The sequence below is a fragment of the Protomyctophum bolini genome (assembly GCF_963924005.1).
Source record: "Protomyctophum bolini genome assembly, chromosome: 18".
NCBI classification, from domain to species: Eukaryota; Metazoa; Chordata; class Actinopteri; order Myctophiformes; family Myctophidae; genus Protomyctophum; species Protomyctophum bolini.
Window position 1 is genome coordinate 20795810 of NC_137879.1, and position 141206 is coordinate 20937015.

Below are 141206 nucleotides of genomic sequence, written 5' to 3' on the forward strand. Positions count from 1 at the left end.
GTCAGAGTAGCTTGCATTGAAAGCAGAGACCTGCACACAACAATAGAGAAGAAATGAGAAAACCATAGGGTTACCTTAAGACAGGGGTGGGCAATTACTGTCTTAGTATATGATACGGTTGATGATGATGCGCGTTTGGTCGTGTAAACTAATTTAATTTGATTTATTTTTATTTGTTTATCTCGTCTATCCTTGTTTTATATTATGTTTTTTGTGCTCAATTGCTCATACATAATGTCCATGCATACGTATTCTATCCGATCTACAAGCTCAAAGCGTGCCATACTGCGACGTGTTTTGAGCTTATTTTTGATAATTTGAAATGGAATCCTGAATTATTCTTTTGCTAATTTTGAATTGCAATCCTGAAAAGTAGCCTTTTTATTTAATTTCAAATGTATCTAGTTATAGTTATGTTTAACTTTATGAACTAAATACAAATACATTGGACATAAAAAATACATTTTAATACTACTCATTAAGCTACTAATTTAGACTGTAAATTAGTAGCTAAAGCGGGTCATGTTTGCATGTTTGGAATAGTTTTAGGCTTTTCTGCCTTTATTGATAGTATCAAGTGAAGAATGACAGGAAAGAGGGAGAAACATGCAGCAAAGGTCGTCATGAACAGGACTCGAACACGCGACGCGCTGTCAGGCCAAGGCCTATATGTGGCATGCGCCTGAACCACCAGCCAATACAGTATTCCGATAATAACCTGCGGGCCACATTAAGTGAAGGTGGGGGCCCAGGGCCACCAGGTGCCCATGAATGCCTTAAGATAACATGTCAGAATGTCTAAACTTAAATTCAACCACATAGGTATCCACTACCAAAGTTAATATAGATTCTCATCCATCTCAGCTGGGTGAAGCTGAAAACTGAATTTCCCCTGCAGAACTAATACGGTTATCAAAAATGTATGCCCTAGTAGTAAGTAAATAAAATAAGTCAACAAGTCTTTGTGAAAATAGACTCAACTCCATTTTCCCTCCAAGTCCAACCCATGGCTGTGACATTTAGTTATGTGTCAAATTCAACGGAGGGTAACGTATGAAAATCCCCAACTGCAGGCCACTCACGTCAAACGGGTCACTGGTTGCCTTGGAGACGCCCTGGGTGAGTTTGCTAGTGGTGTTGGAGCCCCTCTTGATGTGTGGGCCTGCCCCCAAGATGTGCTGCAGCACGCTGAAGGCCAGGGCCTCCGGGGACCCTATTATCGCCGACTGGCTCACCAGTGCACAGTGGACCAGACTGTTGGAGTTCTGCTGACGCAACTCACCTACAGAGACACGAGGGAGGAAATAGTTGAGACAGAGTAAGTAAGTAAACACACACAAGCGCCACTGGCACTGACGTCATCATATAGTGCAAGAATTTATTTAGTCCATTTCCCACCATTTTAATGCATGTTTGTATCTTGGTTTGTGTCTTACATTGTTGTTGCTGGTCTGTTAGCAAGCAACTAGCGCCTACTGTACATTATAACCAAAGCAGGTAGGCTGCGCAATGTGGCTCTGAAGTCCGAACACACAGATCCTATCTGATTACTTCCAAATAACAGTCAAGCCTAAAGATCAGATTTGAGAAAGGAATGGAATTTGCCTCTAGTCTAAACAGGGCGACCCTAGAGTGAGACTCCATAACAACCCTCACCTACAGAGAAACTCTACAGAGATGCCCCTAGGCCAGACAAACACAAGCAGAGTGACCAGACAGAAATCCAACTGGACTAAACCAAATTATAACAAAACAAAAAGAAAGATAACATATTGTAGTATTAACCCAAAACCAGAGCAATCTGGAATGCTATTTGGCCATAAAAACAGTGGCAGAATACCCTAGTACTAACTGATCCGAAACTAAGGAAAGCCTTGACCATGCCTACACTACAGACTCAGTCTGTCAAAGAAAGGCTGCAATCGGTAAACCAAAGGAAGACAGACTTTGCATCCACGGAACACAAATCATGGTGGAAACTGTCTGATTTACACTTTAACCACCTGCCAACTATACCATGACATGAGAAAAATACTTCCCATAGTAGATAAGATGACAAAAAAACTCATATCCGCTGGGTGAAGTACAACAATGTGGAAACACAGCAGAAAGATTTGTGAGAACATTTGCACAATCTTGAATTGCAAATTTCTTTGTGGTTTCGTAAACTAGTTTTGGTAATTTTGACTGACTCTGTTTACAGTATTCCTTTATTCTTTATTAATTGTACATACATAGCTTCGATTGTCTTCTTTCACACTTGCTTTGGCGATATGATGATGCGATGCACGAATGCAGACTAGCAAATAGAAACTTGGATAGCTGCTCTCCATCCCTCCTGTCCGTATAGCAGCAGGGTCTTGAGCTCTGCAGTCTGCAGTGTCACTAGCTCCGCTGTCACAATGTGTCTATGTAGGTGGTGCACCTCTTTCACATCATAGCAGTGCCTTGGGTGGCCTCCCTGTTAGTTTGCTCCCCAGCCATTCCTTTTGCCTGACAGTACCTTGCCAGCTTCATTCTTCTCTCCCTGATCCTGACCCACAGGAGGCTTCTATAGAGGTTCACGTTTCCGACGTGGTCTGCCGGGCTCTGCCCAATCCCATGTGATATCAAGTGCCATTAGTAGCATTATTGGAACCTTGAATATAGTCCGACTAGCTTGTCACTATCATCTGCACTGCAGGACCACATAGGTGCCTTTGCTTTGGTATAATAAAGGCCCTTTTAATTGAGAGAGAGTGAGAGAGATGGAGAGACAGAGGAAAAGAAAGTGACAGTGACAGTGACACTCTAGCTAGCCAGTGTATGTATGTAATATACAAATCTGACACAATATGACACTAACATGTTTGTATGTTGGCGGTGTTAAATTCCAACCGGAATATATTTTACATCTGTTTTTTCACCTCTCAGGGGACAATCACACAGACACACGTTGCTAGAAATGCATCAACTGTGTTTCTATGGTACATGCCTAACATGTGCTCCTCCTTTGCGTCGCCTTTACCTAGCATTTTTTAGATGTGATTAAAAGCTAACATATTCGCAACTTTTCACCACTCCTTCTGGTTTGATGCTGGTAATCTAAAACATGTGGTCTGTGTGTGGCATCACTGTTCTCACCTCCACGGTACTGGGACATAGCTCCTGTGGTTCCAAGCCCACTGCGGATGTTGAGGAACTGCTCCCCCACCTGCCTCAGCACAGCATGGTCCACACCTGGATGGAAAAACAAAACATTTATTAATTTATTACCACCGTTAACATGTTCCGTCCATCCGACGTGTCCACACGTCCTACGGAAACCAACCGACAGGTTGCAATGACGTGCGTACACGTCCTGACCTAGTGCATCTTCAATGATATCAGGCGAGAGAATAATATTTTTTTTTATTTTTGAGTGGGACTCTAACCATACACTTCACTCTTCTTCATTCATGTTCAGAGTAAAAGCGGCCATGTCTTCACCGGGCACCCCAGAGCTCCTATTTTGAAGGAATCCCGGGAACTTTCAATGTATAATTAACTACATACCGATTTCATATAACAGTAACGAGCTACCTTAGTTTCATATATATTTTTTTTTCTTTGTTCGTCCGTTTGACTCTGTTGCATTGTTGTACACTTCAACAATCAGCGTCATACCACTGTAACAGTTGTCATAACGTGATCATCCACATATCTTTGTGTAACTGTCAGAGAGACAAATTCCAGCAGCGCTACTTCACTTGGTAAGTAAGATGATTCTGTCATCAACCATCCACCACAGGTTTAGGAGGTCATTGTTTGGCTTATTTCAGAAGTCATTGCTATTCAAGCTAAGTATTACTTCCAACAGTGTCAGATACTGGTAGTAACAACCCCTTACCAAGTCCAACGAGAGCCATTCTCGCACTTGTGAAATTGTCCTGGACATATTGGTGCATCTGGGGAAGAATGCAGACATTACAATGTAGGCATCACAATGATAGAAAAACATAATGAAGTACTATTGACAATGTAGATATTTATGCAGAGGTGAAGATCTACAGTGAGGTGTCTTACCTGCTCAGAATGGATGTTGCCGACCATGTGGTCTGGACAATACAGGGAGTTAGAGAGTGCGTTCTTGTAGGCAGCTGCATGCAGACTTTCGATCACAGCTGGAGGAGAAACATAAGAATATGAAGTATAGTGTTTTGATTTTACAAGCATGTACTAAAGCTGCTATAAGCAATAACCTTAGCAAAATGTTAATGACCTTTTTCTTTTTGGTATTCAGACAGCCAGCAATGGGTAGAACTCCTCCAAAAATGCAGTCTCTGTGGCACATCTAGGGGTCACAATCTGCATTCAAAGAAGCTTGAAGCTTTGACATTGGTCAATTTGTCGGTCTACTTCCTGATTGGTTAGTCATTGCGACCAGGTTTTTTTCCACCAATGACAAAGCTTCTAGGAACATCTTTGAATGCACATTGCGGCCCCTAGATGCGTCACAGAGACTCAAATAATTTTGGGAGCGTTCTGCCCATTGCTAGCTGTCTGAATACAATTTTTTGACATATTATTGCTTATAGCAGCTTTAAAATAAAGAATAAATCATAAATGAACCAATAATGACTTAAGCCTTTTACAGAATTTGACTTTTAAAATAATTGTCAGGAAAATGAATGCTGGAGAATTAATTAGCACAGACCATTCTGTGGGCTCTGAGCAGCCAGGGCCTTGTCCATCTTCACCCTGGGGGTGAGATCTGACACTTCCCATGACCTGAACTCTGGTGCTGTGGTCACATTGATGAGGTACTCCATCACTGTATCACTGTAAGGAAGGAAGAGTTTACTTTGCAACATACTAACTTACAGGAAAAATAGAAATAACTAAGAAAACTAAAGATACATTAATAAATGGGAAGGTGAGCAGAGGAGAAAATGTTGTCCACTATGAGACTGGCTTGTCTCCTATGGAGCTTTTGAAAAGAGAAAATGCCTGGTTATCGTTTTCGAATCAAAAGTAACAAACAAGTTGTATGTGTAATACTAGTCAGAAAGAAAAGTAATTATCCCTGGACTCACATGTCATCCCTCAAACAGTCTACAGAGTAGACCATGTTCTCTCTGGTTGCTGTCACACTGCAGGGTGAAAACACATGTTAAGCTTAAGCATTATATTTGTGTTGTATACGCACACATGAACTACACGAACAGGTTTGTGCTTAAACAGACAGACGACAGTCACCATTTTATATTCTTCAGAACTAATTTACTTGCATTTATTCTACACCGTGAACCAGTGAGTTTGTTTTGTTGTACACGTGTTCAAGGTGACAACTAGACTAAGACCATATAGGTTGAGCTGAATAGAAATACTAACCTCATGCTGCCTCCCACTGCCTCCACGCCACGACAGATTCTTAAGGCTGAAGCCCCTTTGGTTGTCTTTGGGGTGGGGTAAAGTGCCAACATTGGTCATTGGTCATAGGCAACTCGGATACAACTTGCATTCAACTTTCAAACAGAAAACTTTCAGTTCAGACTACGAAAAGAAAGATTGCTGAAGACCCGTTTGTTAATTAATAAGATATTTGATTTTAGAGGTGTATATTTTATTTTATAGAATCGTACCAGGCTGGCAGCCAATCGCAGGAGGTGAGCAACGCCCACATTTTCAGGGGTCTCATATCGACAGCCGGCCCTGACAAACACCCCAATCTTGGAGGCAGGGGAATAGTTCTCCAAAGAAGCGATCACCAGCCCACTTGGCAGTTTGGTCACCTAGAGAGAAAGCATGTCAATTTAATGAACAACTTTTCCTACAACTTCTCTACTACATTGCATGATCACTGCGACAGTCACGGCACTTTATCTCTCAACCAGTTAATAGTAGCATCATAGGGATCTAGGAATGTAACTTCACTCTACAGATACAACCTGCTGTATATGAAAATTGTTAAATGAATGGCCAAAACATCAAGACTAAAAACATCCCAGTCCAACACACATACCGGTAGTCATGTTTTTGAATAAGGCTGCAAAAACAGCATCCTTATTCTCAGGCCAGACACAACCACACAACCAAACCCAACATCCCTTCTCCCGGCCCAGCCCTTCTCCACTATTCCCCACACATACATGGACATCCTGGCAGGAGTTGGCAGCTCCTTGGGAGAGTTTGAGGCCAGCTAGGGGCTGGACAAGGGACTGGCCTTTTCTGGTAGCCGCATAGCAGCGTCTCTGTGGAGAAGAGAGAGAAGTCAACACCCACTGACCTGCGCTTCCTGCAGCTCAAACTTTACATGGTCGGCGGCCCCCGTGAACTCAACCTTACGGGCAGCCTGTGCCGCGTAAAGCCTCGTCTGAAAGAAAACATAAGATAGATAGGTGGTAGTGCTGCACAATTCTTGCTCAAATGTGAATCTCGATTTTCCTCCACAGGAATTGAGATCACGATTCACACACGGTTCTCATATTTCATATTTCTCATAAATATTAATTGTCTTTAACCTGTAGTTGCTGAACATTACAACATTCAAAATGTGGCATCTGGACTCTGGAGCAAACTACTGTGGCTTTAAACAGACAAAATCAAAGTGCTTGACCTCTCTAAAAGTCTCTCTCTTGTAACAAAAAGATAAATGTAACTAAAATGAATACAGCCAACTAGTGCTGCACGATTGTTGCTCAAATTTTGAATGAGATCGCATAGGTGTCTGAATCTAGGTCGCAATCTTTATTTTCCGATTTATCTTGCAGCACTAATAGGTGGAACATCATAGTAGTAACTGAATTAACTGAAAGATTTTTTTTTAATGTCGAGCCAAGATGGAGGGGGGGGGGTCTGATTAAACACTTAATACTTTACTTCACATGTAACCTGTAATCTTTACAATGCTGAACTTGACACTGACGTGACTGTGTGACGATCGACGAGGAGCTTTGACAGTCAACAAGCCTTCTGGTAAAATATGACATCACGGAACTTGGGTTGTGTACTGTTGGGGCCGGTTTAAGAATGATCAAATCAATGTACCACCAAGCTGGAGAAATATTCCTTATTTTTCTACCTTGCGTTAAGTTAATATTAGATTTGACTGAGTGAACCCTTGAGGACAAGGTGTGTGACGTCTAGAATTATACTAGGATTCGTATGACATTAGAGCATGTTGGGGAAACGTTCAAATCAACCGTTTAAAAAATGACGAAAATGGAGTTTCGAACAACAGGCGTTGGTTAGACTGAACTGTTCCTTTGTGTTAATATAATGTTTATTCCTTACCGATAGTTGACTTATTCCCCGAATCCCCTTCATATCCCCTCTCTCCTTCAGACAGGACGATAAAACAATATGGCTGACCTGAACGTCCTACCCAGCATTCCAAGCACGTTGAGGTCTTCCTCGTTGGCTTTAGTGGCGGGTTTGACGAACGTGCGCGCCCCTTTGCGACGAGAAGAAAAATGGTCGTGGACGTGTACTGTAGTTCCAGTGGTCGTCAAACTTTTTTGGAACCACCTAAACTTTAGAACTAGGTCCTAAGCATGGTCTTCAACAGGGGGTCCGGGGTGTAGTGGGGGTGGGGGGAGCGGCATCCTCCCACTTCTAAAAGGAACACACCGGGACCCATATAGGATTGATCATTGATTGATTGATTGATTGATTGATTGATTGATTGATTGATTGATTGATTGATTGACTGACAGTTTGCAGAATTACAGAGTATGCCCACATTTCAAGCACAACTCAAGGAGATGATCTGAGTGTAGCCCCCAAATATTTGTCAAAGGAGTAAGGACCCCCCAATACACATGAACATGAATACAACATATTATTAGCAAAGATAATTAAGTTGCATGGGGGGGAAAGAAAATGTATACATACAATGGGTTATATGTAGTGGTCCCTTCCGTCCCTACTTGCTTGTCTCTCAGCTAAAGAGTTGAAGACCCACTATACGACGTATAGCATGACATTTTAACAACACACACACGTGTGTATATGCAATAATAATAACAATATATAATAATAATAATAATAATTATATATATATATATATATATATATATATATATATATATATATATATATATATGATACACACGCACACACACACACATAAATTCCGGTACAGCAGGGAGCGGTAGAGAGCTTCACACAGAGCCTGGGGAGCAAACCGAATAAGAACTTAGAAGCCTGTAAGCGCAGTGAGTGCGCATGTGTTCTCAGAACGTTTCACACACGCGACTCCACAGTTGACTTGCATCTTACCTACGTGCTGCTCTAGTTTAGAACTCGTAAAAAAAAGATCTACAACAGTTTATTACATTCATTTGTTGGCGTTTCTCTCAACATTCCTACAATTCCAGCTTGTGGTAGTTTCTCTCTCTCCAGTGATCTCAATTAGTCCTCCGTGAAGCATTTCGCCGAGAGGACAGAACATCTTGAACACCGAAGCCACCATGGTGAGTTCACGTAGGAGCTAACAAAGCTAACCCATGGAACCGGCTAATGGTAGCAAAGCACCTAGGCATATTTAAAGTACTTTTATCACTTTCAATTTCAGGGAGGGGGTGTTCTAACGTGTGTGTTGTAGTAGACACAGCCAGATGACTCCATTTGTAAAAGTAAGATGACTTTTGTGTAAACTTTCAGACTGACGCTGACGTGAATCCCAAGGCCTACCCGCTGGCCGACGCTACACTGTCGAAGACCATCCTGGACCTCGTGCAGCAGGCGTCCAACTATAAACAGTTGAGGAAGGGAGCCAATGAAGGTGAGCAACTTTTTAATCTCTTAAAAAACGAAGTGGCAGTGCATTCTTTCTATTTACATAGCGTGGCTAGATTAAAACATTTAAACAAACGAAATGGCTGGTGTTAAAATTGCCATGTGGTGCTAGCCTATCTGAAATAGGCCTACATTTAATTTTTGCTATTATTTCAAGCCATTTATGACATGACAGTGTTTGTAGGGGCTGGGGGCAGTAGTTTATCTGGTGTTGTGAGCTTGTAAAAATATTTTCACTTGATGTGGTTGTGACAAAGTGGTTAATCAATTTGTGGATTTATATATTTAAAAAAATCACACCCGTGTGAAATGAGGGGCGCTCTTATTATACATGCATCATCTCATTAACAATTACATTTATGTGATTGGTTCGCAGATTTGCTCGTCTACATATGACAAATGATCCCTTCATTGTCAATGGCATTTAATGTTTTGTGTTGTCATATTTGAGGTTTTCTCCCTGGAAATAAAAACGCCTGGGTTTGCAAGGCTATATAACACCCAAAGAGTACTCAAAAGTTATGGATTAATAGAATACTGGTTAAGAAAATAATGGATGGTTGCAGACCTAGTGTACAGTATTACACTTCACACGATATCCTAACCATGCTGTTGTCCTGTGTTCCACAGCCACTAAAACCCTGAACAGAGGCATCTCTGAGTTCATTGTGATGGCTGCTGATGCAGAACCCCTGGAGATCATTCTCCACTTGCCACTGCTCTGCGAGGACAAGAACGTCCCCTATGTGTTTGTCCGCTCCAAGCAAGCCCTGGGTCGTGCTTGTGGGGTGTCGCGGCCTGTGATCGCTACTTCAGTCACCATTAAGGAGGGCTCACAGCTCAAGCCTCAGATTCAGGCTGTGCAAATGTCCATTGAAAGACTGCTTGTGTAATTGCCTTGCACACTGAAATTGTCTCTTTGAAAGGGACAATTAAAACGGAATATATTCCTTTGTTTTTTACTTCAAGACATAGACAGTGGTCACTTTATCTGTTTTCAAATTATGTACTGCTGTTCTGTGAATAAACATTTTGTTTTTGTTACATTTGTCTTGTCACTTAAAATGTGGCGCTTTTGTTTTCTTAACTCTTGAATTTTAAAGTGAGAAGTAAAAACACTCCAGTGATAAAAGGGTAATGGTGGTTTTATTTAACACAAATGGCAAAATCTGGTAAAACACTAAGATGTACACTGCACTGTGAGCAGCTGTCTCCGTGCGCGCACACATTTTCTATATAATGTATAATTTTACAAATATAAGGTAGGGCTTTGGGGGGTGTGCCACACTGCCAGCTAGGTCAGGAGATAAGGGTTGCATGGCCATAAAAAGTTTAGAAAAGCTGGTATAGAGGGTATGCGTCATACCCAGAAGTTGTGGGAAAGTGAGTGCCGGGGACTTTTCTGGTGTTGACAGCCAATACAAAGTCCTATCTGATTGCCACTCACTTTATGCATGGGATGTCGCAAGAGAGAAGAAAACCGCTATATTAACACTTAACCTGATTTGTTTTTACGTCCGGATACGCCGTCCAGGACAGGCTTCAGACACGCTGTTAAATCTGTGTCAAATACATGGACAATGAGAATTGGCAGCTATACTGTAGAAACAATTATACAAATGGCAGACCAGAAAAAAAATCCACATCAATGTAAATAACATTTATAAACCAATGGGCATATTAATTTGGTGAAAATTGGTCTACTCTACACAATTTCATGAATAAGTGCAATGAAAGCCTTCCAGTTGTCACCACAAGGGGGAATACTTGTTCTACTGTAATTTTGGCCCCAATGAAGAATCTCAGCTTTGATCTAAATAACTTTAAATACATAATGAAGTACTTCTCAATCACATTCTTTACTTAGGTGTACAATAACTAAACCTGGCCAGGAGGAATGTAACCCTAGACAAGTTTATAATGAACTGCTGACAGCAGTGAAACAACACTTGAAGGCTGGTAGCCTGGTACAAAATATGATTAAAATATTTGATGGATAGCATCAACAGACTCTATATTTTTCAACATTAATGAACTCTCAAAGGCGAGAGAAACAAAGGAACCATTTCAATCTAATTTATATTCCGTAATACAACTACCTGCAAATACTCAAAGTCACTCAATGATGATGGCTGACTCAAAGTTTGGGTTTGTTCTCCCATTGGTCCAACACCAGCTTTGCTGACACTGCATCCTCCACTGCCATCCCTTTTGTACAAGAAAATAAGAAAGAAGAGACAATCTGATTTAGACTGCATGTTCAAGCAGTAGTCAGACCGTTGTTCCCGCATGTCGGACTAATGCTCTGTCTGAATTACGTGCAGATCCCAAACCCTATACTTCCTTACCCAGGGGTCTGTACTTGGACCCCTCCTTTTTCCCTCTACGCAAAATCACTGCTGAAAATCGATAATACATAAACTCACAATGCGCATTGCGCGGATCTGCTATTTTCACTGAATCTTTGCCTAGACTCTAGGCAAAGATTCAGTGAAAATAGCAGATCTCTAGGCCCTAGAGTCTTGGCAAAGACTTGGGACGCTAGAGTCCATATGGTTAAGCAAACAAAAACCTGAGGTGTATGTTTTAAGTCTAGAATACTATGAAAGTAATTACACTTATACATGTGAATTAACTGTACATGGGAAGGTGTAATTGGAAGGACAAGCCACAGGGGTGGAGTACAATAATTGTCTCACCAAGGGATTTGAATACAGTTGTCTTCTCTCTGTGGGCAGGTCTGGCTCCATTAAGAACCTCTCCAAGCTCTGCAAACACCTCAGCCTATAAAACGTGTGTGCGCGCACACACACACACACACACACACACACACACACACACACACACACACACACACTCTTAACAAAATCTTATCTCTTAAAGGGATAGTTCCGATTTTTTTAACTTAAACTGTATGAAATACTTGGACTAATGCTCCGTCAGAATTACATGCGGTCCCCATATTAAATAGTTCCGGTCATTTTGTGGGGGCACTGGGCCCTTTGGGCGTAGTGATATGGACACAAAAAAGATAGTTCCGTGTGATAGAGGGGTAAAAAATGAACGAAAGTTGCACTAATATTTTACAAATAGGTCAACAATACAAATTACGTTAGTTTTGTGGATTAATTTACTGTCAATGCATATCCCCCTGTGCCCCCCACAAAATGACCGGAACTACTTAATATTTCACCAAAACCAGAGCAGAACACCCACCACGGTAGCAACCAGTGCAGTTGCAACCACTATATTAATGGCAAGTATTTCATACAGCTTAAGTTTTAAAAATCTGAACTATCCCTTTAATGCACGTCACACTTTTAATTTAATTTGTTTTAGTCTGACATAAAAAATAATATAACTAATAACACTGACTGACACAGCTTTTTTAGATGGTGATTCTCTGAATTCGTTTTCAGTTTTCATTCATTACATTTGAATAACAAAACATAAAAACCAGAGCAGAACACCCACCACGGTACTCGGACAATCAATGAATACAGTTGCAACCACTATATTAATGGCAAGTATTTCATACAGCTTAAGTTTTTAAAATCTGAACTATCCCTTTAATGCACGTCACACTTTTAATTTAATTAAAAAAATTGTACACTTTCTTCTCTTTCATTAAAATCGTCATAAAAACAACCACATACACACACATATAAGTTATATTTTGTTATATTATCATTTTTAGTTTGACATAAAAAATAATATAACACTGACTGACACAGCTTTTTTAGATGGTGATTCTCTGAATTCGTTTTCATTCATTACATTTGAATAACAAAACATAAAAACAATACTCACCCCAGATAGGATGACATCTCCAGACTCAGCTACCGCACCCTCCTTACTGTCCACGTACACCACCGCTCCCATCATCAACTCATCGTCCAGTTCCCGCCAGCCTGGACTGCAGGCTCCCACAGCTGTCCAGTCACATGGGGGGGAGGGGGGTGAAGGGAATAGGATGATTCAGCCATGGAACCCAGCAATGGTGTGCATTTCTGTGCAAGGTACCTGAAGACCGGAAGTCAAACATCTCCCTTTTCCAAGGGAGATTCCCCTTTGGATGAGCGGTAGATGTTTGATTTCCTGCACAGAAGACCCAGGCTCGAATCCAGTTGGTTACACAAGCAAGCGCACATGCATGCCGTACGTGTATCTTTGTGAATGCATGACATATGCATATTGAGTCTCACCTGCCACATGGGCTCCTGGTTTGACCCACCGACCAAAAAGGACTGGGTCAGTGGCGCGGGTTACAGTTACTATGACATCTGCTCCCCCAACTGCCTCCTCCACTGTGTCACACACAGTCACAGGTCCACCGACAGATCTCGTAAACCTCTCTGCACTCTCCCTTCTTATGTTCCAGATGCGCACCTATGGAGTTGTCAAATAGTCACTGTAGTACAGTATATCCACCCAATATTTGTGCCTCAGCTGTGCTTTCTGTAACCATATACCTCTTTGAAAGTAAAGAGCTCTGTGAAGACTTTGTAGTGGCTGATGGCCTGATAGCCTGCCCCTAGGATGGTGAGCACCGAAGCTCCAGCTGGCATCAGTAACTGCAAAAAATTGGTACATTTCCAAATTTTACTCATGTGCAGAGGTAAAGTCGGTACGGCTGTTATCATCACATATACTGGGAGGGTATGTTTAATAAACAGTAGTTTATTAGTATAGTTTACTTTGGCAGAGATGGCCGAAACTGCTGCTGTCCTCATGGCAGTGATAACTTCTCCATTGATAACCTGCAGGAGGATAGATAGATACTGTAAGATTTCATGAGTGTGCTATTTATGCATTGGTGAGAGTTGGCGTCGAAGTGTCCTTGAGCAAGAACCTTGCTCCTGATGTGCAGATAGGCTGTCTTGCATGGTTTACTCCGCCATCGGTGTGTGAATGTGTGTGTGAATGGGTGAATGTAATGCACAATATATGTAAAGCGCTTTAGATAAAAGCGCTATATATAAATGCACCATTTTGGGGCATGGTGGTAGTGCTGTCGCCTCACAGCTAGAAGGTCCTGGGTTCGATTCCCGCTGGGGACGCTGTGGGTGCTGGCGGTGTGTCTCCTCCTCAGCGTCATCAGTGCCCATACCAGAGGCGGGGTTGGCTCTGTGTGGAGTTTGCATGTTCTCCCCGTGTCCCCTAGGGTAGGTACCCTCACAAAAAACATGCAGTAATCCTGGTCTCTAAACTGCATCCCCCTGGCCAGCCGGGGTGCCAGATGGAGGGGAAAGGAACTGGTTGGAATAACGTGTTCCTTCCACGCGCTACGTCCAACCAGGAAAACTCCCCCGTCAGGTGTAAAGGAGCAACTTGGCATGAAGGAAGCATGAGTTCAAGTCCGTTGCTCTCCCCCCGTCCCCCATATATGGGGACTAGGTTGGCGGAGGGTGTGCCGAGCCCAGGATCACATTAGATCAGTGGTTCCCAAACTGTGGTGCACCGTGCATGCACCCCTTGCGGTGTGCGAGCGCCTTCTAGGGGGTGCGCAACATGAAAAGTGGTGCTATGGTTTTATTTTAAATATATTATGCCAATATATGGCAAGCAATGCAGAATATAGGCTATGGCTATGCATCAGCTAGGTCGGGAGGTAACAGCTAGGGGGTGCATGGCCAAAAAGACATTAGATAATTGACACAGGGGTGAAAAATGCAAAAAATAAATAAATGCACCATTTTATGCAAATACCTATTAACGACCAAATAATATGCACATATAGTACGTATCAGTATGCATTAACTAATAAACCAACAAAGTGGAAAAAGCAGCACTCCAAAATAAAAGATGAAATTTCTCCTTTTATTGACAATGCAGACGCGTTTTGGTAGCCTTCTTCAGAGCAGATTAAAAAAGTGAGTGCTGCTTTTTCCACTTTGTTGGTGAAACATGAATTCTACATTACTGTAACATTGTTATAGACAGAAATATAGATAATATGCTATGCATGCATTCTTTGGTGCATCAGAATCAGAATTCATCATTCATGCAAGCAGCAAGCACCATAAAAAAATATTTCATCCATCATACTCACAGCTTTTACATCCCCATGTTCTGCATCAAACACGAGTACAGTTGACTGTGTGGATGGCAAAGTTGACCCGACTTGCCGATTGTAAAAGCACACCATCTTTGTGCACAAGATTCCTTCCTGCTCCATGTATGCAGGCATCAGCCCCAAAAATCTGTCAAACATTCAATCGAATGCATTTAAATCAATACTCTAACAATGTTGCGTGCGTCTGTCTCTTAAGAATTTCGAGTTTAAACTGGAATAACTTACCCATTGTATTTCTGTAAAGGAACAGTGCTGCGTACAGGCTGGATCACTAATGCACTGTCTCTTTTGGAAAATGTCCCCAAAGCTACCTCCAGACGAGGAACGAGATCTTTGTAGTGCAACAGCCTTTCAACTTCAGCTTGCCCGATAAAAACAGGACAGTTAGCCATGGCTGGCTGGCTGCCTCGCAGCACACTGTCACAGAGTGTCGTTCTGAAGTTCTGAACCGTCACTGTGAGATTCTTTCAGAGCTGTTTACAGCGCTGTGCTAGTAAGTTGTTAGTGTGTCGACTCCAAAGGTCGGCTGATTCCTGCGAAATATTAGCCCAACCCAGCCTCGAGTAGCGTTCGAGAGTTGGAGACTTTACTTTAGTCTGACACATTAAGTGGCACCTTAAAGGGACACTTCACCCCTTTTGCAACCAGATCTTATTTTCAGCATTGTTTTGGAGACAAGAAACACTTTCCTGGGGTTTTTATGTGGGTAATGTATTTTTAGATATTTTAGTATTTCAAGTGTCCATGATGACATGGACACTGGGCTCACTTCCTGGACTACGTGTTGTCTCAGTAAGACCAAAGGACTAATAAATGACAGGAAGCGAATACCATATAGTGGAAATGAAAATAAAACATTACTTCCTTGAATGTACATTTTGAGACCATAATACTCAAACAATAAGTAATTTTAAATGAATTTATTTGCTTTAAAAAAACATCAGCAGATTACTACTATATTATGTCAAAGTAAAACCACATTTAGCGCGAAGATAAATCAAGTGTGTACTTTTCATTGTGTCAAAAAACACTGCTAAAATATAGTAGTTACAATGGTTCTTCAGACCATCTATGCACTTTGATCACTGCTCTTTTCAAAACTATTAAAAAAAAACATGGACTTGGGAATATTACTGCTTCAAAGTACAGTATGCTGGAACAGACAAAGACATTGTTGTCAGTTACAACCTCTGAATGATAATACATTTGCTCATAGATTTAGTGAAATACAGTCATATAGATGTGGTCACAAATGGCATGGTTACATTTACATACTGTCATGATCGCAATAAGAGACTTGGTATATTGGGTCAAAAAGCCTAAATGCCCAGGTAGCAAACACCAGAATTCTTCAAACTGGAGTTTTGTATGAAACTTAAAACATGGCCACAGCTACCAACCAAGCCTGCCGTGGAATGTTAGTGGTTACCAGTGGTTACAAGGGACGTGCCACCATGACTGTACACTCTTCTGTTCCAATGACAGACGGTGACATTTCAACCTCTCCATGTGTCATACTTTCTCCAACATGATTGTGACTTGTGAGTCCCTCATATTCACTGGTAACCGCTGTCCAAACACATGGCATGCCTGTTGATAAAATCTTTACAGGAATGGAAAATGCGGGATCAAGCAACATTTAACATTACAACATAACAATGGAGTGTAAAGATTTCTGGCTGACGATGCAGCATCCATTCATCTCTGGTAATTAAACATATGTACAGAAACAGAAACCAGGAAGTTGATAAGTCTTTGACTTTGCTCCGAATAGGAATTTCACAATTAGACTTCCGCGCACCTATACAACACCTGACATTCAATGTAAAATACTGTGTTTCACCTTAACATAATGAGACAGGATGGGCACAGAGATAGTCAAGTTTGTTTACAAAGCTTTTCACTGATTAACAGATAAAATTATAGGCATTGCACATTTAATATCTAGTGTACTACTGTATAGCTATTGCTCTGACTGTACTGGATGATGACAAAAATGCACTTCAACAAGCATGAGTTGTGCTCTAGATTTTTTCTTCCGCTGGAATAATCATTACAGGACATAGCAGCTACTACTACAACACTTGTTTAGAGCCATATTAGAGTTTGTTAAAAAAAATCTTCAGATTAAAACCATTCTTTCAAGATCACAAAATGATGGTCATATCTGAACAAAACAAAAAACCCTCAAAGGAACAATATCATTTATACATTTAGTGTACATAGTGACCACAAACCGAAGGCTGTTAACCGCAATTTTGGCAACGCCTCAACTCTACAGTTTGTAAACAAAAGCAAAATGGGCTCTCAAGAAAAATGGGGGGAAATGAATTGAAAGCAGAGCGTTTAGTTTAATCTACCCTCTCAAAAAGTATTGAAACTAAACAAAAAGTAACATTTTTACGAAGGCAGCAGGAATTTCTTAGTGTGTTGGCAAAGGTGACCTCTTTCTCTTAGAGTAGGAGAGTTAATTCTAGGGTCATTTTATGATAAAAAAAATAATAAAGTAGTACTATTAAAATACCAGAGAGAAACAAAATGGCATATGGATGCATATGCTTTTGCTAAATCTTCCCTCTTTCTCTTAAGACACTAGCCCTCCCCAAGGCCCTACTTAATTCACTTTGTTGATCTGAAAGAAATTGTATAGATGTTAAGCAAAACTTTTATAATTCCACTTGAATTATTAGAAGTGGTAGATCCATTATAGTGTTGCTTAAACCTAAACAATGTTTACAAGAGCGTGACAATCAGGAGCATTTAGGGAAGTAAGGATTAGAGACTAGAGGCTTGACTAGAGACCCAAAGTAACCGCACTGTCAACCTTCCTCCTCTGAATAGATGAGCTCAGACTGAAGCCATGGACTTTCTCCTCTCCGTTAAATTTGCCTACCACTTTACAGCAGCAAGCACTTCCTCTTCTTTCTCTTTACGGGTGGCGGGCATAGGACCGCCCTGATGGCTTCATCGAAAACTGTCTTAAGGCCGCGCTGTGTCAAGGCTGAGCACTCCAGGTACTTCACTGCTCCTATTGGGTTGAACAAATGGTAATAAGTTTACTTTGATTTGAAAAATATAGGTAAAGCGATAGCAGTCCAATAAAAGGGTGACAAACTGGATGGAAATTATCAATTTGCAATATATAGAAATAAATAAATCAAGATGACATAAATTACAAACAAATACATGACAGATTAAGAAGTAAAATATGATTTTCCAAAAAGTAAAGAATATCGAAATATTGCAGTTGGTCATAGAACGAACCGATCTCTTTGGCCATGGCCAGGCCCTGGGGGTAAGTGATAGGGGAGAGCTTCTTCTCCCTGAGCTTTTCAATTGTGTCCTTATCGTCCCTCAGGTCCAGCTTGGTGCCCACCAGGATAATTGGCGTGTTGGGGCAGTGGTGTCTCACCTCAGGATACCACTGGGGACAGACAAGAAAGAGGATAGAGTTAGAGCCTATGGATAGTATAGAGTCAGAGGAAACTGCTGAATATTTTCTCTGAAATGTTATTATGAACTAAAAAGTGATAAAAAAAACAGTGATTACAACAAAAATAAACCCATGAAAATGGTGTCATGGTACACATTAGGAAACAAAACAAATAAAATCTGCACACACACACAATACAGTACTCCCATTTGCAGAATTTAATATGCAACATTTAAAGTCTCAAGGCTCTACCTCAGAACTGAAACAAAACAAAAAGACGTGGAAAGCCAAGTGAATTTTAACCCAGAACACAAGAACTAAGCATGCCTTTTCAAAATGCACAGAATATGAACATGAGATGAAAAGCAAAGCTATTCTCACCTTGGCACGGACGTTTTCAAAGGAGGCAGGACTCACTAGAGAGAAACAGATCAGGAACACATCCTGCGGGAGGCAGAACCACAAATTGGTCTCAGTTATTTTAAGGTGTAACGGCAGAAGAAGACTGTGAATCTTTGTTAAAAGACATGAGCACATCATTCAATGTTTTGGATAAACTCTAGGGGTGCAACCATTAATCAAACTAATAGATTTTATTGATACGTTTTGAGCATGTCATAGGCAAAAAGACTCAAATGTAAAAAAAATAAATAAATAAATAAATAGACAATGACAGCACACATGTCGCAATGCTTTGTGAGCTTGTAGATTCAAATTTTCAGTTGTTGTGAAATAAGTGAATAGCTAGCAAATTTGCATTGAGGTTAGATTATTATCAAGACCCACTATTTTTGCATGACACCGCTGTGAGACAGTATAAAGTATAAAATAACTGAATTAATTTGTTGGAAAAACAGCACAAGATTATCAATAGTTGCATCCCCCATATATACTCATGACATTTTTCAAGTCATAGCATTGAAGAAGCTCATCACCAAATAGCATTTAGTCTTTGTTTGCACACACACAAGTGCAAATGACAGCTAAAATCATTCCCAACAATTTGGTGGAAACGAATCAAGCCTAGTCGCTAAATGGGGACTGATTCCTTTCACTTCCCTGTATGCCACTGGCTGATGGTTAAGAGCACAGAGCTCAGTGTGTTGTGAAGACAAAGAAAGCGAACAGAGTCCCCATTCACTTCCTCTAGACATTGTATAGGTGCTGTGGACACAAGGCTCCACTCTCCACTGAGTGCACCATAGACTCTGTCCCTTAGCCATCATATACTGTGGCTCATGAATTACTCCAGTTCAATGCAGAGTGCAAATCGAAAAGTGACATTCCAAAGAGGGAGTCTCAAGAAAATGGTGTTCATGCATTGTCTGGCTGGCTTGGTTCAATGTTAAAACAGTGGTCTGGTGGTAGAAGCCATTATTAAAGTGGGTGTTTGTTTGTGTCTATGAGAGATAATGGATGCTATAGATTCTATCTAGGCATTTGTCTGACACCATTATTTGTGTTTTGTGTATGCATGTAGATCTTTTGTTGTGTATGTGTGTTAATACCGTCTGTGGGTAAGACAGTGGTCTGAGCCTGTCATAGTCTTCCTGTCCAGCTGTATCCCATAAGCCCAGGTTCACTGGTTTTCCATCCACCATCACATTGGCAGAGTAGTTGTCGAAGCTACAGGGAAGGAAAACGGAACGTTTAAAAATCCTATCGATCTCTTATTCTAGCTGATGAATAACAGAAGTTCAACACAGATGATTTGCAAACTGACAAGTAGGGCTTAGTGAGTCCAGGCCTAAAAGCTGACTAATTCCTTACATCAGTCATTCAGAGAACTGTGGACAACTTGCGTTCAAACGCACTTGAGCACAAGAAGAGGGCTCTCAGTCAGCAAGGGTCTGTGTGTGTGTTACTTACACTGTGGGGATGTACTCCCCAGGGAACGCATTGGTAGTGTAGCTGATGAGCAGGCATGTTTTACCAACAGCTCTGGGGGGAGAGAGGAAATACATGTTATTTGTAATACACAAATGATAAAGCACAGAAGCTTGCTGATAACTGTAACCTCATTATTTTCAGCATCTGGCATTTTGTTTTAAAATACTAAATGACTATAGTATCCTTTTTCATCAGGGCTGGTATAGCTGACTTTAAAGGGATTTGGCATTGAGGAGGAGTGATGGGAAGGACGGGCCTCAACCTATGCAAAGGCTCAATTTATACTATTTAGACAGCATTTTACGTAGACATAGCACTCTATAGTGTAATTTAAACAATAGACATAGCACTGGTATACATAGTTTCATTATAGATATTCCACTGTTAGACGGATGTTAGGTTCTAAGCTTACATTATTGATGACTATTTTTTATGTGCTTGATGTATTACCATGTGTTGTTCTTGTTATTGTAAATCGCTCTGGATTAAGAGTCTGCTAAATGCCTAAATTGTAAATTAGAATAGTAAGGAGAAGTCAACATGTTAGTGAAGAATTTGCTAGGTCCAGTTTTGAGTCTCTAAACTGAAAATGAAAGTGACATTTGAGTCAGTATTGTTGGTGATATTTGTCAACTTAAAACAATTGCGACTAAAGGAATTTCGTGGTAGAATGTCTAAAAACTTAGCAGCATACTGAATTAACGAGTTACACTGATGCAAACATGTGAGATAACATCTGTCTTTAGTTAAGTATGAGAGTCTGTAAAATGCTAGTCAAATGACACTTATGTGACCCTTCCCAACGCAAGGAATGCGGAAAGCTAGCTTGCTAAGTATCTAGCAGTATGCTGTGACCATATAACTCTACGGCTGTGACTGACCAGCTGGAGTCACAACAGTTGTCAATAGTTAACGTTAGCATGTTAACTAGCTTGCCGCAACACAACTATTGTTGTTAACTAGATTTGAGAAAATCAATGACCCAATGTCGCGTACTCAATTAAATTGAATGTAAAATGTTCCAGTGCAGTAGTTAGCAGTACCATTTCACACACAAACAGTTGAACTTACCCGTCCCCCACCACCACACACTTGATGGCCTGCATTGGACGCGCCTCTCGCTAGCAAGCCAGCTACAACAAGCCCTTCTCGGTTAGCCTAGCTGAACTAAAACCACTATTTTATTGGCGTGAATCAAATTTTCACAAACAGGGGACAGCAAGCGTCAAGGCCTCGGATTAGGGATGCAAAAAGTGTTTAAAACGCGCTGTTGTGAAATATTCCTGTCGCCCCTCTCCGTCAGCGACACCTTGGTAGAACTGGAATTCCAAACTTGTAAAACAGGCAGCCACCACCCAAAAAAAAAACCTCTGGAGCAGATTGAAAGAGTACGCCCTCCTTCCCATGGCCCGAGAGGATGGTCGCGTTATGATTGGGTACTTCGTTGTCAGGCAACTGAGCAATTAAAATGACAATGTGATGATGATAATAACATAAAATACGAAGAATGTACGGGACACCAAGAGGAGGCAATATTTTCAAGATTATAATAAAATATACTAATATATGGATTATGGATCAGCAACTTTGCACACTCTCTAGGCTTGTTGTGTGTGTGTGTGTGTGTGTGTGTGTGTGTGTGTGTGTGTGTGTGTGTGTGTGTGTGTGCATGCGTGCGCGCGCGCGCGCGTACGTGTGTGTGTGCGTGCAGCCAATCCCAGCCTACGCCCCCCCTGGCAATGGGATTTTTGATTGAAACGCCCTCGCACGACGGAAACTGCAGCTCCGAAGCGTGCAAGTCATTTCCGCCGTGGAATTTTCAGAATTGTCCAAAATCGCCACCTAGTGGACACGACAATACCGTATTCTAGATCCCCATATATATAGGGGGATTTTTTAAATCTAGAATACGGTATTGTCGATATATCTTTTATATTTGAGCATTTGCAAAAGAAAGAAGAAGCTTTCAAAACGGTGTGCAGACTTGGGATGTGCAGCACCTCCTGACCACTTTATATTTGAGCATTTCACTGACCACCAGAGAGCAGCACGTCCTTGCCATTATTACATTACCCGACATTACCCCATTCTCTCTCTCTGTCTGTCTGTGTGTCTCTCTCTCTCTCTCTCTCTCTCTCTCTCTCTCTCTCTCTCTCTCTCTTCAATTCAAATGAGCTTCATATAAATAGGAATAATATATAATAATATAAATAGGAATTAAATAAAGGCGTAGACAGAGCTGTGTTTCATTAACACTTTGAGTAATACTATCTTGTGAAACAAAATTATTGTGCATTTTCTGTCAGAGATAGTTAGCTTTATACTGCCTAATGGCTTTGCTTCTCTGTTAATTAATTCTGGGTTTTTTCAGAGCAAACATTTTTTGCGATATCACCTTTAAGGTGCACATTAAACTTGGCTCAGGATGATGTTATTCATTCTTAATTCATAATGATGTTAACTCAATACTCATTCATAGGATATAACTCAAAGCAGAAGAAGAGATTAATGAAGAAGGAAAAGGCTGTGCCAGATTGAGTGAGGCAAGAGATGTATGGGGGACCGCAGACAGAGGACCATTTTATGACAAAAATAAGATTTTTATGACCAAATCTGACCAAAGGATGCCATTAATGAGGCAGCCATTGCTGCCTGAATGGGTAGCCTCTCTACCTGAGAAATAGAAAGTCCCAGGTTCGATTCCCGGCAATAATGTGACGAGGTTTCCCTGAGCAAGACACCCAACCCCGATGTAAACGGAAATAAAAACCTGTGGGTACCGAGGCAGCAATAAGCTGGGTGAAGCTGAAAATGTCCCCTGCAGGATCAAATAGGTCTAATTATTATTATTATTATTAGGTTACATTTGTATAGGGCCTACATGCACACACAAATTGAATAGGTAACTCAAAAGATTAAAAAAAAATAACACAAATACATAACATAACATTTAACACAAATTATGAAAGTAGTACTAAAAAAAATTGCAAAACAAATAAATATTGGAAATTAACATTCAAAATCAAAATTCACGTTACACTTACAAGCTACAACATCCATCTAGTTGTCTACAGATCTATAGATATGTCATTAATGTTGTTTCTTAACTCAAGTGGACATTTTACACTTAGTCATGGGCTGGATTATTTTAACCTGCCATGACTCACTGGAGAGTATTTTTCACTTAAAACCTTTTAATACATATTTGAAGGACCATGATAAAGACTTTTAATGTTTTGTAAAACCAGCATGTCATGAAACCTTTAATGCACTTACCGCTAACCGCTTACTTAATTGTGTTCAATGAATAGATGACCATAATGTAATATGATACAGCACATTTCTGTGTCATGCCTGCCATTAGCCCTTTGGGACACTTGATGGATATAAGGCATCTCTGGGTATTGTATGGTATATTTTGACCATAAATGTGGATTTTATAACTGTGAGTTTTGATTTCACAGCTGCAGCAAATAACTAAAATATTTGGCTCCACAGTGCACAAAGAGGCCTTTCCTTTCCATAAAAATCCACCCACTAAGCTGGATGTTGCACATAAGCTAACACAGGTCACAAGTCACATGCACAATCATACCGTATATACATACGTACGCACGCGCACGTACACGTACACACACACTCTCTGTGAGAAAGGAAGCATAAACTGCATTACATTCACATATACTGCAGTCTTCCTGTCACACACACACACACACACACACACACACACACACACACACACACACTTTCTATTTCAGTGGTGAAGTTTTACACAGCTGTGTCAACACAGCATTACAACGCAATAAAGAATAAACCATCCCAGGAAATGCTGTCTCAACATTAGAGATTAATTAATTGTTTTGCCTGTTCATTTTCTTCCCAAACAATGAATTGTTTCCACTCACTTTCTCAAAAACACCATTAGTTTAATAATATGAAGGTTTTGTGCTTTGACAGTTTTTTGTATTTTTCAGGTTGCTTTGCACAACCTCTTTGTTACCTGTTAGCTGCGGACTATGCACTCAGGATGTTGTTACAGTATGATTGTGACTGGGCTACATGCAAAAATACCCTTGATGATGTTGTCACTGTTCATGTACAGTATACCCCGTACGTGTCCAACAGTAATGCGCACAGTCCAGTATACAGTGCATCATGTGCATTATACAGTATGTTGGCTGTCATTACATGAAAGGGTCTTATTAGTGTGATGTGGATCAAGTGTCCAGCCACATCTATTCATAAGACATAGATATGCTCTGATGAGGGCATCAGTATAAGAATCAACAATGAGTCATGTGCAAAAAAGACAGAATAGAATCGGTAGATCCACGTTGAGTCACATCAGACTACAAAATACATGACTGATGATGAGTGAAGGATAAGTGAAGTGACCCAGGCCAGAAGAATGTGTCAACCCCCCACACCCACCCACCACTCTCTCTACTGTATGTCCCTCTTCTCTCACAATAAAGCCTGCTTCAATCTCCAACCCTCTGTGAGAAAGGAAGCATAATACTGTAGTCTTACATTCACATATACTGTAGTCTTCCTTTCACACACACACTCGTGATGAAGAAGAACTTCTTAGAAACGTGGTATGTAATATCCATGTACATACTGTATAAAGAAACCGTAATTGTTATGCCATAAATTTTGGTATGACTTTACACTGGCTTCCGAATGTACCAAAGATCCCCCCCCCCCCCCCCCCCCCCCCCCCACACACACACACACACACACACACACACACACACACGCACATGGAAATATAAATTTCATAAGCTATATAGAGACATACATTTACTATTTATTTATCCACATATATTAACCTGAATATGGCAGGCCTATACAGTATATGCAGCATAGGCTATATTCTGCATATACTTGCCACCTATTTATATTATTTTCATATATTTAAAATAAAACCATAGCACCACCATTAGCCTTTTCATGTCGCGCACCCCCTAGAAGGTGCTCACGCACCACAGTTTGGGAACCACTGTAATTAGCTCACTGGATCAATGGACATATCTGGAAGAAGCCAGCTACATCGCTCTTCTCATATAGATGACTCATGCTCAGGCTCTCGTCTTAACATATAGCCCATTATAACATCATGGTCATGGGTTATTCTATCACTTGTGTATAACATGGCCTCAGTTTCCGCCAAAGATATGCCAGATAAAACGGGCCTCATTCATGATAATTTGCTGGAGGAGTATAAAGAAACGTCATTGCATTAAATATAATTGGAGAGATACAGTAGGGATATGAGGAACACAGGCATGTGTGTCACAGAGGCTGGGCTTCAGTAGAGCTTACTACAGCTATAGTAGGGAGGGTGGAGAAGGGTCCTATATACTTACCATGTTACTGGAATTGCCTATGGCATACTATTGTGCTTGCATGTGTGCATAATATTATGTGTGTCTCTCTGTACATGTGTGCAGGTTTATATAAATGAGACATATGATGAGACACATATACCGTATCTGTATACAGTATGTGCATTTGGCAGTACATCTGCATGGATCTACTGTACTTTATGGGCATCATGTGCACAAGAATGAATGTCCATGCTTGCATGTGTTGCTCAAGAACTATACAGAGCCACCCCGGGCTCCCATCGGGACAGAGGCAGATGAACAGGATCATCTGTGATGGCTCAAAGGGGAGGTTAACTCGGTGCACTCACCACCACCACTCCCTGGCGCCGCAGTGCGATGCCTTAATCTGGCTGACATATGCTGCACTGAGGGAAGCCGCTGTCAGTGGAGGATGGAGAAGATCCATGCAACATTTCTTCTCCTGGTCTGTAATTGTAAAAAGAAAGGAAAAGCGAGAAATAATGCTGGATGCTATTACGGTCCACTTTATTTTAGGAGCATGGGTTCAAGAGGGAAGGTGTCATAGGATGAGAGAGCGAGGCTCTTATAAATTCACAGTAAAAGTAAGGAAAGTCAAAAGTCTGTGTTAAAAAAAATACTCTTTTAGGGTAATTATCGATTTGTGTAACTTTTTACACTTAGGGGTAAAATGAATTATATACTGGGAATATATGTTTCTTCTGAATGCATTTATCAAAAACAAACGATGTGTCTCGCTCTCTCACTGCATTGTAGATTCCATACTGTATGGTGATTTTGATTACATGTAGAAATAGAAATCCAAAGTAAAGTCCTGCATGGCTTCCCTTCCCACAGGATTGAGGTAGGTCTAAGGTCTAAATATTCCTCATTCAAATTTCCCCCGGAAACTATGTGAACAGCAAATGAGCCAACTCGCCATCTCTGGTGTTTCATTGATTTGAGGAAAAAGAACACATTTTGTCTGATTGTGCCAGACTTGCCTGCATGTACTCCACCCTGTTGGCTTATTTAAACTGAAACAGTGGAAATGGAGCCTCTTCCTGGACTGGGCCGGACATGCTCTCAGCACAGGAAATCATTCCCCAGACTGAAGGCCCCAACTTCCCTGACGCACAAATGCTCTCTGTTTCTGTGTGACTGAGAGAAAGTGTGAGTGTGTATCACTGTGTGTGTGTGTGTGTGTGTGTGTGTGTGTGTGTGTGTGTGTGTGTGTGTGTGTGTGTGTTAGGTAGGCCGCTCATTATTCTGATCCCAAACCCTTACTATAACCGCAGGCGTCGTGGACTTCACGGTTGAGTCTTAACTGGCCAAGTGCTACAGTGTTACTCAACCCCCGGCCCGTGGGCCGTATGCGGCCCTGTTTAATGTACGGTACGAGTATTAACCACTTACTTATTTATTCACCTGTGATAATTTGTTCTATACTCAACTCCAGATGGCTCAGGGGCCCCTCAGTAAAATTCCAAAAGTCCACGGACACAAGCTAAAAATGTCAGTATTATTTTTGAAACGTTTACAAATTTATTTTGTAACAGAGACTACACGACTAGTAGTAGACTACTAAATTAAGGAAACACACAATAAAAAGCCACATTTCCAGCATCTATAAGGCCAAACCTCAATGAACAAAAACATTGTGATTAATGAGGCTTGACATTTTAGCTTGTGTCCGTGGACTTTTGGAATTTTACAGAGTGGTCCCTGAGCCATCTGGAGTTGAGTATAGCCCTGTCTTAGTCGGAACTAACAGGATATCGGACTAATGCGCAGTCCCCAATTGCAATTGCTCCGCCAATTAGTGTTGCTGGAGGAGAAACATAACATAATTCTCTCTTGACTGGCCCTAAGTCTTAGGGCCAGTCAAGAGAGAATATCTAGATGCTTAGGGCCTAAGAGCATTGTGAGAAACTATCAGTGTGTGTATTTTTCTGTGCTGTGGGGAAATGAAGATGAAAACATGTGGGTAGATAGGATAGAGACAGAGGATATGGAAGAGAGAGAGAGTGTGTGTGTGTGTGTGTGTGTGTGTGTGTGTGTGTGTGTGTGCACAAGTGAAGTAGATTTTTTTTAAATAGACTATGGGAGGACAATTTTCCTGGTCTTCACAAGAGAGATCAACATATTACATCTATCCAGTCACGTTTTCAGCAAAGACTTGTACAACTGTTCTGTTGTACTGTTCTGCATGTTTTTACAACATACTACCCATGCCTAACAGAAACAAACTTTTCAGTATTACCCGTATTGCTTCCAAGATTATCGGACCTCCCACACCAACACTTTCTGATATGAATAATAATGCCATCACACGGCTAGCACTCTCAATATCACGTGACACTGATCATCCCCTGTATCGCTTCTTCAACCTCATGCCATCAGGACAAAGATACAGAACCTTACCCTGGAAAATGGTTCGTTTCAGTAGGAGTTTTGTCCCCTCAGCCATCGCGGCATTAAACAAACTGCCCCACCGATAGGATGGTTCTGTACACAGTGGGGAACTCATGTCTTTTTTTGTATTGTCTTGGTGTTATGTTTTTACTGTACTATGTGCTGTTTTTGTTGTTGGTGTTGAACAGACCTGTGAAGATGAATATCCTTCGGGACAATAAAGATTATTATTATTAATGGTTGTTCCATGGTTTTAAAAATGCAGGAAACAGAAACGCACATTGTTTGTGCTTCTAGCTATAGCTATGTAGGTCTATCAAGAAATATCAAGAAGACTTTATGAGAATGTAATAATGGAAATTATCTGTGACTACCAATGTTATTTATTTGTTTACGCCTGCAGGCTGCAGCCTTCGAAGGGGGGGGAATATAAGGCCATTCATTTTCTATTCTAGGACAAAGATGGTACAAGATAGCACAGTTGCAAGTATTTGATCTTTTAAAACAACAGGGGCGATCTGACTTATTTCAATACTGTAAACCTCCATCCATCTAGATGATATATTTCTCTTCACTTGTTTTAATAAAAGCAACTATGAATTTCAAACTAAAAACAGATGCACACCCAGTCACAACATGTGCTGCAATCTGGGTACCCATTCAGTAAAAAATAAAGTAAAAAAGTTTCCCCCCTAGAGCTTTGTTTTTACCTCTTGGGGCACCACCTCCTTTTTTGTGTAGAAACAGTCAACTTCTGTTTGGCCCCTCCCGTTTCTTAGTTCACTTCCATCCGGGTGCTTCTGTTTATTCCTACTAACAACAACAACACCACATGTTTAGGGCATAAGAGTATTAAGAGATGACATGTGCTGTGACTCTGTGAGACAATATCTTCATAATCACATGGTCATCTGTAAATTTGATGACGTCTTTAAATTCACTTCAATGGTCTTTAACATTGGGCATACAACGGGATGGGTGGGGGGGGGGGGGGGGGCATTCCAACTGTGTATAGAACAACAGTTTACGTAGACTAACTTCCCTAATGCAATTATGTCATATTATGTTATGAACAGCAGAACACGTCATTTACACTATGGTGATGCAAAGGGTGGGGCAGGGAAGTCAGTTTCCCGTTGTTGAGCAAAGGCTTTCCATGACCATAGTGAGATAGGCTATTCCGGCCCCTCATCATGAACAATTGTGTCCCTCTCCAGTGAACTTGAAACAGAATCTATAGTGACCATTTCTCAGTAGGCTATGTGCTATTTGCCCACAATCATGTTCATGCACAGACATGTTCTGTCCATCACAGCAAATGCTTGGAGCCTGTGTACGAAGCTCACCCAAAGGGGAGTAAACGAGGAAGGGCAAGGAAAAGACTGAAATAATTTGTGCGGATGTGTTTCTACCATTCACACTAGCTGCATCCTAACGTTTTAAACAATATTTCGACTTGAATGAAGACTGGCAGGGTAGAAAGAGGCAATGATATCATGACATAGAGTACATCATGAACTACATTTGAACCTATAGAGACAATGAGACATCCAAATCACTGTACCAATCTTTGCACCTCAAAGGGCTGAAATGCTGTGTTCCAAGCATTACATTTTATTGGACACTGTCATGTATATTACAGAGTGGGTGGTCTGAGGGACACTTCCTTTACTGTAACTTTCGTCTATCCTCCCCTGTAGTGCCATACAATGGCTCTCCCACAGAACTCCCATCCTGCTGTGCAGTCTCCTCCCTACAGTCGGATACCGTTGCTGGTTTGAACTGGTCCATACCTGGGAAAACCTCTGTGAGTCACTACTTAGTTGCGGGAGATGGTGAAAACTTCTGGGAACCAGATACTTACTTCATTGCTGTGAGATCACAGGTGTGGCTGTGCTGGAATAATCAGGAAGGAACTTCCATCTCTCTCCTCTATGCTCTCCTCCTGTCCATCTGACGCATTCATGTCCCATCAATGCATGTCAACCTTCCGTGGATCATTCGCGCCAGTCTGTACGCCTACAGCCAGGGGGTCACTGGCTGACTGTGAAGTGAGGGTTTCCATGGACCATACACTATGGCTGTGAACTGTTATTTTAGTTGCTATTCAATAGCAGCTATTGTTGTTATTATTGTTGTCGCTGTGCATCTCTGTATCTCGGATGTGTCACATGATCATCACATTGATATTGAGAGGTGGAATGAAGCAGGCCCTACTGTATGGAAGTGATTCTAAAAGTGGGATCCACATGGACCCCCAGAGGTCCTTGAGATGGTTCCACAAACCCTATAGGCCTACCTACGAAATCGGTTCAGAACAGCATTGCATCAGGATCCATAAATCGAGTAATTTGAAAAATGTTGAAGATTTTGAGAAATTTGTAATAATTTTAAATATTTTAACAACAAAACATCTTCCTCTTATTGGGGGGTAGGAGGTCCCTCACAAAATCTTTTCAAATGGGGCCCAAACATAGGCCCTATCAATTTGGAGGTCCGGAGACCGGAGTGGACCTTGGCGATGCTTGAGAAGCACTTGCCTTCAGTGCCTTGGCTTGCAGTCACGGTGTTTGAGGAGGGGGAGTACAGGGCGGAGCGTCGTGACGTCCCTCCGGTTGCAGTGTAGAATTATGTGTAAACGCTGCTGACCACTGAAGATCCGACTTGGTGGGAGAGTGGTCGCTTCAATCACTGTTACTGGACACTGTCACCTATGCTATCGATAGGAAATGCGTTCACATTTAGGTTTTGCAATCATTTAGGACTAGACGGCTTCTGTGTTATTTTCCATTGACATCTGCTCGTTGTTCCAGTTCGACTCTGCGCAGCAACACCTATAGGCTATCCGTGCAGTGCAACCACTGACTTAGCCAGGTTGTCATTTTTATTTTTCATTTGTACGCACTTAACATACATTTTTCGTGTAGTTTCAAACGAACGTGGCATCTGTTGGACCGCATTATCGGCATTGTCAATATGGATGAAGACAATCAAGGTAAGGCATTTTCTCACCAGTCAGTCAGTCAGTCAGTGTGGAGATGGAATGCATGAACTGATGCGTCTTGAACGGCTATGTGACAAGGAGGATGTTGGCGTGATTGGTTATTTTAGTGCTGTTGTGTTATCATTAATGCGAAGCTACTAAAAAGTATGTTTTCCAAATCCCCATTCGGTTGCCACTATTTTGTTAATTCATTAATTAATTGAGTAATAAGACCAGTTTAATCTCGAAAAGCATTGGCTGTCCTGTCTTGCTGATCATCAATCTCACGGAGTGGTTAGCCCATAAACGGTAAAAGAAAAATCACCACATCACGAAAATCCCCTGCAACCCACTGCAGTCTGTCGTGTGAGTGCATGGCTTTCAATCTCCATCTGTTTGATGTCATGCTGGAAAGCTTTGAAGTTTGTTTGCGCTGTTCTCCTCACTATCTTGTCGTAGCTCTTTGAAGGGACGATCGTGTCCCCAAATGGGTGAAAAGCTGATAAGATAACGTCCCAGACAGTCCCACTTTTCAATAGAAAAGCCGTTTCGGTTGAAGGATTTTCCATTGATGTAGGCTAGATGGGTGATATCTGCAACCTTTTCAGTTGTGTCCCATAAAGAAGAGCCATCTAAACCTGTTCTAGCTCATGTGGTGCGGTGGTGGTAGATTGGTCTACCAATTTTAACCTACCATTGGTAGACCGCAATTTGTGCTACGCGCACACGCATGCATGCGATGCGCGCGTGCGTGCGTACGTAGGCTACTTTATTGTAGGATACTGTCTGCAAGAAACTCACGTGTGTACTGAATTGTGTAGTCTACTGTACTCACAGTCACATGTAGCCTACTACTACTGCCACTTAAGTTACTTTATGAAGACTTTCGTCTGATTTCCATTAACTACATTAATTAATTCTAACCCATATTACCCTAGCCGAATCATTACAACTGTGATGTCTAATCATATTCCGCACCCACAAAGGGTTGTCAAAGTCCCTTGAAATACAGAATCCTGACTAAAAGATGTCATTGAACTCTAAGGGACACATTTTGTTCCATATTTTGGGGAATCAATCAATGACACACTTTACTGCACTTAAAACAGCATTATGCTATAATACAGGTTGTAAATACAAGGTTATATATATTCTTTTTTACATAGAACATAATAATAAATAAGGGACACCCTGCCAGTTGTCCCTTATTTGAATTTCAGAACTTTGGCAAATTTAGCAACCTATGAAACAACCTGTTGAAAAGTGGAGAATATATAGGAGAATATATCCTCACTTTCCATCACTCTCCACATGAGGACAGTGGTTCTTTAACTTCTTTTCACAATCTATACACACACACACACACACACACACACACACACACACACACACACACACACACACACACACACACACACACACACACACACACACACACACACACACACAGGGGGAGACACGGTTGCTGAAGATATGAAGATAATCCAAACTGTTTTGAGGGGTGAAGTCCGTGTCAATGTCAATGTAGTGTAAACAAAATGTCTTAAGCTGGACCAGGATAAGACTTTGTCCGTTAAACTGTGAGGCCTGCAGATGCTGGCTGTGGGTTTAAGCTTTTGCCTACCAAATCACACATCCCCCTGGTCCTTCCTGTGGTCTGTCAAAGAGCCTTTCACCCTCCACAAATTGTGACCTCAGCTGTATTTGCTGATGAACACTGAAAACAAAGTTAAAGTAAGGAGTTTCCTATAGTATACAAATTTACAGTAAGCTATGTATTTGTCATCTTATACATTGGTTATTCATTGAAAACGTTATACAATCATACTGTATGTATTGTTCGAAAGTTAGGTTGATTTCCTTTCTCCCTTTAAAAGTTTGTCATGGTGTTTAAATACAGATCTTCATAATTATATCAATACATTGGGCCCTGTAGAGACATAAAAGCCACGTCCCAGCAAGTCATTTATCTCAGTGTTTACCACAGTTGTAGATGTCAAACTGCTCCTTCACATACAGCAACCGTCCGTTATTGATCTAGTGTATTTAAGCCACTGTGGCTTGAGGGTGAACCTACATACAGACACAACCGTCTATAGCTGTGTTGTTGACTAGGTTATAATTACAAACACCTCTAAGATTATTAGACCAGAGTGTATGAGAGCACTATCTTACGTGTGAATAATGAATGCAAGCACACAGGCATCTATTGCACAATTGTTCAACATGTACTAGTGTACAACATAACTATAAGCTATCAAATAACAAGGCAAGCGTTTTACATACAGTTCTTTCTGATTCGTTATTAAATGTGTACTCTTTCTTATACGAGCACAGAGCTGAGGCCCAGATATCTAAATGGATAGACACTGGTTAGTGTCTCACATGACAGGATGCCAGGGCTCACAGATGCATGTGCTCCTGTCTGTGATCAAACCAGGAAGGGAATCTGTGATAAGAGCTGGGAAAGGATAAGGATTACGTATCCCAGTGTGTGCTATGCATTATTAAAATAACTTACTGTAAATGGTAAATGCACGTCATGAGACCTACTGTGCTCTCTACCTTTCTCACGCAAACACACACACACACACACACACACACACACACACACACACACACACACACACACACACACACACACACCCCCCACACACACACACACAGTTGCATGCATAGTGCATACCCTATGCATTTATATCCACACAATCATACTGACTATTATGCAAAATGAGCCGCTTCTTGTCTATAGATAGTGTGTGCTCTCACATGCAAATGTGCACTTAAATATCGTCGAGATGATACAATGTCTCCACGATATGCCAGTGAATGTACATTCTATGATTTGCAGTTCTATACCTTAATTTATACTTCTGTAGAACGACGGTGTTGTTCGCCAAAAAGAATACGTATTTTGGTCTAAACTCAAAATTATCTGTTACTCCTTTTAATTTGAGTTTTTGTTGCCTTGTAGGTGGTTGTACTGTTAAGTAACTTGAAAAATAACCATAAAAAAGGCCATGAAAAAGAATCGTGATAATATCGTGGATTGTGATACTGCTTGAAAAAGAATCATGATATTATATTTCTCATCCTCATCATGTGAGACAGTGAGACTATGCGTGCAACTGTCCAACATATGGTTGAAGTTGGGCCGTAATTTGTTTTGCATGGGTGGACCTGTGTTCACTCATTAAACGGCATTAGGGCGAAACGCCAGAACGTGGCATGATTCTCTATACAGGATTAGATGAGTGGCTACTTTCACTAGCTGCCTCTCATGAACACAGAAAAATACAGTGTGCAATGAATGAACTACACTACTGTTAAACAAAAGCAAACAGTTGTAACTGGTCTTTAAAGGTTACAGGTCATTGTCAAGATTTCATCTTGCCTAAACAATATACCTGAATGCTATGACAATACAACAATGCTTAAAGATGCTTTTTCATAGTTTCTTCACTTATGCATTTACTGCAGTGTAACAGTATGGGATTCATTACTGCACATTTACTGCATTCCCTAAATCAGACTTGGCGCGTCCATGCTCCGTTAATATGCCACGGAGCAGACACAGTCTCCCCTCAGAGCGCATGTAAATCATTTAAATCCTAAGTGTTGTGTTATTGCTCCTGGGTTCTATTTTTAGAATCAACGTATTGCTGGACAGAGAAGTGGAAAACAAGCAGAAATTGGCTGACAGCAGTATGCGTGACGTCAGGTTAATGCTGGATGTTTGTCTTGGGTTATTGGAAGACTCAGCATTCTAACCTTTTCATCATGAGATGATAAGATAAGATAACCATAATGTGTCTCTGCTTTCTCTGCTATACCTGTACTGCATTATGTTTGGGTAGAGGAGAAGGGACGTGCCATAAGTGGTGTGGTTTTTGTGCATGATGCAGGTCTTAACTTGACAATTTTCCTGTGTGGAAGTTGTGATGCCCTGACTGACCCTTGCTGTCATTGTCAATCAACACTCTCCGGAAACCACAAAATGGGAAAGACCTTTCCTCAAAAATTCTACTCTGTTTAAAGTAAAAATAAATAAAAAATAAAGTACTTACTTACTGCAATGTATTTGCTCATTGTATTAAAATGGTGTATCGTATGTGTATGAGTATACAGTAGCACAATAATGTAATTGCATGCTATGTTGCTATACTTGCTGAAGACCTATATTGTGCATGTGAGAGTAAAACACTTTGACCCGGGCCTTAAGTTGTGTGTCACAGTGTGTGTGCATGCGTATGCATGTGACTGTTAATAGACATTCCGACACGAACATGAACCTTGCTTTTTGCAACCGTTCCTCCTCTGCAAATGAATATTCCTCCAAGAATTATCACTGCGTTCATCCTCACATTTTTCACAGTCATCCTCTCAAGTCTCAACCCTAATGAATACCTCACAGGCACACAAATGATGCCGTATCAAATTCACCCCTGTAGGCATGGAGCTGAACCCTCCATGCTTTTTCGGAGAACATGAATCAACACATTAGCGGTTGCCTTGAGTCTAATGGTTCCATGGGGGTATTGCGCAGGAGGAAGTTGGCTTGAGCTGGGCAACATCTTTGTTGTGGCTGGAGGGTGAGTGTTGTGTGGGAGGATATCACACACTTACTGGAGCCATATTGTGCTCGACAGCTGTTGGCGCCGTATCGCAGGTACAACAAACTCTACTACACTATATAGACTATGCATAACTACAGTTATGCTGTACCAACGCTGTTGGTAAGAACGAATGATCATTGAATGAATTAATTAATCCTACTATAAAATGAATACTGTGTCAGTGCATCTGTCCATGGGTTGACCAATCGATCTGAACTTGCATTGAACTTGCATTGACCATTGCCATATTTAACTCTTTCTAGTGATGTTGAACCAACTGTTTTGCCTCTTTCCTCCTATATATACTGTCTCCCACAGCTTTCTGTTATTTCAGTAAAGATACTAAGTACAGTGGACTATTCCTTCTGCTTTTTAAAAACAATCAACTACAGAAACATGTGTTATACACGCATAGCCTCATTTGTCTTCAGTGGTGGTCTTCCTTAGATGCTAAAACAAACCATAATCTTGTGGATGTTAGTACAGATGCTAAAAATGGTGCCCAAAATTAGATTTGTTATACAAGGATTTAAATGGATAGAATACACTTGGATTTGAACTAGCAAGATTATGAGTTTTGTGGAACAACATTGGCAGATTCAAGAGACACGTTGCACCACATGCAAACAGGCAAGTGAAATACCCAGACCCACAGACGCACAAACACACACAGCCACTGTCTGGCGACAGGGTTTTGCATCACTGACAGCCTTGGCGCAGCATTGAGGGGGAACTTGTAAAACACTGCAATATATGTAGCTGTTTAGAGAGAGAGAGAGAGACAGACAGAAAGACTACATGTGGAGTTGATTAGGAGAGAGACTAGGGAGGCTTAGCGACATGTTCCCATCACCGTGGGAGTGTGTGGGTGGGTGGGTTGGGGGGGCTGTTTGTGTGGCTGCCTGGCAAGGGGCAGACCATCACATACACGTTGTCATTGACGGGTGGATTCTGATTGTGAAGGGTGAGACAGTGCTAAAGAAGGACAAAGAGGACAGGGACACTATAGACAGTAAATAGCAGGATAGAGCGGGCAGAAAAGTGCTACACTACTTGAGTAATCTACACCTAATTTCAATGGAAAGGAAACTAAGTGTAGGCAGAGCTTGGCAAACCACACAGGCATTAAGAGGGGAATTCAGTAAAGCTGGAGGCTAAAGGACTTGTGTTTTGTGCATTTCTTGGCCTGATGTAGCTGGCGGTTAGCGCTCGCCTCTAGAGGTGAGAGGCACACTAACACTAACACCCACCTTATTCTCACCTTAATAAAAGGCCCTTGTGTTCTTTTTCGCATTTTTCTTCTCCCCCCACCACCAACCCCCACCAAGTTTTTTTCTTGCACATTTTCTGTTCTGGAAAGGAATATGGACTTTTTTTTTGTACGGTCAAACAAGATGCGTGTTAGCCATGTGATGTGACAGGCTGGCATTTAACAGGAGGTGTGCCTTCAGTTACTGTAGTTGTCATCACTACCACCACCATCATCGCATAATTACATCAAACACACATCTTTGGTGGCCTTGGATCAAATCCAACCAAAGCCTTTCTCCTGTGCTTCCCGCTCAGTTTCCCTGCCGTCTTCCTCGCTAAAGAAAAAATACAAAGGGTGAAGGAACAACGTACTCCATTTAAAAGTAAAAACAGAACTCTGGCCAGAGACATCAGTCAGTACAGCCAGGCTTGGAGAGACTCCACAGTCTGTTGTTCACTCAAGTCTCAGCTTTAAAGGAATCTGCAGCATGGTCATCCAAGGACAATGTTATTGCAACTTGCAAGGCAAATAGACAGGCCTGGACCTTCAGGCTGGAGTAGGTGTGGTGGATCTGGACTGCACCTTCCTTCTCCATCACCAGAACTACATCTGGTGAAACCTAGCTGTACTCTGTGTGGTGAATCTCACATGCCCCTGATTACAACCATGGAGTTAACGTGACACTTCCTCCCATACAAAGGGAGAACAACATGTTTCGGGGCCATCAGAAACTGAAACCCAAGCTGATCATATGAGATCAGTGACCTTCAGTGGACAAGGACACAGTGAAGGGGACTGTTTGGAATGGAATCTGTTTAAAACCTTGATCCTTGAGCCTGGCAGCCAGAAGAAACACCATTCATCCATCCACCTCCGGCCTCCAAAATCATCGGATTATAGTGTACTTTGGCTGCAGGCGTACAGATCAAATCAAATGTTGACACAGTGATGATGCTGAGCAGATGCTCAGCATGGTCCAGACCACCACACGCATGTTCATGTGTTGTTGCCCCCACCCCGTACTGGATTGATTCTCCTTTGACATAAGAGTGTTTGGTGTTTGCCAGGGTCAAGTCCAGCTGGCATGGGATGTCAGTGGCCTGCTTTTGATTGAGCAACACACAGGATATTGAACCCTGATCAACCCTGGCTGTGTTTGATATCTAAGGGTGGCCATAGCTGAATGGGTGGCGAGGCTGCTGGGGAAACAGCTTTGGTTCCTGCAGGCCCCGGTCATAGCAAGACACATTACATTACCCTAACTCAGGGGTGTCCAAACCTTTTTCAAAGGTGGTCATATTAAAAAATATTAAAACACCCAAGGGCCAACTACATAATGTACCTTCGGATTTAAGCGATTCTATGTAACTATCATCATCAATATTTAATAGCAATCGTCTTTTGTCAGGTGTGTGCTGTGAACAAAAAGTGTATCTCAGCTTTTTTCAGCATTATGTCCGAATATAACCAAGCAAGGTAAAAAGAAAAAAAATACAAGGAACACTGACAAATTATACTCTGGGAAATGCCCAGGTTAAAAAACTTGAATGTAAAAATGTCCCATACCGTTCATAATACGATTCAGATATGAAGCTGCTGGCCATATAAAATTCGCCCCAGGGCCGCACTTTGGACACAGCTGTTTTTACCCCCGAGCGCTCATCAGAACCATCTCAGCTAGGTGACATTAACCAGCCCCCCCCCCCCCCTTTTCTTCCCTGATACATCATGAGTACATTGCCCATCACCACTGCCTATGAGTACACTGTTGCATGCTGTTCAAATCATTTCTCAACGTCACCTTCATTTACACAATCCTTCACCCTCTGCCCACCACTGTTATATTAACCTCTGGCCCTTGGCTTGGCCCCATGTGCTAATTACCAGCATTCTGGCATCTTGACTCTGTGCCAAGATCTCTGTTCAGATATCCAAACAAGACTTACTACATCTGCTACTACCATTACTTTGGCCAACTATACAGCCAAATCCTGTGTTCAGTTTCAAATTTACAGAGTAAATTTGTTTTCAGTGTCTAAACACAATGAAACACTCAAAACAGGTAACACTTGGCCCAGGTTAGCTCAACCATCTGGGCACCTAGGCTGCTGAGCCAATCTCGACGGCCTTTGCCGTGTGTCCTCTCCCCATTTCCTGTCAGATTACTTTTTCAACCTATCAATAAAGGCAGAAAAAACCACCAAAACAGGTAACACTCAGAAACAGGTTACAGACAAGATCACAACACAGACAATTACAACACAAATTTGTTGTGACAGTCTCCAGGTTCTTTAAAAAGCTATATTGATTATGTTAAAGCACAATTATTTACATTTTGGTAGAGGTTTAAATGATATATTGTCAATATTAGGAGTAACATCACAAACCTCTTTTAAAGTGTAATTGTACTGAGCATTCAGTGATTTGGGTGATTTGGAACCCCCCCCCCCCCGGTCCGCCCTGGTAACAAGATGTGCACATGCACGCACTACAGTGCAAAACAAAAAAATAAGTGATATTTGAATTAAGTGAAATCACTGAATATACCTTTAACTCTGAGAGTGTAAAAGGATTTGGCTGTGTAGAACCACTATCATATTGTCATTTAGCACTCAGCCAAAGTAGGGTAAAGATGCAAAGGTTAGATGTGTGCATGTGCTCACTGTGCTGTACTGTATCACACCTCTACTCTTACAAACCCATAGTCGGTTGGCTTAAAGAGCTGTTGGAGAGGGGAAGTGCGAGGGATTAAGGCCAGCTGGTCTTGCTCTGTGTGCGTGCGTGTGCGTGCGTGCGCAGTCTGCGTACACGTGTATGCGTGTCTATATGTTTGTCTTGTACAATAATGGAGAACATGTGTCTACTTTTAAAGGGATTTTGGGCTATACGTGGGCTGAATCCAGGGAAAGCTCTCTGCCTTCCTTCCTGCCTCACTAAATGACTGTGTATCTCACAGTAGTTACTCTGTCTTGCATGTCACTGACTGACCAATCTGAGAACCCATCGTCAAAAAATAAAGGAAAAACAGCGCGCCCTCTTTTCCTTTGAATTTGATTGGAGTCAACAGTCTACTGACTACTGACTGACTGACCTACTAACAAAGATGTCTGTCTGTCTGTCTGTCTGTCTGTCTGTCTGACAGAATGTTTGACTGTTTGAGTACTGTACAGTCCAAGAGGCTAAGGTTAAGGTTATCCCCTCTCATGTTTCTCAACTTTAAAAGACATTACTCGAGTGTCACTGGTATTAGGCCAAAGATCTGTCCAAATCCCTCTCTCTCAAGCAAATCAGTGAAAACCGGGAACATGGCCCGTGGTAAGTGAGCATAGGATTTGTTCTCACTGAGCTCCACTGCTCTAAGTACATCGCTACTGGTTCCACCCAGCTGGGATGAGCTGCAGTTTCTGTGTAAAAGTCACTTTTACACACAAACTTCATGGGTTATACAACTTACACGACCAGACCGACACCCTAGTCCGTTCGGCGCTGTAGAGCCTACAATGTGACGTCATTTGAGGTTCGGGGGGGGGGCGGGTACCGTCCTAAAGTCGGTTCTTCGGTGCTACTGAAGATTTCTGACGAGCCGAAATCATTTCGGCACTACAGCGCCGAAACAGCGGTAAAATAGGAGTATGAATCGGCCCCTAGCCTACTACAAATGGAACCAAAGGACCCTTTTATAACAATAAACTTTGAGACTGTAGAAATGGACTGTTATGGGTCCATTTGGTTGTATTTGTACACTCTCAGAGTCACCTGGACAGATCCTGTTGTTGTTTCCACACACATAAAGATATTTACATTTCATAGCACAATTCTGGAGATATAAGGCAGCAGCTGGTAATTAATTGACAATTGATCAATTCTTGTTTTTTAATTGACGTCAACAAGTGGCTGGAATGTATGGGACAGTGAGAGAGAAAATGTCATGAACACCACTTTATTTTTCCATTTTGCACTTCATTTTCTCCATAGTCATTACATTACCAAACTGAGTCTACCAAACAACAGAGTCTATATACAGTGTATAATGTGTATATACTGTATGTGTGTATTTGTATGTAGGGGTGCAAAAGTTGATCGAACTAATCAGTTGAATCAATTATAGAAAAAGGATAATTTAACAAAACAATCAATTTATAATCAATCCTTATTTCATTATAATAAAATAATCTCTAGTTGCAGCCCTCCAGTTGTGCTTTCGTTTGAGATGTACCCATTATGCATACTGTGAAATAAAACTTCAGGGATTTAGTCCTACATGTTGTAGATTTTGATGGATTTTTAAAGGGTGGGGTGTGGTTTAGGATTATTGGAGCCGCTTGTTTGGTGTTACACGTGTTGGCATCATCTGGGTTGAGAGGGTGCAAAGCGTGTGCTGGAAGGTTTCCAGCACACGCTTTGCACCCTCTCAACCCAGATGACCTCATAAAACAACAGAAATACAGAGCTCTCAATCTCAGACAGTGGCACTCGATTAGGTTAGGCTCCAAATTAGATTTTGTGTATAGACACCTTACTTGTGAGGTCAGTCACCCTGAGTGTTTTATCTTTCATCTTTAGTAGCCTATTTGGAAAGATGCAGAAATCGTTAGCTCCAGTAGTAAAATGAATCTGCTTTCTGGCAGTAAATTACATACAGTATTATGAAGACTTCACATGGAGCCAGTAGTGCACAAGTTGAGGTCGGTGCCTTAAAAACCACACAACCCAGTGTTGGCAGATCTGACACCAGTAGCACTCCAGCCGTCTACACCACAGCTCCTGTGTACATTGAAAAAATGAGTCAAAGACATTGATTTGAGAGATTACCGGGTGTCTTTTTTGGCTTGGTACAACATGACGGCTTTAGCTGGGTGGGTAGGTACTATCCATCCATGACTCCTTGACTGAAGACACCTTACTCATTTCCTGGATGAGTCACAGAGTGGTTGGGGTGGGGGTGTTAACAATGTGATTTGTGGACCACCCTGGTTGAGATGCCCAGTACCATTAAACCAAATTGTCATTGGACTAAAAGCTACAATTACAAATTACGAGTTCTTTGTAGCATCACGTGACTTTTGTCCAGGCCATATATTAGATTCAGCAGTGGAGGTCTGTTCTGTGGATGATCATGTTAAGACTGCTATGCTTTTAAAGGGAGCATCAACCATTTCTCATTCAATTAGTTAAGAATTGGATTCTAATCGTGCACATTATTATTATACAGCCAAGGGGTCTGTTGATATGAAATTTCAGGCGCCGGGTAAAAAATGATTTACGGTATATATGACCATATGACAGACGATTAAAAAATCTGACCCAGTGTTGACATGCTTAAGTTGTAGTCAGATATCTTAAAAACTAATTTAAGGTGATAATTGACTTCATACCTAACAGCAGTCACGGTTCTGTTGCATAAGTGCACCAAGGGTATTCCGAGGTCAACCTCGTTAATGTCCTTATTTTTGCACTGGATTCCGATCGGGCCTCATTGTGTGTCCACATCCGCTCCCATTGTCTCTTTTGAGCCCTATTCACAAAGAGGAAATCCCTGCCGCTGTCTACCTGACCGTAGCCATGGTGCTGTTGTACAGCAGGGAATAGTCTTTATGTCTCTTGTTAGTGTGAATACGACTAAATATCAATACTTGGGTCTCTGAACTCATCCCTCTTATAAACTGAATCACTGTTCATTTTAAAAGTGCACTCAATACACTCACTGGATCTTGGCAACCGTATTTCATTTTAATGGACACGTGCCTTTCTGCCTAGGAATAGCAAGTGCTTTTAGTTTTTGTTTATTTATTTTGTAATAATTTCCTTTGGCAACTTGGAGCTGGTATAGAGCTGCTGCGATATTAGAGACATCTGATATCTGCAGTATTAGATGTGTCCTTTTTCCCGTTGAGAGATATGGAGAGCATTTCTGCCTCTTAGTTGACATAATGTAACAAGGTCATGCAGCCAGACACCGGTGGGATCAGATTCAGAGCATTGGTCAAATTAAAATGGGACAAATTTGATTAAAATACAGTAGAGACCAAAAAACACAGAAGCACTCATAGGCTAAGGTAGAGAGAGAGAGAAGGAGGAGGAGGGAGGGAGAGTGGGAGCTCTAAGAAATGAAGCCATTGAAATATAAATTAAATTGCGCTAAACCAGATTGACAGTTAATATTTTTGTATAGTTAAAAAGGAAGCTGTTGAAAAAGAAAGGGATCATCCACTCTTGATCCTTTCACCCTGCAAAGCCAAAGACCCAGAGGGCTGAGGGTTTCAGGGTTGAAGACAGTGCTCATTTGCTAAATTCACTTTTAATGAAAGGAAACTTAATCTGGATTGGTTTTATTAATAGAATATTCCCTTGAGCTGAGTGGGATGAACGAGAGAGGGGGGGGTGTGGTTGTGGGGGGGGGGGGGGGGGGGGGGGCTTGTACACTTTCAAGTAGAATAATTAAGACTCTTTCCCTTTCTATCTTTCTCTGGCTAATTAAGAGGAACATGTTGGGCCTTTGATGTCTGTTGCTCCAGTCCAACTGGGTGGAACAGACCCAGTAGTGAAACAGCCTCAGTAGCAGCAGCAATTTGTGCATGAGGAGGATGAATCTTTTAGAGATGTTTCTCCCTCTCTTGTGTGGATGGTTCACGTGCGTGTAGTCACGAAGCAAGCTTCAGGCCATCTCTTCTCTTCTATTGGCCTGTTCTAGTTATTGTACTTTTGCGGCAGAAACGCTACAGCTGGAGAAATCCCTTCTTTGCCTGTGTGATCTGAACTTCTGTCATACTACGTAGTAGATGATGAGAGTGAGAGCTGCTTGCTCAAGGTAGTTGACTGTAAATGATTCAATCCATTTCTCTGTGATCTTCTCTAGTTCCTGAGGACCTGTCTCTGGAGGAGAGGGATGAGCTGTCAAACATTCGACGCAGGAAGAGAGAGCTGCTAGATGACATTGAGGTTTGTGTGTGTGTGTGTGTGTGTGTGTGTGTGTGTGTGTGTGTGGGTGGGTGTGTAAATTGTCAATCAAACACGGCATCAAAATAGGGTGGATTTAAGATTGAAGATTAACCAAACGATTGTTTAATCTGTGTGTATTCTATTCCCTGCAACTGTTTAATCTGTGTGTATTAAATTCCCTGCAACTGTGTGCATGTGTGCACCCTGCAACTGTGTGCATGTGTGCACCCTGCAACTGTGTGCATGTGTCCACCCTGCAACTGTGTGCATGTGTGCATCTTGCAACTGTGTGCATGTGTGCATCTTGCAACTGTGTGCATGTGTGCATCTTGCAACTGTGTGCATGTGTGCACCTTGCAACTGTGTGCATGTGTGCACCCTACAACCAGCTGTGTGCATGCTTGTGTGCAGTTGTGCACTGTCCATGTATAGGAATTCCTACAATGATTATTATAGCTCTGTTGATTATTATAGGCCTTATTTTTGAGGGGCAATATCCCCTCCTATGTTCAGCTTTTAGTGAGTGTGAAAACACAAACGTGGTCCTAACACAAACATGTAATCCCATTGACAATGAATGGACATTGAGGGTTTGTGTAAACACAAACATTGAAGACGAATTGTGATTGGACGCAAATTCTGATTGGCCAGAATGAGATGATGTATGATGATGTACGATGATAAGAGCGCCCCTCACTTCACACTGGTGTGATGTTTGTCTTTATAATCTCAATCTGTGTAATTTGTAGGACTCTTGTTTAGACCCACTCGCATGCTGCAGGTGATTCATGTTTCCCTCATCACGTTCAGCACTGCAGCTGACAACCACCTGACCTAACCCACTGTGTTACTTTACATTTGTGTGCTCATTTAATGAATTTTCCACCACTCACTGTGCACTCTCATATTGGGCTGTGAATATCTTCCATGCCTGATCTCAAATTCCATTTCCCTCAGCGAGAGAACACCAATATGAATCTCTCTCTCTCTCTCTCTCTCTCTCTCTCTCTCTCTCTCTCTCTCTCTCTCTCTCTCTCTCTCTCTCTCTCAGCGGTTGAAGTTCGAGATAGCTGAGGTCATGACGGAGATTGAGCAGCTAACAAGTGTTGGAGAGAGGTAAAGTCAACTATACTCTAGCTACTATCATGGTCAGTATCATGTCAGTATCATGTATGTATGTACGGTATGTATGTATGTATGTATGTATGTATGTATGTATTGTGTTGGAGATTTGAGGAAAAACTTTTGTAATTGTATTTATGATGTTGCAGCAAAACATCACAGAGAAATAAACAGATTGCCATGGGCAGGAAGAAATTCAACATGGATCCCAAAAAGGTACGTTCTTTTTTCATAGTCTACTCTAAACTATGGTCCACTGCTGATTTTGGATACTTGAAATGTGTGAATCAAATTAATTCCCACAAATTAGCTGGTTATCAAACTAATTAATGGTGGTGGTGAAGACCCAAATGCAGGACAGCCAGGCAGAACAGTGTAAAACGCATGATTACAATCTACGTCTGTCTCTAGACATGGTATCGCCCCCCTGCCTCTGATTGGCCTACCGACACTGCCCATCTTATCAGACTATCCTCCGAGGTGGATTGCTATGGTGGATAGTCCTATGCGAGGTTACTCCATGGTGGGAAATAATACGGTATAATACAAGAGAATGACAGCTTGGCACACGCGACAGATGACGCTCCAGAATGCAGACTTGTAACTTGTTTGTAGAAGAGCCAAACTAATTATTGTTTATGCCGTTTGCTTTGATGCCCAGGCACCATATGGAGCTGGCCTCTTCTGACATCACAACACTCCATATTTGGACATGCCTGACACAGAACTCCATATATGGGCATACAAGGGACACAGACAGATGGGTGGAACGGGTACTCTGACGCGGGTACAACGGGTATTGCATAGCCAGGTGGGGCATGGATCTCTAACTTCCATCGTTACCGACTCTGTGCTTTACAGCCGGGCACCAGTCTAGTCCTTACTATAAATGCACCACGTACGTGTGTACGTCTGTAATCCACGTAACTGGAGAACCGTTCGCCCCACCGACTTCAATGAAAATGCACAATCCATTATATGCACTGAAATAGGCCTAGGTCAGTCGGGAACTGCCCATAGATCCGAAGTCCCGTTAGTCGAAACATGCACTGCTCCCGTGCTTGCGGTTAGGTTTAGGTTTGCTCCCGTGCTTGCGGTTAGGTTTAGGTTAGGGTTAGAGATAGGGATAGTAATTTCGGAACAATGAACCTTCTGACTAATGACATCAGGTCAGTCAGGTAGAAGTCTAATATGCAAAACCAGCATAGAAAAATAAACAGTGTCTTACCTTATAGTCTCTTTCTCGCCTTCCTCCTTGCAAAGTTATCCACTACTTTTTGACGAGGTCTGATGACGAGCCAGAAGTGAAAGCGAGTTACAAAAAGTCAAATCCAGTTTTTGGGACATCCTCATCGTCGTGGTTAATCCGAGTTCGTTCTTATGTCTGCAGATTTTGGAGAATGAGCGTTCCCCCTCACAAGTTTGTAACTGGTAGTGTAAGGAAAAGCTTTAGCACAATGTAAACATTCGGGGAGGGTAATTGTAAATCCAGTTCCACCATTCTTTGAAGTATTTTAGTTGGACAGTTTTCTTATTCTTCTAACATAAATGATCTGTTTTGAATAAGTTAAAAGTCAAATCCAGTGGATATACCTCTAACAGTCACTTAGCTTTTGATATAATTGTTATGTCTCACTGACAGCTGTTTGATGGTGCTGCGCTCATTGCATGTTCCTGTGTTGCCTTGTGATGATTGGGGGGATTATCTGGGATCTAGTACTTCAGTCTGATATACAAGATGAGTGTGTGATGTTGCTGCTTCTCCCGTTGTTCTTATTATTACTCTGAGTTTGAAAGTAAAGAAGAGTTGTGTTAACATGTGTCATGGTCCACTGATTCACAAACACAATAATAATACCACTGGGTTCATGCACATTGCACAGACAGAATACCAAATACGCAAATAGCTCAGTCAAATGTGTGTAAGACTCCAAACAATGGTTTGGACAGGACACTAGTCAATTTGTTTGTATCCGAAACTCCCCCCTTCCATCAAGGCTGGTGCTGGCTGGCATGGCATGGCAAGGCCTGGCTCTGTGCTTTCGTCTGCCATAGTTTTGGGGTTCTTTGTGCACTGGAGGTCATGATTTTAGGACTGCGAGACACTAGTGACATTCAAGGCTTCCTTTTCAAATGTGTCAAATTGGTCTTGGTCTAGTCGTGCAACGACGAAAGGAGTCACACAGCTGTTGTAAATGTCATGCCTCTGTAACTCTCCAGTATTTTATCCCCAAAATTGCCATCTCCAAAGTGTCCAGTGTGCAAAGGCCTCGCTTCCAGTTTTTTGTCTTTGGCCTTTAGCCTATCTTGGTCAGGTGTGCCTGGTTAGCCTGGCACCAAACTCCACCCACCAATTAGTGAAGATAGGAGACCTAAACCATAGACATAGAAAGTTAGACGCCTCATTCACTGCTGCAATTCAGGCGGAAGTGCAGTGTTATATGGCGCATGGGCACCAAATATGCACGCCCCAGAGCCCCAGAGCCCAGATGTCAATGACCTAAACTACCTGTACACTTGATTTTGCACTGCAGGGGTTCATCGTAATTTCCATGTGGAGAGGTTGAGACCAGAGTACTATTAAAGATTAGTATTTACATTTTATTTAATGACATTAACCATGGCATGTCATTATAGGTAATTGATTAAATGTCTTTAATTCGTTTTTGTATTTGTATCTTTTATTTTCGGAAATAGAGAGAATAGCAGATCTATCAAGTATGTCAACTGACGTATTGTTCTTGCTCTCTGCTTTACAGGGGATTCTGTTCCTCCTGGAGAATGACCTCCTTCAGCACACCCCCGAAGATATCTCCCAGTTCCTCTACAAGGGAGAGGGCCTCAACAAGACCGCCATTGGAGACTACCTGGGGGAGCGGTAAGTCACACCGTCCTTTATCTGGCAATCTATCAGGATAGCCAAAAAAGATGTTTCCCCTTCTGTTCCCATTCACCCATGCCCTTCACGGAAGATTTACAAACTAGCCCCACCCTCCCCCCCACCGCCCCCCATCTGATTAGAACGCTCCTGTCGCCAAGGGGAAATTATGGCTGGGATTTATTGATCCAAAAGGGCAGATGTGACATGTTCCCGCTCCTGCCTCCAGAATACAAATCTCCATTGGAGACGTGGGTGTCTTGTCGTAGATAGTCTGCCCGTGTGGGCAGCTGACTGGTCATAAACCAGACTAGTCCCCATGGTCTGCACACAACTCAGGCCAGAGTGTCAGAGAGCAGGAGAAGATAATTGGATGAGTTGGATAAAGTCACACACAAGGATTTTTTCTCCAGGTGCTTTAAAAGCGTCTGGACTACATGTTCACCTACCTCTACTAGCGACCATAGTAGACACTTTTTCATGATTGGCTGCCTCTAGGCTGCCTCTAAGCCAATGGGAGACTTATCCATAAAACCTGTGGTCTGGATGCCGCAACGTGAAGCTGTAAGCTGAGGCAAAGGCTGCGGCACACAAACTGACTATAGATGTTCATAAACGAGAGCTTGCTGAACCTGGCAATTATGACGGAGTCGTTTGTTTCCATTGTCTTACGGGTCAATTCCTACACTTTAAAGGTTAAATTCACGCTCTGGATTTTACTGTGTATACTTGCAGCCTCAGGTATGAGTCCGGCTTATGATCTCATATCATGCCCTTCTCCCTACCCCGTCTTTCCTGTCTTCTTTTTGTACTATAGCTAACGTTACAATAAGACGCTATAATAAGAAGTCTGTATAAAAATAGTCTTAAAAATTCCTCATTGTCTTTCCTGACTCCAATCCCTTTCACCATTCAGGAAAAAACAAGAATGAATGGACTGTATTGTGCGACTGTATTGTCTTACCTGAGGGGGGGAAAACATGTAGATTGGGCATCGGTAGAGCTATGAAACAATGAAACGGCCTCAGTATTGGGCCAGCTGGATGAGTATGAAGGTTGTTTGCGGGGGGGGGGGGGCTCTGGGGGACTCCATCAATAGGGGCTCCTTTCACGCAGGCTTTACATGGCCTCATTGTGGGGGAACCATCAAAGAGTCACCATGTGCTCAGTAGGAATCACAGTAAACATACCGTAGGTTGACGGGTTACACTCGGTAATTATCGCTAATTGAGTTGATGCCGGGAGCCGGTAACTATAATTACACGCTGTGTATAATTACAGATACAGCTTTAATGTAGAGAGAGAAAGAAGTGGAGAGAGGAAGTGGAACACAGGGAGGACACATGCAATGGGAGAGGGATAGTGGCAGGGGAAAAAAAGAGGAGTATTCCGGTGGTATTGAGAGAAAGGAAGTACGGCAATTGAGGGGGAAGCTAGAGCAGAATCATTTGTTTTGGGGGGCGGGGGGGGGGGGGGGGGGGGTCTACAAGCTCGTAGATCTGCTATTTTCACAAATCTATGGAACCAAGTCAAACAATTTATTTTACTACATTCCAAGTGCTTGTCAGGGTGGGGGGAGGTCCCCGGTTCAAATATGATTATTTTGGGTAGTCACGGCCTGAAAAGGTTGAGAACCACTGCTATAGAGTGGGCGATAAATGATCAGACAGAGGAGGTTGCTCCAGGCATGTTTTCATTGTTCCTGCACTTACTGTCATAGTGTCACATACAGTGCTGCCACAGGCATCACAAGAACTCACTGAGGTGCATTTCTTTACTGTGTGTACTACTGTATACATGTTATGAGTTTCCTCTTGTGCTACATGCTGTATTAGTCTACAGCAGGCTACATCCAAGGACATCTGTAATACATTTAACTGTAGCAACCAAACCTCTCCCTCTCCTTCTATCACCCCAACCTGTACAAACACTTTAGGATTGGAGTGGTTTATATTTAATTGGAGAGGAGACTACAATACACAATGCAGTCAGTGGATCTTGCACATATAGAATAAGTAAGCAAGCAAGCCCAAAAGAAATATCAAACAATGTTATTGTGATGCAAGCTGAAGCACTTTGGTGCTTTGTAAACTTCTCAGTGGCGTCTTCCCAGGCACAAACACACACAAAAACGTCTACTCGGAAAATTCTACCAATCGACCATTTCCTGGCTATACTGCAGCCATCTGAAAAGTGTCAACGATACGCAATACAAAGGGCGTTGAGGCTAAGGAACATGGATCAGGATGTAAAAACAAGCTAGATCAGAGAGGTTGCGGTGACCGCAGCCTGAGAGCTGCTGTTGACTTTTACCCTAAAAAACCCTTTGCTGGTCAAACAAATCTCTGACAAAAGACCCTGTGTGGATTTGGTCGGGCTGGTTCTCATCAGCCAGACGCCACACACCATGACAAGGTTCGGGGGAGTCGAACAGCCCCAAGGTACACGCCGGCTAACGCTCGCTTTGGCCAGCTGTTGAAATTGCTTCCAGACTTCCTCCGTATGAGCAAGAGCAGAAATATGACAGGAATGTCAGGAAGGAGAAGAGAAGGCAGGCTGAGAATTTTATTTTTGGAGAAAATATTATTTCCCCCCACGCTTCTCCTGGGCTCATGGCTATCATCTTCTCTCGGTCATTTTGATATCCCCTGAATAACATTGGCATTAATTTAAATAAATAGCATAAAATGGCATGAAATAAAAACATTGGCTTGAAGGGACGAAATAACACGATTCTCTTTTCTCTAGACTAATTGAATTACCGTTCCATAGTTTACTCTGACACTTTCTTTCTTCCCCCAGGGATGACTTCAACATTAAGGTGCTCCAAGCGTTTGTGGAGTTGCACGAGTTTGCAGACCTCAACCTTGTCCAAGCACTAAGGTCAGTTGGATAGGCAGTAGTGGTGCATTCAATTAATCAATATGGCAATATATCAATCGACAATACGGATGATATGTGAATCGATCGAGAGGCTGCTGTATAGACAGCAATAAACGGCAATAATTATCTGGGTGACGAAGTGTTGCCAGACTTACCTCTTTTTAACGTTATCAAAGCCCCCCTTGTAAGTTGCAATGCACTCACTTCCCAGACCCCTTGTTAAGATGTTTAATTTAAAGATCTCTGTGGGCCTGAAAGTGCTTTATTGTATTTATGCAACATGGTCATTATTTTGAATAAACGTCGATATACATCGTATTGTGGCCTCTGTATCGTGATACATATCTACAGTATCTAGAGATTGCAAGCAATATCCACCACTATAGTCAGGTACTCTGTAAAACAAACGTACTCTATGTATGTACTGCATACAATCACTTTGTATATTGTGTCATAATGGAAATATCTTCTCTCCTCTCCTCTCCTCTCCTCACTCCACCCTCTCTGGTGTAGACAGTTCCTGTGGAGTTTCCGTCTTCCAGGTGAGGCCCAGAAAATTGACCGTATGATGGAGGCCTTTGCTGCACGTTACTGCCAGTGTAACCCAGGAGTCTTCCAGTCAACAGGTCAGTCCCTCAGCTAAGATGGGTGAACCAATAGGATCCACTGGCTGTTTTCACCAGCACTCGCCCCTCTAGACCAGGAACCACACAGGCTGGGGCAGGCTATCATATGAGCACACTAGCTCATAGTAGTACCACATTAAACCTTAACCACCAGACAAGTCATTCAGGGGTTGTATAGTAGAGCCTTTAAAGGGTTAGTTCAGATTTTTTTATTTAAAGCTGCAGGAAATATTTTCCATTAATATAGTGGTTGCAAAGGTGTTAATTGATAGCCTCTGAGAGGGGTCGTAGGTCAACGATACAAATTAGGGTTAATTTCTTTTTATGTGTGGCCCCAGTGCCCCCCACCAAATGACAAGATTTACATAATATTCAGGCTATCAATTAATATCTTTGCACGAGTATAGAACATGTCACAGGAGCTATAAGATTCCAATAGTGTGTGTGTGGGGGGGGGGGGGGGGGTACTAAGTCTCTCTCCGATCTACAAGCTCACAATGCATTGCAGTGATATGCACCGTACGCAATTAAGTATAAATCAGGCATAAAAGGTTCATGGAGTGAAACATCAACATCAAACATGGGTAATATTACATTATTCAAGAAGCAGTAAATACTGTACGTCTCAGCACAGGCCTGGGGCTATACACGTTCCCACGGTAAAAGAAACCCTACAACAACAATAACAAGTCAATAAATGATTAATGGCTTGTAGAGGAATCAATGACTTGCTCCTAGCAAGACATCAGGGCTGCTGTGGGCGGTCACGCATGGTTGCATGTTGTCCTTTGCAGGTCAATCGAATGGGTCGACAATGTGAGAGTATAGAGGTTGACTTGCACACAAAACGTCTATGCTGAAATAGGCTCTATGCACAGCAGCAAACCTCCATAGATGTTACCAATGATACTAATGAAGGCTCTGCTCCATTTAGGTCAGTTGTGCATGTTGGTTCACTGAGAGTGTACAACAGTTTGAGAAGCACTGTGTTACACTAAATGCCCTAGATGTTGTAGAATGAGTGTTCCCCCTCACAGTTTGTAACTGGCAGTCTCAGGAAAAGCTGGAGTGCAATGTAAACATTCGGGAAGGGTAATTGTAAAGGTTGTAGCGGACCCAGCTGGCAATAAGGAGTTGGAGATCGACTGATGAATTTTACCATTTTATTTGTAAACTGTCACCGTGAAAACTGAAAGAAAAACATATGATACATACATCAAAGATCAATAAACATCACATCAATAGCGTCACATATCAGTACATCATATATATATAAAAGCAGTTTCATAATATAAAAGTAAATCATATTTATGCATTGGCATAACATTTCTGATAAGTATTACAAAATATGCATCCTGAACCATAAACCATCATAATCCACATTAGACAGATCAGGAAACAATGAAACTCCAAACATTCAGTGAACAATAACAAGAAAACATCAAAAACAATAATACCTTTTTCCCCTTCCAGCTAGGCGCTAAATCATAGAGTTCTAAACAGCATGTCTCTCTCAAGGTCCATTCTTGTGTTCTCAAAGTTACATGGGGATCGCACCAAACATGTCTTGTTTGTCATGCGATTCCCCATGCCGTCCGTCCATGCCAAACAATTCCTCTCCCTGCACATGCAAAGCTGGGTTTAAATAGCCCTCTGATGACAGCCGGAAGGAGCTGGCTGGCGCTTCCGGCCATACCCTTCAAAATAAAAGTTTGACCATCCCGGGGTCCGTTACAAAGGTTATGCAGGTTAGTTTGGCACGCACCGGACCTGTTCTCAGTTTCTGGAAGAGGTAGGAAGGTAGGATAGGCATTTATAAGCTTTCAGCTTCAGCCTATTCCTTTTGATCACCTCCAGTTCCTTTTTGTTATGTGTCTTGACAAATAAGCTGTTTTGTAACTGTGAAGATGATCAAATAAACTAAAAAAAGAAAGAAAGGAGGGCCATCTTTCTCTAAGCCACAAAGCGTGTGTGTAAGTGTGTCTGTGCAGGTTCTGGAAAGATGTAATTTCTTTGTTTACTTCAGCAGATTCAGAATCTCTGACCCGTCATTTGGTGTGTACGTGCACATCCTCAGAAAACCTGGCTCAAAAGATGAACGTCTGTCTGTCTGTCAGTCAGTCACTGACTGTGTACGTGTGGCAGGATTCATAACATCAGTGCGTCTAAAAGACAGACAATAGGCAAAGGAGACAGGATGGACTGAAGACAATGAAGGATTTATTTAAGGCGGTCTGTTTCTCTACTTCACTCTCTTCCCTGGTTGTCATTGTCAAAACAAACATTGACATTAAAATTCAGACAATGTCTGTGACACTTTCTCTCTCTACAGACCTATTGCGATTGTGTCACATACAGTGCTGCCACAGGTTTCACAAGAAATCACTGAGCGTGGCATGCCCAGATAGGTGAACATTTAGCGACAATAGGCAATCTTGAGCTTGCAGATTAGCTATTTTTGCTAAAGAGATTTGGTGTAGAAGGAGTGGGCCAAGTATAGACCCCCTGGGGGACTGCGGGCAATGAAGTATTGCTGCAATCCGGTTAAAGTGGTTAGTGTGGCTGTAGTTGAGGGGTTAGAGAGGCCATCTGGGAATCTGAATGTCGCTGGGTCGACCCTTGGTTCGCCCAGTCTATGTGTCGAAGTGTCCCTGAGTAAGCCAACTAACCCATGAAAGCTCGATCTTGTGCACCTATCTGAGCAGCCATCATTTGGCTGAAGCAGTAAAAGCTATTTCCCCTCCCTTACTTTTATTGCAAGGTCCAAACATGTTAAAAATGTATACCATATATGCTCTTGGTAACCGTGAGGCACTCTGCATTAAGGCAGCTGCCCAGTGTCCATCCTTAATGTTCAAATCCACCAACCCGTTTGGTGAATGCTGTCGCCCTATAGATACGTGTTATGTGCTGTCGTTTGCCATCATCATGCTGAACACCAGCCTGCACAACCCCAACGTCAGGGACAAACCCCCTGTGGAACGCTTCATCTCCATGAACAGAGGCATCAACGAGGGAGGGGACTTGCCCGAGGATCTGCTCAGAGTGAGTCCCTAATGTGTTTGTTTGTGATATGCACTGAACTGTGTGTGTGTGTGTGTGTGTGTGTGTGTGTGTGTGTGTGTGTGTGTGTGTGCGCGCGCGTGTGCGTGCGTGAGTGAGTGAATCCGCCATGCCTCCTACTGTGTGAAATTTAGCCTATTTTCCCCATTTGATAAATGTTGTCTACCCCACTTCCCCGTTTTGTACAGAATCTATACGACAGCATCAAGAACGAGCCTTTCAAAATCCCAGAGGATGATGGGAACGACCTGACGCATACATTCTTCAACCCTGACAGAGAAGGCTGGCTGTTAAAGCTAGGTATGTACTACGTAGTTGTCATAATGGCCCCCAGCGTGATTCATGTTTCAGCTCTGAAAACCTTGATGTGTCTACTAATGTCAACATAGCATCAAAGCACAGTGATTGATAAGTATTATTTGTCCTTTTTTCCTTCCATGATGTGTGTTGGGTGTCAATTTCTGTTGGTAGTGTGTGTCTCCTCTCCTCTCCTCTCCTCTCCTCTCCTCTCCTCTCCTCTCCTCTCCTCTCCTCTCCTCTCCTCTCCTCATGTAATGTGTATTTCTGTCAGTGTGATTCAGCTGTCCCCTCATCCCTCTGTTCTCCTGTTGTCTGTTGTCACAGTGATCTGTGTGTTCGCAGTTGTCTTTCAGAAGTTCTGCTGCCCTCTGTTTCTCCCTTCATGCACTCACTCTGACCTCTCACCCTTTCACCTCTCTGCTCTGTTCTGTGACTGGCTCTTCCTACTTATCTCTCTGCATTAGGAGGTAGGTACCCCTCCACCCTCAGCCCACCCCTCCTCTTCTCCCCTTCTCCTCGTTCGTCATGGAGCGCCACCATGCTGGCATTTGGCTGCTGTTTTCTCCTCAGTAAACCAGAGCTCCTGAACATTGCCACTCCATCTAATTGCCTGGTTTGCTGTGGAGCTTGTTAGCACGCGAGTGGGGTGGGGGGCAGACAGTGAGTTATGGCAGTCCCTGAAGGGATGGGCTATCATTTGGGGAGGCTAAGAGGATGGTCTCTGACTGAGCTTTCTTTATGCTCGGCGGGTATTGGCTGACTTCCTCCACTGGGCTGAGGACTGGTCTCAACTGGCGCCCTGTAGTGAACATTACTACCACTCATGATCACTAGAGGATCAGCTGAAACCTAGCATAAGGCTTTCTTTGCAGGCTTTCTTTTGTCACATCACAGTGTTTTATGCTCCTGGTCTTTATGTCTAAGCTTCCTCAGTAGCTGACACAGCTGTGTAGCAGGATCACACAGGTCAGTGTAGTTATATAGGTTTCCACTACATTTTCCACTGGTAATCATTTCACTGAAAACGGATTCATCTCATGCATAAGCTACGTGCCATTTGAGACTTGCCCTCAACTCAAGCTTTTGAATCAGTGAGAGAGCTCAGCGGGAGAGCATCTATAGTGCCTGAGGTGGAGCAGTGATAATGCGTGCTGCTGTTTGGATATAGCAGATGCAGTACATTCGTTTCTAACAGACTAACAGAGCCCCCCTGAGGGACCCCTCTACTTATCTCCTTTCTCTCTTACACTTTATGTCTTTGCCTCTCTGTCTCTTTCTCTCTCTCCTACTCTCTATATTTGTCTCTCGTACTGTCTCCATTCCCCCGTACGCTGTGCTTGCCAGATCGTTTTAGTTCCAGCTTTTCCTACCGGTGAATTCCATTTAGCCCCACCCTCGTAAAGCCCCCGCTCAACTGAGGGAAGAATGTGCTTCTTTCCTTTATTTCTTTTAACGGCGTAGTTAAATGAGGTACTCTGCTGGCCTGTCAGGCAGTTGGATGTGAATGACTGCTGCGCTTCTCTGAAGCTGCGTGGCGCTCCATAAGCTGTAATTAACACCAAGGTGCCTGCTTATTTCCCCCCAGCCCGAGCCTGTGCTATGCCTGAATCCATCACCATCCTCCGTATACACAGCATGTCACAGTATTTAAACATCATTTGAACATTGTTAGGAGTGTGTGTCCTTGCCTCCAAAAGTTATTGTTCAGGTTTTGAGCTTCTTTAATTGTCACACGGTTGACACGTGTTTACTCTCTCAGTCTCCTAATACACGCATGGAACTGCATTTGAGTTTTACAAATTTGTAGGGCTGTGGCGCAGCAAGCATACACAGATACAGTTTTGGAGATGAAGTTAAACACCCTCTAGACTTTCACTCTCACTTTAGTTGGCTCATTGACACTCGTGAAATTGTATTCTGTCATATATATCCATCCTCATTTTCAGTTTGAGCGGTGGATAAAAATAGATGAGATATGCTGTAGACCTCCTGGGCATTGGACTATTCATATGAATGTAAAAATTCCATGGAAGTAATGAAGTGTGTAGATGGAATTGTGGCTGGTATGACAGTGACATCTGCGTGCATGCGTGGGGAGTATTGCATATTGATTACATCAGTAACCGTAGACGCCTCAGAGACGGGCGCATTCTGGAAAGTCAGCAAGCTTGTTATTATGCTGTGTCCGTGTTGCAGCAGCAGGATGGACAGGCCGGCGGCCACACATGATTTATAGTGTCTCCAAAACAACATGTTTCTTTATAGTATCTACGTACTGTAGGTTTTCACTTCAGTGTTCATTTAACTCAGGGAGTGTACAAAGGTCCATTTGGTTATATTTGTGCACTCTCTGAGTTACAACAAATGAATACATTAACACTGCCAATTTGACTGTGTAGGTTAATAAATGACATCATCCGGGGTCTAATTAACCAGAAAATCCAGTAAGCTGATAATGATAATCCGGCGTGACATCTCACAATCTCCATATAACTGCTGAGAGTGTTTCTTTAAAATGTTCTAACTCCCACATACGGGGCGTTTAGAATGAAAGCCATCAGATGTCTCTTGGCTCTGTCGTTTGTTTTCTGTGGTCAGAAATGTGTATTATTGAGCGTGAGTCAGGGGCTGAAAATAGATTTTCCTTCTTGTAAACGAAGAAATATAAAAAGGACTTGACTCACATGTTTGTGAATGGTTCCAGGAATACCCCCGTTTAAGATCCACCATTATTACTTGTCTTTAACCATTTAAAATGTAAATGCTCTCCCTTTCGAGAATATGAATTAACCACGTAAACCCCGGATGGTTGAGCGGAGTGCCTCAGGCCTCTGTACTAGTGTATTTTCAGAATGCTTTCGCTGTTGGTCAAGCTCACCGTTGCGTTGTGAGCTTGTCCATCTGCTATTTGCAGCAAAAGCTTTCTCCATAATACAGATGCTGGAGTTAATGTTGTTTTTGGGTTTTAGATATCGTCAAGGACATTTCTCTCCTTTTTTTTCTGTTCTTGTTTTGAGGTGAGATGTTTAATGTTTTTTATATATTTTTTATCTCATCTCCAGTTCAGTGATTTTGCTATTCTTTTGTGTTTGAATCAGTCTACCAGTCAGCAGGAGTTCTCAAATATACGTTTTTGTGACCTAATTTCAGTCATGGAGCTGTTTTTATGGGTTGCAATTAAAAAAATCAGATGTTTCATGTGGACTTACTAGAGATCTCAACTGGTTGACCCGATACTCCAGAACTAACACTGTCATCTTCATCACCCAGTGGATGAACATTGGCATGGCTTGGCTATCTGGTGTCCCTCTTCCTTTTTCTGTTTCATAGTCTCTCTCTCCCCCCTATCTCTCTCTCTCTCTCTCTCTCTCTCTGATCTCTCACTCACACACGCACGCACGCACGCACGCAAGCACACACACACACACACACACGCACGCACGCACGCACGCACGCACGCACGCACGCACGCACGCACGCACACACACACACACACACACACACACACACACACACACACACACACACACACACACACACACACACACACACACACACTCTCTCTCTCTCTCATATCTCTCTCTGTTTTCCGTTAACTCTAAACCCTGTGTTTCTCTGTGTGTAGGTGGGAGGGTGAAGACATGGAAGAGGAGGTGGTTCATTCTAACAGACAACTGCCTCTACTACTTCGAATACACAACAGTAAGCGGACAGAGGGGTGTGTTTGTGTGTATGTGTGTGTGTGTGTGCGTGCACGTGTGCATACTCTATGAAATTAGATTAAATAAAATCACCTAAAGGCCAGGGAGGACTGGTAGTCAAACCGAGTGACACAGGGATTAAGTGACATATATCACCACACACACACACACACACACACACACACACACACATCCCCTCTCTTTAGCAGTGTCTGACCTCCATCCAGCAATTAACATGATGCATCATGGGAAACATCTGGGGAGGTTGCGGCAGCACATCTGTCCTGGTTAAGCCAAGTGCTTCACTCAGCCCCCTCCCCCATTTACCCAACACACACACACACACACACACACACACACACACACGCAAATAATATACCAAAAAAACGTCTTCATCACTCCTTCCTCACAACCAGCTGTGAGACCACCCCCCACTCGCCACAAGTCCCAACACGTGCCGTCCCCTGCCACAGCGCCTCATTAGTATACAGTATACAGACATGATGGCGGCTCAGCCCCCTGATGGGAGGTACATCCCCCGTCAGAGAGAGACATTAGTAGCTTGCTGGAGGAAGTTTATATACTTCAGTGACTCCATCCACTACCACAGTAGTTCTAAAACGTTCAACTTTCAAGTTCAAAGACCCCCCAGTTTATGCATTGGGTCACAGTATCAAGGTGAGTGAGGAGTATAGGACAGTATAGGACCCAAATGCAACATGGCTGAGGGCCGAACAGATCAACTCAAGAGTTTTAAATAATAATAACCAGGTTCACCAAAACATGACACATAAACTAAGGTTCTCCAGAAACAAGGTGGGTCGAACAATGTCAAAGGAACGTTCCAAGAAATATGGGACTACTTTTATTTGTATATTAAAGGATGGTTGCATTAACATTTTTTAAGTGTAATACATTACAGATGATATAATCGCTATTGTCAACAACAGAATGTGGAGGAGTGTTGTCCATTTGGGGTAGTTTTTGACTGCTAGTTGTGTTTTATTTTTTGTTTCTATTTTCTTTTGTGTAAGTCATGTGTATCTTGTATGCTTTTGTAAAAAAAAAAAGAAACAAGGTGGGTCAAACATAGCCAGGTACAGCACTAGATTAAAAAGTTTAAACACGCCAAACACATACATGAACTCACAATGAACTGAACACACAGGGGAGTTTAGACACAGGGACTAACAGACCACTCTACTGACAATCAACACAAGGATAACCAGGCTAACACACTATCCTTGTGCCTACCCACAAGCCACAACAGTGTGCCATGTTTTCCCATTGCACAATGCAACCACGGACAGGGGTTGACTGGCCACAGGCTGACTACATTACTTTTTCTTGACGATGAGCGTAAAAGGGTCAAAATTACACATAAGCGGGCACTTATGGGCTATAGTTCCAAACATTGCTCCTATGGCTGGAGATAGAATGAGCACTTTCGCATTCCATTGTTACAATGGGAGTCAACGCTAGTGTCGCCACTCTCTTACTATATTACTCTGGCCACGACATACTCAGCCGATTTGCTCAGACACATATGACGTACATTCTCCATTCATTGTCAATGGCATTTAATGTTTGTGTTCAGACAGAATCTACACTATAGCTGTTTTAAGAGGGGCTATAGCGCCCCTCAAAAATCAACAATATTGGCCACTGTTCGCCGGTTTCACACTCTACCGGCACCCTACGCAGTGGAGGGAGAGGTTCCGATTGGAGCTACATACTGACCATGAACTGACATGATACTGACATGAATACTATCTCTCTTTCTCTGTGTTTTCAGGATAAAGAGCCTCGTGGAATTATTCCCCTGGAGAACCTCAGTATCAGAGAGGTCGCTGAGCCCAAGAAGCCTGTAAGAAACGTAGCCCTTCTGTTCCTGTCTCTGAACTTTACATTGTCCTTAACAATAGCAAAAATTGTATAATGTGTTTATGTCAAGTAACTTACATGTTTTACATGTGTTTTGTATTCCTATATGTCTCGCCACAACCACACTTCAAAAGTAGCCTTGAACCCCATATAGTGTTGCAACAGGGCATCACATTTGAAAATGTCTTTAGAAAATGTAAAACACACTATGGCACCAACTAATTAACACATTTTGGACACGGTTCCCAGGTGGACAGAATCCTGACATTTAAAACTGTCCCGCTCTCCTCGCAGAACTGCTTTGAGCTCTACAATCCCAACCACAAAGGCCAGGTGATCAAGGCCTGCAAGACGGAGGCAGATGGACGTGTTGTGGAGGGCAACCACGTGGTGTACAGAATATCAGCACCCACGCCAGAAGAGAAGGAAGAGTGGATCAAATCCATCAAGTAAGATTCCCCTAGAACCTCTCCGTTAGCACGGATCCTTTTACACTGGAAGGGCACTTAGCTGACGTCGAGCCTATTTCCCATGTGTGCCTTTCACATGTCTGACCTTGGCTGTGAGGAACACACACACACCCAAATGCGTGCTAGCACACATGCACATATGGGATGCACGAGCGCAAACACTCACATGTGACTGTGTGACTCAGTTTCTCACACTGTGAGACAGATAAGACTGTGGACTCAGAGGTGATTTCTGCTCTCTGGAGGTTAACCAGGCTTCCGTTCGATAAGGCCTGGAGTGTCAAGTATGAAACAAAAAACATGCGCTCTGTCTCTCTCACGCACGCACACACACACACACAATTTCAATTCAATTACACACACAAATGGAAGCACTCAAATGCATTTTGACAGCGTCTGCACTCTATTGGTCACATCCAAATGCTGTCTTGTTAAGGCAGGAAAAGAGACTCGATTACTGCAGCAAATTGGACCCAGTGGGTAATCGATCGACTTGTTGGAATCACTAAGTCCAGCATTACTGGACAATTCACTGATCAATACCAGAGCTGAAAATATCGTAATAAAAGATCCCTCCATGCTCTCACTATACAGAAATCACATTACCATTGACATGTGTTTCCATTAAATCTCACTGATGGATTTCTGGCCAATGCTTAGACGTTAAGTTTCACTTATTTTAACTTCCAAGTTAAAATTACGTTTGAACAAGGCTGCTTCGTGGGCAGTTAAGTGGATTTCAAAGTGGGAAGAGGTTATCATTTGTCAGGGTTTGTGTGATTAGAGTTAACCGACATTGAGATGACATCGTAGGGGCAGAACCTGAAGATTTACAAATAAGAAAACACAAGACCAGCTCTATGTATCTAGTATAGTTCTACTGTTAGACTGATGATAGTAGCTTACTTATGATCCTAGATGACTATTTCTATGCATTTGATGTAGTACCTTGTGTTGTTGCTTACTGTACTGGTTAAGAGCGTCTGCTAAATGCCTAAATTGTAAATTGATTCATAGCATAGCAAAGCAGAGTAGAGTTTTCATCAACGTATGGCATATTTTCTTCAGAAAGCGCAAGTAACAATCTGTAATGGGGTGGCACTTCATGCCGGTCAATGGCGTTGGCAGTGTGCTTTGCACTTTGCACTGATGCCCAACTGGGAATTTGACTTGGGATGTGGTGATTATTTGGCTACCACTGCAGTCACTCCTCAAAATAAATGTGAATGGTTAGTGCAGCAACCATATGGTTGCAATGTCTCCAGTTTGACTATAATATAATATAATATAATAATAAAAGAAGGGGAAAAAAATCACACCTGTGTGAAGTGAGTGGTCCCCGGTGGCACCCTGGAAGTTCCAGACCCACAGGATCTGGACTGGGCCAGGGTGCTGGCCCGGTTCCGGTGAGCCGCCCGCGTCCAAAACGGTCGAGAAATGACAGTTACCGTGTAGAGGTCCCCAGGGGGTCCCTCTACTGTACTGTTAACACCTCAAATCATCATATATACCTGTACAGTTAATATATATGTGTGTGTGTGTGTGTGTGTGTTAGGCTGCGCAACAGTGACACGCTATTTTCGTGCTCGGACACAGCCAGCCAGGGACCCATGCAGGGACACAGCCAGCCAGCCAGGGACACACATAGCTGTCAGTGTCTATAGGAGTGGTTGCACCACTCAAAAATACATTATTATAATATTCTATACTAAAATAAAATACTATTCTATATGCCATACCATAACCATAACCACAATATTTCACAAATACATCTGCCATACATGTAGCAGCTGAATACTGTACTACTATATGACTATGCCCCTGGACTGGGCAGGTTGGGGGAGTGCTACTCAATGACACTTGTGTCTCTTGACTCAGATGGCTGGGGTGGCAGACTAGCCTGTGGTCTGGTCAGCACATTCTCTCTCTCCTGCACACACACACACACACACACACACACTGCAGCCTTGCTGTGTCCCTGACTCATCTGCATGGTTGGCAACTTCTCCTGTGGCTAGGAGCGAGTGCGCGCGCGTGCACACACACACACACACACACACACACACACACACAGCATGCCCTGCAGTCTTGCCGTTTGGTAAACCATGGCTTATTCAGCCTTATTACATGCCAGTGTGTGATCTCTCCCCTCCCAGGGAATAAAGCTTTGTCACAACTATAATATGTCTACAGGGAGGAATATTTGGAGTCATAGAGCTCCATTATGCAAGATATGTTCACAACTTCACAATATTGTGAAACATACTTTCTACTAGTTTCTAGTCTTGAACCTGACTGTTCATTGAATATTATGCATCTTGTCTCAGCATAGACTATTCAACTATTACTACTAGTGTAAGGCAATAGAAAAATATACAAAATGTTGAATCAGTGGGAGCTGAAAAACAGAATATTAATAAATTGGTGTTATATTGAGACTTGGCCAATCGCTTAACAAAACCTTCTCTCTACCCCCTGCTCCCCCACCCTGTTTCAGAGCAAGTATCAGCAGGGACCCGTTCTATGACATGCTGGCCACCAGGAAGCGGAGGATAGCCAATAAAAAATGATGGCCGCCTGCCTATATAAACCAATAAGCATTCTGCATCGCAGCAGAGCCCTCCCAGGTGCCACAGATAGATCATGAGTCTCTTACACATTCATCCAGGGGGGCTGAAGTCAGTGATGGATTGGCACAGGACGGCGCAGCAGTGAAGCTGTTTGTCACAAACCTACCTACCCTACCAGAGATTTGGACTGTATGCACCTCTGCCAATATCAAGCTTCTCTGTTAGGGAAACAGAGCCAGAGAGAACAGTTATGTTTGCAACATCTTGGACTAAACTGGATTTATAACACAAACTACAGTAAAATGACAGGATTTCGCCAGTTATGCAGCTATAGTATCTCTCTGCATCATTAGCTAATGGTGTTGTTCTGCCCTCTAGTGAGTGGAAAAGGAATTGCATTGACCATGCAAACAGGTGGGCAATCAGACATCCTCAATCTGATCTATGAATCCCTCTTCTGCGTTTGATACCCTTTTGTTCTTCAAATGAGTGTCCTTATACACTCCCTAAAATCCAATTAATACCCTGTTCAACTGTCAACAGCTGTTGAAAACTGTGTGTAGGTGTTGTTGGTTAATTATTGTAAAAAGAATCAGCTGGTCTGATTGTTAACACCAGAATGACTGTTTCACAAGCAACTGCAAGCATATTCTTTAAAGACTGATGAAAATGATTTAACAGCCAAGAAAAGCTGGTTCATTTGCGGTAGTTCACAATCATGTAATTTCATTAATTTTGCATTTTCGTGTGAACTATCACTTTTTACTATGGAAGACCATTTCTGCCAATGTGACATAGTATTGCGAAATGAGACATTATATAATATTATTTTTGAAATTTCTCATTTGGATTTAGAGAAAGCTTCTGATTATTTTGATACCAAATCTTTCTTTTTTTAAGATATTGTAATTTGGAGATACTCACTTTCAGAAAACTTTATTTTTTTGATTGTATTTTGAGGTTTCAAATTTTGAAAATAGGCCAGATTAATTTTTTTTTAAAGCAGGTTGCGTTTTTCATTCTATTTGAAAGTTTTTCATTATTTTGAGAAACAAAGTATTTATTTTGAGACACCAAGTCATTTCAAATTTCTCATGACTTACAAGATCTTTTCCCATCATATTGGTGGAAATGGGCTCCAAACTATAAAACACAACAACCGATGTTGCTTCTAAGTTGATTTGAAGACACCTCTATAACCAAAATATCTTTTTCATATTTATTGTCTGATTTTCTCTTAACAAAACAAATCGTCCCCTTTACATTATTCATGTATATAATGTACATATATTTTTTGTCTTTGTGTTCTTATGTAGCACGTAAAGCATTATGGCTGTAGCCTACAGTATACCCGTTCATTTTTTGTTTTTCGTATTGTTTTGACAACAAATGTTTACAATAGTGTCAAGAGAAACCTCTCTTAGCTCCTCGCTGAGCAGTGAAGATACACTGATGGGATATTCTTATTGTGTTGCAATTGGAAGTTCTGTTGAGATATCGTTAAAATAGCAAAAGCCCACTGCACTGAGTTTGACATGTGGGGGTATAGGACAAAAGGGGACTGACAAAGGATCTTAAAAGTCCTCAATAGGTGAAGCTGAAAAGAAGATACTGGCATTTTTCTATTGAAGCCCAAATAAGTGTGAAGGATTACTGGAACCCAAGGGCTGGTTTCCCAGACTGAGATCAAGCGAAAAAACTTGTTTGAATGAAATTGTAGGCAACTAGGCATGATATTGGACTGGTAGCAAACTGGTCCTAGCTATTTTGATGAATTCTTTGAATAAAAGAAAATATGAAAGAATCGTGTAACCTAGGCTGTGTGTGAATTGATTGAAATACAATTAGCCTAACATAGTCTTTGGTTAATTGCAGTGCCATTAATAGGGTGTTGATAGTATTACAAATACAAAATGGAGTGGTTGTCCTTTCAACAAACCGCTAGAAAACCTGACCTGTGGGGGAATAAGCGTGTCTAGTGAGTGAAGCACAAAGCCTGAATACGAATACGTCTTTGGCCTTGTGGAAATTTCACTCCATCAACCTTAGTGGGCTTTCCCTTAACCTGGTACCAACCCAAAAAAACAAATTAATATCTGCTGTACAAATGTCAGACAGAAGAAGCATCTTAAATCCGTGGCATCACATCTTCCACCATTAAGGTACTTTCAGACGGGCATTGATTAACGCAGGCGTTGTCGCCTGCATCAACGACAGGTCAGAGAGGCACGTCAACACAAGTGTAAAAGAAAAGCTCAACAGAATCCAGATCTAGTCGCTCACGGGCACGCACACGACAACTTCACGGGACCGCGCCCAGTCCGCCCACGTAAATAGATATGCTTGCGTTGTCGCTCCTCGACTTCTCCGCACGTACAGAAAAAATAAACGCAGGTCTCATTGAAAATTAATTACTAGGCGAGTTAATCGCTGCTCATCTGAAAGGACCTTTAGTGTACATGTAAACTTCACACTACAAACTTGTGAAAACAGTAAGAGAAGGGGCGACTTACAATTTCTGACATTAACAAATGTATTTTAAGGCTTTCTTTTCATATATACCTTGTACAATGTATAAATTCTGACATGCTTATTGTTAAACCAAAGGGATAACATCTGCTCTTTCCAACATTTTTTTTCGTCTTTCAGAGATTGTAAAAAAAGAAAGAAAAAAAGACAAAGCAGAAAGCAAAACCCATACCCATTACTGACTTATATCCATAAAATATGGTTCTAAGTTGTGGTGAGGGGGTATTAATTTCTAAAAACAAACCAAGATGACAACGAATAGAAAAAAAACTCTTGATAATCCTGATACAGGACTGTTTTACATGTATAAAAAAATAACTGATAGTACAGTTCAAAATCAAATTCACAGTATTCTTTCTGATGGACGCTAAAAGAAACAAACTGCATTTTCTTTTCTTTTAAAAAGCAAACACAAAAAAGATCCGCAGCGATCGATTTCTTTTTCTGAACTTTTTTTGAATGCTTGAATAAGTCTAAAAATAAAGACAAAGAAACGTGAGAAAAAAGATGAGAGAAATAAAGGATGACATAGAGACAATCTCCACATCTGTGAAAAGGTGGGGGAGGCTGAATTTTAGGCTCCAGTACAGAAATGGAAACATAAAAAGAGCTGGGAGGGTGGGAGACAAAATGTCCTCAAATCTGTCCAGGGTTAAACCTAATTTATATATTGCCACACTAACAACCAGATAACAACTAAACAATTATGTTCAGTAGGCGGAACTGTTGTTGACAAAGTATAAATCAAGTTTAACATCGTAGAGGTAATTCCAAACACAGAAGCCAGCTCCCATTGTCACGCACCTCCCGTCTCATCCCCCCAAAAAACATCTCCCTTGTATTATTGTCCTATTGTCCTTCTTTAGAGGGAATAATTAAAAAAAAAGCCCCAAAAAACCCCCACAATTTCACCATTTTGTTTAGGGCTTCCATTACAGATATGTAGATACATTGACATCTTCAAACCGTGACCTCCAACTTTTTGATGAGTCACATGGTCCGTCTTGCGGGTAGCAAATCCTCCCATTTCTTTCATCCATATTCCTTGTCTGCTTGAAGCGGGTGGAGATAGTGTGTGATGATAAAAGTCCTGAGTCTTCGGCTGAGCAGCAGTGGAGATATTGTGAGCTCCAAGCTTTGTTTTCCATTCCTATTTTTGGATTTGTGTCTATAGAAGTACAGTATATATTAATCTTTGTTTTCGTTTTCATCATAAATGTTCGAGTATGTTCACTATAAGTGAGAGGATAAGAACGTCTTTAAAAAAGCAACGAAAGAAAGAATCTTAACGCGTAATAAAAAATACAGTATATCCCCAGTGATTAAGCACCGCTTCCGAAAGGTTCATGATTCATTCCTTTGCTGATGAAAATGTTTTATCTTGTTTCTAAGACGCTGAGCCATACATAATTAGTTTCCAAGTCTGGAAGGAGAGAAAAGAGAGTTACACATAAAGAGTTATACATTTTAAATATGTTAATACAATACAGCTATTAATGTTCATAATAACTGCCCTCTGTAAAGATGGCATTGCAGCCAGCAGAGGATATTAGCCATTAAATATTGAAAAAGAACACCAGCTCACTTTGTTCTTTGCCTGGCTGAGGAGGATATGGTCAGTTTTTCATGGTGGTGCACGGGCCGTTTGAGGAGGTGGAGGCTCTCTCGGAATATGTTCGGCTGGAGCCATTGCCTAAAAGAATAAGACAATACCCTCTGTCAGTTTGTTGTCCAGATAAAGACCAATGATGTACTTAACATGTACATGTACTTAAGTACTTAAAACTCAGTTTAGTCTGAAAGAATAAACAAAGAAACAAACTAATATAAATGATAATTTAAGACGTGGCACCCATCTGTATATAATCTTACAACACTGTTGAACTCTGGTAGAACCATATCTACGCAGCGGAGGGCTGCGTGGAAAATTGGCGCTTTACTGGCACATTTCACAGTTTTAGTGCTCCTTCAAGCAGCCTTTCCTTCTAAATTTCTGATTCACTTGCGGCAGTAGTTAAATCTGTTGTAATACCTGTGTTTTCATTTAGATGGTAGTGACCGGCGGTGTTTTCAGTTGCCGTGGGTGTTGGTGATGTGAGGGGAGAAGCAAGATGGCAGTCATCTTTGCCTCCAGTGCGCCTGCATTTCTCAGGAGAGCCGCTGCTGTTGTGTTTGGCTCCATCGTCATCAGATCGCCGGCGTTTGCGGCTTTCCCTACTCTCGCTGTCACTGTCGCGCTTCCGCTTTTTCTTCTTGTGTTTTAAAGATTTGCCTTCGGCAGTTCTGTCTGAGGAATCCACATCTGAACTCCTGGAGGAAAAGTAAAATAAAAGATCTGAATAAACAAAATGTAAACTTGGCAACCTTGCTTGTGGACAATGAGCTTTCTGCCAGGGTAGAGCTCGCCTGTCTAAGTTGGTTTCCTCAACTTTGACGCTATGCTTTTTTGCTGTCAAGGCCTTTTTGTTGTTTTTTGCGATGATGTGGAAAAGTGTCGAGCCGCTCATTACCACAGACCTTGCATTAAAACTCTATGTTGACGGTCTAAATTGTCTGTTAAAAGAGTTCACTATATATGAACCATTTATAAATGTAATCAATTAAAGATTTACGAGTGATTAGTTATTATTGTTAGTGTTGAAAGGTCTAGCTCGCTGATGGACTCGAGCCATTGAATGAAGGCCCGGGAGTATCTTCTGTAAAGAAATAGGAGTCGTTAAGTCAGTTCAGCTCTTTCCCCAGGACCATAGACAGAGTGGTACAGACTTCAGTCAAAACCATTTCACCCTTCTGGGAATTTTAATATTTTAAACTTTGCTCTGCTTAATCACTACAGAATAAGGAATTTTACTATACCTAGTACCTCGCCCTGTTGTCTCTTATTCTTTAAGTCCAATTTTCTAACTGTCTGACTGGTCCTCCCACAAGAAGCCACAGTCAGTCCCTGGGCGAGCAGTTTAAAGTCCTGAGAGTTGCTGGCCTTGGCTTGCAGCAGGATGCTGTGAAGAGATGGCCTGCCAACAGCTCGCCTGGGTTGTTGCCGAGCTATACTCTTTCCTGAACCCTAGCAACTCTTTGTTGAACCCTAGTCCGGATGCTGTGGTTCTATGGGACCTGTAGTCGCATTCCTATAGCCCGGACGGTGGGTGGAAATTAGGTTATATTAGTTTTGTTATGAAAACTGCTAATAAAATAGTTAAAGGTAAAAATACTCACTCGCTGTCACGGTGTCTGTCCTTGTCCTTAGATTTTTTCTTTTTCTTGCTCTTTTTGTGTTTTTTAAAACGAAGCCGCTCTGAGCTGTCATCTCTGTCTTTGATTAGGAAAACACTAGCAGATGTTTTCTTGTCCTGATCCTCCCTACTAGGAGGGAAAGTGGGTCCCAGGGGAGGGGAGAGTGGGGACCGAAGAGGAGACCCCCTAGTCTTGTTATTACAAGTCTGTGACGCCGGGGCAGACAAGGAAGTCTCTTCTTTCAGGGGGTCCCTTTCCCTGCCCTTGGCCTCCCGTGACTCTCTGCCGTCCTCCTTCCAGCGGGTGCTGTGAGAGTCGTCATGGCGAGAGCGGCTATGGCCCTGCCGCTCACGTTCGCGCTCATCTCGGGAGTGGTGGCGATGGTAGTGGTGGTAGCAGCGGTCGCGATCACGCTCCCTTGGGTGGTGGACAGTGGTGCGCTCCCAGCGGCGCTCACCCTCCCAGTCGCGGTGGTGGCGGTCCCGGACGGGCGAGCGGTCTCGGTGGGAGGAGTCACGGCGATGGTGGTGGTAGGTATGATGATGACGATGGCGATAGTCCTGTTTGTAGCGGTAACGGTCTGCATCCGAGTCTCGCTCTCGGCTCCTGTCGCGGTAGTGTCTCTCCCTGTCCCGCTCTTGGCTCCTGTCAGAGGAAGGGTATGGTCTCTCTTTATCCCTGTCCTGTGAAGATCGCCTCTCCTTCACGTTGCCTCTGGAGCTGAGCTTGTTCATGTGGGACTCCTTGGCCTCCGCTTGTCCTTTGACCCCCACTGCCGTTAAGCCATTAGTCTGTGCTGAAGCATCATGCGAGGCTGTCGAGACATCCTCGCTACCGACGAGAGTGCGATCTGCCTGGAGGGACGAGGCTGATGGGTTGCTTTGATGTGAAGATGAGGATGTCGATTCTCTGGAGGATGAAGAGTTGCTCTTGGAGGCAGTGGCTGGGGAGGGTGAGCTGGCAGCAGAGGAGGCCGTGGGCTGAGGCAGAGGGTTGGTCAGACTTTTAGCTGTTATGTCATCAGTGGAGAGATGCTGGCCTTGGCTTGCAGTAGGATGCTGAGATGAGATGGCCTGCGAACAGCTGGCCTGGTTTGTAGCAGAGCTATACAATTCTTTGCTGCAGAAGAAAATACACATAGTTGTTTTCTGAGGCTTTCATGCAGAGTGGCATAGGTTTTCTAATTCTGTGGATATTCTGCCTAATCTTCATCATCTTCCACTCTCATTTGAATTCCACCGTTAGAAATTAAATAACCCATTTTCTTTCTGTACAGCAAGATACTACAAACAACATTGCTCATTTGTTATCTTTGTAGCATATCCTCATAGTCTTAGGACTCTTAATTCCTTGACTACTTTTATCATGTATTCCTTCAATCAGTGATATAATGTACAGTATATTATCAGAACGGTAATCTCACCTGGGCTGACAGCGGTCTAAGTCCAAGCCATTAGTAGCACTGCCATTCACAGCCGACATACTGCTTTGTTTGCTGCCAGAGACCTAAACAGCACAGAATGGAAACATACATTCATGTATTGATTGCATGGAAATAAATGTTGGTATGAATTGATTGCATGGAAATAAATGTTGGTGTGAACTATCGAGACGTAATACACCAGGGTGAGCGAACCTTCTCAGTGGTCCTGTGTCCGTTCACTTTGTGGTGGCCGTTCTGATGTCCGTTTTCACTGGGCCTGGAAATACCGTTGGGTGAGCCATTCAGTCCATTAGCGTTATGGTGTGCTCCAGTCTCACCGTTGGTGGGTGGCGGTGCCGGGCCATAGACGGCTGCTTCCCCATTAGCGTTATGGTGTGCTCCAGTCTCTCCGTTGGTGGGTGGTGGTGCCGGGCCATAGACGGCTGCTTCCCCATTAGCGTTATGGTGTTCTCCAGTCTCTCCGTTGGTGGGTGGCGGTGCCGGGCCATAGACGGCTGCTTCCCCTCCTCCATTCCTCCCATTGAAGTGTGACTTGACCTGGCTGCCATTCTCCATTATGGAAGTCTCCTGGTCTGACTCGTCAGATGACTCATGGCCATACGGCACCAAGAACGATGCTCCGTTCCCTCCACGGTGGTGGTCCCCATTACCGTAAGAGTTGCCATTGATGTGATGAAGCTGACGTGGGACAAAGTGGAGGTCTGAGCGGACATCTGAGGTAGACTGAGAAGAAGAGGGAGGCGGACCATAAGAGGATGACAACTCTGTCGCCAACGAGGACGGGCGGCTCTGTTTAACCTGGCCAATGAAGAAGGAGAGCTTCCGCCGCATGTCAGCGTGTGGGAGTGCGGTGGGACGGTGGGAGATGGTGGAGGAGGCAAGTCCATGGCTGGGTTTACCCAGACCACTGCTGCTGGTGCTAGGTTTAGAGCTGGAGGGATAGTCTCTTAAAGAGCCATTCCCATTGATGTGGAGGGTATTCTGCAACACAAACACAAGAACAATATTATTTTCATGTCTTAGGGCCGATTCATACTCCTATTTTACAGCTGTTTTGGCGCTGTAGTGCCTCGTCAGACATTTTCAGTAGCACCGAAGAGACGACTTTAGGACGGTACCCGCTTTCCCCCCCTCCCCCCCGAACCTCAAATGACGTCAAATTGTAGGCTCTACAGAGCCAAACCGACTTTTATTCGTCTCTAAAATAGTATGAATCGGCCCTTAGCCAGCTACAGTCACTTGTCAAGAGGATTTGATTTTAGACTACTGTTTAATCCACAATATGTTAAGCATTCTTTCTATCTAGTGGTCTAGGAAATGCTATTTTCTTTAATTACGTTTCCGGGTTGACTAAAGGTTTATGATGTCTAAAATAGTTACAGTGCCCCTTCCAAGACAGCCCCTTTGCATTGCAAATAATAATAAGTCATATAGCATAATAACCTACTGTATATTTATGTTTCCTACTGTTTTAGTATTAGTATTCTTTTATAGCATTTATAGACCTAACACATTTTATGGAAAATATGACCTTTGACAAACACTTGAAAACAATATAGGTCCGTAGAATGTCAGCAGTGCGTGCAACAGTACCTTGGTCATTTGTGGGGGCAGCTGGGGGCCTATGAAGCCAGTGTTGGTGTGTCGGGGGGTGGTGTTGATGCGAGGCGCTATGACTGGCCGCGGGGACGACTGGCCGGGGTTGCGGCTCATGAGGTTGTAGTCCCCTCCATTCTTAACATCAGTAGATCTGGATGATAAAAGATAAGAATTAAGCATACATTTTAATGTTATAGTCTATTTCTGGTGTGTAACAGACATTTTTGTTACAATAAGTGTTAGTTCTATATTGCCATAGTAATCAATGAAATGGAGTTTTTATCTAATCAATGAAATGGAGTTTTTATCTATCATCTCTACAGCCTTTTGTGAGTAGAAAATAAACAGATTTTCATACCAATACCAATTTTCATCCAGATACCAATTTTCAAACAGTTATTAAGAAATAAAGCCGTTTTTTTTATACTCACTTGATGTAGAAGAGGACATAGGCCTGCTGGTTGAGCACAGTCCTGATGTCACTGATGGACACAGAGGAGTCATTCATTTGGTACCACTGACCGTTACTGGCCTAAGGAAGAACAAAGAAGACGATCGATAAGACTATACAAATTCACCACACACACCCCCACCCCCACCCCCCCCCACACACACACACACACACACACACACACACACACACACACACACACACACACACACACACACACACACATGCTTTTTCAGAAAACAGTGATTCTCATCCTGAAAACTCTTGAAAGTGTAATGATCTTTAAATAGTTGAGATTTTTTTTAAACACAATTCTTCTGGGCGTTCCTGGTATAAAACATTTTCAGATGGGGGTCCGCAGCCAGATACATATCATTTTGGGGGTCATTAGCATAGAATCTGCCTCAGTTCTTAATTGGTTAAGTCACTACATATTTTTAGAATAGCTAGAGGGAGTTTCTATAATACCTTGATGTAGCAGAAGTAGTGTCCAGCATGACAGCTGTATCCAGAGTGCACCAGGACGGCATAGAGCCCGTACAACAGTGACTCCCCCTGGGACTGGGACAGGAAGGGACGCATGTCCAGCGATTCCGGGTACCTGACATCCTGATAACGATAGAACAACAGCTGGCTGTGTTATTAACCACATTCAACCTGGCATCCCCGTTTTGGGCATAATATTAACGATAAACAAAGTTTAAAATGTTTTATTGTACTTGCCTTGGTGAGTTTGCCTCCGGTGAAATTGGCAAAGCGTTTCAGTGAGATGGTGAGGACATTGGAACAGCGGTGGATGGTGAATCTCTTTGTGGCCGACACTAGTTTCTTGCACCTACAGGGGAGACACATTAGTAGACAAATTGCCAAATCAATAACACAGGCTTGTAGAATAGAAGTGGAACACAGGATGACTTATCTTTAGCTATCATGATTCATGGATAGACCTGCATCGCACTAGTACTGTATATGAAGGCACTTTGTTATGACCAGCTCAATGGCCTTGTGGTTAGAGTGTCCGCCCTGAGACTGGGAGGTCGGGGTTCGATCCCCGGCCGGGTCATACCAAAGACTCTAAATAATGGGACCCAGTGCCTCCCTGCTTGACACTCAGCATCAAGGGTTGGATTGGGGGTGGGAAGTGAGGACGCTGGCGTCGACTGTTCGCCGCTTCACCTCCCAATGTATGAATGAATGAACCATTGTAAAGCGCTTTGAGCACTTGGAAAAGCGCTATAAAAATGCAATTCATTATTATTCATTATTATGACCTACAGGGTCCACGTTATATATTTATTTATATAAGTGACATTCTAAAACATGAAATATTTTTTATTTAAACAGGCCTGGACAATACCATTTCTAATTCCATAGAGATGAATAGCTATCCTAATCAGCTTGTTTATGATAAATCAGAAATACAGTTATCTTCGCTGAAAGTTCTGTTCTCTCATTAGAGGAACAGACATTAAGTAGACAGGTGGGTATTATACAATACAGTACAGACTTCATACAGCCACTTACTTGGTGCATCTGTAGGCATTTTCTCCTTCCAGTTGTTCTGGCTTGACAAACTGCTCAAGAGCCTTGCTAACAGTGGGGGCTGTCTGCATAGAGACAAAAACAAATTGTGTTTATTGTTCTGTTGAAGGTTTAAAAAATACAAAGAAATGCTGAGAGTCTAGCAGTGTGTAGAATGTGAATTGTATTGCACTTGGTGAATACAGTGAAAATAAATATATCTAAGACGGAATACTTTTCTTACCTTAATTTCCAATGCAATGTCCAAGAAAGGATCAAATGTATCAGAGACTGCTTTGCAGTTTAAACATTTGACTGTAGTGGGGAAAAGACACCAGAATTATTTATCAAAAATCACTGAACCAACCACACACACAGTACATTAACTGTTTATACAATATGCAGAGTGTGTGTGTGTGTGTGTGCGCGCACAATTGTATAAATGAATCAAACAGAATGTTGATAAAAAATATTAACTTGCCTCTGGACCTTAAGTACCCCCCAAAGACTTGATGGATGAAACTGGTTGCCTGCGTTTGCCTGTCCAATCTGTAAGAAGGAAAAATGAACAGCAAAACAGCATCAGGTCTGGGATTAAAAAAAACAGCTACACAGTACACACTTCCTGTTGATTGTGTTGTTTTTATTAGGACCCGGACCAGAGTGGATCTTCATATAGTAAAATCCTCAAATACTAAAATAGTAGAAACTACAGCACAGCATGGCAGTTCATACTCACTTGGCTCCAGGCAGGCAGGACTTTTGCATAGCATCCAGTGTGTAACGCAGAAATTCATGGGCGTCCTCCTGGCTTCCAAAGCGGAAATGCTTTGCAATCCCTGCGTAAGAAGCAAACAATTAAACATTAGAAGCTGCATGGACAGACCAACTGGATATTTAGAACAAAATAATACATTTATATATTTTATATTTATATACAATAACAATATCATACGTGTTCTGTTCTTCCAGAATTAAGTTTAATAAATAACACTGCTCCAATGCGATGCTGCTCGTGTTATCTAACCAGTAATACATATTTAGTTGTGGTGATGTCAAGATGATTTGGACTTTGAAGGTTTTAGTCCTGCAAAGTTTTCCCTCCAAAAGAAGCTAAACAGCAAGATAGTGCCTCCTACTGTGTGTTTGAAGGATAGCCTATTTTATGCAACATTTACTATAGTGATTTTGAGAGAACCACTCACTTTTGAGGTCATTGTGGACACCAATGGGCTTGATGACATTCCCAGAATTGGCAAAAACCTGAATGATGTGGTTTTGCATGGTGCACATCATACAGAAGCCTGGCTCATGACCTAGCACAGGAGAAACACAGGTATACAATTCAAGGTTAATGCGATAGAAAATGTAATTCCTATTTTGGGCATAGAGCAAAGAATAAAACAATACATGTTTAAGAAATTCAAAACATTTAAAGAAATTAAAATAATTAAATAATAGCATATCTACAAGCTCACAACGTGTCATAATGCAACGTGTTGTGAGCTTGTGGATAGGATGCTTGTGCATCCAGTGCAACATGTCGCCTCAGAAAACAACGGGAAGTGTCGATAAAATAGAATCAATATTCAGTTACTGCATTGTCTTCTTGCTTCAAATGTTTTCAAAAACATTCTTCTTGGTCTTTGATTAGAAAGCGGTCTGTTATTGAGCTCAGCAGTCATTATTCAAAAATAACACACCACTGAATTCAGTGATTGCCAATCAGAATCAAGCACTCAACCAAGAAGCTGTGTAATAATGACTGTTAATGTATTGAATATTTGTAATTAGGTAGGCCATGGAACAAAGTATCACCGTAAAAAATAAGATAATCCACCAAAGGGAGTAAAGAAAACAACATACATGTTTTAGAATGCTCCCGTGTCAACATGTAGTTGGTGAATGGAGGGGTGTAGGTGATACACTGCAGGGCAGAGTTGAGGAAGCAGGTGTTGCCCATGTTTTGAAGTCCCGCCCCGATGCGGTGGACCTGGTTCCACTTCAGGATAAGCCGCTCCATGGGGAACAGAACTTTTTGGGGAAGAGCAATGCCATCCCCGCTGGTCATCACTGGTTAAAAATAGACAAGACACAAGTAGACATTGTTAAGCACAATTAGGGCCCAAATGGTTATTTAGCTAGCTAGATAATGTATTCCATCGTGCCATTAAATGCTCCATAAGCCATTTCAAGAATAGTTTCACTGGGATTTAAACATAGGCCTGGCTATTAAGTCCAGGGTGGGATAGAACCCATTTTTCACCCCTGTGTCAATTATCTAATGTGATCCTGGGCTCTACACACCCTCCGCCAACCTGGGGAGATCGACGGACTTGAACTCATGCTTCCTTCATGCCTGAGTGTCCAAGTTGCTCCTTTACACCTGACAGGGGGAAGTTTCCCTGGTTGGACGTAGCGCGTGGAAGGAACACGTTATTCCAACCAGTTCCATTCCCCTCCATCAGGCGCCCCGGCTGACCAGGGGGAGGCAGTTTAGAGACCAGGATTACTGCATGTTTTTGTGAGGGTACCTACCCCTAAGTCTGTATTTCTGCATGCCCATGTCTTTATCGGTAGGAGTAATGTTCAATATGTAAGGGATAATGAAATACTGTACATATCGACAGGGTGATGCAGGACACAAAGTGGAGGGTCTTGAATCACCCTAAAGTGGTTTCTTTCTCAATGATGATATGACCACTTCACTATTATCCCGCTAATTAGTATTACATCAATAATTGTATTGATTTTAAAAGGATTTCTCTGCTCCACAAAAGAAAATAGTTAATTCAATTAATTAATTCAAGACAGCCAAGCATTCAAAAAAGCTGTGGGTGGCCATAGCTGAAGGGGTAGAAACTGAAGGTTCCTGGCTGTGTCCATGAGCAAGACACTTAACCCCTAATTGTTCAATGCCATACCACTATAATTTTGTTAACGGGTAAAAATAAAGAAATGTCATTCATGTTCTGAAATCAATCAATATCTGACAGCAGTTTAATGAAAAAGGCTTGCCGATATTGTCAGCTCCAGGCGTAGGTTTCATCTCACAACCGAGCATGACAAGGCGGAAAAACAGATACACGTTTTTCCAATCTCGCCAGTGATACATGCAATGAATTTATGAGATGGCCTAAATCGTAACACGTTTTTCCAATCTCAGTGTTATATGCAATGAATTTATGAGATGGCCTAAATCGTGCAGTGTGCAGGCACCTTTAGATTAGCCTCGCCTAGCGATATTAATTTCACTGTGTGGATATTAGTCTCGTCCCTCTCACTCTCTCGCCATCACCATTTCGGCCTTGAAGTCCTCCCACAAATGAGAGGGGCCAGACTTAATCTGCCTGGGGCAATATGTATTGCAAAAGGCAGATGAAGGCTCGCTACGCAAGGCTACCTTTAGATAGCTTCCCACTAGGTTTCAAGTCAAATGGCAAAATGGTACAGCTGACGATAAACCACCAGAGCTCTCAGTTACCCTGTTCCTTGGACCGGTCCACTGAATGGGGTGTGTTGTTGTAGATGGTGGCTCCAGGCGTGGGGCCCATGCAGCCCCCCGGGGACTTCAACCTAGGAGAGTCACTAGGCATGGTGGGACCCACTCCCCAGCTACTGGAGCAGCTGCTGTCCATCACGGCGTCTCCGCTGGAGAAGGAGGAGCGCTTGCAGCCGACCGTCTCGTGGTCAGACTTCTCAGAAGATCTGTCAACTATGGTCATTTTTCATTGCTGTGGGGAGATACACGGCTTATAAACCTTACCAACACTGTGCCGCTATCAGGTAACACTTATCAAGTTGGTATCAATTCAGTATTTTTGGTTGCTTCTCTTTCGACAAAGAGCAAGCTGTGAGAGAAACTCCTCTGTCATAGGAGCGCAGGTAGGCAACTAGGCGTACGTTATAAATAAGTTATAAATAAGTCTGCTTAAGGATGATTCAGACTGCTGTTATGCACTGCCTCTAAACTAAACATATCACTATTATAAACTAGAAATCACGTCAGTCATTTGTGCCTTGGACCCATGGCCATGATAGCACAACTGCAGGTTATTGTTTTAGTACATTAAACTTTTTCAAAAAGATTTTTAGAGATAGAGATTTATTTTGTGATCAAGTTTAATCCTTTTTTGTATACCGGTAACCATGTCCTCTGAATGTTGTACTTTACTGAAGTCTGCCGTTTCCTACATTTCTCATAAAGGTGTTCAGTGCCCATTTACTAAATGTTTATTATTGCTGCAATGCTTTCAAGACATCTTGTGGCACCATTGCATCCTACCTAGACAACTACTATATCTGCCTCGTCTACGCTGGATTAATACAAACATAAAAAAGTGGTGCTGGAGGCGTAGTTTAATATCTTCATTGAGACTCACATATATCGTTTCCACACAGCAAAAGTCACCGATAAAGACTTTCACCCACTAAAAGTGTGTATATATGAAACGGTGTACTTGTGACGTGTTTATGTTTTCGAGTCTGGAATGTTTTTAAGGACACAGTCCAGCTACAGCTGTTTATTACTACTATAAAATTCCACTGTAGCTGCGCTGGCATGGCGTTACATCGTCTACGTTTGAAAATAATTATGTGCAAACATCAGAAACAGACATCAGAAACGCAAGGCATATTGAAATGACTCGCATTTAATCCTACATGGTGGCCAAACTCAAAGTCTTACAATGATCATGTAACACAATGCACAACTAACCGTAGTTTGGTCCCTGAGTGACCCTGACTGGACTGGAGCACATTTACGACAACTGTTCCCTCCCACCTGCTCCCGGCAGACTGGTTCACACTGACTGGGCTTACATGCTAGCAAAATGACGACTAGGCCTCTGACACGCAGCGCAGCAAACCGGTTATATAAAACATCATTTCAAACGTCGGTGTCAAGTCATGAACACTGTGGGACAAATAACATTACATTTAAAGTCCATGTCAATGATAGAGTGACTGAGGTGCACTACGCGCGCACAAAACCTCATTGAAAACGCCATGGTAACGGTGAACGTTAACAATGCTACTGAAACATGCATAGGGTACATTTTGGTCTTTCACAAACGAATGGGGCATCTCTTCCTCTCATAAATGAAACGTACATTTTATCACACATTTTTATTTGTAATGGACGTCTGATAAACAACGACAATAACATGCGATGTGATGGCATGATCCTGTACGCGTAAAACGTGACTGTAATAAACATTTCGGGCACGGGGGTGAAATGCCTTGTTGAGATTTAAACGGCCAAACAATTACCCTACGTAAACACGGGACATCTAACAGCACCGCTGTAAGGAGAGCGCTGAGCCTGAGTGTCGGTCTGTGCTAGCACCAGGACGTGCTACTGTGCTAGCATAGCGTGCGTTGCCGCTTGTAAAAACAATGCGTGGCATGTTACTATCCCGTTTCTAGTCCCCGTTGAATCAAAAAACGCGACTTGTGATATTGTAATGGCCCTATCGAACGGAACAAGCAGCTATGGCTGAAAGGAGGGGCTCGACAACACCGAACCGGTGGCTCTGTGCGCTCAATGAAATGCTCATTGCGCTGTTGGTCCATCCGACATGACACTCACTCTGACTGCTAACCGGTGTAAGGCGACTACAACACATCTCCAACGGCTAAAACCAGCAAAACATGACCGCTGCGCAGTTAAAGGTCCCCGTATTGAATGAAACGTCAGTTCGCTTACCTGTAATGCATTATAAACGTATTATTATCCATTCTAACTCCATTCCTTGATTCCAGCGGGTGTCCGGCGGTGAACAATGACGTAGCTAATTGCCCCACGGGTACATCCGGGTATCTAGTTTGAAAGATGCTTTCCCATTTGCTCGTTAGGCTGTCGATCAGTTCGGGAGGGGCGTGTTCAGAAAGAGCTGTCGCCTCTGTCGCACGTCCACAGCCCTGACCTTTGTGTACATGGCGTTCTTTATACACAAACATGAATAACAGTCGATCCATACTGGAAAGGAATGCACGTATGACCTTACCGACCAATGGTACAGCAAATGAGTGTTCAGATTTATCCAGCTGTCATTAACATGAGCAACATACGACCACCTCCTGTCTGCTACCATCAATCACCACCTCTTCCATGTTTATGTCGACCCTACCGCACCCACTCCTCCCAACCCTCACTCATCAGAGAACCTAGCTCTGGTCCAAAGCCCTAATGCCGTTGCTCGACTATGAAGTTTGAACCAGAGCTACAGAGAACCATAACCATCCTAGCTAGCCCCCTTCCACAGCTAGTCCATCACTACTGACAGGAGAGAGCTGAGAAGATTCCAAAATCATGGAATGCAGGCCCTATTTGACACCAGACCTAGGGTGCACAGAGTGCATAATTTAACCAACATCTTCCTGAATCCTAGACCTGAAGCCACCTTCCTCATCCTTTGTACTGCTCAATACTGTTGTATGGACTGTAATGACACATTGTACTTTATTTTAGCATGATGCATGCACATTGCAGGTCTATGTGGCAAATATTTGTCAAATATTTGTCTAAATTGCAGAATTTCCCCCTGCGTGGTCAATAAAGTGTAATCTTATAATCAATATAATAATCAATTCATCCATAAAATCACTGCTGAAAACATACTTTTATATCAAGAATTTTGCCTGTTTGTAATTGTTTTCATCTCTGGTATTTGCTTGAATTAATTAATTAATCTGTAAAATTGGAACCCATTCAATTCACACTTTACAAATGGCCACAAATGGCATATGACAAGCTTTATAAATTCCACAAGTGGATGTTTGGTAATCAGATAAATATGTTTTATTGTACAGTTATTAAAGTTAAAAATCTGTACAGCCACATTCCTTCCAGGTATAGAGAACACACACATATACACTCACTCAGACACACATTCAACAACTTGCACCAAGTCATACGATTCTGACAAGGTACAGAGTTTGAATAATGCAGGGTTTTGATAGTCTCTCAAGTGGTTGACATTATGGTCAGGTGCTATCTGAGTTTTCAACGTTATTTTGTGAACTCTGAGTCTGAAGCTCACTGATCTGTCTCCGGAGTTGAATGAGCTCATCCTGCTGTTCCTCCACCCTCCTCTGCAAGCCATGGATAACCTGTAGGAGAAGACATTTTTAGTCTAGCCATAGAATAGGGTCTGTGTGTGTCAGGAGTTAATATGTAAAACTGCTGGACCGCGATCAGCACCAAGCCACAGAAGTACCTCTACATATTTTGTTTTCAAATAGGATTTATACTTAATAAATAAAATATTTAACTTTAATTCTACAAAGGGGCTCTGACAGTATGTCATAGATCATAAGTCCGAGATCCACATAGGAGCCATGCTGTTGATTCCATTTTTACATTGTGATAGATCCGTGTTGCCAAGATACTCACTGAATGCATGCATGCTCACTGAAGGGCGGCCCAACCGATTTTTGTGAACCAATGGCCTTTTCTCTATTGCCAGCCTCAGATACCTCCTATTCTAATGGACAAGCAGATTGCCATGAAAGTTGATAAAACTTGATGCACTAAACTAGGATGAACACGACTAATTTTGGTGACCCCATGGCTTTTCCTTTTCGTCCGACCAATTTACAGTTTTCTGCTAGAAGGGAATTTAGACTAAGAAGGCCCTATGCATTATTATTGTTTTGTGTTTACACAAAATCACTACAATGTTATTTTTCTTTCTTTCTTTTTTTACTTGTGCATAGATTTGGGAGAGTATGTTACATATTAATTCAGAAGGGCATTTATTGAAAAGTCATCATAAATAAGTTTACGCAATCACATTGACTGAAAGATACTCTAACTAAACCATATTATAGAAAGGGTATCCAATCCATCCATACCATGTCTTTACTGCTGAAGAGTTCACTGCATAGGAGTTGGGTGGCATCGGGGCGGACACGGGGGTCTTTGCTCGTGAGCTTTGTGACGTGCTTGGCCAGGACTGGCCATCGCTGACAGAAGGCATCTGGGATCTTCCCTTCTCTGAGATTCTCAAGGGTCCGTACTCGTTCCATCTCTGTGCCAAAGGGCTGGAAAAGCTCAAGGGCTACCACTCCTATGCTGTACATATCTGACTGGAAGAACAACATGAACCACTGTAAAGCAAAGACTCAATACAGTTTCAAATAAATAACTGTTAGGAAGACGGTACAGATGAGATTACAAGTGTGTACATTGCTGTCAATTATGGTGGTATTAAAAAAGAAAAAAAAAAGGTGTCTCGTATATTTACTTTGGAATCATAATGGGTGCCCTGTAGTTGTTCAGGAGCAGCATACACAAATGTTCCAACACCTGTAGTATGTGAAGAGCCTGGAAAATGAGAAATATCAAGAACAGTGAACACTGAACAGAAAGAACAGTGAAACAAATGCCGGTGGCACCATCTAGTGGTGATTTCAGGGGATACATTTAGGTACAACTGTCACAAGTCACAGTAGCATTTATGGAGGCAATTTACAAGTAGAGTAAAGATAGGATAAAACTACTTTTTCATACCAGTGTTATGCAGGGAAGAAGGCAACGATTCATCTACTATTATATCCCTGCAGGCCAGGCCAAAGTCTCCTATCCTAACATGGAAGTCATGTCCATGAAGGAAAATGTTCCTAGGCTGTGAAAATGACAAAAACAAAATCCAGTATAAACATGAAATACATTTATTCTACATAACATGGAGCACCTTATTTGCATTTGCTGTGTACGTGATGCACGTGTGAGCTCACAATATTCCATACTCCTTCCATTCCATACTTATTTACACAAAAACAACAATTCTAAGATTTTAAACCATCTCAGATTACTTTTACTTCTGAGAAATGGAGAATGGTAAAAAGAAGTTTCCATAATGTACAACTTGTTGGGAAATGTTTAAGGCATTGTCCAGCACTCCAGAAAAAGGTTAGTAAACATCTACTACCGGTAATTACATATTTTCTCAAAAGCAGTTACTACTGTCTAAATTCAACTTCCTCAAGCAACCCCTCAAAACCACTATCAGTTCCCATAATTCGCCCCCAACGCAGTGAGGAAATGTATCAGCTGTAACAGAAAGAGTGTTATGTCACAGTTGAGCATTACATTGACAAAGTGACCCCAATGATAAAGTCGTAAAGTTCTGCAAACCACCAAATACCCAAAACAGGTTGAGCTGTGGCGTATATTTCTTCATTTCCTCTTGCATGCAACTGCCACTCATGTCAGTAAATTATGTTCTAAACCAGTAGGACCAGCTTTTGACACCACAGTTAACGTCTGCATAGCATGCAGAGGATACATGGGAGGATCTGCAATGAGTATCATGTTGGACGACAGTGAGGACCAAGAATCTCATATTCAATGTTATGACAATGATTTCTACGTAGCAATTATGGAAGAAGATCTTGGACGCATTGACAGCATATCAAAAAAGCATGGGAGTAATTCTATCGTAAAAACAAGATGCAGGGGAGCCGTTCAAGTAATCCATAAGGTAAGGGAAATGTGTTCTGGTTCTTGTAAATAGTATTATTGAAAAGAGTATTTCACATCTGAAATATCCTGTTCACATCCTGTTGACACTAGTGTCAACAGGATTAAAGTACCTATATCGCCTATATCGGTTGCAAGATATATAGACTATAGAATAGATATACTGTACATGAAAGCTGACTGTATTTCATCAAATGTTTCTTATCTGGTGAGGCAGTGGGGTCTAAGAAAACTATTTTACATTTGAAATAATATACAATATAATAAGAATTTTCATCATGAGCCAAACAAACAGTTTTTCTATTCCTGTTACACATATTCTGAATATTTGACTACCTTCCTCCAACTTGTCTTGTCTTGCCTTGCATTGCCTCAGGGGCCATCTATCCTTCCCCTTCATTTGGCTGCATGTTACAGAAGAGTAAAGAGCATTAAGTCCCTCCTGTCAGCTGGGGCGGATCCCGAATTGAGGTGGCTATAGCACACACATGGATTCACACATGTATTTAACACGTGGCATGGCACCATTACAAAGTATTTAAAGTAGCCAACACACATTTCACTGGCTTTATTCCAGCTAAATGTTTGAGTATATATTTTTTCACTGATACTTCTACATAGGTTTCAACCATCTTATCTCTCTACCATTCACAGGGACAATTACGGACGTAATGCCCTGCACCTGGCGATTATCAGTTGGCCGTGTATCCAAAACGCCTGTCCCAAGTCATCCTCCAGGTTCCAGGCTGCTGTGAACAGCATGGAGCTGCGGTCTGAGGCCTGCCTCCGCATCCTCTGTGACCATGGGGTCGACGTTAATGCGGAGGTAAGTTTCATAAAGTCTTCTACTGGATGAAGGGAGCGAAGACCAGCCCTTCCTCTTATTATGCGACAGAGGCTCTGACCACCAGACACAGCCTTAAAATTTAGCTTTTTAAGAATGTAATAGCACTATTCCAAAGCTGGCATCCAAGAGATTAAATAAGGCAATATAGGCAAACACTGTCAAAATCTATGCAAGTTTCATCATCAACCTCCGTCAGTACTTTGTCTAATCTTCCTGTCGGATGTGATCTTATTTTAGGTGAAGAGCCAGCGCCACGAGACAGCTCTCCACCTGGCTGTGAACTATGCAGCTCTGCCTGCCATCCACATCCTGGCCAGCTACGGTGTTGAGATCAACGCAGTGGACAGCACTGGGATGACGGCCCTGCACATGGCCTCTGGGACCCTCTGCAGAGACATTATAACCAGCCTGATCAGGCTCCAAGCAGACGTTCACGCGGTTAGTGTCACATCCTTCAACCTTTGTTTGTATTTATTACAGTGTGTTTGGATATCGAGTTCTGTGAAAATTATGTGCTTCAGAATTGTAACTTTGCAGGGTGTACGCAATAGTGTGTGCGCAATAAACATACAGTAATGCATAGTAGTTACATTTCAGCTTTATCTTTCTCATCTGGATTAAACTGTGACTTGAGCATCTTTGATTTGCTTCCTCATTAAATGAGGAAGCAAATTTTGCCCCCTAGGGGTCCATACTAGGTCCCCAGCTTTTACCCTCTATGCCCAAATAGCCCATCTACAAACCCACAATGCAAGACAATGCTTTGTGAGCTTATAGATTTGGCTATTTTCGCTGAATGATCACATTTGATCACATGCCCAGAATAGGGACGTAAGGGTTCATGTGGTTAACAATTCTTTGGAAATTCTGTTTCATATCTTATAACATTCTTTGTATTACATTAACACCATGATTGTTTTGAAAGGTTGTGACATCGTCGGGCAACACCCCGCTACACTTAGCTGTCATGGCGGCGACCACACGGAGCACCAGGACACTGGATGCCGACACGAGCTGCATCTCTGAGCTTGTGAAGCAGGGCGCTGTGGTTGACGCGGTGAACAAGGCTGGCAGGACAGCGTTGCAGGAGGCCTGCGGCTGGGCCAATGAGGAGATGGTGGACCTACTGCTGAGGCACGGCGCTGATGTCAACAGACTGACCGCAGCGGGGGAGAGCTGCCTGTATCTGTTCCTGGACCACACCCCAAACGTGAGGAACGGCTCTCTGCTGGCAAAGCTCCTGGGCCTGACGGCCCCGCTCACTTTCTACAACCGAGACCGGCGGCTGCCATATGCCCTGAGACAGCCGCAGTTCTCAAAGCAAAGAGACCAGCTGCTAAGCATGACTCGGCAGCCTAGGAGCCTCCAAGACACATGCAGGAATCACATCTATCTAATGGACAGCGGGGGCAAGAGTGAGGAGCTGAGAAGAATCCTGCCCAAGAGAGTCTATGACTTTGTCTTCAGCTGCTGGGAAACTAAGCACATCACTTTTATGACAGAGGGTGCCAATACTTTCAATACCGGTAACGTCTTTGGCAGTCCTCTGCCTAGACCTCAATACGTTGCGTCAACCTGAAGTTGACTGTCCACAGACGATGACATCAATATGTATGTATTGTAATTTGTAAATATAATGTGTGATGCTTCACAGCCAGGTCACATTAAATTCACCCGACATGCGGAAGCACGTTACCTTCAAGTCTCTATGCATGATCCCCCTGGAGTGAATGTATTCAACCCCTTCCAGGATTTTCCTCAGAAGGCCGAGAGTGTGCTCTGGGTCCACACCTCCATAGGGACCTGAAAATAAACACAACAGGTTAATCCCACAATGAAACACTCCAGGGATGTTCTTAATACTGTTGTTATTGCCATGGCAGTGGTGCAGATAGGAATTATCTGCATCAGCATCACGATTATACAATGGTTACCAAAAAAAATATGCTGTGCAGTGTTTTTTGAACAATACACTCAATCTGAAGCTATACATTTCATGACAAAAACTAGCACTTTTGTTTAAATGTTTTTTTGTGGCTTTTGCCTATATTTTATATTTTTTATAGAGGGATAATAGACAGTAGGCTGACAGGAAATGGGGAGAGAGATGGGGGGTGACATGCAGCAAAGGCCGTCGGGATCAGAAGTCGAACCCGCGGCACACTGCCAGACTGGATTACCAGCCAAGGTGTATACGGACCTTCCACTTTTGTGAAGTACTAGTCCTTACACACCAAAGACATCAAACTTTATATACAGTATTTATCCACATCGATCCATATACTTATTGTTGATAGACTGTACATAATATTTGTTTATTAATATTCAATGCAGTGTTCATGTTATTGACTAAGATTAAAGCCCTAACTACACCAAAGGGACGGTTTTAGCGTTGACCCACGTTGACCCTAGTGATTCAACGCATGGAATTCAATGGCCCAAACCACACCAAAGGGTCAAGACGGTTTTAGCGTTAACTCCTTGCAACCGTTTGGACCGAAGGAGTTGCATGGTGACCCTTCGGTGTGGTTAAGGTTTAAGGTTTTTGATATTTAGTCGACTAAGACTAGACTACGACAATTTCTGAAGACAAAATAGGACTAAGACTAATTGGTGTGTTATTCAAAAGACTAGGACTAAATCAAAATCTGCTGAAAAAATGTATACTGATTCAATGACATAATCACTGCTTTCGCACACCTAGAAATCAGGCGTATGCACAGGTGCGTAGGCCAGTGGACATCAATGAAAGGAATGAAAATACACCCGCACACTGTGTATCTGCTCGGTATATCTAGAACCAGAATCTAAACTCATTATTATCTGATGATCTTTATATTTATTTTCTTATCTTGGTTTAGAGCTTGAATCTTATCTTCCCTTTACCTCTCATGCGTTTCACTCTTACTGCTATTGCTGCTCTGACATCTGAATTTCTGTCCCGGGACCGATCTATTATCTTATCTGAAGTGTGTGTTGATATTTCTATTTGGCAGGGTGATATTTTTTAAGTGATGATTGAGCATGGCTTAGGCGTGCTTTGTAATTTGAGTACAGCTAGAGAGTAAGACAGCACTTCTGTTACACAAATGTGTATTATCCAATTCTATTATTCTTTAAGTAAATAAAATATTTATTTAACCCTGCTCTGTGACTGCATGCGTTACTGAGTTGCATCAGAATAATTACATCTAGAGGCGAGCTCGTCTGTGCACTTGGCGTTCCTCTGTGAGATCCAGTCTTTCAGTGAGTGCTCACACAGCTGCATCTGGATGTAGAGCATCAGATGGAACTGGACCTGAACACATGACACAACGAATAACATGGGTGGAATTTTAAATACCTACACACATAACACAATATTAACCAATATAGATTTAGTACCTGAAAAACAACAACAACAACAACCAATAATATGCATGGCAATTTAAATCTGTACTCTCCTTTATGTCCTATCCGAGATTCAAACCCGGGTCTACCTATCCCTGGTCCAGTGATTACAGCGAATCTCTGTCACTGACGCCCTGCCGGACTCCCATCCACTGCTCACTAGCAGCTTTTCCCACTGCGTGCGATGGTTTACAATTCCCCGAAAATAAACAAAACGATGTAACTACTCACCGAAACAAAGCCTGCTAGACCTTGGTAAAAGTCTATTCTCAAAGCTGGGAAGCATCTCAGGTCCCCAGCTTCTCTCTAAAATGTACTATTTTAGTCATTAAATAAAATGAATTCAACCAGGCAAAACCCGGAAATGCCGTAGTAGAAGAAATCACTATGTCCGGTACATTGCTGTATTAAAATGGCACAAAGTGTCAGTGAGCAGTTACGTAATTTTGTTTATTTTTGGGGAATTGTAAACCCTCGCACGCAGTGGGAAAAGCTGCTAGTGAGCAGTGGATGGGAGTCCGGCAGGGCGTCAGTGAGAGAGACTCGCTGTAAGCACTGGACCAGGGCTAGGGTCTACCATGCCAAGAGCTTAAATTCTTAACAATTCTTACCACCAAAAACAAGTTGCATAGTGTAGCTTTAAAGTAGTGTACCTGCACAGTGCACACATAACACAACATCAACCAATAACATGAATGGACTGCCTTTTACTGCAGTGTTGGTCCAGGAAAGCAACCTATGTTACTGTACTTTTGTAGCTGTTTTGATCAATTTGGGGAGCATTTTAGCTCTAGTTGAGTCAATTCAGAAGACATTTGCCACAAAAAACCAAAGTTTAGAGCGAGTACAATATATTTCATATTTATTTATTTTAGTATAGAGGGTATGCGCATGCTTAAAGTGAATGGCACATCGAGTGGCAAAGCAACATGCAAAGTGAGTTTAACATCATTTAACGTTGTTTAATTCAATCAGATAGGACTTTTCTGTTTGAATGTATGGGCTGTCGAGGCCAGGAAGTAGTTTTTTGACACTCAGTAGGCATTCCTGCATAACTTCCTGGTTTGATGATGATGTCACACGCATACCCTCTATTCTGTTGTACTTCAGTGATAAACCACCTTGGACAATAGCATATGTTATGTGTTAAATTACCACCAAGTATTTTACTGTGTAGTGGATTGCATACCTCACTGAAAGACCTTCTAGCTGCATGTTTATCCAGCCATTGCTGACCCTCCATGCCAATGAAGGAGTTGTTGTTCAGCTCCGCTCTCATCTTGCTGGAGTCCTCCGACGGGTCTGAGTCATCCCAGACCACTGCGGGACAGGTAGAGGGAGTCACTGGTCTATGCTGCCGCTCACCCAGGAACACACAGGGGACGAAGTGCTCTGGGATGCATCGCATCGTTTGGGGATACAGCACCTTCCCCTGATCCGGGTTTGAAACTATTTCTGTTTCTGTTGCTGTTCCATTGCCGGCTATAGCTGAGTCCGGCTCACAGTGACTGGAGTTTTGGAAGACTATCGAGGAACCAGAGCCACTGCTGTCATGGCTTTCATCAGTTCTATGAAGATAAGATGAACATCAAGTCACACGTTAGTCAAACGTTATTTAAACTTAAACTTAGGTACAGGACGGACGTAGCCGAGTGGTGAGAAGGGCTCTAGGAATCAGAAGGTCCCCAGTTCATGTCCTGGCTCAGACCTACATGTCAAAGTGTCCCTGAGCAAGACACTTAACTCCTAGCTGCTGCCCTTGAATTATTATTATTACGGTACAATATTAATAATAAGAATTGTTGTTGTCATTATTATTATTATTGTCATCTTACCCTTCTTGCGTTGCAGGTGATTTCAGTGATGGCAGGACAGGCTGAGAGGCTGAAACAGAAACAGTTCACAAATTAAAACTTATTTTTAATTTAGTGCACCATATCATCACACATTTCTACAAGAAATGTATTAACGGAAGCAGGATGCAACTCACATAATGCCGGCTGAACATGCTCCATCCAGGCTGTGTGATAGCCTACCACATTCACATGCTGTAAACTGGACAATACCTTAACCTCCCTGAGGACCTGCAGTCAAGATAGAGACATGTATAATTCACTGTAGACGTTTGCATTTTAAGTATTACCTGACACTCACATCCACATTAATTTAGTATCCCACCTTCATACAGTCCTGCCTGGACACACTCTTAATGAGAATTTTCTTCACAGCATAATTCTGGCCATCCAGCTTATTTGCAACCTAGAAAAATAAACAGACAGTACTAAAATGTAAAAAATAAAATTCATTTTAGTGTTGGATACAAAATGAAGGAGTTGGCGCGCACAACTCTTGCCAGAGTTAGCTGCAATCCATACCTTTTGTTTGGGTCAATAAAATATTATGTAGTATAACATTAATACAATAACTAGCACAACTACAGTGCATGGAATAAAGCTAAATATAATCTCAAAATGAAAATGTAATTAAGTTTTAGGCTGACCAGCTGACATTTCTGAGACAATTTCTAAACTTATATATTATATAGTATTCTATTGCTAATTTGATCACTTAAATTATTCTTTCATCTTAAAATAACTAATGACCGAAAATAGCCAATTTAAGCTCACAACACGTTGCGCACTCGTGCTGTAATTTGTTGTGAGCTTGTAGATCTGCTGTTTCCGGTGCGCAGCATGCTTTCACAGAAGACACACTCTGGCTTCTATGGAATCCAAATGATTGAAATCAGTCGTGGCGACTGAGAACTTTAATCCATGTGCACTGCAGTGGTTGAATGTGGTCTCCCTGCTCTGATATTGAGATCCTCCTGTGATCAGGTAGGACCACTGTTGGTCCCATCTACAATACTTATCTTTCCATAGGCTGTAACTGTATCTTAACTGCCTTTTGCAACTGAATTTCCCCTGAGGGATCAATAAAGTGGTATTGCCTGAATGTCCAAATTAAATTTCTCGCATGAGTAAGCAGGTGTGATCTAATTAGCACAGTGGCAGAATCTTTAGCACTTGCACAGGTGGACATGGAACTTTAAAAGAATTAAGTGGAGTGGATGAACTACCTTAAAAACCTTGCCATAGGATCCTTTCCCAAGTCTACATATCTCTTCAAACTCATTGAGATATCGTGATGTCTGTGCTTCGAATAGTCCCTCCTTGGGTCTGTGGGAAATAGAAAAGAATATCTCATAGACCTGGTATCTCATAGACGGTAGTGGTATCTTCCTTACCACTACAGCTAGATCAATCAGTAAAAAAGAAAAGAAACAACAAATAATGCTAGTACTTACCGTACAGTAAGCTCCTGAGTATCTGTGCCAAGAAGCTGTGGATCCTAAGAGACAAGAGAGTAAGATGAGCATTGCATCTATACTACAGAAGTAAGTTCAGAGAACTTCTGACAGCATACGACCGGGAAAGCTAAATAAATTGGAATAACAATAGGCAAACCATTGATTGAATTGGAATAAAAATAGCGACACCATTGTTTATTGATTAAATACTTTTATCACCACATTTGGGATTGGGATACAGTTACAAACCTAATGCAATGCTAAAAGGATAACAATTAACAACCCTAAAATAATTTCTAGCTTATGTTTACAGAAGATTTTACCATCATGCAATAAAGTATAAATTAGTGCAGGTGAGCACTGAGAACACAGTGTGTGGGGATGAACATTAGTGATTTCACGACAAACTTTTTACTGTTGTCAGTGTTGACTATTCTAGACGCAATGGCATCAATGAAACATCTGTGATGATGGGAGGCGGTCACTTGATATTTGATAACTCACTCTATCTCACCCAAACGCCCTCTTTCCGCTATCACCCATGCCAGATTTCTACATACAGTAAGCACTCACCCAGAATTAGCCAAATACAGTAAGGAGAAAACTTGAATGATAAGTTGATACTGCCTGCAGCCATCATACTACTATTACTACTACTCCAGGAGACTTTTTTGTGCAAACCCGTGCAAACTATATTACTAGAAAATGGCAATATAACTTCCTGAATAAAATAATTGCTTTGTTTTGTTGATGAGGACATTTGGTAATACATAATAGCAGTATATTAATTAACCCAGTATATTCTCCCCCCACCTCTGTTTTCTTTTCTTTTTCTTTGATGCAAGAAAGATGTATTTGGCGCTGCACGTCGGCGATATGGACATAAGGGCTTCGCTTGCATGCAGGCCCTTTGTCTAAGACACATTTCTTCCTCGGGAGACATATAATAAAGAACCTTGATGCAATTCAACTGATGGAATTGTATCCAACTCATAAGATTATGTTATTTGAAAGGTTAGCCTAAAACTGTTATGATGGTAGGATATCTTTGTCAATGTCTTCATAAGTTATGGCTCCAGTTACCTGTGTCAATAGTGAGGAGCTGGCTGCATGCAGCAGCTCAGTGAAGGCCCTGTTGTGTTGAAGTCTGATGGTGCTGAACTCATCGCTGATGGCCAGAGGGGAGATGAGGTTCATGGCAGCTAAACGTTGACCAATGGCTGTTCAATAGAGAGGAGAGGGCACAAAAAAAACATAAATGCTCATTAAATAAATAAGAAAACAACAGGATGGAACTGCTACTAGAAAATAAGAGACTGCTCTTTGTATGTAATGTGACAACCAACCAACACAACAACATATAAGAATAAGGATCATTTCTGTCCATCGGGGGAGGGGGGTTACCTTTGAACAGCATGTGTGAGCGCGCTGGGTCTCTCTCATAGACAACACACAGGTGCTCTAGCAGAGAACCCAGGAGAAGCTGATTGGGAATCGCTGAAGCAAATTCTTGAATGGTAGGGTATTGCTTCCCACTTCCAGTCATCAGAACCTCACAGTTGTCATCAGTGTCAGTAGCTGAAAGCACAATTAGGAGAATATCAGGAAAGGCAAACATGTTGGTGAAGTCAAAGATAATATAATTATGTATTGTGCTGTTTCATTTTTGTTTCCTACTTTTTAAAATACAATTCTGATCATGACATTTTAATTTACAGCACCCAACCCTTTAGCAAAACAATCAACAAAGTGTTAAAGTTATGATTATGAAAATGATGTAATCTAGGAAAAGCTTAACTTACCTTTAACAATAGCTCTTACTATCATTTCAACAATGTGTTTTTCACACAGGTCCATTTGTTTGTTTTTGCAATAGAATAGAACCCAGAGCAATATCGAATACAATCCTCCAATTCACATCTACAGCAGTGAATGTTAGCATCTTGTTTATGCATATGGGGGAGTGCTCAGTGTTAATGCTTATCTGCCTAGGCCAGTGCACACACAGGCCCTCTCCACCTACCCTTCTCTGAAATCAGACAGGGCAGTGGGCCAGAAATGGGGAAAGGGGGCTGTTCTACTTCTACTTTAGCTCCTCAAGCCTCTAATATTGGTGCTCTCTCTCTCATATTTCATCATTATTGCCAATGTGGCACACAAGGAAAGGACTTATCGTGTACAGAGCAGACATTCCCTTTTTCTTCACTTGATGTTTTTTGGGTCCAGCACCTTGTTTAAAGAACTGTGGGGATGTGCATGTTCTACATTGTTTACACAAGGATTTATTCATCCATTAACAGTAGAAGAAATTACGTAAAGCTAAAAGTAAGACCTTTCTGATCAGTGACACTGTGACTAAGGTTAACCAGGATGTGGATATTTTAGCTAGGACAGAATACAGGGCTTTGTGTTACTTTAAATTATTGCCAGTGACAGAGCATGTCGCACACACCAAGACTTCAGTTCAAAACATTTATCTTTGAAACGTTTCGGCTATCCAGCCTTCATCAGTGTGGATAAATGTTTTGAACTGAAGTCTTGGTGTGTGCGACTCACTACCGTTATTTATTTGATATGTTTTGAATGGTAACGCACCTAAAGTCAGAGCGCGGTGGTCACATGAAGAATAATTCAGTGACAGAGCATACAATAGATAGACAATAGTGTAGTACTGTAGTTATTAATTCTTTAGACTGACCATTAGTGTAACTACAGTGCTATTGCTTTTTTCAGGCTTTGAGAGACAGTAGTGTTCTATTCTCCTTTGAGAATCTCCTCTAAATCTTGATAGGCCTCGTCTACTATTAATAGACATAGTCAGTAGATTTGTGTTGCTACTTGCTATGGGAACAGCTTGTGTAGCTGACAGGAAGTGTATTTCCTGAAGCTAGTAGTACTGATATTTACGAAGACTGCAACAGTAATAAAGGGCAAAGTATTTAGTACAGAAAACACCTTGCCCTCTCCTGTTTTCACTGTCGGTAGACAGGAAGGTTTGGGCAACCAATTAAACAAACAAGTGTTTCTGCAGGTAAACACCACCACCACACTACTCCAGGCTGATGACTCTTGGTAATTTAAGTCAATGCAACAGACATGGGCAAAGTTACATACTATACTTTTCAACTTCGACCTCATGCATGTTTGTGTTGTCATGTCTAAGTGTTAAAGGGTCTATTTCTTGAAAACAATTAAATCTGGGTTTGCTAATTGCATGCAAATTCTTGTATGCACGACCAGTGGCCCAAATCGACATGCTCACTCACATGGCCTTGGCAGCATATGCTTTGTGAGCTTGTTGATCTGCTATTTTCGGAATGTATTTACTATTTACTGTCAAGGTGATAGATTGTGAATGACTCCACCCACCGGTGTTGACGTGAATTGAAGTCTAGGGGTCAATCACCAAACAGCAACAAGCTATACTGTACACTACTTTTATACACGTGACATACTGTACTGTACTTACTGTCAAACTGGACTTCCTCCTCCTCCTCTTCGCTTGTCAAACTGAACACACTGGCCTCGTGTCTTGTTTTAAAGTTGCGGTGAATCAAGAGGTTGTTACTACTACCACTACTAGAACATTCCTCTGACCTGAACGCTGCAGCTGTTGTGGTGGTGGAGCGGTACATTAGTGTACGTTGTGTGGTTACGCCGGTTGAGCGAGTTATTTAAAAAATATATTAACAACGCCAAGAGATACATACGTACATATCTACGTCCAGACCCGACAATTTATCCAGGATTGGTCATGCCTCACCCGTTTCTATAATTCGATATTCTGTGATATAAATAACGGTAAAAGTACAGCTTACAGTTTGGCCAATGCCCAGATAAGTACAGCGGATCAAGTGTCGGCCGCCATGATTCAACACACACACACACACACACACACACACACACACACACACACACACACACACACACACACACACACACACACACACGTAGAGGCACCGTCTGACAATATGAACATGTACATGAAAGGATATCGAACGAATATATTGTATATAGTATATATTAACTTGTAATAAAATAAATAATTCGCACCGTGTGGTACAGTGTCCATTATATATATATCATTTACATTTTACCTATAATAGGAAAAGGAATATATCATGTGATTTCTCAGTGTAGTTGATTATTGATAATCCCTAACGCTCTACTCCGCATTGGCCAGCGTAGGTCAGGGGGACAGATGATGAAATCACTGAAATGTCTATTATTTTGAGGATTCAACAAAAACAGCTAGTAAAGTTTCTTTCAAGAAACAGTATTTTATTATTCATAGTTTCTGAGGTTAGGGCGATTTAATATTCTTTAAACAAAGTTGAACCATAGATACATTCATTTACATTTTCTATAAATGTTTTTTTATTTTTAATGTATACAAATAGTATTACGCCGGGGATTTTTATTTGTTTAAATGTTGAATTTGTTTAGTATATTCCTTATGCACTTTATACATTATTATACCTTGCAAATTGCATTGTGTACAAAAAAGCGACTGCGCATATTCCGTGCAAAATTGATCCTCCTGGTGTTCCTGTTAGCGCGCGTTGAACCGCTCAAGTAAACACAAGCACGAGCGCAGCACCAATGCCACAACATGAGATATATAAAGATTAAATATACAATTATTTTAAATGCTGAGCGACGTGGTGAATAAATGACAGCAAGTTAACGTTCATTCTTTCCTATTGCCCTTTTCCCACATCTTAGACTAGAGGGGAATATGCAATATTGATAAGGTATTGCTACTACAAAGTTAGCAGTCTGAAGCATTGTCACTCTGCATTAAACATGACTGATGCTGCTTGGTAAGTTGCCTAAACTAAATAACTATATATATTATCTATATTTCGGTATACAATTACTATTTTATTTACACCATGGTCTCAGATAGCCGCAAATGTCTTATTATTACAAGACGTGCAAGCAGCTCCTGTCTGAGACCTAGCCGCAACTCTATTATAATGTTGCACATTATGCTTGCTTTCTACAGTTCAGAGCCAGCTGGAGCCATCAAGGCAATTGACAGACAGTCAGTCCATCAAATCTGTTCTGGACAAGTTGTGCTGACCCTGTCCACTGCTGTCAAAGAGCTGGTAGAGAACAGCATTGATGCAGGGGCCACCAATGTTGGTATGTATGCATACACTTCAATTTCTGTCTATCGGCTTCCATAATAAGACTTTATTAGACAGAAATAATATAAATTATATTTGCTATACTGAGGCAGATTAGGAGTTCAGTCATTCCTTCCTGTCTTTCATTTGATGTCTTTGTGTACTGAGTATAATCTTCTGTGTATTAAAAAAATATGATGAGTTCTAATTCTAATACATATGTATACCTGTCCAATAAGTCTTATTCTGATGTTCCAGATGTCCGCTTGAAGGACTGTGGAGCGGAGCTTGTGGAAGTGTCTGACAATGGCAGGGGAGTAGAGGAGGACAACTTTGAAGGATTGAGTAAGTGTCATTTTGTACTTAAAGACCAGTCTGGTATCAAGAAGAAAATGTTTAAGTAATTAACAAATGGTCTTTGTTTATATGCGATATATGGCAGAAGCTGTAAATATACAATGGCATGCCATGTATTGACACCGCTATGGTCCTTTTAAGTCTGTGTTTGTGTCATTCCATAACCATTAATTATTCTTATTGTTCCGGCTGTGCTCTCTTCCATCTTTCTCTCAGCATTGAAGCATCACACATCAAAGATCAGGGATTTCTCTGACCTCATCCACGTGGAAACGTTTGGCTTCAGAGGTGAAGCTTTGAGCTCTTTATGTGCTCTGAGGTAAACAAACAAAATTAAAGACCAACATTATAATCGGAAAATCATATGTGTTGATGAATGAGTGAAAACTAAAAAATTGTTTCACAATTTTATGATTAGCCTGGCCTCATGTACAATTACTGTATTACTGTCACTACATACTATTAACAGTATGTAGTGAATTTATATAAGTTGAAACTGTATAGCGGCAGAAAGTCTGTATGCCGAATTCGGCATACAGACTTTTAATTTGATCATGTTAATCACCCCAAAACGACCCCCTCTTTGCCAGTGATCTGAGTGTGGTGACATGCCATGAGTCAGCTCAGGTGGGGACCAAGCTGGTGTTTGACCATAATGGCGCCTTAGTACAGAGGTGTCCTCACCCTCGACAGCAGGGCTCCACCGTCACCCTACAACAGCTCTTCTACACTCTGCCTGTGCGACACAAAGAGTTCCAACGCAACATAAAGAAGGTTAGTTTGATTTGTCCAGTTTAGGGACATCTAGAATGGAATCCCTACATTGGGATTTGAAAGTATGATCATTTGATTATGAATATATGATTTTCAATGCCCTTGTGGAATCTTCTATGAGGTTTTTGTTATAAGATTTAATTGTGTAAATCCTATGTGTATAGTAGAGCTAGTATGTCACAAACTTGTACAGTGTGTACTGATAACGTTTTTGTGTTTTCAGGAGTACACTAAAATGATCCACATACTCCAGGCATACTGTATTATTTCCACTGGAGTGCGTATTACCTGTTCCAACCAGACTGGGCAAGGAAAACGCAGCCCAGTACTCAGCACTAGTGGCAGCCAGAACATGAGGGACAACATAGGTGCCATATTTGGACCAAAGCAGGTTGGAGGATAACATAGCCTGTAACATGCAGCATTTTGTGAATGTATGGCTTAAAATACCTTACAGCAACATGAGTTCAATGTAAGCTTGAAAGAATGGCTCCAGGGCAAATCGAATACCCCAAAATGTCATTTTTCTCAATACAAGCATGAGCAAAAGTGCTCATCACTACAGTATGTCAGCTATAGGATCGCATCTTTTTTCCTTTCCAGAAGACTTACCTTACCTAAAAACTTTATTTCTACAGCTACAGAGTCTGCTGCCTTTTCAGCAACTGCCTCCAGCAGAAAATATTAAGGTAGACTATGGACTCGATGGTACAGAATTGCCCCAAAATCTCTTTACGTAAGTGAAGAAGATTACTTTATTGTCAGTCTATGCAGCAAAATTAAAAGTATTGTTTTATTCTTCTATACTTATTATTCACTTCGACATGCACCACTTGTATTCCTTAATCTACGATCTCAGAGACATATAAATGACTTGTGTTGCAGCATCACTGGCTTTGTGTCACAAGGAGACCATGGTGTCGGGAGAAGTGCCACAGACAGACAATTATTTTTCATCAACAACCGGCCATGTGATCCCTCTAAGGTAATAATTATAATGTGTTCGAATTGTAAGCGATTGGAGGCTGTATGTTGGGCCGAACTTATGTTTTTTTTTTCTCTCTCTCTCATAGGCGATCAAAATTGTAAATGAAGTATATCACATGTATAACAGACATCAGTATCCGTTTGTTGCCTTGAACATAGCAGTTGCCTCAGGTAAGACCATAGCAAAAAAGAGGTTCATGGCCTGGGCCGGCAGAGTGGTCCAGGCAACTAGGACTGACAGCGTGTTGCGGGTTCGAGTCCCGTTCCCGACGACCTTTGCTGTGTGTCTTCCCCCCCATCTCTCTCCCCCTTTCCTGTCAAACTACTGTTAATCTATCAATAAAGGCAAAAATACATTCATTATCATAAAAAAACATTAAAGTAGTTTTGGAGCAACTTTTTCATAAATACGCCAATTGTATTCATTCACCTTGGTTGTTTGATATAATCTCCTCTCATTTTGAATGGTGAAATTGGCAACTTTATAAATATGTAAATGACAATGTGTACCGGTAGTTTTGTTAGACCAGGTTACAGTAGGGCTGGTCGGTATGTAGAAAATCATGATATTGTGGGGTTTAACTATTGGTGCTTTCACAAAATATTTACACAATGATGATAAACCAGATACTATATCCTCAGAAAACATCATTCTAAGCTTCTTGTATTTTATTTAATGAGTTCTATTGTGGTGCTTCTCCAGATTGTGTCGATGTGAACGTCACTCCAGACAAGCGTCAGATCTTTCTCCAGGAGGAGAAACTCCTGCTGGCCACTCTGAAGACCTCTCTCATCGCCATGTATGAGAATGGAGTCAATAAGATCAACCTCAATCATATACCCATCCTCGGGACCAGTAAGAACAAATGTTAAAGCTTATTATTAATTAATGGATATGAATAGTAATATTATTATTTTCATTTCCGTTATGATTAGTGTTGGGGACTGGTGAATGCACTAATACAAATGTTTCTTTCTCTAGATTCCCACAAACCTGTGGAAACGAGGTCTGAATCTGAACAATGTCAGGTGGTCCCATCTGACGAGAACATTTCAGAACCTGGAGAGGATTCTGAATTGGTGTTCCAAAGACCCAAGTCATCTCTTAACCTGGCTGGGCTGAAAGCTGCTTTCTCAATGCATCATGGTTCCAGCAATGGAACCAAGCCAAGTGCTTCCAAAGCTACAAACAGTGGACCAATGCAGAAGACGCTGCAGTCATTCTTTAAGGGTTCAGAAAAGACTTCCGCCCACAGTTCAACGTTAAAATCCCCTGTTAAATCCACCAGAGATGTAACAAAATCTTCCCTAGTGGGGAGGTCAGTCCTAGATGGGTTCAGGTATGGAAGGACCCCACACAGTGACGTAGACAATGGAAGAGATGACACCTTGCCTGAATGTTCCTCCATGATAGCATCACCAACTAGCCCCTGTTCGGGTTCAGAGCTCAACTCTCCAGACCTGACAACTGACACACCTAGCGACAAATGTGAGACATTTGAGGAATCCCTGGACATGCCTCAGAATGTCTCGGAACAGCCAGACACAGAGACTGAACTGTGTTCTTCCAGGGAAGACTCCAGCCAGACCCCAAGGGCCAAAAGACCCAGAAAGGAGGATCTGCCTGTAGAGGAGAGATCCACCACTCAACCACACTCTGAGGATTCTTCCGTCTCCTGTGTGGAATCTGTGGATGCTCCCATGCATTTAAAGAAGAGGACACTGCCACTCCATTTCTCTTTCCACGAGTTGACGGGGAGGTTGAAGAAGCTGCAGCAGACGGCAAAAGCCGACAAAGGTCTGAAGTACAGACGCTTCAGGGCCAAGATTAGTCCTGGAGAGAACCAGAGTGCAGAGGATGAGCTCAAGAAGGAGATTGGGTGGGATATTGATGTGTTGACCATAAGTTCCCTTGTGTCTTCTGCAATATTGTTCTGTGGTACTTTAGTTGGACTAGACTAGTATACCATTTGATTATGAATTACAAACACTAAATTCACGCTACTACTTCTTTTAAGACATTACCTTATGCAGAACAGGTTAGAAGAACATCTGGAGAAGCAAGCAAGTAACATTTATCATAAGGAACTACAAATCACTGAAATAGATTTCTCTCATTTCTACAGTAAGGACATGTTCAAAGACATGGACATCATTGGTCAGTTTAACCTGGGCTTCATCATCACAAAGTTGAACTCTGACCTCTTCATGATCGACCAACATGCGACAGATGAGAAATACAACTTTGAGATGCTCCAGCAGCACACTGCCCTCCAAGGACAGAAACTTATAGCGTAAGGGCATGCTTATAGAGTGACGTTCCACATCTTTGCACTTCAGTAATTGGGTTGTTTGAAATTCCATTTCCTTTACTAAACCATGTTATTACCACTTTGAATCCTGGTCCATTTCAGGCCTCAGAATCTTCACCTTACTGCAGTCAGTGAGAATGTACTGATGGAGAACATTGAGATCTTCAGAAAGAATGGCTTTGAGTTCATCATTGATGAGGATGGTATGCATAATTTAGCAAGGGTGAAAGTAGTACAAAGTACTTTGTTATATGACACTGGTTACTGTTACTGGTTATTGTTTTCCTTGTGACAGCATATCGCTGACAGACAGAAACATTGTATCTCTTATCTTTTTATGTTAATGTTTTAAATATAAATGAATGCCCAAAATATATATTGTCATTTGCACAATGTTGTGCAAAGGCACCAAAAAACTCAAAATGTTTCCACCACAAAGCAACTACGTATATTCCGTAAAAGCATCAGGTTAGAAATGACATGTTTCTGATAAGATATGATTCCAATGGACAGTTGAAACATTACTGATTGTGTTTGCAGCCCAGGTGATGGAGAGAGTGAAGCTTGTGTCTTTACCAACCAGTAAGAACTGGACGTTTGGCCCAGCGGACATCGAGGAGCTGATCTTCATGTTGAGTGACAGCCCAGGGGTCATGTGTCGCCCTTCTCGCGTCAGACAGATGTTTGCCTCCAGGTCCTGTAGGAAATCGGTGAGTTCATGTTGATCATAGAATTTATCTAAATGAAAAGAAAATTGGTATTTATGTTTTAAGAGAGGCATGTGTAGAGGAAATAGTTTCTTATTAAAACAGTCTGGTGCACATTACATGCATAATAGAATTACAAATTCTTTCTTTCTTTATAATGGGGGAATTGGCACTCAAAGCCTAAACTGGTGACCACCAGGTGGCGCTGAAGGAGTTAATATTCAAAACCATACTGTATATATTTTGTTTGACTTATTTTTCCCCTGCACTCTCTCTTCAATAGCTGATCTACTAGCTAACAATGAAACCTCCCTTTACCAGTTTACCTCTTAATGTCCTGTCTGATATTTGTGCTTGGCTGCATCCTCAGGTGATGATTGGTACTGCTTTGAATGTCAGCGAGATGAAGAAGCTGGTAGTTCACATGGGAGAGATTGAACAGCCGTGGAACTGTCCGCATGGAAGACCCACCATGAGACACCTGGCTAATTTAGACATGATTTCACAGGACTGAGGATACCGATTGTCTTGACACAAGTTACATATTGGATTGACTGATACTACTGTATAGAACAAAGCGGAGATCCGGGCACACTTCATGTTAAAAAGGAGGAAAACTTTATTCAACCAAAAAAAGGTTTTCCTCCTTTTTAACATTAAGTGTGCCCAGATCTCCACTTTGTTATGTGTTATCCTGATTGGCTATTTTTTATACCTGCACACCTCCTGAGCACCTGGTTGCTTCCTTGCCTCTGCCTTGATACTACTGTATATTGAGCTCATATCTACATTTTGTACCATAGGTTAATCGTGGCTATTAAAGGAGACTTTATTTTTCCTCCACAATTGTTTCCCCTTCAAATTTGTAACACTTTTGTTTCTTTCAAGATAGATCATTTTGTACATTCTTGATAAATAATTAAAGATGCTAATTATCAGGTGACCGGTGTAATTGCAATTCATTTTTTCTCAATTACTTGCTTGAATGCATAAAAAAAGGACATTTCGCACTGCTCTTCATATCAGTAAGAGATCTAAAATTACTGGGACAGACAGTGGAATCAATTGCCTTTTTTATCTTTGTGTGAGAGAAACAAAATAGATTGACATTGGCCTTCCGGTCTTTCTGTTCCCCAATATCGGAATTGATAAAGACTGAAAAAAATCCATATCAGAACAGTACTTACAGTTCTGTGTAATCACAACCTAACAATCGGAAGGCCAGGTGTGTGTGTGTGTGTTATTATAATTTTCTGCTGTGATTTACTGTAATAATTTCTGCTGTGTTTGTGGAAACAAGGGTCGCTCCATCTCAACCCATTTTCAGGTCATTCATCAATTTCATCCAACCAGGAGAGCAAACCCATTTATAATCTTGTAGGCTATTATTCCAATTCCAACTGTCAGCTCATTTGTAAAATATTATTTAAAAAAATGTTTTTGGATATAGAGAGCTGGCGAGACAAAGACCCCAATAGCCTATATAGCAATAAATATAAAGCTATTTAACAATTATGTTAACCAAAAATTGCAGGGCATTCTGTTATGTTTGTCTCCTGACCTGAACATCGTGTATTAAAGTTTTGATCATGTAGTGTATGCGTTATATAAAATTACGTATTCCTTTCTTACTATTTGGTAGGCCTACTTGGTAGTGGCTTGTTGTTCAGACCAGAGAGTACGAGAGCACACTTTTTGTACTCTGACAGATCCCGTAGCGTTGCTATGGAGACGGTTGTTTGGAAATTGGTGGAGTCTGAGAAGCAGCTTATTCAATGGCAAAGGGCGATAAAAAGAAGAAAACAAAGGGTGTTGATAAAGCTGCTACACCCGAGTTAACGGAGAGTAAAATCTTTTCGGATGGCTCCGTCAGTTTCGTCTTGGAATCAGGTGTCGAACACGAACAGGAGTCGGAAAAACTGTCAGATTTGACAACCTCGTTCACTTCGCAAGTCGGCCCGATAGTAACTAATAATAACCTGCCGGAGAAAAACCAAGACATATATGTACTTCCTGACCTTTCTGATATTATTGTCAAGAGGTGAATCAGTATTAATTTAATATCATTCAAAGATGAAGAAGCCTAATCATGTTTGTTTAGCCTAACAGTTTAGTCTCAGGGATAGGTCACTGCCACAGGTGAATCAATCATGACTTGCATTTGCATACATGAAATATTAACTTTAAATATTGCACTGACAGGTATGAAGGAGAAAAGTGTAAAGACCGCTTTCATGGAGAAGGTGTTGCATATTTTCAAGGAGGCCATGTGTACAAGGTAGGCTAAATTAAAATAGCGCGCACCTTAATGAGACCTGGACACCTGGCGAATAAGCTAGTCAGGTGATTGTGATTAACTTAACATCACATGCCTTACTCAAAATGTAACTGATTTAATATTTATGTTTCTCTGAAGGGTATGTTTTCAGAAGGACTCATGCATGGGCGTGGTGTCTACACGTGGGCAAATGGAGTGAAATATGAGGTAGACTATATTAAGTGATTGCCATTAATTCACACACTTTGGTATATAAAAAACAAGTGAACTTATCTTTCTAATGTGACAGGGGGGGTTTGTGTCTAATGTGCCCATGGGCCATGGAAAATACACCTGGTTAGATGGAAGCACCTATGAGGGACAGGTGTTCAATGCCATACGCCATGGGGTTGGAACCCACAAGTGTGCCTCTGTGATATTCAGAGGGGCATGGCATCGTGGCAAAAGACATGGCAAGGTATGAGGCCTCTAACCCTTTCTTAAACAAAATCAAAATAATAAATGTTTCCTGAACGGTTGTATATGAAACTACTATTTGCCCAACAATGCTGTAACAGCATTGTTGTTGAAAATCATGTTTATGAAATAAAATTACATGCCCAAAATAGGGATGCCAGGTTGAAAGTGATTCATGCAAACGCTAATGTGTTTAACTGTTGCTTATTATTAGGGTACAATCCATTACAACCGGGATGCAACATCCTGGTTTGGCGGAGACTGGGTGCATAACAACATAGAGGGAAGGGGAGTGAGATGGTATGCTATACATTGTAAAAAAAAAACAAAGACAAAGCACAGTTAGTTAGTTTGCCTTTGTTTGAACACTGTCCTGCATATGCAGTATTTGCATCCATTTAAAATGATCATGAACATGATAATGACTTCTCTTTCCTATAACAGCTACCCATCAGGTAACTTTTATGAGGGTCAGTGGAAGAAGAACCAAAGACACGGTGAGGGAACTATGAAGTGGCTAGATGTGAAGCAGGAATACAGTGGGACATGGCAAAATGGTGTTCAGGTATGGAAAAAATTGTCATAATTTAACTCAGACAGAGTATTTATGGAACTAAGTGAATCCAATTGTGGTCCAATTAGTTGAATGTGTACAGTTACACATAATACAATTATTTTGTAATGTTCTCATTTTCCACTTTACTTTTATGTCAGATGATAGACCTTTATTTATTGTTTCCTAACTTATATATTTGTTTCACTTGCATCTTTAAGTTGGACACTGATGTATAGCAATTTTTTAAATTGGAACTGTGTCCTCCTACTAGCCTATTGCTTCGGCAGAGTGCAGACCCACCATATCCTTTTAGGATATCCTATTTGAGGGGTTCCCGGTTATTCTGTATGTAAGTCCACAGATTCAGTCTCTTCCCTGCAGTTGGTTAATTAATGTATGTTCTATCGTCTTTCTTGTCAGCATGGGAAAGGCACACATACCTGGTTCCTGAAGCGAAAGACTGGCTCCCAGTACCCCCAGAGAAATGAGTACAAGGGAGATTTTGTTGAAGGTCAGAGGCATGGATGTGGCACCTTCTACTATGCTGGTGGGGCCCTCTACCAAGGAGGATGGAAGCACAATAAAAAACACGGGCAGGTAAAATTGGTCAGTGGAAAACTGACCTGATGGTGTCTGCATTTCCATAAATATCATTATTATGTACATTTATATTGATTCCAGTATTCAAAGTTGAAATATATTCAAGTGATGAGTTTGTATCGTATGATGGTATTGCACAGCAAAACGTGCAAGCTCACAACATGTTTTGAGTTTATAGTCAACGTATGATGGACTATAAAAGAAGCATAATTGGCATAGGCTTTTTAAGAATCTTCACCTATAATGACATACTCAGAATAGGGATGCTAAAGTTCATATGGTTAATTGGAGATTCTATAAGTGACTCAAATGTTTGTGTCACAGGGAAAGTTTATATTCAAGAACGGACGTGTTTTTGAAGGGGAATTTGTGGATGATCACATGGCAGAGTTCCCTTCCTTCTGTTTGGATGGTTCAAAAACACCCAACCTGAGCGGGATCAGAACTCATACTCCCCTCCCAGAAGACTGTAAACCGATTTCCATTGTTCATTGAATGTGTCTTATATGTCCTACTGTATATGTTTTATTATGAGTAGGTAGTATGCTTGATGCTAATCAAATGTATCATCTGTATTCTGTGACAATAAAATATTGAAAATGACGTTCAGTCTCTAGTGAATAACAAGTATAGAAGTTGAGGTATTAGTTGAGGTAAAGTGAAGATGAGGTACCGGTATTCTATTGACTGAGTATACTGAGTCTCATTAATGAGTGTGGTGTATGTTGTTGTAGCCATATGTGCCAGGAGGCTCTGGGGCTCAGATAGTCACTCTGTGGTACTCGGTCCGGACGTGGCTCTGGATATTGGATCTCTGCTGGAGAAAATCCCCAGCAGCCAGAGGGATGTGGAGTGCAAACAGGTCCACATTTTGCAGATAATTGTATTGTACATGTATTCTGTCAAGATTTGGAAAATAACATTTATTCTCATTTAGAATTCCTGCTGTGACTGTAGTCAACACTTTGTTTGTTGGAACGTGTGTGCGTGTGTGTCTGTCTGTGCGTTCGCGTGCAACAGGTGGAGTTTGTGGTCCTTCGACACATCTCTGAGCTGAGGTCTATCTACAGTTTCTACAGCAGCCTTGGACATCCTCAGTCGCCAGACAACACCTTCCTGCTGTCTCGCCTGCAGTTCTGGCGTCTGCTGAAAGACTGCTACATCCACCATCATGACATCACTCTGGCACAAGTAGACCGCCTCATCAGAGGTGAGGGGACCCTCGCTGTTTCAGTCATATAGTACTATACTCTATCTGCTCAATACATTGTGTGTGATTGCATATCGCAATTCGCTACAGTTGAGAACAGTAAATACAGTGCTATAGAATAAAAAAATCACACCTGTGTCTCGTGTCCGAAACGGTCGAGAAATGTCAGAGTTACTGTGTTGCATCTTTCCATGCTCGTACATACAGACCTGGGGACAGACACGGGGACATACATACACACATTGCTACTTAATGGAGCGGTTAGGCACAACTAAAAAATTGTGTAATGGGCAGAGATTAAACCCTTTTTCTCCTCTGACATTAACTCTAATGATCATGTGTGTGGATGTTTGCATGTTCTCAGAGGAAGTCCCTCCAGAAGAAGAGGTCCACTCTCCCTTCACCGCAATGCTTCTACACACATTCATCAGCTGTGTGGTAGTTCTGGCCTACCACATGTACCATGAGGACATACAGTGAGTACTGAAACCTTTCTCTGACATGGGAGTAATACAGCGTCCACACTGTTAATTTAACTCCAAATGTAACCAAATGGAAATGGGATCAGAACTCACCTTAACCCAAACATTGTAAACCGATTTAATTTCCATTGAACCCATAAGGGTACATTTGGTTACATTTATACAATCTCAGTTACAAATGGATAAATGAACACTGAATTTTCTGTGCAATAAAGAACACATAAGACATGTGTCTTTCATTGTCCCAGGTCGTCAGACAGTGTTTTGGTGGCATGTTTTTCCAAGCTGATGAATGACAACATCCTTCCAAATGCAAAGAATGTAAAAGGTGCATACAGCATTCACATTCCACGAAATAGGCTTCTTATACACGCAGATGACTGTACTGTATTCTACACATACAAAGACCTTCCAGTGACTGCAGTCTCACCCTAAAATTCTACACCTTTATTTTGATTCAGGGTTTCTGTTCGGTAACCCAGTTCATGCAGTGGTTACTGTGAACTACACAGAGAGGTGCTGGGAGATCTATCAGGCCTTTAGTGTAGTCAAGCCAGCATCCTCAGCTGACCACACCATGACCTGCAGGAACCTTGTGTGGATGTTTAAGGTAACATTCCAGTACTCTCTTTAGATACCTCAATTAAAGTATATTGTGTGCAGTGCACATCGTAAACAATATGAGAGATCAGAAAACAATGCGATATATTTTTCCTGAACCCCGAGTCTGGTGAAGGTAAGGTTCTAGGCAGGGTGTTCCATGCATAGGTTCCATCATGTCTACACATCCTAGGATATACCGACACTAACCAACAGAGAAATAGGCTGGTGTTAACTGCAGAAGGGTGCCACCCTGTGGCTCTCTCTCTGCGTGCAGTTGCCATGAAACCACATCCCACTACCACACATTTCTATTGTTTTTTAGTCATTTATTAATTGATTCATAAACCAGAATGTTTAAGTCCGTTTTATAGTCAATGTTTCTCACCGAAACCAGGATCTTGGTCTGTTTGATGCCAAGCTGACCACAGGAAAATTATTGAAGATCATGAGTGCTGAGAACATTGACACCGGTTCTTATTACAACCTGGATCTAGAGGTGAGCTCTTGTGCTCTAATATCTATTTGTTCCAAATGAGAAAACATAAATTAAAAGTTTCATGTTTTGACAACAAATACAAAATAAATCAAAGTAATATTTTTCAGAATAGATACAATTATTGATGTACTTACATATACAGTAGTAGTGCATAGTAGGCCTACACATCTATCCAGCCAATCTCTCTCTCCTGCTCATTAATATTTTACCTGTATCTTCTTGTCTATTCCTTGTAGATTACGTTTCTGGAGTTCTTAGAAGCTCTTCTAGCCTGTGCTGAAGTGAAGAGCCAGCTGATTGGTCAAGATAGACTGCAACATCCCTGTTCAGAGATAGAAGCCAAACAGGTGAGGTCACAATGAAGGAGGAGGCATTAGGGCACATACCCCTTTCAGACTAAAAGACATCCATCACATTTTAAATTCCCTAGTCTTCTCTCCCTGTGTATACTAACTAACATCAAACCCTTTCACCCTCTGGTTTGATCACTGATTCAATTATAGAACTTTATGAACCGGTTAATGTGTGTACGGTCATTTCTGCAAAAGGTGGGAAATATTCCTGGTTGGAAACAAGATGAGTTAAAGTAGGTCTCATGGAAGATGTTTGTTTATGCAGCCTGGTTCATAAAGTTCTATAATTGAATCAGTGATCAAACCGGAGGGTGAAAGGGCCAGTTCAAAATCAGTGGTTTGTCCCAGTGGCGTTTCCAGGAATTGCATTTTGCAAGATGTCGTTTTGGCATAATTTCCTACTGTACTTCTCTACACAGACAACCAGGTCCAGAGACATTCTGCAGTTGTCCTCTGAGTCCCAGCAGAATCTCAGTCCCGTAGCCACCTCTCAGACAGCAGGTTGTTTTATTTGTTTTTCCAATATATACACCGATACCACTAATGCACATTGTAATATGCATATTGTTCAGCACTTTGAGTAATATGTACAAGCGCAATTATGAAACACTGTATTTTCACCCTGTAGTTATGGAAGTCTATGCTTGTGCTGTGTACGGTAATGTGTGGCAAATACAATTTACAGTATGTCTTGTCTTGGATTAAACTGAACCACAGGCAACATTTGAATATCAGCAGTTGATCGAAATTTTACTTTTCTTCCATTCAAAAAAAAAAAAAGAACCACTAACACTTCGTTTAAAATGCAAATCCTTGCAGTGAACCATGTCATACTGTTTGTGTGCATTTCTCAACGATAGCCAGTGATTCTGCCACAGTTAGGTCCATAAAAGGAGGAATGGTTGCTGCCTCTACACAGCACAGGTACACTGAATAAGGCTTTCAGCAAACATCTATTCAGTCCTTAAAAATTCACTTGTGTGAAGTGAGGGACGCTTTAGCCAATCAAACATCACTATGGGGTACACATATTGCTCAGCCAATCAAATCGCTATGGGGTACACAGACACAAAGCTGGGCATAGGGAGGCTAGCACCCCTGAAAAATAACTTAAATAAGTGACATGGTTGTGTTAACAAAGTATGAGCTAGGCTTTTAAACATTCCCTGCAAGTCATGCCAATGTAAAAGGTTGTCTATAATTATATCCAGAACATACAGAAAGGGCTGCGGAGGAAGTAAAAGTGATAGGAGTTGGAGGTCCAGTGACTCATGGTGATGAAATGGATCAATGGATCCAGAGGACACACCAGTTCTTCAGCCAGATCTTATTCCCTGCATACGACTACAGCAGACTGCTGAGCAGGGAGGTGGAGGAAGGGAGGTTACGCCAGGAGGCCCAGAAACGCATCAGCCTGGCCAAGGTCTTAGAACAGACCAGGTAGTCTGGTTCAAACTAGATGTGTAGAATGCCTGACCTTGATTAGTGCTAGTTTGACCACTTCAGCAAATCTAAGGGGAAGAATTGCCTTGTCATTTCAAGTGATCTCTCCATTCCAGGCTGAAAGAGTGGGAGGAAGAGGAGAGGCGGCGGGGGAAAGAGTTAGAGGAGACGGCAGCAGAGAAAGCTGACGGACAAGAGGATGAAGTCAATGGATCCTCAGTGCTGGCACCGGACCCAAAATGAAATAGTCTTTGAACACTTGATCCAGAAAGGTTGAGAACCACTGTTCCAACACCACCTAGCTTTGATAGCTGATGTACTAAGTTCACCTCTATCCAGCCATGCCAACAAAAGATTTACCAATATACCCTGATACAGATATGCAACAATTGGAAGCAATATGTATGCCCAACAGCATTTGATTGATTGATATTACTTTCTGTACCCTTATCACATGCATTAAAGCAACAAAAAAAAAATCTCAACTGAAGAGTTGTGTTCCAAGTCCTATGCAGTGATCATGCATTTTCTGGGACAACATACATGTTTTCTATTTGCTAGTTTGACCACTTCAGCAAATACCCTCTTTAAATAACTGATAGGCCATCTACAGCTTACAGTGCATGATATTAAATGTAAGTCATGCTGGCCAGGAATCCCCTTTTGGGGTAGTTGTTGCCATGTACGGTATACCTGTATAGCATATTGAGTTTTTCAGAAAATGTGGAGTCAGGATTTAGAATTGGCCTCAGATCTGGTCAGATCAGATGGGTTAATGCATGTTATCGGGTTATCAGTGTGAGTCAAGTGAACAAGATATTTAAGTAAAAGATCCATACAAAGTTTAATTTTGAACTTTAAGATAAAACATTGAGCGCTAAAAAAAAACAACAACTAAGCGCTGCAGAAAAGAAACACGCATCATATACACATAAGCTCAGGTTTAAAAAAAAAAAAGAATCTCCATTAGTTAGGCGGTGTAAAGGCCATCAGGTCACTTGGGCAGACACTTTGCCTGATCCGGTCCTTCAGGTTGGGGGTGAACAGGAGGAGGTCTGATTCAGCATTTTGGGCCTGAGAAACAAAGCAGAAAGACTGTCAAAATAGTCTCCACTGAATAGGCCTGAAGCCAACCTAGAATGTGAAATAAGAGGCATGACAATATAGTTTAAAGTATAGATGTTGTACACCAAAGTAGTGCTTAAGTGGCTACTACCGGTAGTTAGATTTTACAACAAAGAAAAGCGTGTACCTCAAAGGCAGCCTGTGGTGGCAATACCTGGTCCAAATCTAAGTGAGAAACAGTGACACCAGTGATTGACAGCCACATTCAGTGAATATGCAATTACATGTGCTTGATTAAGATTTCACACCATCACTTTAACCTATTTCAGACTGAAAGCCCGACCAACATTTTTGGAGAAACTTACAAAAACGAGTGAATTACATTCTGCCTTAGCATCCGTCCCAATGCGTTAGTGGTGTAAAACAGTCATGCATGTAAAAACCTTACCTGTGGGAGGCATAGTGGCATCCTCCTGCGTTCGCTCATCCCCACGCAGAGCGATAGGACTCTCCATTTCTACATCCACAGGTAGAGACGTTTCCATGGCATCAAAGTTCCTCGCCGACAGGCTGCATCTATCTGATGGCTGCAAGTATCTCGCCATATCCAAGCCAGGACCATCCTTTAATCACAAGAGATTAGTTTACTGAATGACAAGACAACAAGCATGTGCTTCAGAGTAATGATGAATAATTGAATTGCATTTAGAGTAACTAGGATTAGGGATAACAGGTGAAGACACAAATCTAAATATATAGCACAACTGAGAAGTGGCTGGCCCATCTTAGCTGCTGTCATGGAGTAGTTCATTTTGTAGAGCTAGCATTTAGAAATGGACACATAAGATGTTCACCTCAACAACTGAGCTGTCTGGAGTGTAATTTTCATGGGCCGGGACCACTGTGGGTGTAGATGGCACAACAGGGCAGGGAGACACAGTGAAGCTCAGGTCTGGTTCAGGAGACTGGCTGGAGGGAGCAGGGGAAAGCCTTGGTGAGAGTGGCTGGCTGCCGATCTCTGGCTTCTCTTCTCCAGCTCGCATGGGACTAGAAGCAGAATCCAGACTGCTGGCAGCTTCAGTAAATGGAGATTGTTCAGACTGAGTGCAGGGGGTATGAGCCAGGGTGAGAGCGTGGCGGGCAGGAGTGCGACTACGGTGATCAGGGGAGGAGTGGTTGGACATGGCAATGGATTGGCGAGTCACTCTACCACAGGGAGAAGAAGCCCGAGTCAGCTTGGCAGTACTCAGCGATCCTGCAGACACAACCAGCAGTTGTAATTTACTGGTTTTGAAACATTACTGGTAGTAAATACAAATTGCAGTCTCTTACTTACAAACATGCATCATGTTTAGGCAAAGATTTAAACAGGTAGCATAAAAGCTCTTAGACTCCAAACTTAGTTTAGAGCATGACTTATGTTGTAACCTTTTGGACCTGTAAAGCAACTTTGAGTACCTAGAAAAAGCGCTATATAAATTTGTATGAATCATTACATGAATCCAAAGTTTACCAGTGGATCCAGCACGTTTATTGTACACCAAGCATGAAGTCATGTTGCACACGTACACTAAGTATTAAGTCACGTTGCACAGTAATGTCTGCCAACGTTAATACAATTACAGCTTTCAGTCTTGCGTTTGACTCAGTGGTCTCTTCAATAATATACAAGAGCACAAATGAGTTATTTGTCCTACTCTGCCAAGTGAAGCACTCCCTCACCCGTCTTGGCTGGGCTTTCCACCTTAAAGAAACCACCATTAAAGACTGCTGTGTCTGTGGCCTGGGTAGCTGTTGGGGCTTCAGACACCTCGATGCTGGCGTTGTCTTCTGTGCCAGCAGCCTCGGCAGCCTTCTCCACCTCTGCAGCCTGCTGCTTGGCCTTCATTGCTGCCTTAACAGCAGCCAGGCGTGACTTGGCCTCGGCATTCGTGCCTACGCCCTTCGGAGCAGCAGCGGGAGGTGGTTTCTGAGGAAAGCACAAATTGGCTCAGAGTATTAACAGGCAGCTGAATTGTTTCACGAAGACATGTAACAGATACCTCACAGGTTTTAAATATCTCACATCATGCCAAGCAAAAGAGACACAAAATCAAATGTTGGCTAGTTCGATATTTACCTTGACAATCTTCCTCCGACGCGGTGCAGGTTTATTTTCCTCCACCCAGCATCTTGCTTCAGCCACCTTGAGCGCATCAAACTTCCGAATTACATCTTCAACCTGAAAATAATTGCATTAAAATGCTTAATGTGTTGCAGTACATAGTAGCATTTTACTATGCCCAGAGATTCATGTTAGGTTAGAGCAGTGTTAACTTTCGAAACATCTGTATCACAGCAAGGTTCTAAATGCTACAATATTTACACTTTGTTTCCGATCCCACAATTTCTGCATTAGCCGATAACAGTGTTGTGAACTCGTGTTGCGTTTATAGCTATATAGTATATCCACACACATAGTGTTGTTTATAGCAGACTCCTCACTCAAATGTTTACTTTTTGATAAGGTTATAATATATTTGTCTTTTTGTCAATTTACAGGGCTCAGCCAAGCCCACATGATGGGAATTGCTGCATTAGAACATCACGACATTAAATGTTCCCAGGCAGAGGCAAGGAACCAGGTGCTCAGCTATACAAAATGTAAGAAAATAAATAAAAGAAAAGGTGCACCTGAGATCAATCAGGATAACACATAGAACAAAGCAGAGATCCGGGCACAAACACTTCAGCCCTGATGAAGACTGTATAGGTCGAAACATGTCGGTTGAATAAAGTTTTCCTCCTTTTTAACCTTTAAGTGTGTCCAGATCTCCGCTTTGTTCATTAAATGTTCCCAGTTCAGTCACACCAGTCCAGTTTGTTATCAATCCATCATAAACAAAGCGGGTCAAAACAAACTGGGATGAACATGAGGCCCTACCTGGGGATACACCATATCCCAGAAACCCTCCAGGTCATTGCAGATGGTGGGCTTTTCCCCTCGTCCAAGCTCACAGTCATCAATCAGCCCCAGAAACTGGCCAAAACGCTCCTTCATGAGCAGCCTGGCCTGGCCCACTGCTGTGCGCATATGATCCCTCACTAAACACAAACATGTACAAGAGGGAAGAGTTACAACTCAGAATAAAGAAACCCTGCATCTCCACATTTCAATTTTTGAGGCTAGTTGTGGAAAAGTCTACATGTATAGGTTTGAAACATATTAAACCAATGAAGTATTAAGCCCTTGTGCCACTGATCTATGAAACACAGGTCCTTTATACCCCAATTTTAATTGAAGTATCGTTTGGACATTCAAGGTTTCCTTCCGACAGCAACGACAGGCTTGATTAATATTGACAGTCACAATGTATCCCTCTGGTTCCTGTTGAGCAGGTAGACTCACTCTCTTCAGGGATGGAGTCATCGTCCACTTTCACCTCCCAGAGCTGACTGAGGCTGTTGAGCCTGGCCGTTTCAGTGATGACCTGTGACCTGATAGAGACCAGAAAACGATTAAACTGTGAACACAATACTAAGTCAGACTTGTGATTCCATGTATACTAGTACATAACTTCATGTCAAGAGTTTGACGATCGTTCTGCATAATTCTCACTTGAAGTATGGCACGTCATGTTGGGGCTCCTGGGGGCTGGTCGGAGCCTGAGGTGAGCGGAGTGGGGATTTAGGAGGAGACGGTCCACTCGTCTCAGGCTCCAATGGGGGAACAGGTGGGAAGTTCAAAATTGAGCTGGCAGGGGGAAAGCAGAGTTAAAAGTAGAATTCCAATCCATGGTTTGGGAACTGACTTTTCCCGCATAGCAAGGTCTACGAACCAGTCATGTGACAAGATAAAATTAAAGATTCTTGAATCAAGTAAGGCACAAACCTGGGTCTGAGGAAGGTGTCCACAGAGCGTGGAGTAAGCGGCTCAAATTTGAATGTGGAGAGGCCAGCGGGGGTCTCAAACACAAACCCTTTAGGGGCGAAGGAGGAGGTACCCTCAGTGGCAGGCCTGGGAGCAAGGGTGTCAGATTCCGCCACCAACTCCGCTTCCTCCTCACAGAGAGTTGATTCGGCACCCTGCTTCCGAGGTAATGAAACAGAACCACTTTACTCCCCACATTCAACATTTAGTTCAGACCCAAGGAGATCCAGAGCACAATTAGTCAACGTTAACATATAGCGTGAATTCAAAAGAACACAATAGACAAATATTTACATATGTTCAGCTCAGTGTGACGCATGGAGACATACGACCATTACACTCATTCTATAATCAAAATCTCACCACAGCTGCAGTCTCGTCAACCACCGCTGACACAGTCTTGACAACCACTGCTGAATTAGAACACAGAAATCAGGTATCAAGTACAGCAGGCAAATAAACAAAGTAGCCACGCAAAAGACTAAAGTCATAGTTAGGATATTGTGCATACCTTTGTTCTTGCCTCTGCCAGTAGAGGTGGCTACAGGCTTAGCATTGCCTCTTGTTGTCCTACCTAAAAAAGAGACCAACACATTTTAAAAATGCATTAATTGACAAATACCCACATGTATTCTATGCCATTATTGAGAAGGGTTAAAGTGCAAATAACATACATTTTAAAACCCTTTTTAATATCATATTGTCCATGTCCCTCAAAGTTATTACTAATGGTTTGAGCTTCAATCACCACTCTGATATAACCAGTACCACAATGTCCTGAGGTGGTGGGGTGCCGATACGCAGATTTAATATTTGAGTCATTAGTCGTAGAAAATCAGCTGTTCCTGAGAGGAATTTCCATTAAAGCACCAATATGATATGTGATATGGTCATTTGTGGGGATAGAAAACGCATAGGGGAGCCAAAAACACAAAATAAATTATAGGTCTTTTAAGGCAAAAGGTTTAACTGAAACGCCAGAGGAGAATAGAAGAAAATGTGTGTACCTCCAGCAGGCCTGTCCACGTTTGAGATAGTTGCTGCACAAGCCACTGGCCCTGCTAAAAATAAAAAAACACCACAAGATTTGGATGACATCGTAGAATCTCATTGCTGAATACATTGAATTATTAAACAGTTCAATAACACAATAATGATGAATTACAGTAAGAACTTTGTACAGCAATTTGTTATAGCACAGGCCCATTTGTTTGAATGCATCATTATAAAGCAAGATCATTTCAGTCCCAAACATGGTTTCTGTCTCAGACTGCAATTAGTTACCTCTAGGGACAGCATTGCCCCTGATAGCAGCTGGTTGGACTTTGGCTCTGGCAGATTGTACAGCTGGTTGGACAACTTTGGCGCTGGTTGCAGCTTGGGCTCGCTGTGGCTGGACAAGAGCTGTGCGGCTCCTGGTCATTCTTCCTACTACAGGCTTGTTTGGCTATGGGACAATATGGAGACAAGCATAAGTAGAAGTCATTCAATGCTCATGCAAATTGACGTGACAGAGCTGGGTGGGGTTATGGAGTTACAAGTCACCTGCTGGTCCAGCTTTGTTAAACGTGTGCTGCGGGTCTGTGGCACTCTCACTGCTGCCTGGTAGGAAGGAGGGACAATAACCAATTACCATAACCGTGCAACTTCTGTTAGCATTTTCAGCATAAAACAAATAACAGTGTGGTGCATGCATTGAAAACAAGTATAGCTTTATATACATGATCATAGTGTGACAAAATCAGTACTGCAACTTTATCTGGCTTTGAATGCACTCTCACCTCACAGGGTTTGGCAACCGGAAGCTGTAGGGAGAATGAGTCTGTGGGGCGATATAAGCCCACTTTAAAGACCCCCTTACGTTCCTTCTCCCTCTTCTCCTTCTCCTTTATTAAGGCCTTAGTCTCCTTCCATCTTTTAAGCATCTCCAGTCGTTGTGCGCCAGCCAAGTCTGTGCAGAAAATAAATTGTTACAACCAAATTTCCTGTTTTGACGGCAATATAATCTTGAATGTGAACAAAATGGGTAGGGTTTTAAGTTGCATGCATTTATACAATCAAGCCTTACCTTTAGCAGACTGTCCAACCGGTGGCACCGTCTCCTTAACATTGGAGATGTTGACTGCCATGATGGAGGCTTCCAGTGTCGAGTCCAGCTCAGGGACCTGGTCAAGCTGCCTGCGGCTGTTGACGGCACGCTCCCGGTTCTCCTTTTGAGATTGTGATCTCCTCCGGGACATCTTCACCCTGAGCATAGGAACACTGACATCTCGCTCCCGCAGGTGAGAAAATTTACCAGGTGCCTCCATATTGTCTGGATTCCTGGTACAGCCAGGTTAACAGGTGAGAAGTTAGGTAAAGATACAAATTTATATTTAAAAAACATTGTGCAAATATGCATTTCAGATTTAAGTTGTGCTTGCTACAGTTCAAATGTTAAACTGGTGAGATATACAACTCATGGCTTGTTTCGTTTATGGCCTACAGGCCTAATGAATAGTCGTGACAAAACGTAAACAACGGTGGATGGCGCTATCACCAAATTCTTAAAAAGAATCTCTGCAGTTCTCTAGATAAACAATTCACGTTGCCATGTTGATAATGTTGGCGTAATTTTACGCACCATTTCGTCCGATGTTTCCAGCCACAACCAGATAACTACTAGGACGTTCAAGTATAGTTAAGACTCATTTAGGCCAGTATGGTATAGTTTATTAAAATACTATATTTATCATACCAGATTTGCCTGCCGACCTAGATTCTAGCTCAGGCAAATAGAGCGTATGCGTGCGACATCAAACCAGGAAGTTATGCAGGAATGCCTACTGACTGGCAAAAAACTACTTTCTGGCCTTGACAACCCATGCATCCAAACAGAAGTCCTATCTGATTGTCATTAAACAACGTTAAACAATGTTAAACTCACTTTGCATGTTGCTTTGACACTCGATGTGCCATTCACTTTAAGCATGCGCATACCCTCTAGTCCAGTGGTAACCAACCTTTTCAAGCCCAAGAGCCCATTTTATTCCCAATTGTAAGCCAAGATCTACCACTAAAACATGTTAGAAAAAACACTTGTTTTTTTGCTATTTCTGACAGGCTCAATGCATGTACATACACACACAGACTAAAGCTTAAATTAGAATAAATACTTATAGTAAGTTATATTATCAATGTCAAATAATATTAAGACAAATGTATTAGAAATAAAAAATATTAGGACAAAAATACAAATAAACTTCTTTGTTGAGTTTTTTTAAATAAAACAAAATGCTTTTACAGCACAATATTTTGTTTTTCATTTCAATGAAGTGACTGCACTTTATCTGCAAGCGTTTTGAAATCTGGTTATTTAGTGATATTTAGTGATATTTAGTGATTGCCAGTCTGAGGGTGTCATTAAGATGCGAGTCAGTCATACGAGTTCTTCATGATAGCGTCCCAGACCCAGACACGTTGAATACTAAACTTATTTGTAAAGTTCGAACGCCAACTTTTAACCAAACGTGGGAGAAACACTGCACGGCTGCACGCACAAATAAAGAGTGCACTCGCGCGCACATGACGGATTATTATCGATCAAAACAATCCTTAGCGTCGCTTACAAAAGCATGTGTTGCACACGGTTGCACAGCATGAATGATAAGTAATCACCGACCTGGCTGGATAAATATCAGTGGTCCATATCCATTGTGTGACCTGCTTAACGAGCAACGGCAGCCGAGTAAGCCGTATCATTCATGCTGTGCAACACATGTTTTTGTAAGCGACGCTAAGGATTGTTTTGATCGATAATAATCTGTGTGCGTGCGTGAGTGCACTCTTTATTTGTGCGTGCAGCCGTGCACGGTGTTTCTCCCACGTTTGGTTAAAAGTTGGCGTTCGAACTTTACAAATAAGTTTAGTATTCAACGTGTCGGGGACGCTATCATACTGCGTTCACTCTGACGCTGTGTGCTGCCTGCGACTGCGAGGGAACAACAGAGTAGACACACAGGACACAGCAGCACATGAGCGCATAGTGCTAAAAGGGGGAGGGCCGAGGGCGGTGCGGTGGAAGCAAGGGGAACAGATCTTCAAGCTAAAATGCATCGAGCCTCTACACGTTGTTAGCTTGTAGATCTGCTCTTTTTTGCGTACGACATTCTGCTGTGTATTGGCAGTGATGGCTGGCTGCCCGTCACTTCGCGATCGACGTGAAAGGTTCCCGCGAGCTACCGGTAGCTCGCGAACCCCAGGTTGGTTAACCCTGCTCTAGTCTATATGGTCCTATAAGGTCGAAACATTGCATTTTGTAGCCTCTAAATAAAGTAAGTCTCGGAGCTCGTGAAACTACCAGTGTGCGGATGTTCTCATCCTTCTTAAAATACTAACCTTGGACCAAGACTGTCAAAAAGATATTCTTGGTACGAGTCGGGGTTAGTAAAATAAGTTCACTCGACACATTTCAACTTGTTTTCCGTGTAGAATGTGTCTTTCCGTGATCCGTGCTAACGGCTAGCAAGCGAGCAACTTCTTTTTAACAAACTTGGTCACATTACGAAAACTAGTGGTAGTTTGTTTCAAATTGTTGGAACGGGTTTCAGTTCTTGGTTCAGTTGGTTGCATAACACGTCTTTAGAGCTTACCTTTAAAGAGTGGAAATTAATCTTCTTTATGTTGATTGTTGGCTGCTAAACTTGCTTCTCTCGTTGCTCGTTTCTTCCACGCAGCCGTTTTCAAACAACAATCAACAAAGATGGCGGGTTATGTTTGAAGCAGTCTACAGAGGATTTTATTGGCTGCACATGCTGTGTGCTGATAGGCTGCAGCTGGGTGCCTATTCTGGCCACGCGAGACTAGCTAAACCTAATCGCGCGATAAAAGGAGTATTGACAACAAAACTTTATTTTATATTATTAGTTTTATCTTTATATATATATATATATAATTATTATTTTTAAGTTCCAGTTATACATTATACTATATTGTTTCATAATGTTAGCTACATCATTATCAGATAAATGTACCCTTCAATTTCTTGTTTATCCCCAAAATGACCATGGCTATAAAAGGTGTGCAATTTGTTGCATCTGAAGAAATATTGTGCCTTAAATGTATGTGTTAGTAAAACATTTGGCTCCTCATTTGTAAACGAAATGTGAATATAAAATGTAAAATAAAATGGGCATGAAATGGTGGCGTGTTCTCAGGGCCCTGTTCCGGAAGACCTCAAATGGGATGATTATATTTTTTGGTAATCTGATTAATAAACATGTAAAAGTGCATCATATATTAGCTGATAAAGGTTCATGTGTTACCCAGCTGGAGCCTGGACTAAACCATTTCAATCCTACGTTCCTATCTGTTGATGCTCTTTGCTCTCCAAATGACCATCTTCTTTTCATGTGAAGATGTGATTCACCATGTTAATGATTTTTTTTCAGACCTGCAGTTCTTGTAAAGACAGAATTGGGGGAGTTTATTATTTCCACACAACAGCTCTAAGGTATATTAATGACATAATAAAATGTTGAAAATGAGTGGAATTCGACCTTTAAGAAAAGGTGATAAATCTGCCAAAGCCTGGTCTATACTCTTGTGAAAAGTAAGCTGCGTACTGCCTAGCCTATGCATTTCTAGGTTATATGCAAATCTTGCTTTGTACATACTTTCAGATTCCAAGAAACAAACAGCAGAGGGTGCTGCTGTTTCCTCTTTTTTGCAGATGATTCCCAGATAGTTATGGGTGGCCAGCAGTGGCCACTAATAGTCTGGGCTGGGGACCCATGATAAGGTCCCTGCCTGGTTCCCCTCCACCCTGCCCCATGTTCTTGATCCTCATAGCCTATTATATTTTAGGTGCAGTAAAGTGATTTTCCTTTTTTAATATAAAATGTTAAATAGCTCTATATTCTGATAGAAGCCTTATAAGTGCATTATACATGTGATAATGCATTATAGACCCAACCTTTAAGTAAAGTGTTACCAAACTGGAACACAAGCCGATGGGCTGGGGACCCAGCCCAGATCTTCTGCAAAATCAGTGATATTCCACTACTTTGCATCTTCAATATACAATCAGAAGTTGAATTCAAGGGTATTTCTATATCCATATAAAGTGAACTGTGCAGTTTGGCTGCTGCACTGCAGGTGTGGCCAGTTCCCATTGACTGAGATTTATAAACCAGAAAGCTTTTTGATGACTGCAGAGTTTATGTCTTCTGGACCGGTAAGTCCCTGTGTGACTGATTCCTAAAAGTTTTTTTTTTTTTTTAATAGTGTTTCTATTAGGCATTTTTTGTATGACATCTGAATATTATTGACAATGATGATTAGTTCAGTTAAATAAAATGAAAAAATAACAGGCAAGGTAAATGTTCCACATAAAATACATAATAAAAAAGACATAAATGGGATAAACATGAAAAAACAAAAAACAGTTAAACAATGAGTTTACAGACAAACAAAACAGACAACAGGACAGACACTCTTGCTCTCAAACTTTCCCAACATGTTGTAAATTAAGTGGATTACAGACACATTTTTAAATGATAAAAAATAAAATAAAGAAAAAACACTCGGTTCCTTTTTTTTTTCTTTCCAATTTTCTATTGTGCTATCTATTGTGTAGGAGGGGTTAGCGTGCACCTATTGAAATATTCAATGAAGGGTTGCCATGTCTGGTAGAATCTATCTTCACTCCCTCTCAATTCAAATTTAATCTTTTCCAATTCTAAGTAGTGCATAACATCTCTCATAAGTGAAGTGTGAGTCGGAACCTGTGCTTGTTTCCAATTCAACAGTATCAGTCTGCGAGCCAGTAGAGTCACATATTTTACCATGTTATATTGGAAAGTAGACAGTTTGACCCCGGGCCCCCTGACTCCCATAACTGCTGTCAGTGGATCCGGGTCAAAAGGTCTTCCAACAATGTCTGACAGTGATTTCAACTTTGCCAATATGATGTTAATTTAGTGCAATGCCAGAACATATGAGCTAGAGTGGCCGGCGCCTGGCCACATCTGTCGCAGGCTGGATTCACACTGTGTAATATTTTAAACTGTATAAGACCATGCCTGGCACAAACTGAAGAAGAGTGCACAAACTTTTGAGATGTAGACCATTGCTCGTCAGTGATAGATATTCCTAAGTCGTTTTCCCAGGCAGTTTTTAAATACTCCAAGGAGGCATTATTATCTAAACATGAGAGAATTATAAATAATAGAAACACCTCCCCTAAAAGTAATGATTGATTGGGAAATGGGAATATGCAAAAGAAAAATAATTTGCAAGGTGGAATATTTTGTAGTTATAGCAGAGGGACACACGAGAGAAGATTGAAAAACAAAAACACTGTGGGAGAAAATGTGTGCACAGCTGGTCCTACCCACATGTCATGAAGTCAATGAGTTTGACACCGCTGACCTAGAGAGAACACGATCTGCCATTTTCTCAGCTGTAATGGACTGAGAGGGGCCCCAATCAACAGTTACGCACACACACGGCTTATGACGCAGTTGTTTGGTCAGTTTGTGAATAAGATGGACTGGTTTACCTACTCTGCAAAGGTGACCACTGACATCAACTAGATCCGTCGTAGATGAGATTTCCGCAATGCAAAATTGTTAGTGACAAAAGACTTCAGTGTCCCCTCCCTGGCCTGAGCTCCTCCCAGGTTGAGCACCTCCCTCAGTAATATACCCATTAACCATACTTCCCTCTGTGGCACAGTTGCCGTTGTTTATCGCTAGTGGGTGCACACGCCGCACAGTATCACACACTGTGGCTTTAATGATTTAGAACAGCCATAAAAATTAATTTTCTTTATAATCAGAGTAAAATTATAATTTCTTAATTTATTGAAAGTTTGGGCAGCTGTTTACAAACCACAATACTTTTGTGACGTGATGGTATCTTATTTCAAAACTATACAAGCGTATTAATCAAACATTAAGAAAAGATTTGTGTGTAGGTTTTGGAATCCATTTTGACTGACCATGACCGAGGGTCTCCATTAAAAAAAAGAAAAAAAAAAGAAAGTGATGGACAAGTGATATCAATTGACACCATCATTAACAGTTAATCAACGAATACCAAGCAATGTATGTACAAGGCAACAAATCAAATTAAGTACAGTGGAATTCTAAATAAATTTCAATTTAATTACAATTTGTATAGGTTAAATAAAAATCTAAAAAGAAAATGAGAAAAGCTTCAATTGCAATTATTGCATTACACTGATGCTGTCATAATACCCTTTGATGATGACAGTTTTTAGTGTGGTTAAAACAGTCCATGTGTCTCTTCCCTCCTCTGCTCTTCCCGTTATCTTTCTGAGTCTCTGTCATCCTGAGAGATCTCTGGAATCGCTGTCAGTCCAAGAAGAATATATTGTTGAACTGTGTTGCACAAAGCCTCTTAACTTCCTCTGTATGGGGGGGGGGGGGGGGAACAGAAGGGCAGCGATTGTTAGATGGGAGATTAAGTATTGGGACAGATTTATTGTGGTGGCAGGGCACGCAAGTCCACATTGCTAGATGATGTCACCTGGGTTCATTTCCATTTGTGTCAGTATGTTCCACAGTGTCAGTATGTTGTAATGTAATTCATTATTTGCCACCATATCCCACCATACTGTACTGTAGTCTATCAGTGGTCTCTGCCACTGAAAACCACTGGACAAAGCTAAAGCAAGGCGAGTCGTTCATATCAATCGTACCGTTTACTTCAATCAGATTGGCATTCTTCTGGTTCAGGATGACGTACAATTCTCTCTGGTCTGACTTCTTGCCAACTACCCAGTAGTCCGTCATAGCTTTTACAATAATTTCTTCATCTTCATCAACTCTGGGGGTTGGGGATAAAAAGATGTTAGGTGGACAGTCTAAATGAAATGTTCACAACCCATGGCAGTATACAGTACAAAACTGAGCACTGTTAGGAAGACTAACTAGCAACTGATTACTTTTCAGAAATGGGCAATTTATTACACAACCTCATTACATTGTGGCATTAATCTTCCTGAGACAGCTCTTACATATAAACGAGTAAGACGCGCAAACGCGGGAAGCGAACGCAGCTCGTACATATTTGGGTTTTGGACGTATAGCTGCTTTGGGGACTCCTTATATGGTTATGGCTGAGTCATGGTGACGTAACAGCGGGACAGACACTTGCATCAATCACAAACAAATCACTCAGCTCCATATATGGGCACAAAAGCGGGACAGACAGACAGACAGACAGACATGATCTGCTAGGTCTCATAGTAAGTGCTCACTGGTTCGCAATCACTGCGTTCGCAATAATGCTGCACCATGGGAATGCCATTGCCCACGCTAGAAAGAGACAAAGTGTGATTTTCACATGACTGTCTCATGATGCCTAAAAGGCAATTGGTAGTAATAAAGCTGCCATGTGTACTATACCATTATGTATGAAAACATAAAAATAACATTACGTAGGAAAATGTATGTGTGTGTCAATCTGAGACCCAAATACTACTTTATGAAGGGGAAGCATTAATAAAACACAAAATGCAGTTGTATTGTGTACAAGTACCGTCTTGTGAAACAGAATATATAATTGCGAATGCAGTGAGCACTTACTATGAGACCTAGCAGATCATGTCTGTCTGTCTGTGTGTCTGTGTGGCACAAAGGGGGGACACACAGTGTGTGTCCCCCCTTTGTGCCCATATATGGAGCCGAGTGATTTGTTTGTGATTGATGCAACACACTCCATATTTGGACGTATAGCTGCGTTCGCTTCCCGCGTTTGCGCGTCTTACTTGTCATATACTATGCCATTGTAAACTAGTAAGATTTACATGAAAAGTGAATACATTATGCACTGTCTTTTATACAAAAAAGGTACTTGTAATTGCTTTATTTGAATCCAACAGGTAAATTAAACAAATCACCTGGCAAAGTCACAATTAATGTCTCCCAAGATCTTCATAAGGTCAGGATGAACAGAAGTGAGCGACACACTGGCTGTTTTCCTCATGTGAATGGTGCTCTTCTCTGCCAAGTTCATGTGGTTGAAGTAGATGAACTTGAACTGGGGCTCTTTGTCTGGCCTAGATGGACACAGTAATGAAAAAATACATAAACCAGAAAGACCAGGTATACAGTAGGAAGGAAGATTAAATATCAACAGCATGTATTTTGTACATATATACGTGTTAAAGTAAAAAAATCTTGACATTTGAAGCATACATGCGGCCCTCACCTTCACTTAATGCAGCCCATAGGTTAATATCGGAATACTGATATTATTGATTCCAGCCGTTCCAATTCCAAACATGATCTGCTTTAATTACTTCAGGCTATATTAGTAGCTTAATGACTAGTATTACAATACTATAATGTGTTATGTCCAATGTATTTATATTTAAGTTCATAAAGTTAAAGTTACTAAGTTACTTTTCAGGATTCCAATGAAAAAAAATAGCAAAAATACTGTATACAAGCATTTTGAGCTTGTAGATCGGCCATTTTTGCTACTTTTGTGTGACATAGAATGACAAAGTAGGGCATTATTTAGGAAAAGACATTATACAATGTATACAATCTGGAGTGAGCGTGGAAATATTGTGGCCGTCTCAATCATAAAAGTTGCCCATCCCTGATCTGAAGGCAGAAGAAACATTATGATTTAACTAGAACTGCACTCTGTGTAAGAGCCTACTTGCGCGTTGCACACTTCATGCAGCCACGGCATACGCGCCGGAGCACCAGACAAACAACTTTACTTGCGTGCTCTGCTTGCGCAAGTAAATATTATATTTATTATAGGGTTATTTAATATACTAGATAGTAGATGGGCATCTGCCTTTGATTTATTTATGACTCAATCTTTATTAAATATTTTTTTTAACATTTTGCCAAACCTGCCAAACCTTTTGGCGAGGTAAAGTGTGTTCTTAATCTGTACTGTATGTGGATTGAGACCAATCTCTCTCGGTCTCTCCGCCTCATGATTATATTGTCACACGCACAGTCGCACACCCATCTGTCTTTCCTGAGGTTACTTTTGTCATTCCAAACACCCAGGTATTTAAAAAAAATACGTAAACAAAAGTATAGTGGGTGATGTTTCATGTTAAAAGATGCTCCAGTCCAAACACATTACACAGACTGACACTACAGTACATTAGCTGACAAATTAGCTGATGGCACGGTTCTGCACCAAATTCTGAAACAAAATCTACACCTGCATGAGAAGTGACAAAATCTACAATAATACACGAATTAACGAATAACCTACACCTACACAGCGTCTGTCATCTTTCAAATTTGTTCCACAAAATACAATTCTCTTGCTGCATGCTGTCCAAATTATTTGTCCAGTTCACACTGGGCAAATACAAGTAAAATATTCTGCCTTCCAAATGTGTCCCGCTGCAGATTCAACATAGTTAATCTGATGGTGCAATAAACTGATGGTGCACATTATGAACATTATGTTCGGGCACAGATTAGATTAACTAATCGATGGCCCGAGAAAGAGAACGTGTTTAAGAGTATGACTGTGTAGTGTGTATGCATGCATCAGAGAAACCGAGTACACATGTATGAATGTGTTAATCAGTAAACTGTGTGTTGTAAGTGTATGCAGTAGCACAGTGCCTGTGTGTCTGTGTGTGTGTATCACCCTATCTGAGTCTACTCGACAGTTCCGGCAGTCTTGATCAGAAGAGATGGGCTGGGTTCCAGCAGTGGACCTTTTGGGCCAGCATTACTTATTCACTCTATTCTTCACTCGGATGACTAAGAAGAAGCTTGTCAAACTGTCCAAGCCACAGAGTCCAGAGTCTTAGGTTACTGGTCAGCGCTTATCTCCAGTTATCTGTAGGGGTAGCGGAGTTGGAGTACCATGCAGCGTGCCAGGCTCCCAAGTAACACTGGCTGGCCACAACGCTTGTGTTACCCCACAAGTAGTGAGCCTGTGACAATATCCGATGGAGTAACAAGAGTCTCGTCTGACGCCGTCGGCCCTATGTGGGTCAATTCAAAAGGGGATTGAATGCATGGCGCTGTCAAGTGACACTGTCTGTTGGGTATAATCACTGTCGAGAGAAGTACTTTGTCAAAAAACAAAACAATAACAAGATAGTGATTCAGGCATTAAGTATTGGGGAATATGAATGGACACTGTCCAGAAAAAAAGAAAGAAATATTTAGATTAATTTAAAGACCACATTACCATATATTAGGCTACTTAAGTCAAATTTGGGGTTAGTGCTGAAGTCCAACATGGGCTTTGAAAGATGATATATTTATTGATGTATTAGCATTTATTACGCATCACTGTCTTGCCACCATCTCTCCCTACCACTAGTCTGTAGCCTTTTTCTCCAGCAGCTTGTTGTCTGTACTTAAGAAAACAATAGAGGGCAATTAACCACACACAGTGCGCAACTTGTCAACCCTCAATGTCCAGGGCCTCAACGAGGTACTTAATGTTAACATGCAAGGCTTGTGTTAACTAACGTGTCACAGAATACACCAACATTATTCGTGTCATTGCCTTTCAAATGAAATGGGTCAGTGGGAGATGCAACTGGAGCAATCAAACTAATTTCCACTCTGCGCTATGTGGATATTAGGTGTTAAAGTGTAACAGTAGAGTATGTTCAGTTGTTGTCGATTGCCACTTTGGATTATTTTAAAAACACTGCGACAAGCGATTACACCATTTTAAAGCAGATTTTCGTGAAAAGGAAGACAGCACGCCACAGCCCTGAATCCTGTCATGTTGCCAACCGAGAAGGAGGAGCTTGGTTAGTCGTGTTATAATGAAGGTCTTCCGTTTGGGAACACTTGTGAGTAATTGACGGTTGGATGCTCCATCTTCAAATACTTCTGCATTAGTGCCAGTGTACAGTAAGATAATAATCACTCCTATAGTTTTTGTTATTCAGAACCTGTCTCTCCAGCTCTTTAGTACACAGAAAATACATGCGACGTGTTTTCAGTGCTATAAAACCAGAAACATGAGCATTTTGATGTCTCTGAACTTGTGATGAAATTTTTAAGTGGGATTACATTTCAGATTGTGGTCCATTTACCCCGATATCCTGCGATTGATGTTGAACTGCTCGCAGATGTCAGATGCCAGCAAGGTGAGCTGGGGCCCCACAAGTCCATCTAGCTGCTCACAGAACTCCCTCGTCAGCTCCACCGAGGCTAGGGGGGGGCATATAGAGGCAAGGAAGAGTAACAAGTGGGGCAAGAAGGAAATAATTAGGTGGGAGGGCTTTCGATGGTGACGTATATGTCGATCAGTGTTGGGTGGATTAAAGGAAATGCCTCTATGTATATGTAATTTGTAAGTTGATTAGCGGTATACTGTGGTTACGTTTGATGCGTATGTATCGTAGCAGCATATGACGTCAGGGTATAACTGGTACAACTAGCTCTCAATGATGACGTAATAAAGATGTGGATTAAAGGACCCAATGCCAGGGTGTAATTGGTTTTCGATGGTGACGTAATGACGATATGTTTTAGTGTCGGGAGGATTAAAGGTAATGACCCTATGTATACATGTATGTAACCTGACACCACTGCCATATCAAGCACAAGTAGTCATTACGTCATATGCTAGCACGGCGCATACACATCAAACGGCGGCATACGAAAACGAAAACTATTACTTGCGCGCTCTGCTTGCGTAAGTAATAACTGAACCAGGGGGATAGCGCACTACAGCGGCACTGATGTCAGACTTCTGTGCTCTATTCTGAACAAAGCTGAGTAAAACAGCAATGACTGGTTACGGGGCATTCATTTCCACTCAAATGGTAGCTCAATGAAAATGTGACATATGACAAATAGTGTGATTACTTACCGCTGATCATAAAACAAACTGCTGCACTCATTGCCTGGAAAAGAGCAGATTGAACACAGTTTTGAGTACAGACCGGGGAAATATATACAGGCTACACAGATCCGAATACTTCTTATAACTGTCATGGGTGCCCAAAAGACGGAACATTAATCATTCCATAACCGAATGCACCGATATACAGGCTGGGAGCGTCTATTGGGCAGCATTCAATGTCATTTCCGGTTGGGACGTCATCCAAAGTGGTCCCCCTCCATTTTAATGGATGGGATCGAATATCTTAAAACGTGAATAACCTTTGATCTAAATCAATGCTTCCAATTCCACAGCTCATCACGGTCCCGTCGCTAGTCGCATTAGAAGTAATCATACCCATGTTGGTTGCTGGTCCTCCAAAGTGTCTTTTGGTTACATGCTATTATATCTAGCGCTGTGCCACCTTGAAATGGGATCTGAAGCTGCAAAGAATTCAATGCTAGAAGACCAAAGAGGTCCAGGTGTTATTTTGTGCAAAAGTGCATTATTGGCTATTTCCCCTAATAAAAGCCCTCAATGGGGGTTGGGTTTTTGTGCTAATTCGCTTATTTCCATCGAAATAAGTAGTAAAGTGTGCCACTTGTATACTATTTACATTATGAAGAGAGGATATATACAAAAAATATTCTTTTTTGAGCGATGGAAATAAGCGAATTAGCACAACACCCCAATGCCTCATTCAATTAAATGCAATTCAATTCAATTCATTGAGGACTTATATTAGGGGAAATAGCCAATAATAATAATAAAATAACACCTGGACCTCTTTGGTGGGGACGTAACAACTACAAATAAGGTAAGAAAGCCTTCTAGCATGGAATTCTCCTTTAACATTGCCATTTAATAATCCCCTTCCCAAAAAATCCATATCATTAGACACAGCAGCGAGGGCCTTCAGCCTAATTCTATTCTTCATGAACAACCGGTCTACTACCTATTCCATGTTTTAAAGCATTAAAAATAAAGCCTTTTTATGAATCAATTTTTTAGCCCGTCATTAGTCAGGCAAACGTGTCACCTTATAAACAATCAGATGCAGTTCCTCATAGTTGTCCTCTGTGTTGACAAATATTCTGGGAAATCTGAATTTGGCCTCGGGATCTTTGAGGTTGGACGGTCCTGTGAGAAACCTGGAAAGAAAGAAAGAAGGGGGGTAAAAACATGAGGCAAATGCTTGGCAGAGATGAGATTGTCTGCAGCATGCCATATACCTAACCTACCTATGGTAAAATAAATAAGTGCCTGAAAAGCTATTGCCGTGAGTGCTGGTTTTCTTCTCCGTTTAAAATGTCGTGTCTGACCGTGCAGCCGGTAAAATGATTAAAGTGAGTGAGACGAGATGGAGTCGTTTATTAGAGATGAGATTAAACATTTAAAACATTGACTGAAAGGTAGTCACGCACACATTCCACAACCTGTTCTTGAATATGTCACCCAACTCAATTGAACTGAAATGGAAATAGATGAAAGATCGGCTGAGCCTCGAACTTAGTTACAGTACAACTGCTTGTAATGTGTCCTAGCACTTGGACGTGAACCTTATTTCATGGATGCATTTTATAAGTCATCTTAATGACTGAAACTTACAGTAAATGGAATTGGAAATCAATGAGTTGCAGTTAACCATAGCATCCTTGGGTTTGAGTCCCACCAGGATCCAAATTTTACATCAATCCATCCTTGCTGCATTCACTTCCCAATCATTTGCAGCATCACACAGCAATTTAACTCTGAGTAAATGGATAAATCAACACTGCCGATTTTACAGTGTATCCCAATTGCCGTCTTATGTTATCTTGTTACAGCTGTGCAGGCAGGATCCCTGCACAGGATCTAGGTCAGCAGAAGTCAACTTGTGTCCTCTGACCACCATATGAGCTCCAATTTCCCTTTAGTCATGGGTCACCTCGGATAACACATGGGTACAAATGTGATGGGATAGCATGAACTTGGACATAGGGCTATCACAATCAGGACATTTTATGTCCAATAATTGTGATTAACGATTGAATAGTGTTTTGCAGCATTGGAGTATAAAAATGACATTTCTGTTTGAGCTTATACACTGTAGGCTTCAAAATATCAATATAATTGAATTGGCTTGCAGGCTGCATATAGATGAAATGCACAATTTAGGCATTTAGCAGACACTCTTAATCCAGAGCGACAACATTGATAACACCTGTACTACATGTTCTTGCCCATTAGGGAACAATGGGTAAAGTGTTTAAAAGTGCAAATTAATTTCCCAAAACATATATGCAAAACATAATGCATTACATTTAAATTCAAAGCAATTTATTGTTTTACTGGAGGTTAGTAACAACCCAGCTCATAGAATTCTGGTTATTGTAGAATTCTGGTCTGCTGGTTATTGTAGAATTGTTTAATTACTAGTATTCATATATTATTGCGACAGTAGAATGCATTTACTATAAAAACCTGCATTTCACTGTCCGTTTGTCAGTCACCCACACCTCCATATATAGTCACGCCTCCCTCAATCACATCTCCATATATGATCACGCCTCGTGACCTCACCTCTCCATATATGGTCATGGCCTCATGACATCTCGTGACATCATGACCCTTAAATCTCCATGACATCAAGCCTCGTGACACGTCACGCCACCATATATGGCCGTCTCCATATGAAGATCACGACACTGACCTCAGCTAACCCTGGCTAACCATACATGGATCATCACCTAGATCTGCATAAATGGAGCCGGCCAGCAATCTACATCCGACCTCAAAACCATAGATCTCCAAATATGGAGCTGACCTGTTGCTGACATGTCAGAACAGGTCCTTCCCCAACCGTCCTTCCTGTTCTGACATTCCAAATGTCATCAAACCAAATTCATTCCACATGTTGATCTGACCCCCCATGCCAAAGCGCCAGCGCTCGCCCAGCAGTATTGCCGTCACCCAGGCGGATGAATGCACGTGACAAGGTCGCTTCTCACCCTTAGGGCGTCTTACTGGTTATATTATATGAATAAAATCCAGGATTACACTATTTTATAGGCCCGTTTTAAAACCATGGTGCGGGCAGCAGCGTAGTATAAATTAGGCTCTAGCCCCCTCTCCCAGAGAGAGAATAGCAGCAGAGAAAGCTACATCAACAGTGAAAAGTTGTAAACAATGAAAAAGACTAAACACAAGCAGTACAACCCAGCAACGTATTATTGTTGATCATGTGCATTTGTGAAGTTAAGCTTTCTTTATAATGCAGAAGCTTTCTTTATAATGACAAAATGATCTCAATAAATTGTTTTGGAGACTCAGCAAGAACAATAAACAATGACAACAACAACAACAACTGATGTGGTTTACATCACTTTGTCCCACAATACGACTGCGTTAACCCATTTTGGGCGGGAACCCATTTTGGTGTTAGCAATGCATTATGTCATACTATTGAAAAATAGCAGATCTACAAGCTCATAGTGCGCCACTCGCTATGAGCTTGTAGGTCTGCTATTTTTTTAAACTGTCAGGATTTAAGATTTTTTTAGAATCTGATCTCAGGTCAGAATGGGTTGAAAGGCTCACCTTCCATAGTGCAACAGATTCCCTGCCACTTCAGGCCTGAGTGGAGAGTCCCTGCCAGCCAACTGGGACGGGGAGAGAGTGGAGGGGGCAGGGAGAGAAGGAGAGACAGACAGAGTCCTCATTACATTGAACGTGAGAAGTACTCATTCATCATTTTATCATACACTCCAAAAACATATCATACACTCACTATTGCTACCGTATTATATCTTGAGTTTATTGAAATCATTTCAATCTGGTCTAGTGCAGTTCAGTATGTACAGAATCACATTAGTGACATCACACACAGTAGAGGAAACACCTGCAGAGGAGTGGATTTCTAGAGGTCAGAAGAGAGCAGTGGATCTCATGTTCAAAACATTCTATCTCTCATCCAATCCATCACCTTCCCTTCTCTCGCCTCAATCCAAACCGCTCGTCTTTCACTCAAAATCAACCTTGCCTTCCTAAGTTTATTCCTCCCTCCACCGCTTTAGACGAAACCGGAGGGGTGCCCTGTAGGCGATCAATGCTGCGGTGTCAAGCTGCACGTAATGCGACACCGCAGCTACGATTGCGCCCAGGGCAGCCCTCCGCGGATTTGCCTGTAGTCTATACACGCATGTATCGTATCCCATCTCTTTTTAAACAATTTGACATGTTTTTCTACGTCGGCCCTCAATTCTACTCACCTCTGGTTCAGAGTGCCTGGGAAACAATGAGGTGGTCAGATACTTGTACAGGATCCTCATATCATCCTGTTCTAGTCCGCTCCTGCAGTCACAACGACAGACACTAATTAAGCCCTATATCATTTGTTGTACGATACGGTGAACATTCACCCAGGACATGCCCAAATGAGAGTTAACACGTTGAAAGTGGTTAACCACAACTTTAAATGCCTCGACACATTCACATCAATGAATACAAGACAAAGGGATTATTGTTAATAATATGAAACAAGATACATGCACATATATCTGGGGGTGATAGAAAGCTAGATAGGAAGATTGACAAGTGAGAACCAGATGTGTGGTAGATTTGATAATTTGATTAATAAAGGTGGGTATTGATTGATTGATGATTTGTTGAACCTTTTGGTGACTGGCATGTTATATAAAGTGTGCTGCTAAGAATGACCACTGTAGCTGGTGAGAATGAGGCATAGCAATGTGAGTAAATAGCAGTTAAAATCAAGAAATCAAACAAATGTATGCATCCCTCAAAGGCTTTCATATACAGTATAATGAAGGGTCACGCTAAGGCAGTGAAAGCTGCTCTCTGGTCAACACATTAGCGATCACTAATCCCTCCATTCAAGCTGGTCGGCTGACAGTGCAATTAAAACGGAAAGAGATATCAGAATACATATAATGGGGGCACGGTGGCGCAGTGGGACTCGGTAGGCCTTGGGTTCCATTCTTGTTGGGGATGCTGTGGGCAAGTTCTCTCCTCCGCGTCATCAGTGCCCATACCCTAAGTGGGGTTGGCAAAAGGGCCTTTCTGTGTGGAGTTTGCATGTTCTTCTAGTGTACCCTAGGGTAGGTAGTACCCTCACAAAAATATGCAGTAATCCTGTTCTCTAAAACTGCTTCCCTCTGGCCAGCCGGGGCGCCTGATGGAAAGAAAAGAAGCGCCTTGGACTCCTCATGTATTGAAGGAAACATGAGGTCAGTCCGTTGCTCACCCCAGGTTGGCAGAGGGAGTGTAGCACCAAGTATTACACTAGACAATTGACACTGGGTGAAAAAAATGGGTTACAAATATCGTGGGATAAAAATAAAATAATAATAATAATAAATGCATATATAATATCCCACAAAGAGGATTACTGGTTATTTGGGCCCGCCTGTTCCACCCAGCCTGTGGTAATGGGATTGGAAATGACAACAATTCCAGCCGCACGCTAACGAGAGTGGGGGAGGTGAACTAAAAAGAACACACTCGTTCGTACAACGTCTCTGTCGGGTGGAAACCTCATGTCCAAAACTGTTACTTTTCAGGATTCAAATTCAAAAGTAGCAGATCCACGAGCTCAAAACGCACCGGCTGCACTTTTATGTGGCACTCTAGTGATCAAGTAGGGCGGGTTACCAAAAAACACAAAGCGTTACAGAAGGTTTCAGCCTGACAGCAACAATAAACAGTCTGACTGGGCAGTTGGGGGGTGCACATAAATAGCATGTACCAGATGAGTTGGTCGTTGTAGAGGAAGGCTGTGTATTTGACCAGGCTGAGGCTCTCCTCCACTCTGTTCACAAAGGACTGGATCTTCAGGTATGTCATCTTGTCCAGTGGGAAAAAGCTGATTCCACCAAACACGTCCAGCAGGTCACATGACTGTAGGTGCAGCGTCTGAAGATACTGGTCACAGACACATACAGTACATACAAATTACAAGCACATGCATGAAATAACAGGAGATTGGCCACACCACAAAAACACATGCATGAGCCAGCGCACACATGAAGACTCAGAAACAGGAGATGGAAAAGAGAGAGGGGTCCATGCTCTCTACAAATGCCCGAGTCACCCAAGGACAGGAGGGGAGGTTCTGACATTCGACCTCTGACATGTACACCACCAGCTCTCACTTTTTTTTTTCAGTCTTCTGCATCTTTGAGTTACATTCTGGAAGAGGGAAGCCCAAGAAAGCTTAAGAGGCAACAGAGGGTGTCCTCTTCATTACACATGAATTATTCACGCTCTTTAATAATCTCAACGGGTGAGCCTAAAGCTGTGTCCTTACATCAAGGCGTGTGGCTAGCTCCACACCAATAGGACTAATGAATGTCTGCGTTTATCAAGAATCATTAGGCTATGGCGGCCGGCAGTCTGGCGTGTCTGCCAACACAGGATGATGTGAGTACTTTCCCGCAAAAGTGTCCTGTGTCAACGCCTGTTTACACTGAATTAAAAAAGAGGAGCTAATGTGTATCTGCCAATCAAATGAAAGTGCTACAGTACATCATGAAGTAGACATTTAGTATCAGGCAGTAACAGGTATAATTGACTTTCATACCAACATAAAGTAGTTATATGACATATGAGTCATATGCTAATATTTATTATGCTAATGTTTATGAGTCAGTGTATGGATAGATGTGTTTCATCTTCTTACCCTGTAGAAGAACTTCTCGAGCTTCTGGATGAGAAGCTCCACTCCGCCAGCCTCCATCGCTCTGCTGAATGTGCCATTGAAGAGCTACAGCATTAACAATAACAACGTTAATGTCTTACATATAAAGTACAAAGCCCTTGTGCCACTAAGGGTCAGTGCCAATCAGAAAATGAGGCTTGGAGGTAAGCGCAAGCGATTGGATTTCTGAGTACACTACACGCAGTAGTTCATTGGTGTTTGTTCACTGGATAAGCCCTAGAATACCTCCAGAGCATTTATAACAATACAATGGTTGCATGAGGTATAGAATTCTGGTAAATGTCTGCATTTCTGAAGAGCATATCTGTTAGCCAGGCAAAACTGGCTTGCTGTGAAAGTATTTAAAAGCAATCTGGTGCTGCTTACCTTGTACATACTGTAGCATTGCCTTAAGACTGCACCATAAACTGTGTCCTGTGGATGCAAGAGAGTACAGCAACTTACAGTAAGGCTATGTATGGACAGAATTTTCCAAATAAAACACACACACAAAGCCTGAGTTGGAGCAGTTAGCACAGCTCAAAAGATAAGCAAACAAAAGTTACTTGAAAAGACCTACAAGAATCTCTTCTTCTTGATATTCTACTGTAGGTGGTTTCCCATCTTTGTTTGGTTTCTCTACCATTGGGTTTCGCACAACCTGCAAATGCAATTAAAAACAGAACCATTATTATGTCTAGAATACAAACACCTTATGCATTGCAAGTAAAGACAGTGAGAGTTGTTTTTGTACCATGACTACCCAGAAACTGTCCTCTGGCTCGAAGAAGAATTGCCGGTTCTTCTGTGTATGTAGAGACTTCGCTGGTTTTGTCGGACAAAATGTCCTGAAACACACAAAAAATAGAAAACTGTTTTATTAGTACTAGAGGTTCAGGCCACTATGCAGCCCTCACATCTAGAGTTCAGGACGCGACACGGCCCTTACACCTACGGCACCGCCGAACCGACCGATATGCCATTGCCATGGTGATATCTGTATCCGTCAGTCCTTGTCCCTTTTAACATAGGATTGCAGAAAAACGCTTTCCAAATAAACCATGTCTCTAATATACATGAACTTTTTATGTATAGCATATCTCACAAAATACATGGAACATCAATGAAAAATGGTTATTGGAATGAAGTATTAGTTCTTGATATGCGTGTGTGTGGGGGGGGTGACTTCTGTGGGCAGTGGCATTATGTTGGCAAAATTGTGTTAAAATTTAAATTGGACGAACTTCTTTATCCAAGTTACAGTAATTGTTTTTAGTATGAAGAAAAAAGAAACGATCCGGGCACACAAGGCTAAAATGAGGATAGCCTTTTTTATGCCAAAACATTGTTTGTAGTAAGTCAGTCACTGAGAGAAGTACAGCAGTGATTTTACACTCTTCAGATTCAAGAGCTATCTCTACCTGGTAAACTGTACAATGGCTTCACAGAGACCCACATTCCGGATCTTCTCATTTTTCTCCACCTCACTGGGGTAGTAGAACAGGATTTTCTTCTCCTCCTAAAAAAAACCAAGACACTGTCCATCATAGGAGTGCTCAAGGGACAGTATCAAAATAACCCTTTAGCAAATACTGACTTTGATTAAGAATGCCATGGAGACGGATCAAGCATACAGTGGTGACACGACGTGTTACAACAAACAAGACACTGTCTGGACTCACCTCTCCTTCCCGTGGCCCGAATGAAGGGTTATAAACAAAGAAATTAAGCAGAGATGGAGTGTACTGTTTCTCTTGCATTCCTGAGGCCATTCTCGGACTGCAACAGACAGACAGAGGGGAGAAGACAACTTAATGAACAAACTGTTCATACTTATAATCTTAAAATCCTCATGCTTTCATTTGACTTGATACCTGATCATCAGCATTAGTGTGACTTATGTCTGGAATTCCTCTGTTCCAAGAAGAGCGTGGTTAGCATGCCGTGTACCTGCAGAAAAAGATAAATAGATCTCATACTGTGGCAAATCTAAAAGGTGATAATGACCAACTTCTTGTTCACATCTAAATTCTATAGATACAAGTCAAGAGAATAAAGTTGGGAATTTCAACCAATATTGGGTGACTATTAGACAGGTATCAAGTAGGCGACGGCGTGCAACATTTACTTAATTTAGTCAATTATAAAATCTATAATTAATCATTTAATAAAATAATCAATTAATAATCGATCAACTATGAAACCTTGTGTTTTTTACCACCTGAAGTGTTATTGCCTTGTCTGTCCCTGTTTGAGTGTGGACTCGATGTCTTATGTAGAAAAAGGACTATACTATACAGAGACATTGGAGATGGTGCCACATGGAGGGGGGATGAGGGAGGGAAGAGGGGTGGGAAAAGAAGAAAATCTTGGGAATTGCTCTTGTGTCATTTGTAGAAATGCTATATGTACTATACTGCACTTTCCAAATAAAACAAATATTATTAAAAAAAAAAGAAACCTTGCGTTTTTGACACCTAACTCACAATTCCCGTCACTCTGTCATGACACTCACAATTCCGGTCACTCACCCCAGGCAAGCTCCCAGCTCATTGTGACATCAGCCCCCTGGTCAACCCAGGCAAGCCCCCAGGTGACCGGGTCATCATGACATCACGTGACATCAGCCCCCATATAAGGTGCCCAGGTCATTGTGATTTATTGATCAAAGTTCATCCCATGCCAAAGTGACCGCACTCGCCCAGCAGTCTGACTCACCAGACATGCACCCCGATCTGCCCCCGGCAGTACGACCTCCACACCCAGATCTGCCCCGGCAGTACGACCTCCACTCTGATCTGCCCCGGCAGTACGACCTCCACTCTGATCTGCCCCGGCAGTACGACCTCCACACCCCGATCTGCCCCGGCAGTACGACCTCCACACTCTGATCTGCCCCCGGCAGTACGACCTCCACACTCTGATCTGCCCCGGCAGTACGACCTCCACACTCTGATCTGCCCCGGCAGTACGACCTCCACACTCTCATCTGCCCCGGCAGTACGACCTCCACACTCTCATCTGCCCCAGCAGTACGACCTCCACACTCTGATCTGCCCCCGGCAGTACGACCTCCACACTCTGATCTGCCCCGGCAGTACGACCTCCACACTCTGATCTGCCCCGGCAGTACGACCTCCACACTCTGATCTGCCCCGGCAGTACGACCTCCACACTCTGATCTGCCCCGGCAGTACGACCTCCACACTCTGATCTGCCCCGGCAGTACGACCTCCACACTCTGATCTGCCCCGGCAGTACGACCTCCACACTCTGATCTGCCCCGGCAGTACGACCTCCACACTCTCATGGAGGAGACTGCCGACGAGCGGCGCCGTCGTCTGGCCAGAACTACAGTTCTCAACAAGCCCGAAAATTAAGGCCCGGCCCTACCTGGGCCCTCATCAAACCCTGTACATTCAATACACTGCCCCAACTGACACCCTTAGATCTACATATATGGTGCTGACCTGTTCTGACATTCCATATCTGGCTCATTTCTTAAAAAGTGTATTAGAGACACAAAAAATGAACTTAAAATCAATGAAACATTTAACAGTCACTGCAGCCATGGGTTGATTTTAAGATTGATGTGATATGATGAGCTCTCCTTCTGGTTTGGGACTTGGGTCAGAAGTTAACTGCAGGAACTGAATTTTATATTATCTTTTAACTAACATGTGTTTTGGGGGAGACTAGACATACTGGTAAGCGCAGTACGGTAGTCCGGCCCTACATGTGATCATTCGCTCAGTGTTGGCTTGAGAGAAACAGTCTATGCCAGGGGTGCCCAAAAGGTAGATCGTGATCTACCAGTAGATCACAGGCTGTGTGATCTGAGTGTCTGAGTGTTTTGCACCATGAGTCAATCAGTATTTCAAATGCATGTACAAAAAAACCCTACCAATTCCATTTCCCCCTATTTCCCATTCCTAGTGCATTTGTCTTGTACTACCCACTATTTTCTGCATGGGATCATTCTTTTTTTGGTGGGTAGATCTGGTTGAGCCAGTAATTTTGAAACTGAATGTAGCTCTCAGGTCTAAAAAGTGTGGGCACCCCTGGTCTATGCAGCTTTGGTGAAGTTCCTGATGTGAGTGAGACTCAAAGTTCAAATCATAATAGAGTATAACGCATAGGCTACGTTTTTTGCTTGGTGACTTGGTGTAAATGTAATGCCAAAGATTGTAGACAGTTTCTCTCTGGGCCTAATAGCACCAATAATAACCAGTACTTGGATTTTGTCCGGGGTCAGCTGAGCCATTCATGTGCCTTTAACATAAAATACAGTTAAACGGCTTTGTGTCATCAGAAGACACAGTAACATAACGTTGTGTATCATCACAGCTAGCATAGCTGTGTAAATTGATGTCGTGCCTCCTGGTGATTCCCAAGGGGCAGCAGATCACTACAACGATAAGTGATACTTACAAGCGAAACCCCAAGCCTGCCTACAGCAACGCCAGGCCTAGATTAGAACGGGGTCGCAAACTTGGCATAGTTCATCTTTTGTTTTTCCATACTTGACTCTTGCAATTATGACGACAAAGACATCTATTGTGGTCGGTTAGCAAAGCAGTGAGTGAGTACAACAACATGTAGCAATTAGCCAACGTTAGGTGCTCAATTTGTGTGTAGCTATTCAAGTTAGCTATGACACCAGCAGCAGCAGCTATTTTCCATTGAGTACAGCTCGCTGAAACACACTTTTTCAAATGACAACAAAACTGTAATACTCACTTTACGGTGCATACATTTGGAAACATTCAGAATGTTCGGGGTCGTAGTTTCTGAGAAGATAACTGTGAAAGTTGAGTAAATTAGATTTAGAAAGAGAAGCCGCTTACTTCCTGGTACAGCTTCTGACAGCTATGAGCGTCACACGCACAACTGCCCGGGTGGGTTTAATTTCATCCAACATAAGGTTCCACTATAAAATCGTCCCCCTAGGCTCACTCAGAAGCCTATACAAGTTACAACCAGTGGTGGAAAGTACATTTACGTATAAGTACTGTACTATAGTTATTTTGTAGATTTTAATTATTATTACAAAACATACTTGTACATACACTTCAGCCCTATATTGAAAATAGCCAATCTACAAGCTCACAATGTGTCGCTATGCGATGCATTGTGAGCTTGTAGTTCTGCTTTTTTTTCAAAAGCAGAACTGTTTTTTTTCAAAAGCAGAACTACATAAAGTTCTATAAACAGTAGTACGTTCTACTTTTACAGAGAGTATTTCTATATTGCACTATTGATACTTTTACTCAAGCACAAAATGTGAGTACTTTTTCCATTGTTCATTTCATTACATTTTCATTTCAGTAGGTTGCGTTGTTCATTTCATTACATTTTCATTTCAGTAGGTTGCGTTGTTCATTTCATTACATTTTCATTTAAGTGAAGTACAAGTACAACTAGCCTGGTTTTGTATTAGAATTGTCTGAGGGCCTTGATTACAGCAGCAGGTATAGCTTCACATTTTACACTTAATTGGGATAATGATGGCATGTTGGTGTGGTCAGTGTAACACCCCTTTGTGAAGACTTGTGAACCGTATCACAGAGAGCGGTACCCTTTTCATAGTGTAATGGTAACACAGATACTTGGGATACTTAAATTAATGGAATCAATCCCAGCCAATGAATACATTATTTACCTATTCGGTCTTCTAACTACAAACAAGAAATAAAACAGGTAAATCTCATTAAAATTGGAAGTCTGATCATACAGTATTTTGAATTGGCTGAACAGAGATGAATGATCAGGAATAATGTTGGGACTGGTTCTGGTCTTGTCTTCTTATTTACTAGCCCAATTCACTCAGCAGAAACCCTAGAGGGGACAGTCCTGCCATTGAGACATTGAGAGGCCCCAGTCCTTTGTAACTTTAATCTGCACTCTCTTTCC

The 141206-nt window shown here is 41.9% G+C and overlaps 12 protein-coding genes across 19 annotated transcripts in view; 5 read left to right on the forward strand and 7 right to left on the reverse strand.

Annotated features, from left to right (window-relative positions):
• The window catches only part of uqcrc2b (ubiquinol-cytochrome c reductase core protein 2b), a 9560-nt gene extending 2210 nt beyond the window's left edge, over positions 1-7350 (reverse strand). Inside the window, exons 1-11 of one of the 2 annotated variants that reach the window (XM_080788896.1) lie at positions 7255-7350; positions 6248-6334; positions 5604-5753; positions 5353-5417; positions 5055-5111; positions 4676-4800; positions 4045-4142; positions 3869-3926; positions 3124-3219; positions 1083-1282; positions 1-30 (exon numbers count right to left, since the gene is read on the reverse strand). The exon at positions 1-30 is cut by the window's left edge and continues 51 nt beyond it. In XM_080788896.1, coding sequence (XP_080645022.1) covers positions 1-30; positions 1083-1282; positions 3124-3219; positions 3869-3926; positions 4045-4142; positions 4676-4800; positions 5055-5111; positions 5353-5417; positions 5604-5753; positions 6248-6334; positions 7255-7287 — 999 coding nt within the window. In that variant the 5' untranslated portion in view covers positions 7288-7350. Of the gene's footprint in view, positions 31-1082; positions 1283-3123; positions 3220-3868; positions 3927-4044; positions 4143-4675; positions 4801-5054; positions 5112-5352; positions 5418-5603; positions 5754-6110; positions 6213-6247; positions 6335-7254 lie in introns of both variants that reach the window. The other variant, XM_080788895.1, reaches the window with a different exon arrangement.
• Positions 7351-8200: 850 nt separating this feature from the next.
• LOC308332572 (NHP2-like protein 1) lies at positions 8201-9804 on the forward strand. Its single transcript, XM_080788528.1, has 3 exons — positions 8201-8435; positions 8626-8746; positions 9391-9804. The coding sequence occupies exons 1-3, from the start codon at positions 8433-8435 to the stop codon at positions 9651-9653; spliced, it is 387 nt and encodes a 128-aa protein (XP_080644654.1). The 5' UTR covers positions 8201-8432; the 3' UTR covers positions 9654-9804.
• A 557-nt stretch (positions 9805-10361) lies between these two features.
• On the reverse strand, positions 10362-15352 carry crym (crystallin, mu). The gene is made up of 8 exons (XM_080789455.1): positions 15062-15352; positions 14813-14963; positions 13458-13520; positions 13233-13334; positions 12966-13149; positions 12571-12692; positions 11460-11544; positions 10362-10968 (listed from the first exon to the last, which is right to left on the reverse strand). The coding sequence occupies exons 1-8, from the start codon at positions 15226-15228 to the stop codon at positions 10898-10900; spliced, it is 945 nt and encodes a 314-aa protein (XP_080645581.1). The 5' UTR covers positions 15229-15352; the 3' UTR covers positions 10362-10897.
• A 389-nt stretch (positions 15353-15741) lies between these two features.
• rac1a (Rac family small GTPase 1a) lies at positions 15742-21515 on the reverse strand. Its single transcript, XM_080789585.1, has 6 exons — positions 21231-21515; positions 20139-20210; positions 19778-19895; positions 18651-18713; positions 18101-18260; positions 15742-17864 (listed from the first exon to the last, which is right to left on the reverse strand). The coding sequence occupies exons 1-6, from the start codon at positions 21263-21265 to the stop codon at positions 17734-17736; spliced, it is 579 nt and encodes a 192-aa protein (XP_080645711.1). The 5' UTR covers positions 21266-21515; the 3' UTR covers positions 15742-17733.
• Positions 21516-30591: 9076 nt separating this feature from the next.
• LOC308333477 (cytohesin-3) lies at positions 30592-65113 on the forward strand. Of its 2 annotated transcripts, none has more exons than XM_080789911.1 (13): positions 30592-30917; positions 43630-43712; positions 44764-44828; positions 44984-45050; positions 47594-47712; positions 50515-50595; positions 51109-51221; positions 54118-54266; positions 54473-54584; positions 58210-58286; positions 60081-60152; positions 60464-60618; positions 63137-65113. In XM_080789911.1, the coding sequence occupies exons 1-13, from the start codon at positions 30899-30901 to the stop codon at positions 63207-63209; spliced, it is 1185 nt and encodes a 394-aa protein (XP_080646037.1). In that variant the 5' UTR covers positions 30592-30898; the 3' UTR covers positions 63210-65113. The 2 variants fall into 2 exon arrangements, with proteins under 2 accessions (XP_080646037.1, XP_080646038.1); XM_080789912.1 differs by lacking the exon at positions 30592-30917 and adding an exon at positions 35406-35574.
• Positions 65114-65239: 126 nt separating this feature from the next.
• usp42 (ubiquitin specific peptidase 42) lies at positions 65240-79758 on the reverse strand. Of its 4 annotated transcripts, none has more exons than XM_080788894.1 (18): positions 79695-79758; positions 77472-77739; positions 75854-76060; positions 75193-75303; positions 74727-74826; positions 74469-74536; positions 74232-74302; positions 73991-74073; positions 73190-73301; positions 72935-73075; positions 72447-72547; positions 72010-72166; positions 70609-71397; positions 70396-70478; positions 68955-70091; positions 67771-68048; positions 67324-67431; positions 65240-67161 (listed from the first exon to the last, which is right to left on the reverse strand). In XM_080788894.1, the coding sequence occupies exons 2-17, from the start codon at positions 77710-77712 to the stop codon at positions 67355-67357; spliced, it is 3756 nt and encodes a 1251-aa protein (XP_080645020.1). In that variant the 5' UTR covers positions 77713-77739; positions 79695-79758; the 3' UTR covers positions 65240-67161; positions 67324-67354. The 4 variants fall into 4 exon arrangements, 2 of the variants coding, with proteins under 2 accessions (XP_080645020.1, XP_080645019.1); XM_080788893.1 differs by having other exon boundaries at positions 77472-77721; positions 79695-79754; XR_013965745.1 differs by lacking the exons at positions 65240-67161; positions 67324-67431 and adding an exon at positions 68595-68866 and having other exon boundaries at positions 67912-68048; positions 77472-77721; positions 79695-79754.
• Positions 79759-80766: 1008 nt separating this feature from the next.
• eif2ak1 (eukaryotic translation initiation factor 2-alpha kinase 1) lies at positions 80767-94891 on the reverse strand. 3 transcript variants are annotated; one of them, XM_080788864.1, is made up of 15 exons: positions 94491-94891; positions 92426-92599; positions 92105-92241; positions 91019-91062; positions 90791-90890; positions 89890-89970; positions 89702-89795; positions 89547-89595; positions 88901-89279; positions 87511-87619; positions 86018-86124; positions 82503-82617; positions 82237-82316; positions 81845-82078; positions 80767-81100 (listed from the first exon to the last, which is right to left on the reverse strand). In XM_080788864.1, the coding sequence occupies exons 1-15, from the start codon at positions 94654-94656 to the stop codon at positions 80975-80977; spliced, it is 1995 nt and encodes a 664-aa protein (XP_080644990.1). In that variant the 5' UTR covers positions 94657-94891; the 3' UTR covers positions 80767-80974. The 3 variants fall into 3 exon arrangements, with proteins under 3 accessions (XP_080644990.1, XP_080644991.1, XP_080644992.1); XM_080788865.1 differs by lacking the exon at positions 94491-94891 and adding an exon at positions 92824-92981; XM_080788866.1 differs by lacking the exon at positions 80767-81100 and having other exon boundaries at positions 81916-82074.
• On the forward strand, positions 82781-86011 carry LOC308332780 (ankyrin repeat domain-containing protein 61-like). The gene is made up of 5 exons (XM_080788867.1): positions 82781-83475; positions 83851-83945; positions 84129-84300; positions 84559-84759; positions 85247-86011. The coding sequence occupies exons 1-5, from the start codon at positions 83281-83283 to the stop codon at positions 85898-85900; spliced, it is 1317 nt and encodes a 438-aa protein (XP_080644993.1). The 5' UTR covers positions 82781-83280; the 3' UTR covers positions 85901-86011.
• A 734-nt stretch (positions 94892-95625) lies between the features above and the next one.
• Positions 95626-102002, forward strand: pms2 (PMS1 homolog 2, mismatch repair system component). The gene is made up of 15 exons (XM_080789057.1): positions 95626-95844; positions 96030-96169; positions 96412-96498; positions 96727-96829; positions 97101-97284; positions 97508-97675; positions 97923-98020; positions 98170-98269; positions 98358-98442; positions 98975-99127; positions 99254-100151; positions 100398-100565; positions 100686-100786; positions 101124-101293; positions 101661-102002. Exons 1-15 carry the CDS (start codon positions 95828-95830, stop codon positions 101802-101804), a joined length of 2616 nt encoding a protein of 871 aa, XP_080645183.1. The 5' UTR covers positions 95626-95827; the 3' UTR covers positions 101805-102002.
• Positions 102003-103065: 1063 nt separating this feature from the next.
• Positions 103066-110010, forward strand: rsph10b (radial spoke head 10 homolog B; the record flags this gene model as incomplete). The annotated part of the gene is made up of 17 exons (XM_080790035.1): positions 103066-103211; positions 103493-103568; positions 103707-103775; positions 103858-104025; positions 104239-104324; positions 104469-104589; positions 105001-105177; positions 105505-105649; positions 105915-106042; positions 106201-106390; positions 106755-106866; positions 107121-107200; positions 107334-107482; positions 107870-107971; positions 108208-108318; positions 109625-109764; positions 109884-110010. 17 exons carry the CDS (start codon positions 103066-103068, stop codon positions 110008-110010), a joined length of 2127 nt encoding a protein of 708 aa, XP_080646161.1.
• Positions 110011-110659: 649 nt separating this feature from the next.
• dlgap5 (discs, large homolog-associated protein 5) lies at positions 110660-119467 on the reverse strand. The gene is made up of 18 exons (XM_080788480.1): positions 119374-119467; positions 116811-117064; positions 116524-116693; positions 116288-116344; positions 116027-116189; positions 115750-115803; positions 115254-115316; positions 115106-115155; positions 114704-114897; positions 114431-114565; positions 114221-114309; positions 113756-113916; positions 112952-113053; positions 112555-112801; positions 111687-112087; positions 111281-111455; positions 111020-111057; positions 110660-110841 (listed from the first exon to the last, which is right to left on the reverse strand). Exons 2-18 carry the CDS (start codon positions 117049-117051, stop codon positions 110734-110736), a joined length of 2448 nt encoding a protein of 815 aa, XP_080644606.1. The 5' UTR covers positions 117052-117064; positions 119374-119467; the 3' UTR covers positions 110660-110733.
• Positions 119468-122563: 3096 nt separating this feature from the next.
• On the reverse strand, positions 122564-140156 carry ccz1 (CCZ1 homolog, vacuolar protein trafficking and biogenesis associated). Its single transcript, XM_080789086.1, has 17 exons — positions 140034-140156; positions 137168-137243; positions 136976-137072; positions 136715-136812; positions 136048-136141; positions 135874-135954; positions 135681-135728; positions 135276-135359; positions 134343-134518; positions 132847-132928; positions 132176-132237; positions 129636-129747; positions 128585-128618; positions 127803-127920; positions 124650-124808; positions 123447-123574; positions 122564-123155 (listed from the first exon to the last, which is right to left on the reverse strand). Exons 2-17 carry the CDS (start codon positions 137179-137181, stop codon positions 123100-123102), a joined length of 1443 nt encoding a protein of 480 aa, XP_080645212.1. The 5' UTR covers positions 137182-137243; positions 140034-140156; the 3' UTR covers positions 122564-123099.
• Between the last annotated feature and the right edge of the window lie 1050 nt (positions 140157-141206).

Excerpts from the sequence above, each read along its gene's own strand:
- LOC308332572 (XM_080788528.1), top strand. Across the intron at positions 8,747-9,390 it reads GAGGAAGGGAGCCAATGAAG|CCACTAAAACCCTGAACAGA; the intron begins GTGAGCAACTTT and ends TGTGTTCCACAG.
- crym (XM_080789455.1), bottom strand. The coding sequence starts at position 15,228 with ATGGCTAACTGTCCTGTTTTTATCGGGCAAGCTGAAGTTGAAAGGCTG. Across the intron at positions 14,964-15,061 it reads CCTTTACAGAAATACAATGG|ATTTTTGGGGCTGATGCCTG; the intron begins GTAAGTTATTCC and ends AATGTTTGACAG. Across the intron at positions 13,335-13,457 it reads TTTCGGCCATCTCTGCCAAA|TTACTGATGCCAGCTGGAGC; the intron begins GTAAACTATACT and ends AATTTTTTGCAG.
- rac1a (XM_080789585.1), bottom strand. The coding sequence starts at position 21,265 with ATGCAGGCCATCAAGTGTGTGGTGGTGGGGGACGG. Across the intron at positions 19,896-20,138 it reads GGGGAGTACATCCCCACAGT|CTTCGACAACTACTCTGCCA; the intron begins GTAAGTAACACA and ends CCTTCCCTGTAG. Across the intron at positions 18,714-19,777 it reads CACTGTCTTACCCACAGACG|GATGTGTTCCTGATCTGTTT; the intron begins GTATTAACACAC and ends TGCCTCCCGCAG.
- LOC308333477 (XM_080789911.1), top strand. Across the intron at positions 43,713-44,763 it reads AGCTGCTAGATGACATTGAG|CGGTTGAAGTTCGAGATAGC; the intron begins GTTTGTGTGTGT and ends TCTCTCTCTCAG. Across the intron at positions 51,222-54,117 it reads AGGAGTCTTCCAGTCAACAG|ATACGTGTTATGTGCTGTCG; the intron begins GTCAGTCCCTCA and ends GTCGCCCTATAG.
- usp42 (XM_080788894.1), bottom strand. The coding sequence starts at position 77,712 with ATGACCATAGTTGACAGATCTTCTGAGAAGTCTGACCACGAGACGGTC. Across the intron at positions 73,302-73,990 it reads AATGCCTACAGATGCACCAA|GTGCAAGAAACTAGTGTCGG; the intron begins GTAAGTGGCTGT and ends TCTCCCCTGTAG. Across the intron at positions 71,398-72,009 it reads TGCCCCCACAAATGACCAAG|AATACCCTCCACATCAATGG; the intron begins GTACTGTTGCAC and ends TTTGTGTTGCAG.
- LOC308332780 (XM_080788867.1), top strand. The coding sequence starts at position 83,281 with ATGGGAGGATCTGCAATGAGTATCATGTTGGACGACAGTGAGGACCAA. Across the intron at positions 83,476-83,850 it reads CCGTTCAAGTAATCCATAAG|GGGCCATCTATCCTTCCCCT; the intron begins GTAAGGGAAATG and ends GCATTGCCTCAG. Across the intron at positions 84,760-85,246 it reads TCCAAGCAGACGTTCACGCG|GTTGTGACATCGTCGGGCAA; the intron begins GTTAGTGTCACA and ends TTGTTTTGAAAG.
- eif2ak1 (XM_080788864.1), bottom strand. The coding sequence starts at position 94,656 with ATGTACCGCTCCACCACCACAACAGCTGCAGCGTTCAGGTCAGAGGAA. Across the intron at positions 87,620-88,900 it reads CTAGAAGGTCTTTCAGTGAG|GTCCAGTTCCATCTGATGCT; the intron begins GTATGCAATCCA and ends TCATGTGTTCAG. Across the intron at positions 81,101-81,844 it reads TCTTCAGCAGTAAAGACATG|GTTATCCATGGCTTGCAGAG; the intron begins GTATGGATGGAT and ends CTTCTCCTACAG.
- pms2 (XM_080789057.1), top strand. Across the intron at positions 96,170-96,411 it reads TGCAGGGGCCACCAATGTTG|ATGTCCGCTTGAAGGACTGT; the intron begins GTATGTATGCAT and ends CTGATGTTCCAG. Across the intron at positions 97,285-97,507 it reads TCCAACGCAACATAAAGAAG|GAGTACACTAAAATGATCCA; the intron begins GTTAGTTTGATT and ends TTGTGTTTTCAG.
- dlgap5 (XM_080788480.1), bottom strand. The coding sequence starts at position 117,051 with ATGGAGGCACCTGGTAAATTTTCTCACCTGCGGGAGCGAGATGTCAGT. Across the intron at positions 115,317-115,749 it reads CGTGGACAGGCCTGCTGGAG|GTAGGACAACAAGAGGCAAT; the intron begins GTACACACATTT and ends TCTCTTTTTTAG. Across the intron at positions 110,842-111,019 it reads CACCACAGGCTGCCTTTGAG|GCCCAAAATGCTGAATCAGA; the intron begins GTACACGCTTTT and ends TTTGTTTCTCAG.
- ccz1 (XM_080789086.1), bottom strand. Across the intron at positions 135,729-135,873 it reads ATCAAGAAGAAGAGATTCTT|GACACAGTTTATGGTGCAGT; the intron begins GTAGGTCTTTTC and ends TTGCATCCACAG. Across the intron at positions 124,809-127,802 it reads ATCAATCGCAGGATATCGGG|GCCAGACAAAGAGCCCCAGT; the intron begins GTAAATGGACCA and ends GTGTCCATCTAG.